Source organism: Mytilus trossulus, chromosome 6 (genome assembly GCF_036588685.1).
Source record: "Mytilus trossulus isolate FHL-02 chromosome 6, PNRI_Mtr1.1.1.hap1, whole genome shotgun sequence".
In the NCBI taxonomy this organism is placed as follows: Eukaryota; Metazoa; Mollusca; class Bivalvia; order Mytilida; family Mytilidae; genus Mytilus; species Mytilus trossulus.
In genome coordinates, this window is record NC_086378.1 from 67768331 (window position 1) to 67896928 (window position 128598).

The 128598-nt window shown below is 31.6% G+C and overlaps 3 protein-coding genes and 1 long non-coding RNA gene across 5 annotated transcripts; all 4 read left to right on the forward strand.

The window, feature by feature from the left end:
* Positions 1–9841: 9841 nt before the first annotated feature.
* Positions 9842–12372, forward strand: LOC134722953 (uncharacterized). Its single transcript, XM_063586586.1, has 3 exons — positions 9842–9954; positions 10392–11730; positions 11777–12372. The coding sequence occupies exons 1-3, from the start codon at positions 9931–9933 to the stop codon at positions 12370–12372; spliced, it is 1959 nt and encodes a 652-aa protein (XP_063442656.1). The 5' UTR covers positions 9842–9930.
* A 21509-nt stretch (positions 12373–33881) lies between these two features.
* On the forward strand, positions 33882–39366 carry LOC134723693 (uncharacterized). 2 transcript variants are annotated; one of them, XR_010108156.1, is made up of 3 exons: positions 33882–34052; positions 35570–35643; positions 39156–39366. It is a non-coding gene; the product is annotated as an uncharacterized LOC134723693 (long non-coding RNA). The 2 variants fall into 2 exon arrangements; XR_010108157.1 differs by lacking the exon at positions 33882–34052 and adding an exon at positions 34437–34738.
* A 1505-nt stretch (positions 39367–40871) lies between these two features.
* Positions 40872–104837, forward strand: LOC134722954 (hemicentin-1-like). The gene is made up of 9 exons (XM_063586588.1): positions 40872–40890; positions 41133–41297; positions 43330–43494; positions 44639–44815; positions 99019–99081; positions 100164–100283; positions 100575–100739; positions 103602–103766; positions 104512–104837. The coding sequence occupies exons 1-9, from the start codon at positions 40872–40874 to the stop codon at positions 104835–104837; spliced, it is 1365 nt and encodes a 454-aa protein (XP_063442658.1).
* Positions 104838–108443: 3606 nt separating this feature from the next.
* Positions 108444–116923, forward strand: LOC134722955 (uncharacterized). Its single transcript, XM_063586589.1, has 5 exons — positions 108444–108617; positions 112157–112301; positions 113027–113287; positions 115124–115316; positions 116404–116923. Exons 1-5 carry the CDS (start codon positions 108480–108482, stop codon positions 116921–116923), a joined length of 1257 nt encoding a protein of 418 aa, XP_063442659.1. The 5' UTR covers positions 108444–108479.
* Positions 116924–128598: the final 11675 nt, after the last annotated feature.

Consider the following 128598-nt stretch of genomic DNA (forward strand, 5'->3'; position numbering starts at 1 on the left):
GATAATAGCGTTCATAAGCAGTGTTCCTGATATTAAACACGAACATTAAAGCAGTTTGCAATACACACTTTTTTACACACTATATAGAGGTGTATATCTTATTTTTAAAAATATATTACTAATCAAGCAAATTCTATTAAATGTTAGAAGGTTTATCGTTTCTAGATATGACATTTGTGTTTAGTTTAGTTATAATCCATACCTCGCCATCTGTTTCATTCACTGGTATGCATGTAGTTACAGAAGGGCTGTGTAAGGTTATCCAGTTCCGTTTATTGTGGAATTCATAGTAAAAACACTTATGTGTAACCTTCAGCGATATCACAATCCGTATAAGCATGTTACATATAAGTAAGTTCTGATAGAGCCTGTCCATAGGTATTAATTCATATTCTGGAGAAACATTTTACGTAAAATTGAGAATGGAAATAGGGAATTTTTCAAAGAGACAACAACCAGACCATAGAACAGACAACAGTAGAAGGTCAACATCAGGTCTTCAATGCAGCGAAAAATTCAGCTGGCCTTTAAACAAATATATATACTAGTTCAGTGATAATGAACGCTATACTAAACTTCAAATTGTACAAATGAAGTTGAAAGTTAAAATAATACAAGACTAACAAAGGCCAGAGGCTCCTGACTTGGGACAGGCGCAAAAATGCGGCGGAGTTAAACATGTTTATGAGATTTCAACTCTCCCCCTATACCTCTAGCCAATGTAGACAAGTAAACGCAAAACAATACGCACATTAAGATTCAGTTCAAGGCGCAGTCCGAGTCTGATGTCAGAAGATTTAACCCAAAAAAAAATAAACAAAATGACAATAATACATACATAACAACAGACTACTAGCAATTAACTGAACATCAGGCACAACCCTTCCCGTTAGGGGTTTAGTATCATACCATCATAACATATATGTGCATGTTTATGACTAGTACATGATAGTAACAAGTGTTCTTGATCATCAACTGTTGCGTCATACCATGTATATACTGGGGGTATTGAACAATAACTACATGTATTTGTTTGCATCGGAATTACCACCTGTAGGTATAATTAGCGTAATATCTAAAGCGAATGGTCTTGAAAATAAAGTATCGGTTAAAGCCTGCAACATTTATGTCGCGAAGACGAGGCACAGCTATCCTAGGTTCCGTTGTCGGTATTTCAAAACATCCATAACTTTGTCGAACATTATTCGAAATTATGAATGTTATACAGAAGCTTCTTGTTACCTTAACGACAGTATCCTGAGGAATTATTCCCCCTTGATCTATTGATAAAAGTTTCCTATTAAAGCAAAAATTTAGTCTGAGGTTAAAATATTTCAGTCATCAGTAACTTTGTCAAACCTCAGTCACGGGATATGATTAATTGATAATGGTAACGGCTAGATTATCTTAATTAATGATAAAAGAGGGACGAAAGATACCAAAGGGACAGTCAAACTCATAAATCTAAAGTAAACTGACAACGCCATGGCTAAAAATTGAAAAGACAAACAGAAAAACAATAGTACACATGACACAACATAGAAAACTAAAGAACAAACAACACGAACCCATCAAAAACTAGGGGTGATCTCAGGTGCTCCGGAAGGGTAAGCAGATCCTGCTCCACATGCGGCACCCGTCGTGATAAATCACGATAAAGTTCCTCCCGAAACTTCCGATATTTACACGTTTCGACGCAATATGAAAATAAGTGTGTAAGTAAGAATTTGTTTCTATGTGTGTTACGTTTCGGTGTTGTGCCTCTGTTGTGTCGTATATTTGATACTTTTCCCTCAGTTTTAGTTTGTAACCCGGATTTGTCTTTTCTCTATCGATTTATGAATTTTGAATAACAGTATACTACTGTTGCCTTTATTTACTGATTAAAATAAAGAAATAAAAGGAGAATATGTCAAAGAGACCACAACTCAATGGGTCTTCAATTAGAAAATACCGAAAAGGAGGCGTGCTTCAGCTGGCACCTAAGCAAACATATGTAATAGTTCATTGACAATGGACGTCAAACTGTAATATATAAATAAACAAAATAAAAAATCAAGCAAGACCAACAAAGGCCAGATACTCCTGACTTTGGACAGTCGCAAAAATGCGGCGGGGTTAAACATGTTTTTAGTTGCCAACCATCCCCCTGTATCTCTAATAATGTAGAAAAAGACATTTCCGATGCAAATTTTCATCTTAAATGACCTGACAATACTATCGTAACTATATCCTTTCTCAATAAGTCCGTTTAAAGGTTTTGTAAGCTTTTGGGGTGAAAACCGACATTTGTTTGCTTTGTAAAGAATATTACCATAAAAGAAGTATTAGTTTGTGAGTATGTTAGTTTACGGGGAACCGTTAGTGGTAGGTCAATAATAATTGGTATACAGTTATATAATCATAAGCATCTCATTTCTATGGAGACGATTTGGTCCTTACGCCTCAGTCACGGTCAATTGACTTTTGCTTAGTTTACATGTACTAGTTTTTGATAAGGTAAATTTAATATTAACCACTGATGTCATTGGTATTTTGTTGGCATTTTCAAGTTTCATTTCCATGGAGATTATATAACCCCTCCCCTGAATATGGTTAATTGACCCTCAAATTTTGTCAGAGTTTTTACAAATTAATATTTAAGCTTATCTTTTCTTTTCTTTTTTAGAGAAAACGAGGTCAATTGTATTTATTTTGCAGCTGTATTAGTATTGGCAATCTTATTTCCATATAGATTTGTAAGCTCTGTACTTTTAGTCATGGTTCATTGACTTTTATTATTAGCATACCTTGCATGTTAAATTGTTGCTATTCTAATTTCAACATTTGAATTATTAGAAAGGCAAATAGACGATACATAGCTCCCTTAGGTATCGTTTACATTGTCTTTTTTTATATACATATATAATTACACCACTAATGATGCATTATACATATATATTACTTTAATTTGGTAATTAAATATTCACATTTCTACGGATAGACCATAGTATTTCGTTTGTATATTTATTATCGTTCAGAGTATCTTTTGAAAATGTAATGCACAAGGATGTAGAACAAAACATTCCTGAAATATAACATTAAATATTTCATTAGAAAATAGTCGTTTTCTGATATTCATTAATTGTATTGAAATGTTATTGACTCCCATCCTGTGTTAGAGTACATAGTTACCAATTGAATTGAATCGTCATTATACACATTGAATTGTATCGGGTACTATCATATACTTAGACTAAATAACATATAAATTTTACCGTATGATAATAGCATTAAATTGACGTAAATTTCATATTTTTCGAATTGGTGCTTAGCGGGCTGATATGAAAAGTTTATCACATGCTTCGATTGTTATCACATGCCTTTCCGTAACGTTATCACATGGCATTCCGGTGATACTCGGTCAATTCCGGAAAATACACTTCAATGCTACGTTTTCAGTGAAAAAAAAACATTTCAAAGTAATGTTCAAAACAATTATAATAGAAAGTATATCGGGTAAAATATTAAAAATAATTAAAATACTAACAAATTATTAAATAAATGCATTTTTTTTTTCTGAAACATTGACTTTTCCAAACAATGTTCATAATTATGTATATTGTTGAATTATTTTTTATGTCGATTCGTTTATATTAAACTTAGGAGATAACTGAATTGTATTTTCAGCTCCGACGGCATCAATTGGGGATTTGATGGTCGCAAATTAAGTTTACTGGCGACACGTTAGCGGAGACAGTAAACGGTCCCCAATTGATGCCGTCGGAGGTTAAAATACAATATTGTTATCTCCATTCTAATGAAATTGACAGAAAACAACGTTAAAACATGTAATAAAAAACTGTCATATGCCGTCTGCGCTTGCGCGTACATCCCATAGCATCGATTGTCAATTGATGCCATGTAAAATGCGGCTCTTGGGCTGATATTAAACATAGGGCTGATAATACATGCGATATGAAAAATGCCATGTAATAATCTGATATTATTAGTTACATAGTGTGCTAGTGTATGGCAAGCCGATTTGCTATTTATTCCTACTTAGTTTATAAGATATCTTATATAGTTTATAAGATATCTCATATAATTTATCAGATATCTTATATAATTGTCTTTATAAGATATCTCATAAACTATATAAGATATCTTATGAACTATATGAGATATCTTATAAACTATATATGATATCTTATAAATTATATAAAATATCTTATATAAAAATTGTTTATAAGATATCTCATATACTGTATAAGATAACTTATCAACTTTAGAAGATATCTTATAAAGTATATAAGATATCTTATAGATTTTAGAAGATATCTTATTTAACATTAAAGATATCTTATATAATATATAAGATATTTCATAAAAATGAAATTATATAAGATATCTTATATATTATAGGAGATATCTTATATATTATAGGAGATATCTTATATATTAAAGGAGAGATCTTATTTAGTTTATAGTATATCGCATATTTAGTTTATAGTATATCGCATAAAGTTTATAAGATATCTCCTGAAGTTTATAAGATAACTCCTAAAGTTTATAAGATATCTTGTATAGTTTATAAGCTATCTTATATAGTTTATAAGCTATCTTATATAGTTTATAAGCTATCTTAAATAGTGTATAATATATCTTATATAGTTTATAAGATATCTTGCATAGTTTATAAGATATCTTGTATGGTTTATAAGATATCTTATATAGTTTATAAGATGTCTTATATTGTTTATAAGATATCTTATATAGTTTATCAGATATCTTATATAATTGTCTTTATAAGATATCTCATAAACTTAATAAGATATCGTATAAACTATATGATATATCTTATAAACTATATAAGATATTTTATAAAGTATACAAAATATTATATAAACTTTATGAGATATCTTATTTAACATTTTAAAGATATCTTATATAATATATGAGATATTTTTTAAAAATGAAATTTTAAAAGTCATCTTATATATTATATTAGATATCTTATATATTATAGGAGATATCTTGAAATTCGAATAAATAGTTACACGGCTTGCCATACTAGTGACCTAATACGATATATATGGGTCGGTAAATTCCATATGGGGTGAGACAATCGTGCAACTGTATCACTAGTGCCTTGCGACAGTCGTGAAATTGTCGTACGGCATTCGTGCGACAGTGGTACGATTGTTTTTATTAAAATGGTTTATGTTGGTACCCATGAACAATGTGTTTATCGCACGGCAATCGCTCGACTGTGGTAAGACACTTTCACGACAGCCACAAGACTGTGATACGCCAAAAAAAAAATCGTGGAGCAAAAAAGGTGCATGTTCAATTTTTGTTCCACGACACACGACGGCGCCACGATCCTCAAAATATCGTGGGACTGTCGTGGTACTATATAGATGTGTCGTGGGTTCGTTGTGACCTGGACTTTATTAAAAAAAAAAGTCCAGTGTTAACCAGCATTATGAGATAATATAATGAAACACTGTGTGATAATTTTAGATTTTCTTAGTCACGGCATATTAAATGGATTGAGTCTTTTTCTATAAAAATATTCTTGTTTTGAAGGAATTTTAATTGCTCCTATCAATATGAAATAGAAGATGTGGTATATATTCCCAAAGAAACAACTAATGACAGAATATCAAATGATGTAACTACAAATCAGAACAAGGCCTTCGACACTGAGCTAGACCCATACAGTATAAAAGAAAATAACAGGTTCTGACTTGAGCAAACATTAATTAATTTAAACGAGAAAACTTTCGGCCTGATTTTGAAAAAAAAAAATAGCTTATCTTTAAAGAAAAAGTGCTAAGTTATACACTCATTCTGTCAGTTTTAAATGCAGGTAAACTATTAGATTTCAAATACCAATTAGTTTAGTAACATCTTGTGAAACATCAATATTGCAACAACAAAAAAACAATAACAAAAGGCAGAAGAAAACAAATAAAAAAACAGAACGACATTAAATCAAACAAAAAACAAAACAAACAACAAACAAGAACTATCTTTAAAAAAGATATCCGACGTATTTAAATTTGAGTATATGTTTAAAACTATCATTTCGATAACCCTTCAGAAGCACGATGACTTAATGATGCAGGACCTCTTTAATAAAATCTCCATCTGAATGTAACTACAAGAAATTCTTTACTTAGTCTTGTTATATTAAGGCAATACTATATAAGAATATTGTGATTTGTCAAAAAATCCAGTGCAAATAAAAAGAAGCAAATATACATTAAACTTAATTCATGGTTAACAAAGTTAGACACTATTGGTAGTATAAGTAATATCTTTCTGTTTACATTCACCCAAAACCCCGCGGAAATCTCACATGCGTAGGTGCATTCTCAAAGGTACAACAAAGTTTACATTAAAAATTATATAATTGTCCCGAATAAACAGCTGTCATGGATGCAAAGAGGTATTGGAGAAACAATTATTTTAATAAAAATATAAATCTTTGTAAGATCCAGTTCAAATATTTATAGTTTTTCGCTTGCTTTCCATCACGATATGATTTTCGAGACGTTTTTTTCAAACACAACCAAATCACCCACCGTGACAGCTTTTTGTCCAATCACAGAAAGGATTTTCGAGCATGCGTATTCTGTTGCCATAGTGAAGCGTTTTTAAGTTCAAAGGGCACAAACCGAAACTATACCGACTACGTCGGAAAAACTAATGGGACATAAGATTTACATCCTTTTTTACCGACCAAATGAAAATGGAATATTCTTTTTCGTATCCGAATCTATACCCTTGCAACCCGACACATTGATGGAATGAAACCAAAAAACTAAGAATCAATACAGAAGCTATCAAACTTGAAGTGGCGTGTACTGCATAACTTGGTTATAATATCTATTTCAACCGATGTGTATAAAAAATGCATACTGCTGTTGTTTTTTCTATGGTTGGGTTGTTGTCTCTTTGACATATTCCCCATTTCCATTCTCAATTTTATTCGTGTATTTGAACCTTTGCTATTCTATTTATATGTTAAACCATTTACGCTTTTCAATTAAACATGTTGCCAGGATGAAATACATGTACTGATAGCTATACGAAGGGACTACAAAAGCTTATCCAGTTCCGAAGTGATCATTTCATTCATAACATTTTTTGTTTGGAAGAGAGAAAATCTGGTGAATTAAGTCGGAAAAATGAACGATAACAAAAAACCTGTAACGTTGTGCATGGTGTATGATGAATGCAATCAATTTCTTTTTTTATTTTAACAAATGATTCGGTCAACGTTTCGGTAGAATTATCTTGACATCTAACATTTTATGTTTTATGATCTAGTTCAATACGTATAACTTTAAAATGAAATTGCATACAAATGTTCATATCATTAAATTTTAATTATTTGAAATATTGTAACCAATAAACTATTATTGATGATCATAACGTATCACTTCCAACTTCAATAACAGAGGCGATTCAATATGCTGTAGAAATTAGTTATTTCATCATGGAATTTAGAATAGCGAAAGTGTATGTTTTTTATCTCTCTATATTTTCTGTTCGTTCAGATTGGTATTTAGATACACGTAAATTTAGTAAGTATTTTAGATTATAATATAAAAAAAATATGTGTACACTTATTCTATAAAGGAGGAGTATATAGTATACAACATTTAACAAACCCTAGCATTATGTGTATTTCATTTTTTTTTCTCATAATAACTATACGACGTACGGCAAATGCAAAATGTAAATAAAATAACAAAAGTTAACTAACAAAATATATACTTGCGTGCCCTTAAACATTTGAGAATGGGAACGAGAATAGTTTTACTTCCAATAATTAGGTCTTAGATTATAAAATGTATTTAGCATGTGTACTGCAATTAGACGTATTTCCAATTCTATATATTGGACCGTTACATACCAATAGTATCAAGACTTACACAACTAAACTTAAACAGTAGCATATCTCAAATTGTTCGATTAATATTTATAGTAGTGAATTAAGTGTACTTCAACTAAATTATTGTCATTTCGAACCCTAACCGTTTCGTACCCCAATTTAGTACCCCTACGAGGGCTTACTGATAGCATCAACAACGAATTAATACTTTCAATGACAGAAACCGTTCCTGACCAACGTTTTATATACCTATATGGAGTTATTTTCTTTCAGAACGACAGGTCATTCTTTTTCAGAATCAACCCGGACGATACCATGTTTCAATGAAATATGCTCATAGGCATAAAATAATGACCTGTGTGATATCATTCTTGTCCTTGATAAAAATGAAATCTATGATTTACTTCAAAATTTTATTCGTCTGAAATTTTTTGTTGCCGATTTGGAAATTTATATTGTAAAGTTTAATCGATGATAGATGTAAAAGAAACCTTCATTGTCCGCATTTTAATTTTAGAAACAAATAACGCGTGAAGTTTTGCTAATTTATCGCTACAATAAAGAAACATTATCATATATGTGAGATGAATTTTAAAATATAAAAATATAAAATTGTAATCCTGGTACTTTTGATAACTATTTACACCACTGGGTCGATGCCACTGCTGGTGGACGTTTCGACCCCGGGGGTATCACTAGCCCAGTAGTCAGCACTTCGGTGTTGGCATGAATATCAATTATATGGTCATTTTTATAAATTTTCTGTTTACAAAACTTAGCATTTTTTCGAAAAACTAAGGATTTTCTTACCCCAGGAGTAGATTACCTTAGCCGTATTTGGCACAACTTTTTGGAATTTTGGGTCCTTAATGCTCTTCAACTTTGTATTTATTTGGCTTTTTAAGTATTTTGATATGAGCGTCAATGATGAGTCTTATGTAGACAAAACGCGCGTCTGGTGTATAGAATTGTAATCCTGGTACTTTTGATAACTATTTACACCACTGGGTCGATGCCACTGCTGGTGGACGTTTCGTCCCCGAGGGTATCACTAGCCCAGTAGTCAGCACTTCGGTGTTGGCATGAATATCAATTATATGGTCATTTTTATAAATTTTCGGTTTACAAAACTTAGCATTTTTTCGAAAAACTAAGGATTTTCTTACCCCAGGAGTAGATTACCTTAGCCGTATTTGGCACAACTTTTTGGAATTTTGGGTCCTCAATGCTCTTCAACTTTGTATTTATTTGGCTTTTTAAGTATTTTGATATGAGCGTCACTGACGAGTCTTATGTAGACGAAACGCGCGTCTGGCGTAACAAATTGTAATCCTGGTACTTTTGATAACTATTTACACCACTGGGTCGATGTCACTGCTGGTGGACGTTTCGTCCCCGAGGGTATCACTAGCCCAGTAGTCAGCACTTCGGTGTTGGCATGAATATCAATTATATGGTCATTTTTATAAATTTTCTGTTTACAAAACTTAGCATTTTTTCGAAAAACTAAGAATTTTTTTACCCCAGGAGTAGATTACCTAAGCCGTATTTGGCACAACTTTTTTGGAATTTTGGGTCCTCATTGCTCTTCAACTTTGTATTTATTTGGCTTTTTAACTATTTTGATATGAGCGTCACTGATGAGTCTTATGTAGACGAAACGCGCGTCTGGCGTATAAAATTGTAATCCTGGTACTTTTGATAACTATTAATACTAAATAGTTTTCCTAGAAAAATATTCACATGCCTGGAGGATTATTAGTGTAAAAATGTCATTGGTCATGACACTACATCTTGCCGAGTGCCTTTATATCTCGATTTATTAGTGAGTTTTATTTCACATTCTAAATGAGCCGTAGGTTGTATTAAAACCTGAACGCATTAGAAAGGAATTTCCCACTTTAGTGTTGTCGGTAATATAGGATACATAAGTTCGTGGACATCCGGAAATCCTAAATTTCTCGCATGCGTGTTATTGTTATGACGTCATCACTCGCATGTTTTGATTGCTATAGGATATCCCTACAACGTCAACATACAAAATGAATTTCGTACTTTCTAGCAAGGTAAGACAGTTTACTTATTTATTTAATTACCAAAATGGCGGATTTTACTTATTACCTAATTTGACCGATTTCCATCGACCCATATATATTTATTCCAAAGCTATAATCCCAAATCCAAGTGTCGTCTGTTTACTCTACTGTCTAATGAACAATATCACGTGACAAACAAGGAGATTCCCTGTCGGTCAAAAAAATCTATGGAACGCAATCAGTGTCATAATCTTATATGTTTTCAATGTATTTTAGCGTTAAAAGATGATTTTTGTTTCATCAAATGAACTTCCAAGAAGTTATTGAGCACAGTTTTTGTCAATTAAATTCAACTAACGTTGATAACTAGGTTTTATAGAGGATTTGTATAATTTAAATTTATTGTGAATTTATTTGTTCTGTGTATCACAAAATTATTAATGTGATTTTTTTTTAATATTTTACAGGTTCAACTTAAAAGACAGAAATATAAATCATATTCGCCAACAAAACTGACCAATGCTTATCTAGATGTCACTGACAACAAGCTTAGTGTTGCTAAGGCTGCAAGAAAGTATTGTCTACCTGAACAGACATTGAGAGATCGTGTGCTGGGCCACATCTCTGTGGACAATGTCAAGTCAGGACCACCACCAGTGTTTGATTGTGAACAGGAGGCGAGGTTGGTGCAGCACATCAAAGAAATGGGTGCAGTAGGCTATGCTTACACTAGGGCTGAAGTGGTGGATCTTGGATCAGAGTATGCTGTCCACTTGGGGATGAAAAGAAAAGATGACAAGCATCTTTCTCTGAGATGGTTTTACGGTTTCATGGGTAGATGGCCAGAACTTAAAGTATGGAGACCCAAAACCATATCAGAGTTTCGAGCAAAAGCAACATCAAGGACTTCAATATATAGGTACTTCGATGAACTTGATCGTATAATGGAAAAATATGAGCTTAAAGACAGGCCCCAAAGCATTTATAATGTCGACGAAAAGGGTGTACAACCAAACTATAAACCCCCAAATGTTGTAGCATCTGCAGAGTATGTACCCTCTACATTGTCCTCTGAAAAAGGCCAAACAACAACGGTAATGGGATGTGGTAACGCCTTAGGACATCAAATTCCACCGTATTTCATTTTCGCTGGTAAACGTATGAGACAGGAGTTGTTAGAAGGAGCCACACCTGGTGCTGATGGGTCTGTCAGTGAAACTGGATGGTCTAATTCAGAAATTTTTCAGTCATATCTGGAAACTCATTTCATCAAATATGTAACTGGAATGCAGGACAAACATACTCTTCTTCTCTATGATGGTCACAGGACACACATAACACCGGATATAATTGATTGGGCAGTTGAGAAAAAAATTATCTTGTATGTTTTGCCTCCTCATACTAGCCATGTTCTTCAGCCCATGGATGTTGGTTGTTTTGGGCCCTTTGCAAGAATATACAGTTCCGAATGTCACAAATTCCAACGCACCACTTCATCTGTAATTAACAAGTACAACTTATGTTCTATTGCCTGCAAGTCTTACAACTCTGCTCTTTCTCCAACAAATTTACAGTCTGCTTTTCGTAAGTCAGGTATATACCCATTAAATAGAGATGCTATTGATCAATCATTGTTTTCAATTTCTGATGCCATGCATAAACAGAGCCAACTAGAGGAAAATACATGTACAACAGTTGAAGATATCCCTGCCATTGAAAACATAACGACTGAACCAGTAAATGTAATGTCCAATTCAGAGATCAATGCTGACACAGAACCTATATCATCAAACCCTGAAAATGGAAGCATCCAAATTTATGTTTACTGTTGAAAAAACGGATGAAAATACAGCTTTCTTCAATTCTAAATCAACAAATTTGTCCAAAAAAAATCCACCAAAAAAGGAAAGACGTTCCATCTACAAGATAGTAGCTGGAAAAGCCATAACAGAACCAGAGACACGTGAAAAAATAAATGAATACATTGCGCAATCAAAGTCAAAGACCAAGGCAACAACCAACAATAAATCAACAAAACCTAAAGTTAATAAAAATCCTAAGAAAACAACTACTAAACGAAAGCAAAATGATTCATCACCTTCTGTTACTACAACAACCACAAACAAGAAACAAAGGCCTAACCAACAAGAGTCTCAACAACCAGGTCCATCAGGACTGCAGAACATAGTCGTTTCTGATAACTCAATATCAGATGAAGATGATCAAGATGATAGCACTTTATGTTATGTTTGCAACATGTGGCAGCCGAAGGAGTTACAAGATTGCATCTCCATTGTATTCACACAATGGGCCAAGTGTGAATATCTACAGTGTGATCATTGGACTCATCTCAAATTTTGCTGTGATGTTTCCGTCCTACGCAGATCAGATAAATTTTACTGTCCATGTCATGGCTTACCCTGCAAACAGAAAGAGAGTGAAGAATAATGATGATGAGATAAATTTGTAAATAGTTTGACAGTTTCCAGTTATTTATATTTAACATTTAAAGTGCGGTTCTTTATTATCACTTACAGTTGGATATGTTTAAGTTGTGAACATTTGCTTGATTTTATAATATGGATATTATCTTCTGTGGACTGAAAAAGTTAATCATGACTCTGAAAGGCAAAAAAATATATATTGACTGAATTGTGGCTTTAAGCATTTTTTTTTTAAATTAATGGTAAGTAAAAATAATTGTTAATATCAGCTTTTAATTCTATTTTTGTTACTTTTAATAATTTAACTAATTTTTCAAAACTTAATTTTTTTTTATTTTCTATTTTTTATTTCGTTTTTCTTTGATTTTTGTAAGATTTTCAGTCTCAAAAAATAAATAAAAAAATACTTGGTTTTAAAAACTGTATTTGTTTTCACTACACTGAGCATGTTCACAACCAGATGCTCCGCAGGGCGTAGCTTTATACGACCGCAGAGGTTGAACCCTGAACGGTTGGGGCAAGTATGGACACAACATTCAAGCTGGATTCCGCTCTAAATTTGGATTGTGATTAAATAGTTGACACAGCATAGGTTTCTGACACAGAATGAATGTATTCAAATGAACTTAAAATTTTTGTTTTCTCTCAGAGCAATTCACTATGCTGTTGAATATTAATCCTCTCAAAAAAATGTTTGAAGAAATTTTCTTTTTATTTATGAAATTTCAAATGAGAAAAATTTAACCCAATTTTTTATTCACATCTCCCTTTCCCTTATTCCAAAACTAATTTCAATTAAAATATTCTAATGGAGTTTGCAACAATTACTACTCATTTAAATACATGATGTAAAAAAACTGCTTGTTATCACTGAATGGTAAAGATTATTTAAATTTATCAGTTGGTAGTAAAAAGTGAATATACATTGTATATTGTATATAACAAAGATTTAAGTTGATTCTGGACAAAGAAAGATAACTCCAATTAAAAAAAATTCTTGCAGATATTTCTTGCTTACTATACTGGACAAAGAAAGATAACTCTTAATTAAAAAAAAATTTGCTATTTCACAATATTGTGAAATTAGATATTTCTTGCCATTGCACAATACTGTGCAATTGAAAAGACTTGCTATTGCACAATACTTAATATAATAATTTTAGATCCTGATTTGGACCAACTTGAAAACTGGGCCCATAATCAAAAATCTAAGTAAATGTTTAGATTCAGCATATCAAAGAGGCCCAAGAATTTAATTTTTGTTAAAATCAAACTTAGTTTAATTTTGGACCCTTTGCACTTTAATTTAGACCAATTTTAAAACTGGACGAAAAATTAAGAATCTACATACACAGTTAGATTTGGCATATCAAAGAACCCCAATTATTCAATTTTTGATGGAATCAAACAATGTTTAATTTTGGACCCCGATTTGGGCCAACTTGAAAACTGGGCCAATAATCAAAAATCTAAGTACATTTTTAGATTCAGCATATCAAAGAACCCCAAGGTTTCAATTTTTGTTAAAATCAAACTAAGTTTAATTTTGGACCCTTTGGACCTTAATGTAGACCAATTTGAAAACGGGACCAAAAATTAAGAATCTACATACACAGTAAGATTCGGCATATTAAAGAACCCCAATTATTCAATTTTGATGAAATCAAACAAAGTTTAATTTTGGACCCTTTGGGCCCCTTTTTCCTTAACTGTTGGGACCAAAACTTCCAAAATCAATACCAACCTTCCTTTTATAGTCATAAACCTTGTGTTTAAATTTCATAGATTTCTATTTACTTATACTAACGCTATGGTGCGAAAACCAAGAAAAATGCTTATTTGGGTCCCTTTTTGGCCCCTAATTCCTAAACTGTTGGGACCGAAACTCCCAAAATCAATACCAACCTTCCTTTTGTGGTCATAAACATTGTGTTTAAATTTCATTGATTTCTATTTACTTTAACTAAAGTTATTGTGCGAAAACCAAGAATAATGCTTATTTTGGCCCTTTTTTGGCCCCTAATTCCTAAACTGTTGAAAATAAATCTCCCAAAATCAATCCCAACCTTTATTTTGTGGTTATAAACCTTGTGTCAAAATTTCATAGATTTCTATTAACTTAAACTAAAGTTATAGTGCGAAAACCAAGAAAATGCTTATTTGGGCCCTTTTTGGCCCCTAATTCCTAAAATGTTGGGACCAAAACTCCCAAAATCAATACCAGCCTTCCTTTTATGGTCATAAACCTTGTGTTAAAATTTCATAGATTTCTATTCACTTTTACTAAAGTTAGAGTGCGAAAACTAAAAGTATTCAGACGACGACGACGACGACGACGACGACGACGCCAACGTGATAGCAATATACGACGAAAATTTTTTCAAAATTTGCGGTCGTATAAAAATGCTTGAATGAAATAACAATGTTATGCTCACCACTGGGCTTCCATACTGTGTGTTCTTCTTGTGTTATTTTTAGAACGAACTTTTTCCACGAAAATAGGTGACGTACTTGGCATCATATGCCGATTTGTGTACACAAGAAATGTAGGTCATATCAAATAAACTAGCTAACGGAGAGAATCAAACTAAATTGTATTATTTTAATGAAGTTCTAAGGTAATATTATCGGCATAAAAAACAATTGGTTGTTTTTTAGTTTTACCGCATTCCGTTTCAATAGTCTTATGTCCACGAATATAGGTAACACTACCGTACATTTTGTAAATCTTTATAAAAATTAATATTTTAAAAAAACTTAAAATATGCATTATCTATAACGTACAGTCTTCATTTTGTTCATATAAACACCCGCGTCAACATACAATCCAAAACCCATTATTGATGGAGAATATTATGCCGACTGACGTTCGAGGGTCTTTATCCTATATGTTACATAATTGACCGCTATTTCACTGTCTTACGACTTTGTTCCTGATAATGCTATATCACTTTTAAAAAAATCAATTTTCTATTTGGATTCGAAATTTGTTAATTTCCTGAGATTATGTTTTTTGATTTCGCAAGGATATTAAAAAAGATAAAACTAAGTATATGTTCAAATTGATTTAATTTATAAAGGCTTGAAACAAGTAAAATCATTTAAATTTGCTAGGTTTAGAAAAATAAAACATGTTTCAATTTCATTCTAAAAAGCAAGTATTGAAATTGCTGACCATAAGCATTTGTCAATTTGACTTTAAAGATTAAAAAATGAAAAATGATCTCACGTGGAGAGTGTGAAGGATGCAGTACCAACGGAAATAATTATAGTTGTCTTCTGCGTCCTCGCATTTTTGTTTAAACCAAAAAGAGATATACACAATTTACCACTAGTTATTTTATTCCAAGAGTTTTTTAACAAAAAAAAATGAAAACCAAAACAAAATGAAAATGAAAACAGAAAATACCCCTAAAAGATATAGTCTATGGATATAGAATCGGAGACCGACATTATGTAGATGACATCAATCTTATTATAAGTTTTTAACGTTGCCAATTTACAAATCATTTTACACATCGTAACAAAGAACAAGACCCGCCGATATATTATACAATATTTCAAAAACTTATTGGAATTATACTTGAAGTAAACAGATGTAAAAGAACGCAAAAACAATCTAATTAAAAAATTCGAAAATTTCTATAATACGTGCTAGATTTAGAAATATAAATATAGTATTCACATGTAGTTGTGAAGAATAACGTATAGAATAATAACTAAAATATATATATAATGAGATATAACATATCCAAAATTAAAATTGACACCTATGTGTCCGGATAGAAAACCCTTAAACTTAATTTATCCTTAAACTTCAAATCAGATTACGAACATTCACACAATTTAATGAAAGACGATACATTTCTATTTCGATTATATTAAACCCATAATATCTTACATTATGATAATAATCCAAAAGCGAAAAGATTAACACATGAACTATATTATCCTTCAATTATATCAGGTTACGATTATTTGATCACACTAGACACACACATGATTTTTCTAAACGAGTAAAATATGTGTCAGGTTGATTGTAACGATAAGAACTAAAGGAAAATGTCAAATACGGAACAAAATATACGTAATTACAAATTTAAATGATTTGCAATTATTAATGTTTATATTATAGAAAACTCGTATTTGCAATTAACTAACAATCATAAAGTAAAACTTATCTTTTAGACACCCTGTTTTTAAAGATATTGATATACCAGGGTACCTTGTTAGTGAAAACTGTAACAATATTGTAATTGTACCAGCTTTAGACCCATCAATTAATTATCATGATAGTTTTAAAAAGACATTTGTGTTACTTTCTGTCGCACGATCATAATTGTTCTATCATAAACACACATATAATTTCAGTCGGTTGATTTTATGAATTAAATGAAATTATTTTCTTCTGGATTGTCTGCCCATAGATGGCGTTAAGTTATTTGGATTGTGTTATTTGGCGGTTAAAATCTTTCGGCACGACAGGGTCTACTCGAAAGGTCACGTTAATTTTTCTAGCTGTGTAACAAGTCGATTAGTACGTTCGAATTTAGTCTTAGATTATGAAGGTGAACCCAATATTTCTTTGAGAACTGTTTTAACTGCGTTAAATCAACAAAGAAGAGATATTGAGTCAATTATTGGTGATAGAGAGACGGAGAAATTTGGTGGACTTATGGATGAATTGCAGGGTGATAACCAGTTGATGGAATCCCAAGTGAAGAGAAAAAGAAAAAGGGAACATACTACTCTTGTGGGTCCTACACAAACTACAGGTTCAGCAGAACATAGGTCAACAGTAATAAATCAGCCACCCAAACCTGGCCGCAGTGAAATTTGGGAAGATGAGTATTTAGATTATCTATAAATTTTACCTATAATAGATAATTGTATTGATTATAATTTGACCAATGATAATATTGAATATCAAGTAGGTAAATCTGATATTATTGTTAAGGATAGACTTAGCAGAAACATTCAATTTTAGATGGATATTGATACGCCTATATTTATTATAGATACTATAAGAGATGGTTGTATATTCACTTTCTTTTCAAATACAATACCGATCTTTTGTTTGTCAAATAATTTATTAGTTTTGAAAATACCTCTTTTGTTAAACCAGCTGTTACTGATTTATTAGCTATGATTTAATTGTAGAGATAGTCACTTTGCTGTGAGTCCTTTAACCGTTTCTGTTCAGTCACAGACTAGCTAAACAAGTTTAATATAAGATTTGAGAGAGAATATGACAGATATTTGCGGACGATCAGTGTAAAGTTTGAAGATATGCGTATTGCAAAACATTACATTTATACCAATTCATATGTATTTAGGTATGATACACATTATGCATAACAGAATGTCTATATGTTTCCACCTCATACTAAATATCTATGATCTGCATGGGACTTTAACGGTTTTACTGCTTGTTATATTTTTAATAAAATATCTCATTTAAATGGAGAGGTGACGGAAAGCAGATTATTATATACTTAGACGATGCACTCGGTGCACATGACGATGAGGTATTCTGTAATACAATTAGTAGCGGTTTTATAACCAAGGCTGAAAAGTTTGTGGACTACTATTTAAAATCTTACATTTTTAGGCGCTAAGATAAATGAGTTTTTACTATTCCTTACAATCATATAGACAAGAGAATGAATATCATTTCATTCATTGATTTGTGTTTAGCAAAAACAGAAAAACATTTGTAACGAAGGTAGTTTATTTGAAAGGACAGCTGATATATATTTCTCAAGTTATAGGCAATATTGTATATTTATTGATAAAACATTTGTCTTATGATATAAATAGAGTTCATTCATGGAACAGTAATATACATTTATCTGAAACAGAAACAGAAAAGTATTTGTAAGGAAGGTAGTTTCTTTGATAGGACAGCTTATATATATTTCTCAAGTTATAGGCAATATTGTATATTTATTGTTAAAACATTTGTCTTATGATATAAATAGAGTTCATTCATGGAACAGTAATATACATTTATCTGTAGACAGTATTGGTCTTATTCAAACGATTTAAATTTTAATATGCACATGAAGCCAATATTAAACCTTTTAAATCTGAAGTTCTTGGCAGACTATAGTGTACAGTGAAAATCCATGTTATATTGTTCACGATACGTGTTAGAATGTGAGGTTTCTACAAGTTCCAAATAGAAGGAGTTCACAGAAGTGAAAAATGTATTTTTTGTCGTTGATAAACTTTTTAGCTTGCAACAATATAAGATTAACCACAATCAAAATGTTGTTAGTAAAGGGAACTTAACATCAGGATTGCAAAAGTTAACTTTTAGACATTTTAGCACATTTATTGCTCAATGTTTTTTTTTAAATGGTAGTGAGTCTACGTACTGGGAATAATATAGCAGATTATCTTAGTCGGATTGTTAATAAATATGATTGGATAAAGGCTAATTCTGAATTTGTATTTCAGATAGGTGAATCCCTTGGGGGACCTCATGAGGTGGAATAATTGGGCGCCATCAAACAGAATTGAAAATGGTTATACTGTACCAGCAAAAGCTTTTTACGTTGCTATATATTTGGCTGTATTGACACATTCGAGAAATACTGTTAGAACAGTTGAACAACCGTTTTACTCTTTACAGTGGACACATTCTCTTATTGGATCATCATGTTTACCGACGAATTCGTCGTTAAAAATTAACCTACCAGAAGATGTGAAGCGTAGTTTGACTATTCCTACAAAATATATTCTTACGAGCCTGTTTCGGTAGAATAACTGCATAACGTGTGATTTGCTATGTTTTCTTTTGGTGACTTTTGTATAATCAGCGTATTTAATATTTGTACGTGTTTCATTGCTTTTGCGAGATTATGAGTTGCTTTATATTCGACGGAGTGATTATTTTAAGTTATTTTAGAACATTATATGTCAATTGTCATTTAACATATCAAAACAGACGTATACAGATTGAGAGATGGCGATTCAGTATTAGTTGTTCGTACTCATTCGTATAAATATCAAGTGAAAAACATGGAATTATTTTTGCATTGGGCTGATTTTTATAGAAATTTTTATTTATTCATTTATTTTTTTCGGATTTTGACCAAATGTTTAGATGATGTTTTCCGAAAAAGAATACGCCAGTGTCATACTTTAGGATGCACGAGCTCTTTATTGAAGTTTTCAGCCGTTTGTTCTTCATATTAAGCGTTATGGGTTTCTCAGATTTAGATCTGACGGTGCTCCTGCTTGTGCTAATTTAGGTTTACCAGACTCTTTTTAAGTGACATGTAGATGGTGTTTCGAAACGGCAAACGACATTATCGTGAAGGATTCTTTAGATAATTTCTATCGCATTATTTTCAGACTTTATTGCATGATATAGATCACCTTTTAAATTTTCCCGTTTTTTGTTTTTTTCGGCCCTCAGCTCTGTCGTGTGGTATTACACTTATTCTTTTTTGTAATTCATTAGTATGATTATTATCAGTAGTTGTGATATATGGGTGTTAACGAAAGAAGAAGGATATTTTTGGTAATTGTGTAAATATGCTTATGAGGATATAATTTGATTCCGACTCCTCTTACATTTTACAAGAACGACATTGCGTGATCTCGAAGTTATGACAATTTTAAAATGTTACCCAAAAGCCTTCAATGGCTATCAATAACAATGAAATTGTGCTCACACAGTGTGACAATGCCTTCCAGATAAGACTTAAACAAGAAAAATGTGATTATTCAAAGTTAAAGATGAATGTTCACATAATCTGACTCAGCCAAAAACAATAGCAAAATATTTTTGATTTTATTTTGAAACACGCAGACCCATTCTAATATAGGTAGTAATTGATAACTGAGCGCGCAAAGAAGTGGTCTCTTCCACACTGTTATGAAATCGGGTATATTTTAAGTAGAGGCGGCTTTAATGAACACAAAATTGGATTGGTTCAGAATAAATTTCAGGATTATAGAAGCTGCAATTTGTATTCTTTAAACATCTGCGCTTAGAAGAAGAAAAAAAAATGGTTTAATATAAACATGATAAAACTCATCCTTATTTGTCTCTTCCATGCATTTCTTTATAAAATCGTCTAGCAAAACAAATAAGACAGTCAGGAATCAAAAAGTTCTGATATGGCTTTCAATGATATCCGGACGAGTTATGGTATAATGAATTATTACATTGGTTGCAATAAATTACATTGATTTCCCAGTTGAATATAAACCGATAATTTCACATGTGAAATAAACGTGGTTATTTCACTCTCTGACGTCATACCACAATAGGCGTTGTCAAGTCGTCGCATCAAAACAGATTGTGTATGCGTAGGAAAAACATATATAGTTCCTTACATTTTCTACATTAGTTTCACAAAAAAAAGACATTAGCCAATGCAATAAAAAGTATAAATAATCGCCGTATTTGAATATCAAAAATAAGACAACTTGTGACCGAACGCCGCTATGGATTAAACTCGTGCTGAGTTATCGTCTATTTGATAGTATGTATCTGCACTTTAGAATTAAATCTTATAATTACAGTGGTTGCAATAAATAAATACATTGATGTCCCACTTAAATAAAAACCGATTATTTCACACATGTGAAATAAACGTGGTTATTTCACTCTCTTACGTCATACAACAATAGGTGTTGTCAAGACGTCGATAATGTCGGATCATAACATATCATGAATGCGTAGGAAAAACATATTCTTCCATACATTTTCTACATTTATTTCATAAAAAGAAGCCATTAGCCAATGCAGTAAAAAGTATAACTAATCGCCGTATTTGAATATCAAAAATAAGACAACTTGTGACCGAACTCCGCTTTGGATTAAACTCGTGCTGCGCACTCGTTTAATCCATGCGTCGTTCTGTCACGCGTTGTCTTTTTTTTTATATTCAAATACGGCGATAAGTTATACTATAAATATATTTAAGTGATAGTTTGTGCCACATGTGGAGAGGGATCTGCTTACCCTGCCGGAGCACCTGAGATCACCCCTAGTTTTTGATGGGGTTCGTGTTGATTATTGTTTAGTTTTCTATGTTATGTCATGTGTTCTATTGTTTGCCTTCTTTCATTTTTATCCAGGCGTTGTCAGTTCGATTCATGAGTTTGACTGGTATCTTTCGTCCCTCTGTTGTGTAACTAACCGCATATTCCACATACCCGGATTATTTGGTAAACAATAATAAATATTGGATAAATATTTTTACTAATATTAGTAAAAAGTAAAATAAAAAAAACCAACTGAATATCCCTAATCAAATGGCAAAGTCAAATGACGAAAACACATCAAACAAGGAATGGACAACAACACAACAACTGTCATATTGCTGACTTGGTTCAGGCATTCCAAATGTAAGGGTGGATTGAACCTAGTAAATACATTTATTTCATCCGGAGATTACTTAAAACCGACCAACGACTGTTCTTATCACATAATCATACCTTAATGTTCAACTCAATCTACATTTGACAGATATTCTTTGTGAAGACCTAAATATTAATAAAATACTAAACAATGACAAATAACACGTTTTATCCTATTTAAACAAGTTTCGAAATTGGGATAAAAGGTAAAAGACCAAAAACTTTTAAACGTAAAAAAAGTGTTATAACAAAAAAAAATAAAAACAATACAGTGTGTGTTTCTACGAAAGATATTAGTGAATTGTAGCTGCACATGGTTCAATTGATGATTTAATAGTTGGTATTAAACACCACTTTCAACACTATTATATTTCGTTGTGGTATGTTTTCATAGGTGGAATAATCCACGGAGAAAACCACTGATCTTCGGTAGGGAAACTAACAATCCTCGTCAATAAGAACTGGAGTGCACCCACAGAAGTTGGGTCCGAAGTCATAATCTTAGCGTTGAATTACAAGGTGAAACTAACAACACTCAACTGAATATGATTTGATCGAAAGAACCTTTAAACAAACTTATATTCTGTGAATTCAAGGAGAGTCATTCATTTTTTTTATGTAGATTGCTGGCACCTTACAGATTGTTCAAATGATTGTGGTGATGGAAATCAAACGTTGACAATACGTCCAACATGTCAACTAGATCGGTACTTCATCAGTGATGTTTTTCCATGTATCGGCTATGAAGGGTGTAAAGGTATATACACAAAATGTCTGAACTAACAAAATGTTTTGTTAATTTGTTCATATACTGTTTGTTCATGATTCGTCAGTTCACGTTTCAGTGCATTTAGCGGAGGGAAGAAAAAAAGGAAAAATGCTGCTTGTTGTAACATCTCAGACTAACATTATTCACCACAAAAAGTCCGAGATTAAATTATTAAATTACAATTACTTTCAAATTGTCAATTGTACGATTAAATTAATTAACGTTTACATCATTTCTCAATATGTCTGATTGAATTAATCATTACAATTTGGTAAAGTAATCATGATTACATATGATTACAATTAATTTTAAATTAAACCATTCGAAAGATGAAAATTGATAAGGGTTGTTACTGTAGCATGTTTTGAGAAAAGATTTTATTTGATAACATTTTCGGTATTTCGTTATTTCACTTTTTTGATATGTCATTAGATGATTACTTAAACATTCATCGATTTAATATACCACAACGATTCACAACATATATATACATGAACATTTTGTCACTGGTTATGGCCCTTTACACTTTACCGTTATATGATTATTTATCTTTGAAATATTTTTACTTTGATTGCATAACGGTTTGGTTATTGTTCTTCTGACATCTTATAGGTTTTATATGTATTTCAGTTATCAGTCAAAAGCATTATTAACAGTTTAATAATCATTGCATTTTACATGATATTATATATACTAACATTTGTTTATTTTAAACAACATATTTGTCACAATTTTTGTTCGTGATGATTAGATATTTTTTATTTTTTTTTATCTTTAATCATATTTCCCTAAGTACAGAATAGGTAATTGAAATAAAAACATGCTTTAATAGACCACATTCGAGATCATCCGTCACCGAAAATCTCGTCAATTATGCGCGCCTTTGTCACGTCATTTTAATACCAGATAGAGGGGGTCGCCTGTATCCCTGCACTATCAACGTTCATCAAGCGTCTTAGTGATCGTCATTGTGCAGAATTAACTAGAAATAATAAGTGTTTTGTAGGTACTTAATCACAATTCCCCAAAGTCAGCAGTGCTGATTGTCAATTATGAGAAATCAATTTGCCGCACAATTCGTACAATATAGATCTATAGTTTTCCAACCACTCGCTCAATATTGGAATGGAAGTGACGACGCACCTAAACGCACGAATGATGTCCACTATAACCAGAGTTTTTGACGGAAATGCATCGAACTCGAAAGTTGTCTTTTGGTCTCCTACCTGTCAACTCAAAGGTGACAGTAATCACAACATTAACAAAAGAATTATAGTTCAGGGTTAAGAAAAGTAAAACATGAATAAAACAGTCATTATCAAATAAACATATTTTAATTGTGAATATATGTATAATACTTTTTAATTAGGCTAACAAGGACTTTCAATACTGTAACAGTTTATTTTTAAAGAAGTAAATAAAATCAGATTGGCCTAAACTAATAATACCATGCATTATTTACAATAAAAACCTATGTTGAATAGAATAGTTTTTCCTTGAAAAAACTGGTTTTAATTTGAATTTTAAGCCCTTTCACCATGTTCACTTCAAATGTGAAGTATATCAGAAATGCAGATTTTTGAATCCTATAAATTTGCTATACATATTACATGTATTTATACATATTCAATAGACATTAAAAAGGGTCTTTATTATCCTCATTAACCTTAAATAAATCTAATAAATCGAAAATATTATAATAATAATCCTTATCTTGAGTTGTGTCAAAAAATTTGAAGTTGTCTTTGTATGTCCAGATATAACACCTGTACAACTTGTAATTTGAAATGTTCACACAAGTTTTGATATTTTTCCATTGTAATCAGAATGTAATCAAAAAGTAATCAGGATAACAAGGTATTTTGAAATGTATAATTGATTAAATTAAATTACATGTTATCAGATTTTTGACTGATTAATGAATACAATGATAACTGGAAAAATTGTAATCAATTACAGCTGATTAATACTTACAATTACAATTACCCCAAGTCTGCAAGCAGTATAATAATGGTCCAATTCTATATACATGTACACGACAGCAACCTTGGAGTTTTTATAAGAGACACTCCCATATAATATATGGTAATAACATTATTATATTCAAGGTGATTGGGGAACCTGGGCGCCATTAAGTCAATGTTCCACTACTTGTGACAGAGGACAAAGGCTATTTACAAGGCAATGTAACCATCCATTACCAGACCATTTGGCTACCGATTGTGTTGGTGATAACATTGAAAATAGAACATGCAATCTACGTGGATGTCCAGGTATGATGCTTCAATTTTTTATTCTAAAATATTTGGTGTCATCCTAGTATGAACCATATAAAACATAAAGAATACGGCATGTTTTCCAACCAAAGGACTCATTAACAGAGACCAAATGAGGTTTAAAGTAATCAACTACATGTATATAGGTCACCGTACGGCATGCAACTTCTCCAAACAGCAAGCAATAAAACGCACCGAATGTCAAATGTTATACAATTCAAACGAGATAAATAATTGTTTAGTTAATTGTGTAAAAAAATAATAAACAAAAAGCAAATATCAACGAATTACAATTTATTTTTTACATGATTAAGAATAATGAAAGAAGTAGAAAAGTGTAATTTGGAGAAAATATGAATTTGAGATATTATCAATTTATACCCACTTAGTCATTAGCTCTAAATACACTTGAGCATGTGATAAATTTCGTGAATCTTACGCACAGACAATATAATGTAGGAACTTTATGCGTTATTTTGTATATAGAACCATTAATATAATAACCTATGTTAGAAATTTTTTAAATCGAAAGTCATTAAAAGACAAATAAAGCAAAGAGGAGACAACTCTACTGTCACGAGAGACACACAAGAAGAATGTGAAAATCGAATACGAAATATATCAGTGCATAAATAATACATCCGTTGATTTCCCTCTATTAGTCTTTTAAAATTTGAATTTTTTAAAAAGATGTGCAGAATATATCTTTGTTTCGAATAAAGAAATACTTGGCATGAGTAAAGTTTTAATCCTGTCCAGTACTACCGGCAAAATTTCACATAACATTTCATTGCATTTAAGAAAATAAAAATCAATTGAAATTGACCAATCACATTTTTCATCCCTTTTTTCCCTGTATGTAATCTTTAGTAACTATTTAACTTTAAGTTTGCTAAATTTTCTATAAAAAGACCAAATAAAAAATATTGGTTCTTTAAAACACCAAATATATATGTTTATGACTCGGACATTTTTACTACAAAAGAGGGAAGGATCAATTGGCCGTTTCTTATTTAAAGAATCATGAGTAATTTCCTTGTTTGTACCCCAAAATGAAAATAACGTCACGTCATTTGTTGAATTGTTTATGACATTATTAACCTATCACGACGTTCTGGTATACATTTTTGAAAATATTACCCAGGATGCATTAGATTATGAAACGGTGAATTCCTACAACTATGAAATTCAAGGGATTATTTTTTCGACTCTTTTACGTATGCAACCGGATGTAACGTCATATGATTTGGTGCGAATAACACTGCTTACGTTTCTGGAGCACCTGAGAGCAATCTCAGTATACAGGTAAAATAGCTACGGACGTTTCACGGACGTGGTAATAAACGTCCGTAAAACGGATGTATTACGGATGAAACGGTTACGTCCGTAGAACGTCTGTAAATATACATCCGTAAAACGTACGTGTAAAAACTGACGTAAAACGGATTGTCCGTTTCACGGATGTATCTTAAACATACGTATTACGGACGTTTCTGCAATATCCGTATTACGGACGTTTCATATTCAAAGATGTAAAAGTACCATGCATGATATATGCAGGACTGCTAATACATGTATAAAGTAAAGTTCTTAACTTGCTTTCAACATTCTGCATGCCAGACATACATATGTATAGTAAATCTCTGCTTCAAGGCTATAACTTTAAATATTAGCATAATATGAGTACATACATGTATGAAGTGATTTTTTATTATTAAAATAATTAACTTTTGTTCCTTAAAAACATCCATTGGCAACTACCCTATATTTTAAGCCTAGAAATACATGTAGTGTACTGTAATTTTTTTTTTATTATAAATAAGCACTGAATTTCTCTCCCATCAGCCCAAAGAGCATGAAGGGTCAATGATAAGAATTAATGTAAAATTAAAAAAAATCCATACCTATCCTATTTTTTCAAAGAGGTAATAGGAAACACATATATTATTTTATTTGATCTAATTGAAAAAATTAAATCTAAAAAAATCTGTCCATTTTAAAAAAAATTTAAGGTCCGTTGTTTTAATATTACAATTAATATAAAAAAAGAAGATGTGGTATGATTGCCAATGAGACAACTATCCACAAGAGACCAAAATGACACAGACATCAACAACTATAAGTCACCATACGGCCTTCAACAATGTGCACAGCCAATACACCTAGTCAGCTATAAAAATCCCAGATGAAACAATGTAAAACAATTCAGACGAGAAAACAAGTGGCCTCATTTTAAATAAATAAATTAACGAAAAACAAATATGTAACACAAAAACAAACCACAACAACTGAATTACAGGCTCCTGAGTTGAATTATAAATACAAAGAGTGATTGGTGTCTTTCCAACAACCAACTAATAATGGATGCATGGTTAAATAATTGCCATGGATGCAGTTAAAGAATATAAAACATCTAGCATATAACCTTATTTGTAATGCTTAAGCAAAAATGACTGTATGTATATATATTATATATTGTACAAGGCTGAATATTAAAATTACCTCAAACCAGGTTTCTTCACAAAAGACCAATGGCAATGGATCTGACTGTTGAACTTGTCTAATATATATGATTGTTGATCATTCTGATTATCTGTCCAAGTACAAAACTATGCTAACAAGAAATTGCACATGAGCATATAGAAAGTACCTGAAAAGTTTCAGATTGTTTAATGTCTGAAGTAGTTCTACTGTTCCATGAGGACCATAAGATGCAGGGGGAAGGAAACACTCTTATCGTGTTTTAATCACAACAAACAATTGCAATAGTCACTCGGTTTTACTTCGTCCCTAAACCCACCCTTAGAATATGTTAAAGTAGTCTCAGAATCAATGTATGTAGAATAATGCCGCTGAAATTAACCTTTATCATACATTTATCCTCCTTTGGTTTGGAATAAAAACAAATTACCTGCTTCTATTTTATTTGTGATTCAAGCAAGCATTTTTGAAACCAGTACTATGGGAAGAAAGGGGTTACTATTTAAAGTATTTTTGGGCAAGATAGAAAATTACAGTAAAGGATGTAGGTCTATTGTTAACGATGAGATTGGAAAGGGGTACCAATTAAATTGATTTATAACCAAAAATTCAATCAAACGAGATATTAAAGACAGAGAATAAAAGATAAAAACATCAATATTTAAACTTACCATTAAACACATTAAACTTAAACTGACTGATCCAGAAATTTTTATAAAGGGGATTGGGGGAACTGACTCTTAAAACAACTGGGCTCTCGGTCATAAAACTTTACTCAGTACTCCGAGTACAAAATAAGTGCTCGAAACACAAAATCCAGTATTTAGATTGGTTGATTCTTGAGTCTGAGTACAAAAATCGTGCTCGAAAGTTTTATGACCGCAAGGCCAGGCCTCACTACTCATGCATTGCCAGCGGCGGATCCTGAAATTTTCATAAGTGGGGCCCACTGACTGCCTAACTGAGGGGTCTGCTCCGGCCATGCTTCAGTGATTTCCTATGTAATCAACTTAATGTCCTGGCCCCTCAAAATTCACCTCTGCATGCTTAACTTATAAGTGATAGTCCACATACATGCACTATCAAACAAATATTTCCAACAAAATGGGGAGGGGCAGGCCTGAGGGTGCCCTTAATTCGCCTCTGAATGTGTGCAACATGAACATACAAAATAAAAGAGTTAACTGAAGTACTGATAGTAAATAGTGAACAGTTCGGAACTTCCCGGGGTTGCTAAAAATTTGGCAACCTACGTCTCAATCGAAAATTTAGTAAGTACAATTTTGATTTGATTCGACATATTGACAAACATGATAACACAAGGGACACACTGACGACATCAAAAGTTTGATGTAGGATAAAAAAAAATCAAATAGTTTGGGAGGGTGGTGGATGGGTAAACATTGCTGCAAGTTTTGATTATCCCACATCAAATTTACATGTATATTCAATCATTTTTTCCAAAATTAAGTGAAGAAGGGAGACAGGCAGTGAAAAAACTAGGTAAACTCAATTAAGTTTTGTTTATTCAACATTGAACTTTTGATGTCGTCCACAAGATCTGGTGAGCTTTCCGTTGAATATAGGAGGAGAATTATAAAACAAAATATATTGTTTAACTTTTGAACAATTGATGATCAAGTCCAAAATTTAGCAATTTCAAGGATCTATTAGGGTGATAATGTAGCTCTGGCTATTCAAATATTTGTTGTAAAACCTTAATTGTATATAGAGTAAATCAAGGAGACAGAAGAAAAAAAAACTTCGATGTTTCCTAAAAATCATGATTACAAAAGAAGGTCTGTCCGATTGGTAAACTTTCAATTGCACCAGAGACATATATATGTCTCTGATTGCACTTAAATGAATGATAAGTGAACATGTAGCCTCAAAAGTTTGATTTATTAGCCTAAAAGTAAAAAAATTGCAGGAGTTAGAGGTATAAAGGACCGTGGCCCAAAGAGATCTTGTAATGAAAAAAAAAGTTACTTTAGTGGTGTTCATCATATAAAAATCATTTTGTATTCAATATTCAACTGTTTGTATGCAGACTCTAAGATGAATATAATAATCATTTATTGGAGAATTTATCAGTACTCTACACTATATTCTTTCATGATACGGCATGCTTTGGTTTTATTTTTGACAAAATTTTGCAAAATCATTACTGTAATATGAATAGCATGTGCTAAAAATATATTTCGATTTGACTGTTGCAAGTTCTTCTTGACATGTTGTCTCCTGAAGTGTGTGAAATACTTATTTCCATGTGTAAAAAATATTGATCGTAAATGATCGTAAATATATACAGACGATACAGACAGATACAGATATGTATGAAAGCTTGGCAAGTGGAATACGAAAACCCGGAAATATCACCGTTGCCGTTTTTACACTATGACGCAACTCATCCATGGACGCTCGTCTGCTGCTGAATTCATGTTTTACAGTTGAAAAGAATGGAAAGAAATATAGTAGTCCGATAGATAATACGAGGACCTCTTGTTTTTCAAAACTGTTGGGTCAAAAAGTTATTGTAAACAGATAAATTGAAATGGATTGCTTGTCGATTAACTGGAAGAAAGTGGTAAACGAAACGCACACAAACAAGAAAGTTGTGTTTCTTTTTGATGTAATACATACCCACTATTTTGTACTTGGAAAGCACAACGAAAGGTAAATATTATCATGCACATATTTAAGAAGATGCTAGTGGTGTACTATTCACGAAAAAAACATTTGACTTTATAAATTTCATCGCATGCAAACCCGAAAATCGGTCAAAGTCAGCTGACATAGCTGCGGAAACGTAGCTCTTATAATTCTTCTTTAATCGGCCATGGAAAAACAATTGGTGATTTCGTCTAACCTGACCCACTGCCAAAAGGGCCTACTTTTTTAGCAACCCTTTCTATAAATGTTCCCACACTTGTTGGTTAAGCTATCATGCAAGTTAGTTTTATTGGAAAGGGGGGTGCTTAGATGTTAATATTTGAAAAATATGCGGATCTGGATTTCTGTACAAGTTATAAAAAAACTAAAATTAATGTAAAGACTTACTTGTATAATAAACCAGGAACGAAAATATTGAAAAATTAACTGACAGGACAGATATTTCAATTTTTAAAAAAACACAGGATTATAACATTTGTATTGTAGCCCCACCCCATAAAAGTCAAGTGGTGGCTTCATTATTACCAACACGCCCTGCTTTTAAATTGCTCCACTTATAAAAAGGGTTAAATCTGTAAAAATATACTCCTTCTAAGAATGGCCTCACCCAACTTGGGTAAAATTAAAATGAATATAATCAAGGATTTGTATATATATACTATACAAATCCTTGATATAATATATAAAAGAATAAAGGTCTGCAAACTTGCCCTTATTTACATAAATTTGTACTTATGTAGACTACGTAGTCCAAATAATTACGACTTCTTGAAAGGCTTTGACACAGTCGCCATATATCAGTATTTTTATGGCCCCCGCAACTTAGTTGGGGGGCATATAGCATATTTAGTTTTACCCTTGTTCGAAATTAACAAACCATTATACCAAGTTTTTTTCTAAACACCTTCAGATATTGGCTCATTGAACTTTTTATATTATTTATATTTACAAGAGCAACACACACACACACATGTTGGTGTATGAATACACAATGTAGGAGTGGGCATGTCGCCATAAAAATTGACAACATTGAAAATAAAACTTATACTTTTAACCAATCAGAAGACAGTGAATACTTCAAATTTATTTATCGGATATTGGTATTACGTTGGCGTGGTCGTTGTCGTCCAAAGACATTTGGTTTTCACACTCTAACTTAAGTAAAATTAAAGTAAATAGAAATCTTTGAAATATATAAACACAAGGTTCATAACCATAAAAGGAAGGTTGGGATTGTTTTTGGGTGTTTTGGTCTCAACAGTTTAGGAATTAGGGGCCAAAAAGGCCCAAACAAGCATTTTCCTATGTTTTTGCACAGTAACTAAAGTACAAGTAAACAGAAATCTATGAAATTTTAACATACACTCTATTACCACAAAAGAAGGTTGGGATGGATTTTGGGAGCTTTAGTCCCAACAGTTTAGGAACTAGGGGTTAAAAAACCAGGTCCGAAATAAGTATTTCCTTGGTGTTTGCATAAAATAAACTTTAGTATAAGTTAATAGAATTCTATGAAATTTAAAAAAAAGGTTTATGACCACAAAAGGAAGATTTGGATTGATTTTGAGAGTTTTGTTCCCAATTAATTAGGGACCAAAAGGGTCCAAAATTAAACTTTGTTTGATTTCATTAAAAAATGAATTATTAGTGTTCTTTGATATATACCAAATCTAACCGTGTATACAGATTCTTAATTTTTGGTCCTACTGAAAGGGTCCAAAATTAAACTTTAGCTTGATTTTCACAAAAATTGGTTCAAATCAGGGTCCAAAATTATTATATTCAGTATTGTGCAATAGCAATAAATCTTTAATTGCACAGTATTGTGCAATAGCAAGAAATTTTCAATTGCACAGTAGTGCGGGACTGCGCAATATCAAGAAATCTTCAATTGCACAGTATTGCGCAATAATAAGAAATATCTAGTTACACTAAATTGAAAAATAGCAATAAATTTTCAATTGCACAGTATTGCGCAATAGCAAGAAATATTCAATTGCACAGTATTGTCATGTTTTCAAATTGGTCTACATTAAGGTCCAAAGTGTAAAAAATTAAACTTTGTTTGATTTCAACAAAAATTGGGGTTCTTCAATATGCTTAATCTATTAAAAGCGTCACAGAAAAAAATAATAGTCTTTCAAGACGTCACACTTATTTGGACACCTATATACTACCCAGAAATTAGAAAACACTGATACAAAAATAAAAAATACAAATTTAATATATATACATGAATGATATCTATTGATTTAAAATGATGTGCTATTTCTTAAACCATGATTGGAGATTCATATTTATTATTAAATTATTATGTAATTTATGTATTTATTTACTGTATCATAATCCAATGTAATCTATTTGGACTTTTTTTTAGCTGTCTCGAAATCATGCGGTTTGGGCCCTCTTCAGACTTGTACAATGTACATAGGAAGTGGACTCCTTGAGAAGGTGAAAGGTCTGCTTTACATGTACGTAATGTTTTTATAAAAATACAAAAATGTGGTGATAGTGAATGAGAAAATAGAAGAATTTTTAAAAGTGTAAATTCACTTTTTTAGCTCACCTGGCCCTTAAGTGAGCTTATGCCATCACTTGGCGTCCGTCGTCGTATGTCGTCGTTGTAAACTATTTCAAGAATCTTCTCCTCTGAAACTACTAGGCCAAATACTTCTAAACTTTAACTGAATGTTCAACAAACATGGGCGCCATTGCTAAAAGTTGTAGAGCATCTAGTATAAATTTTATATTTCATTTCCTTGTATGTCAAGAAACATAGCTCCTATGGCTAAATAGAACATAGGAGAAATGATTTTTTTTGCTTTTGAAGAAAATAAGATGATTCAAAGAACATTTAAATAAATTGAAAAATAATCATTAATGAGAGATTTAACCAAAAAAATTAAGGTGAGCGATTCAGGCTCTTGAGAGCCTCTTGTTCCACTCATAATAAATCTGTCATATTGTAATGATAATAATATTTTAATTACGTAACTATTTTCAAAATAAAATATTGTTTAACAAGAAAAGAAAACTCTCCACCAGATATCAGTTGACATTGAAGTTAACTGTTAACAACAATAGGTCACTTTACATCCTTCAACAATGAACCAATACTGCATATTCAGGTTTTAAAGACCCTATTTGAGAATCACAAATTTGTTAATCAATTCAAACAATTGATACAAACTAAAAGACTGATCATGATTTATACAATGCAAAATATAAAAAATGCAGAACAAAAAAACAAAATATGATAAACAGCAACGAAAGACAAATGGAACCACTGAATTACACTAAAAGGCTTCTGAACATGGGACAGACCCATTCAAAAGGTTGTGGTGGGGCTAGACTAGTAGTTTGTGGTGTCAAACCCACATCCTTTAATTGGGGGCGGGTCAATTTCTCTCATTTCAGATTTCATAAATAAAAAGAAAATTTCTTCAAACATTTTTTTAAGAGGATTATAATATTCAACAGCATAGTGAATTGCTGAAAGGCAAATTTTTTAATAAGTTCATTAGACCACATTCATTCTGTTTCAGAAACCTACATTGTATGCTGTGTCGTCAACTATTTAGTCACAATCCAAATTTAGAGCTGAATCCAGCTTGAATGGTGTCTCCATACTTGCCCATGCCATTCAGGTTTCAACCTCTGCGGTTGTATAAAGCTTACCCTGCGGAGCATCTGGTTGGCTTATATAAATACATGTATCACTGAAACAATTGCATTCAGAGCAAATCTGACCTGAGGTTAAAATGTTCACCAGGTTAAGAAGATCTATCATTTTTTTCAGGGAAAGTTTGTTGGTCTAGCTTAAAAGATCAAAACTAATATCAGCCAATTTTGCTAGATCAAATATTAAATGCAATTTTGGCAGATATTATAAAGTCTTTATTTCATTAAACATTATTTCTTTTAGTATTTCAATGGATGTACAAGTACAAGTACTTTGAGAAGTATGAGAAGCTAATCAACAGGACAGAATTCATTTGGGTCATTGCTGTCTAGATTATATAGTGGATTCATAGATTATCGAATTGATTTATGTGCATATGAGCACAGAGGAGCAGTAGTCAATGAATAATTTTGTGAGAAGAGGTATGTCTATATTAAAAATGACGACTTTATTTGATATAAATTTTGTTCTCTTTTCAAGTGCGGTAAATCATGTACATGTAGTTTCCAAGATTTGTTTTAAAATTTTAAGTCATAGAGTTCCAAGTTTTGATTCTTGTTGTGGGCAAGTTTGAAAATTATCCATGTTAATTAACAGTTAGAAGTGAGAAATTAATTTTTTTACAAAACCATAAACAATTTGTTAAGATTGATGATGAGGTCAGTTTAAGGAAAGCAAGAAAAAAGTTATGGTAAAGTACATGTGTAATTAATATTGTGCAATTGTAATAATAAAATAGGGTTATTGCATGAAAATTGTCCTGATTAGAATTTCATATTGCACGAGCTTGCAAGTGCAAAAAAAAATGATTTATGTTCTACAAGGGACAATATTTCCCAATATTCATGCAATAATTTTGAAGATTTATTGCCCTGGGTCAGTGAAATATTAGAATTTATTGCACGCTAACTATTGGTTACTTTCTGTTGGAAATATTATATTTCTATGCAATAATTCTCCTTAGTGCTTAACTTCAATGTTGACAAGTTTTCTAATTTCTTGATACAGGTCTGAATTTGGATTGTAAATAAATATTTGACATATTATAGGTTTCTGAATAAATGTAGTCAAAGAACTTGAAATTGGTTACACAGCTACTTTTGCATTGGTACGTACTATATCTGAACCAAAAATATATAGTACTGGAAATATTTAGTACCATTTTGTTACTTTAAAATTATCATAATATTAAGTTCCTTTATTTTACAGTACTTGATTTGTAATTGAAAATTAAGTTCTACAGTACTTGTTTATACGAACCCAAAATATTTTTGGGATCATATAATGGTATGATGTCATCTGTGTCATCATCGTCTGAAGACACACAGGTTTACGGATAATAACTTTAGTTTAAGGATCTTCATGAAACTTTTTCAGAAGGTTCAATACCACAAAAGGAAGGTTGGGATTGATTTTGGGGATGATGGTCCCAACCTATTAGGAATTAGGGGCTCAAAAGGGGCCCAATTAAGCATTTTCTACTTTCAGTAAAATAACTTATGAAGAAGTATTTCAATTGCTCTGAAATCATACCGCAATGTTTAAAACCACAAGTAGAAGGTTTGGACTGATTTAAGGGGTTATGGGGCCAAAGTTTAGAACTTGAGGGCCAAAAAGGGGTCAAAACAAGCATTTCTCTAGTTTCAAGACAATAACTTATGTGTAATTGTATGAATCTCTCTGAAATTGTACCACAATGTACCATATAACAAAGGGGAGGCCGGGATTAAGTTTTGATTTATTGCCTATAATATGTAGGAATAAGGGTTAAAAAAAGGGGCAAAAAGAAGCATGTTTCTAGTTTCCAAACAATCATGACAATTACTTGTGTTTAAGTGTATGGATCTCTCTGAAATTAAGTCAGAGCATCGGTTCATACTACATGTAGTTTTTGTCTGGACTTCTTGATTAATTTATATATATATATATACAATTTTAGCTTGTTACCAAATGAAAGGAAAGGATGTATGTCATGTAGGTGTAAAAGTCCTGCAAAACAGAACTGATATCAAAGTAAGTTCATCTGTAGAATTGCAGTTAATTTAGATACTTTGATGTTATCTACCCAAAACTGTACATGTACACTGTTAATTATTTTTCTCACTTTCTGATTCAATGCATGCATCAAGCCTTACTCTGCTCCCCTCCTTCTGCTCCATACACACACACTTGAGATGTCAGAAATTCAGACTATCATAGCATTTAAATTACAAACTTTCCTAGTCAGACGTATTGATAAGTTAACGTTGTAATCATTTAGAAAACTTTAAAATATTTGCCACTGGAAGTTAAAATAAGGAAAAAAATCAAGCAATTAATGATTTTGCATTAATTAACAGAATAAATTTGCAAACATATAGCAATTTATTGAATTAGATTATGTAAATGGATAAACCCTTTGCGCTTTTTCAATGAACCAGACTCAACCAATAATTACACTGCAATCAGCTATTTTACTATACAGATAAAGCTATACGTATAAATGTTAGCTTTATACGTCAATGACCTCAACTAACCTATAAGCCCCGCCTCCTTTCCGGACCTACGTCACGACCATGACAACGTAAAGTAACAATGGTCAAACTTTTATCAATTTAAACTTTTATGTCTTCACATTGGATATTTATATACCATGTATATCAAATGTTATTAATAAGTTCATTTTCCCTTTCTAATTCCTTAATATGTCAATGTCTTACTGCCTGGATTCATAGGGAAATACCCCAAAATGTTACCCCAAGAGAGAAATACCAAACACTTTTTTCTACAATTTTTGTTATATATTTTTTTCATTTTTTCATTTATTTTCTTCGATTTCAGTAGAAAGACAATATCATGAATATAGGTATAGTGTCTTGATATATGAAATTTATTTGTATTCGGCACAAAACGGGAAAATGCTCGGTAGAACCTCGCATTTTCCCGTTTCTAAGCCTCATACAAATAAATTTCATATTTCAAGACACTATATGTAAATTGTCTAAATATAAAGAGATGAGGTATGATCCTCAATGTGTCATTTAAAAGACCAATGGACATTATTATATATATACATGATATAATATAATGCTATTTCACACTTTCATTTTTTGTCAAAACATAGCCATAAGTATTTCTATTCTTGGCGGTGATGTTAACGATTTGTATAAAGTTTTATATTTTAGAAGGTAGAAGATCTGGCCTTGAAGTCATCAAACCTTTTTCGTCAGTTTTTATACGACCGCAAATTCGTCGTAAATTGCTCTCACGTTGGCGTCGTCGTCGTCCAAATACTTTTAGTTTTCGCACTCTAACTTTAGTAAAAGTGAATAGAAATCTATGAAATTTTAACACAAGGTTTATGACCACAAAAGGAAGGTTGGGATTGATTTTGGGAGTTTTGATCCCAATATTTTAGGAATTAGGGGCCAAAAAGGGCCCAATTTGCATTTTCTTGTTTTTTGCACAGTAACTTTAGTAAAAGTAAATAGAAATCTATGAAATTTTGACACAAGGTTTATGAACACAAAAGAAAGGTTGGGATTGATTTTGGGAGTTTTGGTTCTAACAGTTTAGGAATTAGGGGCCAAAAAGGGGTCCAAATAAGCATTTTTCTTGGTTTTCGCACCATAACTTTAGTATAAGTGAATAGAAATCTATGAAATTTAAACACAAGGTTTATGACCATAAAAGGAAGGTTGGTATTGATTTTTTGGAGTTTAGGTGTTTTAGGTGTAAGGGGCCCAAAGGGTCCAAAATTAAACTTTGTTTGATTTCATAAAAATTGAATAATTGGGATTCTTTGATATGCCGAATCTAACTGTGTATGTAGATTCTTAATTTTTGATCCCGTTTTTAAATTGGTCTACATTAAGGTCCAAAGGTTCCAAAATTAAACTTAGTTTGATTTTGACAAAAATTGAATCCTTGGGGTTTTTTGATATGCTGAATCTAAAAATGTACTTAGATTTTTGATTATTGGTCCAGTTTTCAAGTTGGTCCAAATCGGGGTCCAAAATCAAACTTTGTTTGATATCATAAAAAATTGAATAAATGAGGTTCTTTGATATGCCAAATCTAATTGTGTATGTAGATTCTTAATTTTTGGTCCTGTTTTCAAATTGGTCTACATTAAAGTCTAAAGGGTCCAAAATTAAACTTAGTTTGATTTTAACAAAAATTGGATTCTTGGGGTTCTTTGATATGCTGAATCCAAACATGTACTTTGATTTTTGATTATAGGCCCAGTTTTCAAGTTGGTCCAAATCAGGATCTAAAATTATAATATGAAGTATTGTGCAATAGCAAGAAATTTTCCATTGCACAGTATTGTGCAATAGCAAGAAATCTTCTATTGCACAATACTGCAAGTCTTTTCAATTGCACAGTATTGCACAATAGCAAGAAATATCTAATTGCACAATATTGTGCAATAGCAATTTTTTTTTAAATTTGAGTAATCTTTCTTTGTCCAGAATAGTAAGCAAGAAATATCTAATTGCACAATATTGTGCAATAGCAAGGCATTTTTTAATTGGTGTTATCTTTCTTCGTCCAGAATAGTAGTTGAATCAACTTAAATCTTTGTTTTATACAATATACAATGTATATTCACTTTTTACTACCAACTGATAAATTAAAACAATCTTTACCATTCAGTGATAACAAGCATTTTTGTAATACTTTTAGTAACTTTACCTTTATTTTAAAGATTTTAAACATAAAATACATGGTCAGCATGTGCACTCTTAGGTCTTGTTGAGGCACAGGTTACCTATGAGATGTATGCTTAACATGCTTTCACAATTTTGTAAATACTTGTTCAACCTACAGCTTGTATTTAATAAAAGCTCTTCCTAGTTAGGGTTATGGTAGTTTAATCATAATTCCTCCATCATTTGCCCATTGTTTGAGTAATCTATTGATACTGTTTCTGCACATTGGTATATGAGACAGTGAGTACACACACAACTTTCTTTTAAGATTTCTTAAAAGGAAAGGCTTACATTAGTTTGACAGCAACCTTACAACAAAAAGTACAATAAACATGGACATGACAGTAGTTTTTACACAACCCCCAAAAATCACATCATCGTACGATATTGAAAATAAAATTAAAAAAATGTTCCAATATTATTAGGGGGAGGTCAATTTGCAACAGCATAGTGTAGTGCACAAAAGCAAAAAAATGGATATAAATTCAAATCAGATATCTAATTAAAGTTCTTTGACTCCATTTATCATATTTATTCTTTGTCAGAGAAACCTATTATTTGTCAAATATTTAGTTACAATCAAAATTCTGACCTGTATCAAGTGCTAATATTTTGTCCATTTTTTCCACCAACTGTTCAGGGTTTGACCTCAGCACTCCTATCTCTGCACTTGGCAAAACAACTTATTTTAACATGCTAAACTAACATTTTGCAATAGGCATATATGTTGTAGGCTGTTTGGGACCTCTTAAGTGTATTACACTATTAATTATTATAACATTACTTCATGGAAGTTAGATTTTGTATTTTTTTATGAATATTTAATTTCAGATACTATCCACAGTGAATATGGTGAAGAATAACCAATACATGTACCATGAATACAGGACATGGAAGACCTCACAAACTTGGGAGTTTTACAAAAAATAGAACATTTAAATTTACAAAGAAGACATTTATTTTGACATTCATAGACTTGGAAAGTAAAGAAATTAGAATGTGAATAAAAATCCTTGGAAATAAAATTTTGAACTTTGAAGAAGATTGATGTTTGTTTTAAGAAAGTTTGAAGAAAAAGGATACATTCAAAACTGTAAAAAGGAAACATTTCGGTATTCTCAATTTATTCTCAATTTATACTCTGGAGATCAATTACTCTTGATATATAATTTAAAAAAGATCCTATAAAAGTAAGGAAATTTGGTTGAATTGCCAATGAGAAAAATATCAAACAGAGTTCACATGATGTGAGCAATTATAGGTCACCATATGTCCTCCAACAATGAAAAAACCCAACTATAAAGTGTTTTGTGAAAAGGTTTGGACATGACAAATTGAGAAACTAAGAGCCTTATTTTATCAAGTTAATACATGAAAGCAAAGTATGAACCAAAGACCAGCACTGAAATACTTCTGATTATTGTTGATTTACTCTTGAATATTCATGTAGAATGTTTAAAAAGATTTTAAATCAGAGTTATCATCAATATTCAACTTGTTAAACAACAAGTGGCATACTGTATGACAGACAGTTCTATGTCAAAATCCTTGTAATTGTATTGCACCAGAAACAAATTGTAGATAGAACACTAGGATACTATATAAGGAAATGTAGATAAAAAGTATCATCACCTTAAAATGAAGAAAAGCATTTTGTCATTGACAGTTCCATCAAAAGTCTCAGCAATACAATGCAACTGTTACATACAAATCAAACTATACTATATACTATAATAAGTGTGTTATATATATTCTACAATAAGTGTATTATATAGAGAATAATACATGGCAAAATCCGTATCATATGTCGTATCATCCCGAGACATCAATATCAGCCCAAGGGCCTTTAGGCCCGAGGGATGATATTGGTCGAGGGTGATACGGCATGTGATACGGATTTTGCCATGTATTATACGCTTTATCATATATTTCAACAGAAGAGTATTATATTATATGAACTGTTTTTTGATCCATAGATTAGCACTGGGTTACCTTCAGTTCTGTTTTTGTCTTGTTTCAAAGCCTTAAAATAACTGCTTATACAAAGCACCTGGGTTACCTTACCATTTGACTGCTGCTGTTTTAAAAATATTTTGTTTATTATTGTATTTATTTGAGTGTTTTGTATTTTTTATAGCTGTAATTAGTGTGTCAAAAAATATGCAAACTTGATGTTCGTGACGTCACATACAATATGAAAACTTGACGTTCGTGACGTCACATACAATATGAAAACTTGACGTTCGTGACGTTACATACCAAACAATGACGTCATTAAAAAAATGACCTATTTTGAGGATTTTTTTTTTAACAAAAAAAACCCAAAAAACTTACTTTAAGTCAAAAAAAAAAAAAAAAAAAAAAAAGGTATGCGATATGGGTTTTACCATGCGATACGGGTTTAGCTATGCGATACGGGGTATGCGATACGGGGTATGCGATACAGGGTAGGTGATACAGACTGGAAAAACAACCTTTATTAGATATACAAAATAGCTGTATTTTGTACTAAATATATGATAAATACTTAATATATAATATATTATAATGCATAATAATAATAGACGTTATACGTCCGTGGTACAAAACATCCGTATTACGGTCGTGGTACTAAACGTCCGTATTACGGCCGTGGTACTAAATATCCGTATTACGGACGTTTAACAGACGTTTTACGGATGAAAAGCAACGGACGTTTTACGTCCGTGGTACTATTCGTCCGTAGACGTGCCGTATAATACGGACGTATTACGGATTTTTTACGGACGTAAAACATCCGTAGCTATTTTACCTGTGATATACTTGTAGGATCATGGAGTTCTTGGGAGGATAATGGTTACTGCTCAACTAGTTGTGGCAATGGGACACAAATAAGGCGCCGGCGCTGCGATAATCCAGCGCCTACAAATGATGGAAATGAATGTCCTGGTGACAATGTTACTTCCGTTCACTGTAACATCAAAGAGTGTCCAGGTATTTTAAACTGTATACACTTATAATTTGTGATATGTACAATAATTCCATTAATTTTCCTGTATTTGGGATATGCAAAATATTGTTAAAAAAAGTTTTCAGCATTTAAAGGCGTTTTTAAAATAAGAATAAAATCACCTGTTATCCTGGTTATGCATGTAAATGCATCTACAATGAATAATGAATTACTGAAATCGAGTAATTTGCGTCAGCAACAACAGTTCAATATATATACATTTCAAGAAAAAAAAAAGGATTACCGAGACACGTCGTAAAGTAATGCGAGGTAATAACATTATTATATTCAAGGTTATTGGGGAGAGTGGACGCCATTTGGTGAATGTTCTACTTCTTGTGACGAAGGACAAAGACTATTTACAAGAGAATGTAACCATCAATTACCAGGTCATTTTTCTGCCGATTGTGTTGGTGATAATATCGAAAAAAGAACTTGCAATCTACGTGGATGTCCAGGTATAATGCTTCAATTTGTTATTCTACAAGTTTTGATGTCATCCTAGTATAACCATATAAATATATAAAAAAAATGCGGCATGATTGGCAATCAGCGGACTCATTACCCGAGAACAATGAGGCTAAAGTAATCAACTACATGTATATAGGTCACCATACCGCATGTAACGTCACCACAAGGCAATCAATAACACGTACCGAAATGTCAAATGTTATAGAGTTTTAATTATTGTTTAGTTAATTATGTAAAATAAACTAATAGCCGTACTTAAATCTATAATGGTATACTTTTTAAATTGTTATTATTTGGATGGAGACTTGTCTCATTGGCCCTCACACCACATCTTCCTATATCTAATAAACAAAAAGCAATTATCATTGAATTACAATTTATTTTAACTTGATTAAGAATAATGAGAGAAGTAGAAAAGTATAACTTAGAGAAAATATGAATTTGCGATATTATCAATTAAAACCCGCTTAGTCATAAGCTCTAATACACTTTAGAATGAGATAAAGTTCGTGAATATTACGCAAAGACAATATATTGTAGGAAATTGTATAAAGAACCCTAAATATAATAGCCTATGTTAGAAAATTTTGAAATCGAAAGTCATTAAAAGACAAATAAAGCAAGAAGGAGACAACTCTACTGTCACGATTGACAAACAAGAAGAATGTAAAAATAGAATACGAAATATATCGGTGCATAAATAATGAATCCGTTGATTTCCCCCTATAAGTCTTTTTAAATTTGAATTTTTCAAAAGGTGTGCAGAATATATCTTTGTTTCGAATAAAGAAATACTTGGCATGAGTAAAGTTTTAATCCTGTCCAGTCATACCGGCAAAATTTCACATAACATTTCATTGCATTACCAATCACATTTTCAGTCCTTTTTTTCCCTGCATGTAAGCTTTAGTAACTATTTAACTTTAAGTTTGCTAAATTTTCTATAAAAAGACCAAATAAAAAAATATTGGTGCTTTAAAATACCCAAGATATATGTTTATGACTCGGACATTTTTACTACAAAAGAGTGAAGGATCAATTGGCCGTTTCAGAATCTAAAAAATCATGAGTAATGTCCTTGTTCGTACCCAAAATGAAAATAACGTCACGTCATTTGTTAAATTTCTATTGTTTATGACATTATTAACCAATCACGATGTTTTGGTGTACATTTTTGAAAAAATGACCCAGGATGCATAAGATTCTGAAACGGCGAATTCCTACAGCTATCAAATTCAAGGGATTATTTTTTCGACTCTTGTTCGTATGAAACCGGATGTAACGTCATATGATTTGGTGCAAATAACACTGCTTACCCTTCCGGAGCACCTTCAGAGTTCCTGAGACCAACCCCAGTTTTTGCAGACCCCTTGGTATCTTTTGTCCGTTATTTTAACTACAGGTGCAGGCAATATTTCATACTTAATCTTCGTATCTATGAAAAGGTTTATTAACATTGCAAAGTAAATAACAAGATATAGACTTGTCCATTGTTATTTAAAACGTGATGAAAGTAACAAGCATAGCGAATATCAATACTTGTAGGATCATGGAGTTGTTGGGAGGATGATGGTTACTGCTCAACCTCTTGTGGCAATGGGACACAAATAAGGCGCCGGCGCTGCGATAATCCAGCGCCAACAAATGATGGAAATGAATGTCCTGGTGACAATGTTACTTCCGTTCACTGTAACATCAAAGAGTGTCGAGGTATTTTATAACTGTATACACTTACAATTCAAAATATGTAAAATAATTCCATAAGGTTACATGAATTTGGAATATGCGAAATTGGTTAATAAAGTTTAATGCATTTAAAGAAATTTTTGAAATAAGTAAATCACCTATTTTCCTGTATATGCATTCAAATGCATATAAAACGAATAACGATTACTGAAATCGAGTTATTTGTGATAGCAGCAAAGAAAAGTTCAATACATATATTTCAAGAGACAAAAAATAAATCGAATACCTTAAGTGTGTGCAGGTGGAAACTCAGTTGAAATTAGACAAAAGAAATTGAGCACTTATTTGAGAAAACAAAAACTAGATGTGTCAAAATTGAAAAATTGTGATTGAGATTTTAAAAAGTAGATCTTTGATTTTTTAAAGATTCCACATCTGATTGACACCACTAGTTAATCATACAGGTGTATCTCATCTCAATATAATAAGGGCCATATTTTATTTTAGAATAATAGTTCGGGAGCTTAATTAACATACAATGGTATAGCAAACAAAATGTGTTCTTTTGAGAAACTCACCTGATTAAACAGTTATATTTCTTTGTCTGATTTGAGTAACAAGCCGACAATGTATCTTCGTTGTTTTGAGATATTTATGACTGCAACAAGTTTATTATAATAATTCTTTGATATGAAACGATAAACATTACCGGATGGAAGCGTGTCTTAGTTTTACATTAAAAAAGATATCACAGGATCTACAATCTCACATTGTAGACATTATTATATTTTTATTTCTTTTCAACATATTCTGTAGTTAAAATATGTTTGACTTTGTTCCCTTTCACATGTTTTAACTGATTGATGATCTAAGATGATGTCGTCCTTCCACCATCTGATATAAGTAGCTGTACTTCAGAGTTAATCTTATAAAGAAAAAGTTAAACACTCTAGAGAGCCATCCCCGATGCATAGAACATGAGAATCATGTACACATTTTAATGTTCGCTAAACATTTATGCCATGCTTCACACTATAAGTGACAAAAGACATGCATTCCTAAAATACCATTTACAACGAGGAAAGAAACAACAATTTATTTAAATCTTTCTTAATAAGTCTACAAGCTTTTAATCAATTTGTTTTGTTATATATTTGTTTCAATTTAGTTTATAAATGGGGACATTTGAAGGAACTGAACTTAACAAAGGATGAGACAAAAGAGGTTATGAAGAATGAGTTGGATGAACTGAAGAGCAACTTAACAATCGACTCCAAAAACATGTCTGCTACTATCAGGAAACGCATATCAGCACGTGACGAAAGACCGTCTGCTGCATCCGTAGGTTATGTAGGTGTTGCAATGCTGGTGATTCCCTTGTTGATAATTATATGTTTTGACACTCAAAAGTTTTTGGCCATGGTAGTAAATATTTACAGAAAGGTTTGTAAACGAAATTCTGTGCAAATTGCAAATGTTGAATAGGAAAAATACCAAAACAAAGATTAACTTTGAACTATTTTTTTTATACCTATCAGAATATTGAATTAATGTCATTGAAACTCCGTATATACATATTTTGGGAACAATATTTGTTGTAGTATCAATTTATTAATATCAAAAAACAAAATTGGAAATATTTATAAGTAATGCATAAAAATAAATGTAATGTACAATTCAAAAATTACAAAAAAAAATATTTTTGTAATAAAAAAACCCTACGATTACCAACGATATGCAAGTCAGTAAAGTCGTTCTTGTGTTCGTGAGTTTCCAACACCCTAGTTTGAACCGTATATCTATGGTCCGTGATTCTTGGTTTTTTTTAGGTCTAAAAGAATTAACATATTTTTTCTTACTGAAAACTTTAAATCGACCGTCATTGTTCAAAACCAAACTTATTTAATTTGAATTAATATTTTTTTATTAAAAATGGAATTAATCAAATTCGGATATGTTCCTTACGTCGGAACTACAATCCCTTTCCTTACATAAATGTGACTTACTTAATTAGACTATTTACCGGATTTTTTTATGTCATAAGCAGCACGACAGGTGTCACATGTGGAGCAGGATCTGCTTACCCTTCCGGAGCACCTGAGATCACCCCTAGTTTTTGGTGGGGTTTGTGTTGTTTATTCATTACTTTTTCTATGTTGTGTCATATGTACTATTGTTTGTCTATTTTTAGCCATGGCATTTATCAGTATATTTTCGATTTACGAGTTTAACTGTCCCTCTGGTATCTTTCGTCCCTATTTAGTGTTTAAAATTAATCTTTGTTATGTTGGTTCATATAGATGTACATGTTATGAAAACTTTTTTATTTTGAAACTAAGTAGCAAAATTCCTTAACTGGAATCACCGCTTCCACTATTTGACGAACAACATCATGATGGTTACCGTTATGATATACCTGATTAAAGATCAACATTACTGGTTCATGACTTTCGTCGAATGCTTTTCTCCACAATGTTTTTTAATAGCACGGACAATACGACGACAACCGATAGTAGTTTACCGGTACAGATAAACAATTTTGTTTAGGGTTCCTGATAATTTATAATTTATACTTGCTGTTGTATATGTTAGATATTGTTAGAATACTTTTGATTTTGTGTCACCAATAACGATTTGAAAAATGTTGGAATTGTATTATACTCATTTCTACTGTTGTTAAAGTTTTAATTTAGCTGTAATTAGAAATAATATCATCTAAATAAAATGATGCTTACAATTAAGCAAGCATTGATAGTTCAAATAGGAAAAAAAACAGGAACTATTCCTCACTGGAATAGAAGCAAAGAACATTGTTGTCAGCGGAATTGTAATGTATTGCTGAATAAATAATTTTTTTTTTAGATTTGCTGTATAGTATGTCGTGATGTTGATTTTATTATGTTGTGTCAGCAATAAAGATTTTGATTAGATTTATTTTTTTCAAATATAAATGTCTTCTTTCAACTAAAGGGATCAAATAGATATTGTATAATTATGTTTTATGAATGAAACATATATCAAATGTTCAAGGTTATGTTGTTTACAGCTTATCTAAGAAAGGGGGCTTACTTTGTTTTAATAATAATGATGAAAACCAAAATCTAGCTGACACCATATTCTCTTGTAGTTTCATTATAATCCAGCTTTAGTATGCTCAAAATGTTGTTTCGAATAGAGCAGATGTGATTTACAATATTAATGATGTCTATATTGCTACATGTATTGTTGATTTAATATCATGTTTTGTACATAACGAAGTAATACATATATTCATGTTTAATTTTTCTTCAAAATATTCGAGTTACAACTTAATGATAGTTTTTTAGCATTTCGAAAACAACAAAAGACAGATCACAAATATGACTAATTGAAAAGTTATTTTTAATAATTTTGTACAAAACATTTTAAATGAAGATAGCATGCTTCGGAATTACGTTTTTCATTCGTCACATTTTTGTCGAAATAAGAAAGTGCTTAAAAACGTCTGAAAATATGTATAACTTATATAACCATAAAATAAACGGTACCAATTTTCCGGCACTGGATGTGCATTTTGACAATACATGTCTCTTCAGTGATGCTCGTCGCCAAAATATTTAAAATCCAAAGCTTGAATTAAAGATGAAGAGCTTTAATCCAAAAGGTCTAAAAAGTATAGCCAAATCTGTGAAAAGAATCAGAGATTTGCACGAGGGAGATACATTCCCTAATTCATAATAATTCCTAACATTTTGTAATATCAAATTTAAGTAACACAAAAAATTCCGCCAGTACCGAAGTACTGGCTATTGGGCTGGTGATACCCTAGGGGACTAACAGTCAACCAGCAGAGGCATCGAACCAGTGTTAGTTAAAACATTAACGGTACCAATTATTCTGGTTCTGTCTTGTCTTCGAATTACGTCGTGTATATGAATGATTATAAACACTTGTAAAGTTATATATGGAAAGAGTTTACATTGTAGCTGTGTAATTTATCCATGTTGTAATGTCTGTAAATTTCAATATAAAAACCATATTTACATTTTATTCAAAGTATATGTCAGACTAAAAGTAATCGATTTTTGTAGAAAACAATTTAAGATAAAGATATCATGCCAAGAAATAAACATAATATGTCATGTTTTTCATCCTTCACATTTTTGTCGAAATTAGAAAGGTGTTCCACTTCTGAAAATAAATGTCAACATGAAAAATTATATTAAAATTTTATTCGAAGTATATGTCAGACTAAAAGTAATCGATTTTTGTAGAAAACAATGTAAAATAAAGATATCATGCCAAGAAATAAATATAATATGTCATGTTTTTCAACCTTCACATTTTTGTCGAAATTAGAAAGTTGTTCCACTTCTGAAAATAAATGTCAACATTAAAACATATTCGCATTTTTTTCGAAGTATATGTCAGACTAAAAGTAATCGTTTTTTGGAGAAAACAATTTAAAATAAAAATATCTTGCCAAGAAATACATATAATATGTCATGTTCTTCATCCTTCACATTTTTGTCGAAATTAGAAAGTTGTTCCACTTCTAAAAATAAATGTCAACATTAAAACATATTCGCATTTGTTTCGAAGTATATGTCAGACTAAAAGTAATCGTTTTTTGAAGAAAACAATTTAAAATAAAAATATCTTGCCAAGAAATAAATATCATATGTCATGTTCTTCATCCTTCACATTTTTGTCGAAATTAGAAAGTTGTTCCACTGCTGAAAATAAATGTCAACATTAAAACATATTCACATTTTTTTCGAAGTATATGTCAGACTAAAAGTAATCGATCCTTCACATTTTTTTCGAAATTAGAAAGTTGTTCCACTTCTGAAAATAAATGTCAACATAAAAATATATTTACCATGTTTACAATTTATTCGAAGTATATGTCCCACTTCTGAAAATAAATATGAATTATATATCAAGGATATACTACTAATTGTTTGATTTATGTTATGTAAATAAATAAAAATTTTAGCGTTTCGTTTTTATGGATTTGGTTTTGTCATGCCGTTCATTGAACAATCATGTTACGGAATGTACTTGATTATCTTGAATATAAACAGAAGATGGTGTATGATTGCCAATGTAACAACTCTTCAAAAGAGATCGAATAACAAGCAATTAAACAACTATAGTTCACCATACGACCTTCAAAAATGAGGTAATGCATACCGCATAGATAACTATTAAAGGCCCCGATATAACAGATGTAAAACAATTCAAGCGAGAAAGACTAACGGAGTAACTTATGTTAAAAAAATAAATGAAAAACAAATTTTTAGCATAGCAACAAACGACATCAAATTATAAGCTGCTGACTTGGGACAGGCTAAAAAATGCAGCATGTGGCGGGGTTAAACAATTAAGGATTATCCCCGCCCCTAACCTAGAACAGTGGTGCAACGGTACAAAATAAAAACAAAATATTCATAAAATTAACTCATCTAATGAATACAAATAGAAATACACCTAACAAAAACACGGTGTGGACGTTACTGGGTATTTTTACACTGCAGCAACTGAAAGACACAACCTTAAGTTGTGTGAGAACTCTTAAACATTTGAAGATTTGAGCGTCACTGATGGGTCTTTTGAAGACGTTTTTCTGGCGTAAATACAAAATTTAGTCCTGGTATCGATGATGAGTTTATTTACTGACAGCTTGTTCAAAGCCAATAACAATTTTAAAAGAATTCATGCATCTTATACTAAATTGATGTTCTTATCATTGTCCCTCTTACCGACACATACCTAAGTTAAATTTGAATATATATTTCTTATTATCCACATATCCCTTGTGATTTATATTAGATATTGTTGAAAGAAAGGTGAAAGATACCAAAGTAATATTCACACTCAAAAGATGAAAATAAACCGACACAGCTATGGATTAAAATGAATACAATAAGCAGACAAACAACAGTGCACAAAACACAAATTCTCCCACTCCCATTTAAATCTAGTAAAAAAACAACATAAGAAACTCTGAATATTTATAGAAGTTCACAGGTAAACCAGATGTAGACGTAATGGTCTAGTCCAGCTTTCTTGACTATCATCTCCTGATAAATAAAGTTACAACCCACAACATATATTCACCAAACAAGTACATGGAAATACAATATTTTAAAACTAATGATTAACTACACATATAAAAAAAGATTCGTAAAACATAAACACCAAAACTAACTTGAGGGGTTACCCGATACTTTGATCAATATAGATTTGACTCTTTTAGTTTTCATTAAGTTTTTAAAATATTTACTTTGACCTGTTTACAAAAATTTGAAAGTTTCGAGAAATTTGAACTGTTCAATTAACAGGGATAACTTGGCTGGCTATATATCAATTTGACTAACACTAATTTCGATCGTTCAAAATTGATTACTCCTTATTGATAGTATTTGATTGAAACACTCAGCCGATTTTTAACAGTTAACTCCATTAGGTGTTCTGTACCCTCTTGAGTGTAATTTATTTTTACAAAAAAAGTTTGTTTTTTTAAATATATCCCGGTTGCTGAGAATGTTTTTTGGTCAGTTTTAACAAACTAAATATTTCTTTGCAAACTTATTCTTCGTCAATGCTGTTCATATTGACAATCTATTCCAGTTTGTTTTGTGTCATTGAAAGCTTTGGATTTTGGCAAAATTGCTGAAACTTTTATCTTTAAAGACGGTAAAGTGTTGTAAATAAAATCAGTTAAATAAATGTAACATTTAATAATCAATTTGATTGATAAATATAAACTCATCATACATACAAGAATTGAAATTGTATATATACGCCAGACGCGCGTTTTGTCTACACAAGACTCGTCAGTGACGCTCGAAACCAAATATGTTTAAAAGACCAAATAAAGCACGAAGTTGAAGAGCATTGGTTTTACAATTTTACCAAATACAGCTATGGTAATATATTCCTGAGGTAGAAAAGCCTTAGTATTTCAAAAATTCAAAAGTTTTGTGAACAGTTAATTTATTATTATGAATTTGTAAATACTAACTCAATTCAACACAGAAGTGCTGACTGCCGGGGTGATCAATCATTCCCAACAACATTTGTGTTTATCATCAGCAATAACAAATGTGTGTATTTTCTCAACATTGTTTTATTGTATTTATTTTTTAAGCGTTTTGTTATTTGATTTTGCCATGTTATTATTGACTTTCCGAATTGATTTTCCTCTAAATTAAGATTTTTTGTGATTTTACTTTTTTTTTGCACCATTAGATTAAGAATATTCATTTAGTACTAGAAGTAGCATTCTTTTCCAGTCAGTTATGTTTTTCATATAATTCAATTTAGACTAGTTATCAAAAGTACCAGGATTATAATTTTATACGCCAGACGCGCGTTTCGTCTACATAAGACTCATCAGTGACGCTCAGATCAAAAAAGTTAAAAAGCCAAATGAATGCGAAGTTGAAGAGCATTGAGGATCCAAAATTCCAAAAAGTTGTGCCAAAATACGGCTAAGATAATCTACTCCTGTGGTAAGAAAATCCTTAGTTTTTCGAAAAATTCAAAGTCTTGAAAACAGAAAATTTATAAAAATGACCATATAATTGATATTCATGTCAACACCGAAGTGCTGACTACTGGGCTGGTGATACCCTCGGGGACGAAACGTACACCAGCAGTGGCATCGACCCAGTGGTGTAAATAGTTATCAAAAAGTACCAGGATTATAATTGTATACGCCAGACGAATCTGAGACGCAAAAAAAAAACCCTTATGTTTGACACATTGTCTGCAAAATAAGAACAATTAATTGGTAATGTTTTTCGCCATAGCTCGTGATATAGACACTTTTGTTACGTAAATCAAGTTTGAAATAAACTTGATAAGCGTCACTTCGTCTACTCCTGTAAAACTGTATTAATTGAAAGATACCATTTTTGTGATAAACCCATGCAACATCCCTCTACGAACAGATTTTATGAAGAAATTCAGAAGAGTTTAAACCACACATTTCTAAAAGGCGGGTAGATAGATACTTTCGTTGAGATATCAGCTCCCACGGGAAAAATATTGAAACATATTGCGGAATAGTAAAAGAGTACAAGAAATTCATGTAAAAATATCTATTAACTGAAACCATTGCATGGTCCATATAATACAACAATGGCTAACAGTTTGATTCCTTTCAACAAGCAGGGTAATAACCAGCACACGATAAAATTAGATAAATTCTCAATGTTGAAATGAAAAGACGAAAAGAAAACATTCTCATGGAAACTTCCAAAACAAGATTTAATGATATCAACTGTTGATTTCAAGATTGACTGAAAAAAACTATGTGTTATAATTTTATTTAACAATACAAACATACTGTTGATACAGGGGGGAAATTAAAAAAAATGATTTGACTAAGAGTATGAAAGTTTAAAAGGCACTGTGGAAAAAATTCGAAATGAAAAGAGAAACAACTCTGGGGTAAAAATAGATAGATTATTCAATATTGTCAACATCTCTACTGAAATTTGGGACAAAATGAAAGATGACTGTAATGTATCGATGACTTATTCAAGCTTATTGGAAGCTGTTATGTTATAGGAGAAGAAGACAAAACGGCTTTTTTTTACCAACTTCCTGATTGAAAAAAAAACAAAAAAAAACTTGATCTTGCAGAATTTAATATGTCTGTCTGAAACCGATAATTCTTTCAGTGTCTCTTGTTGTTGTGGAGTGTTTCAATTTGAAATCATTAAGCCTGTTACTCGTACTACTAAGCATACATTGATTACATTCACGTTGGTTTGCATTGCACAATTTTTTAGTAAGCATTTTGTTTAAAGTATGACAAAGCCTTGCTTGACGGAGATTGCACATTCAGATGTAGGTCTACGCAATGTAAGAACGAAAATGAAATAATGATGTTAATCGTAAAATTTAATCGTATTACTAATTTATAGTTACTGTTAAAAATTCATGTATACAAATCATGTTTCCTTAAGATCTTTCCACGAGCGGAGAGACAACTTCTAATTAATTTCATATTTTTGTATTAACAATACCAATAAATATACTGGACAATTGATCTGTCAAATTGATTAACACGACGACTTTTTAAAAGAAAACATAACTATTTAATGATTTTAAATACAAATTTATATCAAATCTATGAAAATTGAAAAAAAGACCGGTTAACCGGTGAGCGTTTTTAGTATTCGATATTCGGTCGTTCAAACGGTTAACCGGTTAACCGTTTACAACACTACTTTTAAATTATGTTTTTTTATTGTCCATTAATCTGGAAACCACTTTCCCCCTTTTTGCACCTTATTCCTTAACGGTTAGAGCCATAACTCCCAAAGACAATTCTTACCATCCCTTTGTGGTATTCCAATATCCAAATTCTAAATACATGGTAAGAAACATCATATCAAAGAATCCGAAGAATTCAATTTTTGATGAAATCAAATAAAGTTCAATTTTTGACCTTTTAGACCTCAATGTAAACCAGTTTAATAACCGTTCCTAAATATTAAAAATCTAAATGCATGGTCAGATTCAGCATATTGAAGAAACCGATATATTGAACTTTTGTTGAAATCAAACAAAGTTTAATTTTGGACCCTGATTTGGACCAATTTGAAAACTGGGTCCATAATCAAACAACTAAGTACATGTCGATTCAGCATATCAAAGAACCCCAAGAATTCAATTTTTGTTAAAATCAAACTGTTTAATGTTGGACCCTTTTTATTTCAATTGACTTATACTAAAGTTATTGTGCAAAAACCAAGAATAATGCTTATATGAGCCCTTTTTTGGCCCTTTATTCCTAAACTGTTGTGAACAAACTAACCGAAATCAATTATAACCTTCCTTTTGTATTCATAAACCTTGTTTTAAAATTTCATACTTTTCTATTGCCTTAAACTAAAGTTAAAGTGCGAAAATCAAGAAAATGCCAAATTGGACCCTTTGTGGCTCCTTATTTCCAAACTGTTGGGACCACAATTTTCAAAATCAATCCCAACCTTTCATTTATAGTCATACACCTTGTGTTCAAATTTCAGAGATTTATATTGCCTTAAACTAAAGTTAGGGGGCGGAAACTAAAATTATTCGAACGCTACAGACGACAACGACGCAGACGTGATACCAATATACGACCACAAATTTTTCAGTTTTTGCGGTCGTATAAAAATGGACAAGAAATAAATGTATGATCATATCAAAATAATTAAGTAAACAACATACAGATATTCTCTATAGTATTGTTTTTTTTAGAATGGAAATATTGAGGAAAAAAAGTGAAATTGACAAAATTTAAAATAATAAAAAAAGATACAAACTTTAAAATACATAAAAAAGGAAATGAAAATAAATCTATAATAATCTGATGATTTTTTTTAATTAGTTCACAAATTAACACTCTTTATGTTTTTCACATATGAAAGAGGGACGAAAGATACCAAAGGGACAGTCAAACTCATAAATCTAAAACAAACAACTGGCAACACCTTGGCTTAAAATGAAAAAGACAAACAGACAAACGATAGAAACAAATAACACAACATAGTAAACTTAGTAGATTAAACAACATGAACCCCACCAAAAACTATGATTAGTTTCATACAAGTAATTGATTCCAAGGATACCTTCCTTTTTGTATTTTTGTTAATATACAAATAGAATACTCTACTGTACGTTTCACAATTACCACATGTTACTAGTGTGACCCCTTATGATTATCAATGGAAATCTGACATCAGTCTGTAACATAATAATTCAGAAGGGGTTCTTCTAGCTTTGTTTTAAGTACAGATGAGATAACAACAACATGAATATGTGAAAAATTTAATGAAATAAAAATCTATAAAGTCTTAAACAACTCATCAACGTACTGCTATAAACACCTAATAAAGTTATATATGTAAGCTGCACAGTGAGAGCATTTAAGGAAGAATCATAACCAACAAATTGCATGTTTTAAAGTGTATATGAAAGGTTCACAGTATCAACAAAAGATGCTAACATCATCATAAGTAGCACAAAAAAAGTATCTCACTGTCAAATTATATATCAAACTTGCACAAAAGAAACAAATGAAACAGTAATTACAAGAAGGAACACACAACATATTACATATACAACTTCAAAATTCAAAATAATCTTCTTCTCCAAAGACCAACACATAAATTGTATTCACTCATATTTTGTCAAGTATCTTTTTCGAAGCTGACTAACAATAAAAGAGGGACGAAATATAACAGAGGAACAGTCAAACTCATCAATCAAAACTAAACTGACAACGCCTGAAGCTAAAAATGAAATAAACGAGTTGTGGAATAAACGAAACAGTATACCAGGTTCAATTACAAACAAGAAACGATACATGAAATATCTAATGGTAATGTGTGTGAATGGGTCTAAACATTGAAGTATAGCGTAATTAGGAATAACCTCAAGTGTGATTTTATTCTGTTTGAATAATTAACTGGGTGAAATATTCTTAAAATTACGATTTTCATGAAAAAAACTAAAATATGTTGGAAATATAAGACATTCCTGAAACTTTGTTAAAAGAGTAGAAAGTAGATATAAGAAGATGGTGTATGAGTTCCAATGAGACAACTATCTATCCAAGTCACAATTTGTAAACCATTAAGATCTCTCTACAAAAATGTGCTTTAAAAAATGAAGTTTGATAGGTATATATCATTTCAAATTACATGAATTAGGTTTTTGACACACTTTTTCATTATAGAGATGGGAAAATCATACGTGGACAAATGTCATATTTCTAGAAGATCTGGGAAAAAATTATACCTAGAAACATAAAAAATACAGTAGGTTGAATAAATTGACAGGAAATTCACGCATAATACACCAAACATCTAATTATTACTGACCTCAATTTCTTGCAATAGAATAGTCTGCTTCGTAAAAAATATTTTTCTTATTTTAAAATTATACATAAAGTTCATATTCAGTATCTGATTAGAGATGTCTGCAATTTTTATTTCTTATTTTTATTAATTTCCGCACAGAAACATCGTGCAAATGATGAATTTCTTACATGAGTTCCAATCACAGTGATTTAAGTTTCTTCCTGTAGTCAAAAATTGTAAAAAACAATATCTACCTCATTTTTTTTCAATGACCATTTGCTATTTTCACTGACTTGCATTTACAAACTTTTCTGTAAATAGTCGCAAAAACGGCGAAAAACTTTGGAGCGTCTGCAAAAATAATCATTGCCAATGGAATCAAGAGCAGAGCGACACCTACATAACCTACAGATGCAGCAGACGGTCTGTTGTCACGTGCTGATATGTGTTTCCTGATAGTAGCCGAAATGTTTTTCGAGTCGATTGTTAAGTTGCTCTTCATTTCATCCAACTCTTCCTTCATAATTTCTTTAAGATCATCTTTTGTTAGGTTTTGATCTTTCAGATGTCCCCATCTATAAACTAAATAAGCAAAAGTATCTTGTAGAATTTATTTCAGACTCATAAAAATACAGTTTTCATGTTTCAAGTAAAACAACAGAAATACCGAACTCCTTGGTTTATTCAAATCTAAAAGTCCCAAAAATCAATTGTCAAATTCAGAAGCTCAAACACATAAAACAAACGAAAAACAACAGTCATATTATATATTCCTGTCTTTGTTCATGCATTTTCTTATGGTTGATTAAACCTGGTCTTAAAGCTAGCTAAACCTTTCACTTGTATGGCCTATAAACTATTAAACTGACAACGAAACAAACATAGAAGGTAAAATGTCCAAAAATAAGGGATCAAATGGCACAATCAAATGCTCATACACATCACACCATTGTAAAACATATTTTGACTTGATACACGCATTTCCTAGTTAATATTCAATATTAAATGAACAATATCATAATTTGCTTGCATTCATTCAAACATATGATTTACATAATAAACATCCATCTCTTAAAGTGAAATTTCCTTGATACCTACAAACAAAAACTTTGCTAAAATGTAAATTAACTTTTATAGTGTTTAACGCTACTTGTAAGCACCGTATTTAGATTATTTCGTGGCGGTTATAAAGTAATATACTTAGTAAAACATATGTTAAAGCAAAGGATGAGGAACTGATATATTCACGTCTTAATTGACAGTTAATATCACTTTCCACAAGCATTTTTTTCAAAAATGGTACTTGCATGACAACTTGAAATTCAAAAGTCATATGATTTGATCGGAAATTTAAAGACTCATTTATCTCTACATCCTGAACAACCAAACCATTGAAAATTCAGCTTTAGAATATGTAGCGTTGTGAGAATTCCCATAAAGTATGATTGTTATGTTAAATATAGTACACGATGACACAGACACAGTAGCTAAACGGATAAGACTTACAATATCAAGAGTGTATCTTCATGAATGAGAAGTTCAAAATTGACTGTCGTATAAGTATAACTTGCTTATTCTAGAGAATTAAAAATTATGCAAGTGCTTATTTACTTAATTTAGAAATAGATCGTTTACTATGGTTTATAAGTCAGTTAAATGAAAATATTAAAATTGAAATTAACTTATCATTTTACTTTCTCTTTAAATAAAACTCTTTAAACGCGACTAAATTTTTTATATGCCTGGACAATCTTTGATGTTACAGAGAACGTAAGTAACCCTTTCACCGAGACAAATATCTCCACCATTTGTAGGCGCTGGATTATCACACCGTCGGCGCCTTAGTTGTGTCCCGTTGCCACAGGAGGTTGAGCAGTGGCCATCATCCTCCCAACTGTTCCATGCTCCTTCAAGTATTTGCATTTTTTATAATGGATGTCAAAATATCTTAAATAATCGATAACTCGGTTCTGATACTTACGAGCAGTTGAGTACCCGGACAACTCGTAAACGTCTAGTGAAAAGTGTAGATTTTTGTTGAGATGTGGTGTTAATTATTATCCTTCATAAACTAATTACACTATAATGAAATGGCTTGGAATATTAACAGTAGATATTACTGTTGTAGAACTTAAACCGTATGAGTACTCAATATACTCTGATCCTTGTTTATGTGTATTGCTAGTCCATGTTATGCCGATAGTACAACTAATAACGTTTCCAAAACTAGTTATTGTGTGTGTGTTTTTGAACGAAATCAGAAATACATCTTAGTACATCAAAATTATTTGTTAAAAGCACCGAATATACAAATGTGAAACATTTCAAACGAGAAAACTAACAGCCTTATTTTGTGTACCAAATAATGAACGAAAAACAAATAAAGTAGCACAGCAAAAGCAATTACAGAATGACAGGCTCGTGACTTTGGACAGGCACTTACATAATGTGGTTTGGTTAAACATGTTAGCCGACACCTTAAACACTACTCCTAAACTTGGGACAGAGGGGTAACAGAATAACATATGAAAAAAATATAAAATCAGTTGTAAAAAGCTTAACTAATTATCAGATGGATACAAATAGAAATACGTCTCACACAAATACAGAGTGGGCGTAGACGGAAACTTTTACATCCCAATAACAAAAAGACACTAAGTTCAGATCTGTGATGACTCACAGTTACTGACAGCTTGTTCAAAAAGTTAATAACAACTAATAAAAATTCATGCATATAATAAAATTGGGAATGGAAATGGGGAATGTATCAAAGAGACAACAAACCGACCATAGAAAAAACGACAACAGAAGGTCACCAACAGGTCTTCAATGTAAAGAGAAATTCCCGCACCGGCGGCGTCCTTCAGCTGTCCCTTAAACAAATATATACTTGTTCAGTGATAATGAACGCCAAACTAATTTCCAAATTGTACACAAGAAACTAAAATTAAAATAATACAAGACTAACAAAGACCAGAGGCTCCCTGACTTGGACAAGCGCACAATGCAGCGGGGTTAAACATGTTTATGAGATCTCAACCCTCCCCTATACCTCTAGCCGATGTAGAAAAGTAAACGCATAACAATACGTACATTTAAAATTCAATTCAAGAGAAGTCCGAGTCTGATGTAAGAAGATGTAACCAAGACTTAATTATCAATCAATACACATCCAACATCTAATGAATTTAGCGTCACGTCGCCATAAACAGTAAGATAAAAAGCATGAGATATGGATTTTGCTCATTGATGAAGGTCGTACGAGGTTATATAGTTACTAACTTCTACTTCATTTTGTCTCTGGTGAAGTGTTATCTCAACTGCAAGCATACCACATCTTCTTTCTTTTTTATGGTTCACAAGGTGATGAAAGTGTCAATTGTTGATACAATATAGCTTCTTACCTGAAAATCCACCTGAGTTGCATGGTTTGTATTCATAGTTTTCACCACCACAATCCACAGACAAATGGTCTGGTAATAAGGCATGGTTACACGTTCTTGTAAATAGCTTTTGTCCTTCGTCGCAAGAAGTAGAACATTCACCAAATTGTGCCCATTGACCCCAATGACCTTCAATATATTGAAATAAGTATACTGTAGCTCAGTGTTTCTTAACAATATTTCTTGTAGAGTATAGCTATCAAGAAACTAGTCCAGACGAATATCAAAGCAGATTTTTTATTTATAGATCTACCAGTTGGACAGTTAGAAATGTAATTCCAACATGACGTTCTCCAAACACTTTGAGTACACATTCGTGGCAAAATATGCATATATTGTTTGGGCTGTTCTTATAGTACTCCCACGTCATACGCTTTTTTTCTATGAATGAGCTACCGGACGTCAAAGAACGATGACGAAAGGAATAAGCATTTTAAAGGAAAATACTTGCTTGTGAAACCGAAAATTATCACAACAAGGAGACGTAAAAAAAGATGCTTAATGTGTTATTTGCCATATTTTTATACATACAATTCATAGAGGTAACAATGTCATTTAAAATCTATCCAAACCTATTTAAATACGTTGTGGTTAAAAGTTTTTAAGTATGCAATTAATTCTGTTTATTCCGTTCTTTTACGTCAATTCAAAAGTGCGTTTATTAATGGGAACGATAAATCTTAGCGTTCACCTTGAGCACTTTAATCTAACAGAAATGCCGTATTTGTCCCATTAGAATAGAAATAACTCATGGAGGCGTGAATTTATATGATTTTACCACGGGTTTGCCCTTTATACTGATATCTTACCCCTTGTTATAACTAGGGGTAAACTATTTGGCACAAGGGCCAACCCGTGCTAAAATCAGTATAAATTCATGATCGTCCCCTTGAATCATTTCTTGATTATATAAATTTGAATTTCTAGTTCAAGTGCTCTCATAAATTAAGCACATACTCAAATAGACGCACAATGACCTATAGTTGTTTATTGCTGTGTCATATGATCTCTTGAAGAGTTGATTCAACTGTAATTATGCCATACTTTTATATATACCACAAGACAAGCAAATGGCTCTGTTTAATCCTATTTTTGTTTTCATACAATGAAACAAGAGAATCTGGCAGATGTCATTATCATCGTTTTTCTATTAATATTAACTTTAAAAAACTTGTTCTTGTTCTTTTGAATTATAGAGAACATTAAATACATTTTGATTTTTTATTTCAATTGTAACATCATTTAAATTCTGAAGATGACCTATACAATGTTTAATATATCTTTGTATGATTTCAAAGAATCCCCTGACCTTCAATATTGAGTGCACGATACGATACATAAAGTTTTCGAATATTATTACCGCTGATGAGATATTGTAAAGTTTTTTCTCTAAACAAAGCATTGCAGTTTATAATATTGTATTAAAGGTAAAACTATGCTTATAAAAGAACTTTGCTTAATAATCTTTGAATACTCAAAATACTCAAAATTAGCATGACATTAGTTTATTTTTGTTTATTAGTTTTAAGAAGAGGCATATTATGCAGGTTAATTGTTTGAACAAAGATATCGATACAAGCTAATAATAGTTATTAAATGTACCAGGATTATATTACAATACGCCACTTGCGTTTCGTCTATAAGAAGGATATAAAAATACGGATTATTTGTGTTATTAAGCTTTGCTGTTACAAATTGTTAGAAATTATTATAAATTAAGGAATGTATCTCCCTCATGCAAAGCACTGATTCCTTTCACGAATTTGGTTATACTTTTTAGACCGTTTGGATTATAGCTCTTCCTCTTTTCTAAAAGAAAACCTTTAGATTTCAAATATTTTGGCCACGAGCATCACTGAAAAAACATGTTTTGTCGAAATGCGCATCTGGTGCAGAAAAATTAGTACAGTTAATGGTATTACAGCATTTTAGAGATAAGTGATTGGAAGTAAACGAATCTTTGTATTGTGCTACCTTAATCATATTTGCTGGCTTTTAAACTAAACAAAACATAGCAAGAAGCTGGAATTACGTTTATTGGTATAAAAGAATTTAAAATACAGAAATAGTTGTGCACATTGCTAAAGATTGTATAGTTCTTTCTAGTTGGTCACTTCCAGACATACCCTCGAAATATGTACACAACATAAGATAACCACTATAGCTAATCAGCTGTCTTCCTAGGGATAGTGACTTAAATCTACTTTTTATGTAGTCTAAATAAGAAATGTTCGTTGTGACTGATACATTACCTGTACACTTTATTTAAACATTGTGAATTTTTGGATGTACCACGTGGATCACTGTTTACATCTTACTCAGAAGAACATATTCCGTGTATTCTTTATTTTGATTAGTTAACTTGTAACCTGGATATAGAGGAAGCCGATCACAAATTTTTCTTTGTTTCGGGATTCGCTGTACATTCGAAATTTATTTGTTGAAATTATTAATATGTAATTTATAGAAGATTCTATTACTTGCGAGTAGTCGAGTCATCGGACAAAAGTCTAGTGAAATGTTATGCTTTTTGTTGAGATGAGTTATTATAGCGTTTTCTCCCTTGTGTTAAAGTCGGACACCAGAAATCATAGGTAACAAAGAAAAGGGAAATCTGAACTGGTATCATTTATAACTGTAAAATGTAAAGCGTATTGTTGCAAAACTCTATCTGTATAATTTAGGAATAGAACTTGTTTCTTGTTATGTGTATCGCTAGTCCTCTTTGTGTCATTAGAACAATAAATAACGGCACACCTAACATAACATCAATTTATTGTGTGTGTGTTCTTGACCGAATCAGAATCCCTGAATGCCCATGAAGCCTTCAATATATTTATAAAATCAAGCTTGGTAGAAAATCTGTATCATCTGTTCCTGTGGGGTTAGTACTTTTTAGTATATTAAGACTTGTCTCATAATTTGTCCTCAAAATATTGGACTTCAAATGATGGTTACGAAACCATGTTTAATTTATAATTAAACAATAATAAAGTATCAAATACTAATTTTCAATTTTGGATGGATCGTACGTGTCTTCTGACGTCGTTATGTTTATCGGCAAAATACATGATTTTGTCATGTGACCATTACGTAATCAACGCTTTTTCACGGTTAATCCGGTTCAAAATGGAACTAAGAATTAAATTATAAGAAATAGCTGTAATGTTTTTTTCTGTCCTTTCAAAATAACATAAAAAATCTGGTGCACATCAACTCCCTCAGGCAAAGTTAACTTTAGATGAATTTGTATGTTTATTTAAAGATGTTTTGACATATAGCTCTTCAACGTTTTCGGTACTTATACATCCTAGGATTGCAAATGTTTGGCTTTGAGCGTTCCTGATGAAGGTAAATCCAGAAAAGCGCTTCGGACGAAATAAATTAATAAACGTGTTGTTTTCAATTTTTTAAAGTAACCACTACACAGGTTATTCTGTGTGCACCACATTTTTGATGTTATTTCTTCATAGACAGAAAAATATTACAGTCATTCCTGAAATATCGTTCTAAAAATCAAATAAGGATTTCATTCCAATCGCGTTTACAGTTTACAAAGAAGTCTTGATTAACATACACACGTAATAAGTGTACGTACGGCGTGCGAGTTATTATTTCATATCAGTGTTAATTTATTTATAAACACCGTTACTCATGTCTCTTATCGTTTGTGTAAGGTTCAGCGCAGGGCATTTACATTTGTATATTTTGTTCTTGTTCGGAAATATGATCTGACCCACAACTTAAGAAAAAAGTATGTTCTAAATGCTGTTGCTACAGGTCTGCACATGCACAAATCATCTCAGAAGACACAGACTAATACAGAAATATGTATAATACAGCAACCGGACCAATTTTTTTTTCGGATATTTTGTGTTATTAGAATTTGCTGTTACAAAATGTTAAAAATAATTATAAAAATTTGTAAAGGAATGTATATCTCCCTCATGCAAAGCTCTGATTTCTGTCACAAATTCGGCTATACTTTTTTAACATTTTGGATTTTTATATAAGCTTTGGATTTCGAAACATATTCGTGAGGAAGATTTTGAAAATCTCATTTAGTCACACTGAATAGGTTGATTGATTTTTGGTTGCTTGCTTAACGTCCAGTGGCAAACGTCAAGCATGTTCAGGACGATACACACTGAATTGAGAATCATAATGTGACCTACATGTATTTAAAATCGTTTTCGTGTCAGGTTTGAACTTTTTAAAATTTATGTATATCTTTTACTCTATCAAATGATCATCTAATAAGATAATCTTATATTCTTTTGAATTAAATTAACGTAACTTAAAAAGGGTAGTGTGCGGAGGGTATATAATTATATCCTGATTATCTGTTAATATAATGTATTGCTATTCAAAAGAAAATCTGTCTAAATTTTTCATTCGATTCAATTAAAATTGTTAAAAAAATAACCACTATTCCGCGATAGAAATGACATTAGAAATATAAAATAAATCATACCCCTTCCCCTTTTCCAGAAACCAAGTGGTACAATAAATTACTTACACTATTTCTCGTATACATTTGTCATACACCGTTATCGGATGGTCACAATACATTTGTGTCTTACTTCATACAGTTACAGTATTATTTTTACTGTGTATGGATAATAATTTTTAAAAGGTTAATATCTAGATTAATTAGTGGGTTTTATTTCACATACTAAATGAGCCGTAGGGCGTATCAAAACCTGAACGCATTAGAAAGGAATATCTAATGAATATGTCGGTAAAATAGGATACGAAATTTTGCAAATCTTTATAAAAAAAAATATTTTCGGGGTGTCAGGATTGCTCAGAATTTGATCAATCAATCTGACACTACTCGGTGTTTTCTACAACGAAAAAAACCTTAAAATATGCATTATCAATAACTTATGGAACAACAGATTTTACTTCCAATTATCTATTTTTTTTATCGATTTCTATTCTTAATACCATATCTTTAATTTTTGACGGACCTGTATGTACAAAGTTGTATTCATGATTTCTTAAACAATGAACAATTTGTAACATATAGCATATTTCAAAATGTGTTAAATGCTTTACAATCTTTGTGTAATAATGTATAAAATTGTAAATGTACTTACACTGGATTACTTATAAATGCCAAATATTCATGATGTTAAATTACAGCTTACGATCTGTCTATAATTATGATCTATTTGATCCTAGACCAAATAAATTATTCGTTTGTTTCTCTGTCCTATATTTTCTCCCAAATATTTGTACTGTAGTCCTGTCATGTACTGTTGTCATTTTAATTTTATCATTAACATTGCCATTAAGGCGGGAGGTTTTTCATGCCACAAAACCAGGTTCAGCCCACCATTTTTTGTTCTTAAAAAGTCCTGTACCAAGTCAGGAAAATGCCCATTGTTAAATTATAGTTCGTTTCTGTGTGTGTTACATTTTAATTTGGTGTTTCTGTTGTGTCGTAGTTCTATTATATTTGATACGTTTCCCTCAGTTTTAGTTCGTAACCCGGATTGTTTCTTCTCTATCGATTTATGAATTTTGAACATCGGTATACTACTGTTGCCTTTTTTATTATTATTATAAACAAAACTTTTCATTATTCTGCAGCCAAGATATGAAATACTTTTCCACTCAGAATAAAAAAATGTAATAATGTCGAATTACTCATTACACAGAAAAAATGTGGAAGTTAATCAATATATAATAAATTTTTACATGACCACTTAACACTGTTTGTGATATGTTATCCTTATCTGAGATGTGATAATAAGCAGTATTTCCCGTCCTATCATTCCACTGCTAAATAACATTTCAAAGCAAACAGACAAATCATTACACCAAACAAGGATTTTAACAAATAAACCAAACAACTTATGAATTGATATATTATGTTACTGTACCTGTACACCCTGTATAGCTTGTGCATGGTAATTCAAAGTTCCAACTACTTAAATTGCAAAATGCATGAAACAGTTGAGTTCCCTCGCCACAATCTTTTGAACAACCTTCATGCAACTTTACGTTAAGTATACAATCTACAAGTAAAATCAATTTGATCTTATTTAATCTACAGAATACGAAGTTTGAGTGTGTATAAGTCGTTTTGAACAAAAATTGTTAAAATTGTTGGTTAAATCGTGTTTTCAGCCTCCATTTATGAGTTTCTCCTTTTAAGAAAGTAAAAAAAAAAATTTGTCTTTCACTAGAACACTAACAATTCGAATTTGATTTTGAGCTCAACATGCATCTCATCCGCAAATATGTTTCACACCGCCCCCTTCTGTAAATAACTGTCCGAAGTAAGGGACTAATAAAAATGGTTGTTGTTTGTTGCTGTGCATCATATTTGGTTTCCGTTCATTGTTTTGTATATTCGTCAAAGCGAAGGTTTTCTCTTCAGTTTTGTTTACAATTTAGCATAACAGTACCTTTTATAGATTAATATACGGTATAGTGGTGTCACTCATTACAAGTGTGTAAAGATGTTCATATAGTTTATAGCATCATTTTGTCATATAATATCTGGTGAAATTTTGTTGATTTTTTTTTTATAAAGTTCTTGTATTATTTCACTAATTGGAAAATGTAACATTCGTGTGACGCATAGATTGTTATTCAATTATGCTGTTTTTGTGTACTGTCATGAATTTATGTAAGGTTTTCGTTATTATTAAGTGGTAAACATGTCGTAATGTACAATTTTGTTACTTATTTATGTTTTTCTCGTGCCCGAGTGTGTTTGTATTTATTTGTACTGTATTATTGTCATGTGATGGTGTCCTTTTAGTGTTATTTCTAACTTTGCAATAAAAGTGCGATGTTCGACTAGCCACAAAACCAAGTTTAACCCACATTTTCCTTAATGTACCAAGTCAGGTAAATGGCAGTTGTTATCTTATAGTACGTTTCTGTGTGTGTTGCATTGTGTTTTTTTTTTATATCACTTCAGTGTTTCTCATGGTTCGTACAATTCCACTTATTGCTGATGTGTTTGCCTCGTTTTTAGTTTCTAACCCGGTTTTGTTTTCTTTCATCGATTAATGACTTTCGATCAGCAGTATAATACCATTGCCTTTATTAAACGAATTTATTATTAAAAAAAACAATCTCAAAAATACTCCGAAGAAAAATAAAAAATTAATAGACCCTAATCAAATTGCAAAATCCGAAGCTCAAACACATCAAATGAATGATAGCAACTGTCATATTCCTGACTGGATAACACCTGTTTTGAAAGCATTCTTAGACTAAATCTTTTTTTGTTTGACAGGAGCATCATAACCCATTATATTTACAACGATGTGAAAATAAATTGAACAGAGACAACCGGCAAACATGTCAAAAATAGGTGAAAAACAGTCAACATCGTGTAAAAATCTTAATCGCTATAAAAATAACAAATATGTTACCAAATCAGGTTTACCACACCATTTTTTACTTTTTAAAAAATGTCTTGTACCAAGTAAGAAATCAGGCCATTGTTATATTATAGTTCGTTTCTGTGTGTGTTACATTTTTAACGTTGTGTTTCTGTTGTGTCTTTTGTTTCCTCTTATATTTGAGTACTTTTTATCCAAAATTAATGTATTTAGTTTTGATGTTATATTTGTTATTCTCATCGGATTTTGTCTAATGTTTAGTTCGTTTCTGTGTGTGTTACATTTTAATGTTGTGTTGTTGTTCTCCTCTTAAAATAAATGCGTTTCCTTCCGTTTTAGTTTGTAACCCGGATTTGTTTTTTCTATCTATTTAATATGAGTTTCGATCAGCGGTATACTACTGTTGCCTTTATTAACAAAGAATCACAAAATGGCATATAGACAAAGCTGCTGCAAAATTTAAAGACAAGAATTCACAAATTTACGATAGTACAATAACACAATAAAAAGATGTATAGAACATAGTCACGTCATATATGTATTAAACACAAAAAGGCAAATGTAACGGTTTATTTCTTCCTCTGTGATTGATATATTAACCGGGGGATAATTTGTCCCACTAATTTTTAGGTAGATTTTTTTCCAGAGGAGTGAAAGCCTATATGTCTTATGAGGATAGTAGGTACCAGCATTTACTTTCCGTTTCATATTTCACAGAACCTTGTGAAATAAAGTCTCATCGATTACTATGTAAGTTACTCGCAATCAATATAAACCTGACCATAATTAAAAATGTTTTACAAAGGTAGAACAAATTGGCATACTTAATATCAATATCAATCAAAGGGAGGTAATTATGAGCAATCTATATTTTAAAGATATTGATATTGATCAATATTATATTCCTGAATCTATTTCATAATTAAATTTTTCAGTGAATCTTATTTTTCTTATTCATTTATATAAAAAGATGACTTAAAACATGATTTAATAAGACAGAAAATATTTCACCGGTAAATAATATCCAGCTGTTGAAATTGTTTTTGTTTATATATAGTGTCATGCTATGATTCCTCTGATTTCCACATAATAAATAACAACATCTCCGTCCTCAGACCCTTGCTTTTTATAATTTACATGATATTGCTGAAACACTCTTTTCACAATGTAGGCCCTTTTGCAGATGAAATATCTTTCAACTATGCAAATCAAGTTGCGGATCTATTGGAAGGGTTCTGGTGGTTGGCACTCCCTTGTTTTGACGATCAATGCATTTGAAAGGGGGACAAATGGTTGAACCCCCACCTCCATATTAACATAGTCAAATTCTTCCATTACTGTGTACTGTTTACAGTAGTAATGAAACTATAATTTGATCTTTACATTTTATATTTGTACTGAGATCTAAAATACAATCACTTTTATCTGTATTTCACTTACCTTGATACTAATAATATTATTTCACAACCCTTCCGGAGCACCTGAGAACACCCCTACTTTTTGTGGGGTTAGTGTTGTTTATTCTTTAGTTTCCATGTTGTGTCATATGTACAATTGTTTGTCTGTTTGTCTTTTTCCTTTTTAGCCATGGCGTTGTCAATTTATTTTCAAGTTTGACTCCCTCTGGTATCTTTCGTCCCCCTCTTTAATTTTCCTCCACAGATCAAAGTTGTAATTTTCATTATCCTTAATATTTTGTCCCTCTTTTAAGATTTTTGAAATTTTCTTTCATAGGTTTTATCATTTTTTTTTTTAAAGAATGATATGTACATCAATATTTCAAGATATTATTTTCAATGCTAATCTGTGAAATTATTTTAAAGGCCCACAGCTCGTAACAAAATAATTCCTACATTTTGTTGAAAAAGTCTGCTTCCAAACTCAACATATATATTATCAATAAGAAACTTCAGCATACTGATAATTTGTTCCTCTGTGCAGCAAGTTTTACCTATATGTGCAATATTAACACAATATGCCGTATGGTATCTATAAGTAATTAATTTATAGCGTATGCTACCGTTTTTAAGTTGAAAAGCATTGTGAAATATTTCTTTTATACGATTTTCAATTACGCACCAAATGCGATGAAAGGGATTATTATGCGTTGTATATGCACTCCTTTATTCAATGATTGTTCAAATGAAATTATAATATTCTAATGTACTTACTGCTATCTGAACGAGAAAATAATAATAGAGTAAAAATAACTGTTTCTTCTATTCTAAGATCCATGTTATAATAATATTTGTCTCCAGTATTTGAAACGGTCTCTAATATTTAAGCTGGAAAGTAGTTGTGGTGATTCAATACAGTGCATTAACATTTATTATAAATAATTAAAATGTAATAATATGATAAATGCAATGCAGTGTCATATTGATTTGTGTATAAAACACAAAGTGCTATAGTCAAGGGTATTCTACTGACACAGGTCAATACTTTATTTTTCCTGCTGTAAGATTTGCCGTTACTATTATTTGGACATGATTGATTCAAAAGGAACATATCTCCCTCGTGTATGGCTTTTTTCTTGTCATGATTTAGCTTTACTTTAGGTCTTTGCAGGAAAATCGATCAATTCAATTAAATGTGAGGCTAACTATTTACCTTTTCTGTTTTAGATTAAATATCTATAATATATTTGGTTGATATTGTCCTTATATTGAATTTTAATATAACAATAAGTTATATAAAAAAATCAAGGATAAATTCGTTATACAGTGTTTAATTGTACTTATACGGAATTTATCGTGTCAATAAAATTCATATCGGGTTTGGCTTCGCGTCACCCAATATGAATTTTATTGACACGACAAATTCTCGTAATTGAAGACTGTGTTACTAATAATGTATTCTATTTTCGGTGTCAGCGGCGCCAACAGTGTATTAGTTTGAGGTCAGCTTTTGTTTATGGTCAACCACTAGTGAACGATCAATGATATTTGAGATGCAGTTGCATTAGCATCGGCGAATCTCTTTTCCATAAACATTATTTGACCCGCCTCTTCAGTAATTGTCTATTGACTTTGAAACTTTTGCTTAGTTTTCATGTACTAGTTTGTGATTATGTCATTTTAAGGGGAACCGTTACCGGTAAGTCAATGATAATTTGTATACGGTTATATAAGCATAACAGATCTCATTTCCATGGAGCACATTTGGTCCTAACGTCTCAGTCACGGTCAATCTACTTTGAAACTTTTGCCAAGTTTACATGTATTAGTTTGTGATTAGGTCAGTTTAAGATAAACCACTGATGTCATTGATATTTTGAATGCAAATATATTGGCATTTTCAAGTTTCATTTCCATGGAAATTATATAATAACCCCCCTGAAAATGGTTAATTGACCCTTAAACTTTTCATAATTTACAAGTTAATGTTTGAGCTTAGGTTTGTAGGGAACGACATATAAAAAGTTGATTGTATTTGTTTTGCAGTTGTATTAGCATAAGCAAATCTTCTTTCGATAGAGCTAATTAGCTCTATTTCTATAGAGTTATTTAGCTCTGTACCTACAGTCATGCTGCATTGACTTTGAATATTTGCATTACTTGCATGTTGAAGTATTGCTATTTTAATTTCAACATTTGCTTTATCTAAGTAACAAAAAAGGAAATTCATATTCCCCTCAGGTATCGTTTCCACTAGTGTTTTTATATATAATTACACAACTGCTTGTGCATTATAGATATATATTACCTTTCAAATTATTTTGTTAATGTGATGTTCGCATTTCAAAGGATATACCATAACTATTTCGTTTGTATATTTCTGATTGTTAAGAGAAAATATAATGCACACTGATGTAGAACAACAAAATCATTTCTGAAAGAATATAAAGTTAGATATTTCATTATAAAATATTCGTTATCTGATATCAATTAGCATTGTCTTAAAACGTAATTGACTCACAACCCGTTTCCTTGTATAGATGTTTTAGAGTACTCGAATATCGATTGAATTGTTGCACACCCCAAACAATATCTGTTATTAAATAAAAAATCAGTACACAATTATTTGAATTTATAATATAATTCTGTGTCGACTAGCATACGAGACAATATAATGAAATACTCTGTGATAGTGTCTGTCACGACAGATTAAACGGATTGATTCTTCTTCTTTAATAATATTCTTGCTATTGAAGGAATTTTAAGTGCTCCTATCAATATGAAATAGAAGATGTGGTTTATGATTCCCAAATGAAAACAACTAATGACAGTAAATCAAATTATGTGGATTTAAATGTTAATTTAGATCAGAACAAGGACTTCGACACTGAGCGACATCCATACAGTAAGGAAGACTATCACAGACCCAGTGTTGAACAAATATTTATTTATTTAAATGAGAAAACATGCGGCCTAATTTTGATAAAAAAAATATATGACAAGACAGCAAACAACGCTTCCACTCGATTACAAGATTCTTAAATATGTAAATGTCACAGCACAACATAAAAACAAACGATGTAGTTCAATTGAAAAGGTCTTTACTGGTAGAAGCAAACGAAAATTAAAACAAGTAATTCAGATAACAATTGAAGGTTTTCCGACCCAAATGTAATGGTTTTGTAGGAAAATGTTCACTTTGGTTTCGAATGTCCATCCTAGTGTTATATAATTGGATTTTGTACACTGAATCCAAAAAGATATGAATCGTACATACTTTAAGTAAGTTTATAAGGTAGAAGTATGTTCTTCCCGTCAATAAAATTTCATTTCCAGATTTGAAACCGAATTCCACGCCAATACAACAAGTACATGTTCCAGTTTGCAGAAAGATATTTCGGGTGATCTGCTCAATGGTCACATGGCTTTTAATCAGTGTTAAAGTCTATATGACTTTATCATGTATCAATAAGAAGTGAGTGCAAAGTTGAAAATCTAGAACGTAAAATTGTTATTAAAGTGAGAGGGTTAGCGCTGTAGAACCAGGTTTATTCCACCATTTTCTACATTTGAAAATGCCTGAACCAAGTCAGGAATATAACAGTTCTTGTCCATTCGTTTTTGATGCGTTATGTTTTTTGATTTTGCCATGTGATTATGGACTTTCCAAATTTATTTTCCTCCGAGTTCAGTATTTTTGTGATTTTACCTTAGACTATGACCTTAAGGATGTTCGATTCTCTTTTTTCCCAAAAAGAAATATTTTAATTATACTGTATTTAAATGAAGGAACTATGAAAACAGAAGAAAATAAGGGTCCGATAACTTGTTTCCGTGATAAAAGCCAATTCAAATTTGACAGGGGTTGATTCTTTCTAGATTTTTCATACATCTATTATTATCACATTCTTTCTGTCAATTATATATAAATTTACTAAATAAATAAATGATTCGGAAAGTACATGGAAAGTATAAAGAGTCATGAGAATTCCGAATGTAATAAGGTTATATCCGGGCATTCTGGTTCTAAACCTTGGTTCCATCTGGGTTGTTTGGTTCTTAACCTTGGTTCTATCCGGGTTCTTTGTTTCGAAACCATGGTAACTGGTTCAACATCCGGGTTGTTTGGTTATAGCAACCCAACTTCTTGGTTCCATCTGGATTCAAATCTAGATTATTTAATGTTCCCGTTGAACTTGGAGAAGATAACCACAAGTATCCGAATAAAAAGACAAAGTAAGTCGAAGACGCTAAAACTGTTTTATGACATTTAACATTTTCGGATCGACAGTCAAAGAAGCTGTAAGGTATTTATTTTCTCGTTCTAATAATTTTGATTTGGAAACTAGATAAAAATAAAGCATCGTTTAGATTAGAAAAAAACGAAATATACATTACATCGAAAACATCCTTTTATTTAATTCAGTCGTTCTGTTTTTATTTATTTCGATTTACTCATTCTTTATTTCCGTTAATATTTCTAGAAGTTTTAAAACAACAAAAATTGGACCTGTCGTTCAATTGGCCAAGATATACGCATCTAACCACTTGCCCAGTTGACGACTTGCATATATGCATTTGATTACACATTCAAAGTTCGAATGAATTTCATTTAATATCTGCTTTGTAATAATGCCAGATTCGATAGAAATACGTGTGAAGTGTATCATGTATATGTAACAAATCGTTTTGTTCAAAACGGAATGTTAAAAGACATATAAAAAGAAAGTGATGATCAATTTAAGTTTGTTAGCCTTATTTAAATGAAAAATAAGTTATAGAATAATACAAAAATTTATATGTACAATAAATTTGTCAAATTTGATATTACTTGTGAAATAAAAGCATGCATATAATCAATATATAATCATTACAGGCCAAAAATAATCAAATCAAAATTAAGATTGAATATTTTTATAATAAAATTGTATGTGTGTTTATGACAGTGCTAGTGGGATGAGTAGCACCATGAATAGTCAAAACCTGTGTGTTGGTATCATAGTACAGGGGCGTAAATTGGGGAGTAACTCTAGTCCGTATGCCCGAACGTCCCAAAAAAAAGGATTCCGTTCTCTACACTTTATTTACCTCAACCAAATACTTCAAAACTTGTACACAAAATAAAAAAAAGAAGATGTGGCATGCGTGCCAATACGAACTCTCCTCAAAAGACTAGATGACACAGAAATTAACAGATTTAAGTCATCCTACGGCCTTCAACAATGAGCAAAGTCCATACCGCTTAGTCAGCTATAAAAGGCATCGAAATGACAATGTAAAACAATTCAAACGAAAAAGAAACGGACAAATTTATGTACAAACAATTAATTAATTACAAATATGTAAAAAAATCCTTTCTCAATTGATGTAACACTTAAACACACTACAATTCATGGATTCAAGTCACCTGACTTGGGACAGGCACATACAAACAGAATGAGGCGGATTAAATATGCTGGCGGGATCACCACCCTCCAACTAATGTGGCATGAATGCCAATGAAGAACTCTCCAAAAGAGACCAGATGACACAGAAATTAACAACTATATATCACCATACGGCTTCAACAATGAGTAAATAGATATAGGAAGATGTGGTATGAGTGCCAAAGAGACAACTTTCCATCCCAATAACAATTAATAAAAGTAAACCATTATTGGTCAATGTACGTCCTTCAACACAGAGCATATGCTCACACCGAACTTCAAGCTATAAACACAACAAAACTTACAAGTGTAAAACCATTCAAACGGGAAAACCAACGGTCTATTCTGTATGAAAAAAACGAGAAACAAGAAACACGTACAAGTTACATAAACAAACGACAACTAATGTACATCAGAATCCTGACTTAGGGCCGCTGCAAACATTTGCAGCCGGTTGAAACATTATTAAAACATCACAACATAGAAAAACACACGATAAAACAAAATTCACACAAGAAAAGTAACGGACAAATGTAAAGGCTCCTGACTTGCGACAGGTACATGCTTACATAATTATATGCGGATTTCAGATGGCTCCTAAACAAAATGTGTACTAGTTCAAACTCCACAACATAAAACCGAACTTATAATTAAAAACATAGAAGACTAATAAAAACCAGAGATTTCTGACTTTGTCAAGGTAGTCATACTAAAAGGCACATCCAATATGCATAGGTCAAGAGTAAAAAATTCATAGAATAGTCAAGAGTTAAGAATGGAAATGTGAAATGTGTTAAAGAGACAGTAACATGACAAAAGAGCAAAAAGCAGTCGAAGGTCACCAATGGGTTTTTAACAAAGTGAGAAACCTTCGCCCGGCGGCGGATTTCAGATGGCCCCTAAACAAATTGTGTACTAGTTCAAACTCCAAAACATTAAACCGAACTCTCTATTTTTTCACGGCAATTAAAAGACTTAGTTTTCATTTGATCAAAACATTCTTCAATTTAAAAGTTAAGAATGAAAATGTGAAATGTGTTAAAGAGACAATAACATGACAAAAGAGCAAAAAACAGTCGAAGGTCACCAATGGGTTTTTAACAAAGTGAGAAACCTTCGCCCGGCGGCGGATTTCAGATGGATTCTAAACAACACTTTAAAGTTACAGAAATAAACCTACAAAATAATGACAATATAAATAATGTTTTACAAATGCTTTTACAAAATGGGGTACAGCAAGATTATAGATATTTCTTAGATGTACATAAATATATATATATATGAGTGTCTGAAGGAATAAAAATTAGGTTTAATGCTATTCTGCACGAAAAAAAACCACAGGATATTTTAACTCAACGTTTGATCAGATCAATCTTGTAGAGTTATTCCTCTTTGTATGGACATAAACCATTTTCAGTCATTAAATCGAACATAAATGCACATATATATTATTATGAAAAAATATTTACACAATTTGAAATTTTTAAGACATTTTTGTATAAAAAGAGTCACTATTCTTCGTAGAAAAATTATATATCCAAGCTAATGAATGGAAAAAAATAGAAACATAGTATAATCAAAAGAATAACTTCTAAAGAATTTTTTAGCAATAAAAGACATAATATATAGTAGAGTTACATGTATGTCTCCTTGTATTAAGATAATGTACACTATTACATGAAAAAATAAACTGGTTGGATCTTTAAGATTTAAAAGACTGTTTTAAATTTTCCAATCTAATTATCTTTACATAAAAAATTGGCATATGCATTTATTTATATGTGCAATATGTTATTTACAAACCTTTTGTGGATTTTCAGTCATAATAAATCATTGTTTATTAAAACACGATATCAACATTACTTTATATTTGTAAGACCTGTTATAATGAATAGTATACTTATGAGCCAATGATACATGTCTAACCGGAACGTTCGTTGTTTAGGGGATAAAATGAAAGATGATAAATTTTTACAAAAACTTTCATCAGTAATCTTTTAGAGATTTGGACAGTTGCCGTAGAAGATTATCTCATAATTCCAAAACGTAGAAAGAAAACATAGAAGTCAAGGAGGTAAAGAATAATCTGGACCCAGGTATTTTTTTTTTTTAAGTTTGCATTAATTTCTTTTCGTGGATTGAAGAAAACTTGCATATTCGTGGATATTTAATTTCGTGGTTTTGCTGAGGTCTGTATACAAACAGATAGAAAATTTGTCATTCGTTGAACCTTTAATTTCATGGTTTACTTTACATTTATTTCTACAAATGGATTAAGTAGTATTGCATTATGTTTTAGCCAGTTAAAGTCTTCTGTCCTCAGTTCTATATTTTCTACGCATGACATTAGTTACTTGTCTGATCATGTTCACAGATTAAACTACTTCTATAATGTAAATTAAAAAAATAATGTTTCACCAGAATACATTATTACAAATTTACAAAAATACTGTTAGTTATTGATGTACAAAAGAGTCAACGGTTCATATTGTTAATGCTCTCAATGATGAAAATATTATGAATAATATTAAATAATGTTGATATCAAAACCTTTTTAAAGGACCAAAAATGAAAAAAATTTAGCCACAAACGAGCTTAACTCACTTTGCTGAAAATGGTGACAAGGTGAAATCATGTCGAATTGAGAGAAAAAGAAAAACTAAAACAAAACTGGTTTGACAAAAGTTGTCCGACATAACATTATTTAAACATTATATATCTTTAAATTTCTATAACACTATATAGTACGGAAAACTTTTTTCATGACGAATTAACCAATATTTTTGGTCAGTTCTTATTTATTAGAAAACCAGTTAAACAGACTAATAAGAAATTAACGTATGATAAACTCTCAGACTCTTTAATAATAGACAACTGACATCAAGAAAGGAGACGAAAAAGGTTAAGTTAAAAAGCTAATCATAGATTTTGAAAAATATATAAAACATGTTTCAAAACAAGGAGAGTGTAAAAGTCTAAACATAGATTTTGAAATTATATTTATCAGTTTTTTTTTAATTTGAAAATAACATTGCCATTAATTCAGAAACATACAAACCAATAACTGGTGGTAAAATAAAAGGAATTATCAAAAAGCTAAAGACAGCCAAATCAAGTGGTTCTGATGTCATTGTTAATGAAATATTGAATTTTACAATAACTGCTTTAACTAAACCATATAATCCAATTTCAAAAAAAGTTGTTATTATCAAGAGCAGTCAAACAAATCCTATTTAAGTCTTAAACGTAAGTCTGATAATAAAATTTACCCCTAAAATTTCATTTATAAATTGTACGGCAAAGATTTTCAGTGCCGCCATCTTAAATAACAGGTTAACTTGTGGACGAGAAAGACGTACTTAAGTTCATAGTTTTGATTTTGTGAAAAAAGATACAATTATAGATTAGTTTATTTATATTTTAAACCTTAATTAATAAATATCTTCATAAAAATTAAAATAAATGATATGTATGCTTTGTAAATTTCCAAGATGGTCGACTTAGTATGGAGAGATGGTTTGCTCTACGAGTTAGCTGATATCGGTGTAGGAAATATTTGTATAATTCTATTCAAATATGCTTTCAAAAACAGAATAAACTCTAAGATTGCCTATAAACACTCAAAATATTTTAAAATACTAAGAGATGTGAAACCACCCTATTTAATATCTTTAATAATGACATAAGCCCAAGCTTTAACACTGGAAAATGTAGACCTTCAAAATTATTAATCTTATATTGTTTCTATTTCTTTTGGAAATGACGTTCTATTTATGTCTAAAAGTAAGTAAGGCCTACAAAATAGACTAAATAAACTTAACAAATGTGATTGGCAAATAACTTTGAATATTAAAAAGACAAAAACTATGGTTATCCAACAACACAGTAGGACAATTCCCCATTTTACAAAACGTAAAGAAAACATAATACAGAATGTAACTGAATATACATGGTTAGGTTGCTTATTAAAGTGTTATGGTAACCTCAAACATAGTCTCGAAGAGCTGACAAAGAAGGCCAAAAAATGTATTTTCTCTGAGATCAAAAAAGTTGTCAACCCATTTTTGACTTACATGTACAACTCTGAAATATCTTTTATGTATTTTTTCCTTGTATACCATAGGTCAAAACATAGAGCCGCCCAAAGAAACTGTGACATTGATCATCTCAACTTATTGATAAAAATTGAAATCACAAAAATACTCAACTCCGAGGAAAATTCAAAACGGATAGTCCCTAATCAAATTGCAATATTGCAAAAAAGTACTATTGGATAGCCAGACTCAACATGATTCAAATCGACACAACAACGGATAGTGGGACACTCTCGACACAAGGCAAACTAACAGCCACTAGTAAACCAATTTTGATCTAAAAAGATCATTTTGATGTGAACCAAATGTTTCCCCAAAAAGGGGGCAACCCCCTGTCCCCCCCTAAATCCTCCTCTGGTATCGAGCTGTGCATTACGGATCATTTTTTTTGTATCAAGGGTGCTCTACGTCTAATACCAATGCAAACAAAATAGTTCGCCCACAAACCTTACATTTCAGGTTTTAAATTAATGACTGTGGATAATTTATGTTTCATACCGTTTCACCTTATACAGTAAAAATCATGCAAGCAACAATCGAGTCAAGAATAATTATTCTACCAAAAACTGTCTTTTTCAGAATATGGAAATTGAAGCAGTTGAGGGTACAACTGGGAAAGTTAATCTTTTATAAGTTTTCTGTCACCCTTGCGTTTCAAGATGTATATTTCTCTGTTCGCAAGTATATTTATTGCGTGGAAGACAACGTACTCAAATCTACTCGTCTCTATTTAACACAGACTGCACTTAAACTCCGCTATATCAATCTTTGACTTAAAAAAAATACAGAAATATCTTTTAATTATTTTTTTTTAAATCAAGGAAAAACGTAATTTGAGGAATACAATATGACATTTTGAGAAGCCTTTTTGTTACAAGTTTGAAAAGCTATATATTTGCTAAAGAAAGAATGAGGAGTTTGCATTTCAATTAGAAAATACATTTTTCATAAATTCTAAAGTCATCATCTAAGATTTTTCATTTGTTTCAAGTGCATTTATCACATAATTCTACAATAAAAATTCCTCGCATCTTCGAAAATTCCACATCAGAAATGACTGCACTAACAGTGATAATTCATCGCATCTATAGTTAAAATGGATCGCTTTCAATAATCGATATGCTATATTATGTTGCTTTTATAACACTTATTTGACCTTTAATGCTATGTTTGTACATAATAAAGACATATCATCCTGTAAATATGTAAAAACTTTCCTTCAAATCAATTAATTTGGTATTTTCAAAACGTAAACAAATTCAGTTTTCCCATGATCCTTTATTCTACAATAGACATACCCGCATATGACAGTAAACATGAACTAGCTGGATTCGCACTTTATATACACTGTAACTGGTGTAATTCAGATAATTTGTCATGATAAGTTTAAGGACAGCACAGGCGTGCTTGTTGGATTCATGATAGACCACACGAAGTAGATTCTCTTTCGTGTGTCCTTTCTTGGAGTAATGGAGATAACTTGCGTAACTGACGTCGAACGTTATTAATCCCGTATTACGCTAGGGGCGTGCAATTACGTACACTTCGCCTTAAATGACTGATCAATAAACAGTCAGCTTGAGTACTTTTACAATCTTTAAAACAATTTTAAGATTTGTTTAGGGTGCATTATTGTCCAGATAATTCGCTTGCAGTGATTAATTATATGTCCAGTCTGTGTCCAGTAGTTTTTTTTTATTAACATTGACAGCAGACTTTGGTTAATTGTGGTTGTAATCATTAATAAGATGTATTCAATTACAACCTTTCAAGTAATCATTGTAATCATTAATCATTCACAAATTTGATTACACGTAATTCAATTTAATCAATCATTTTACAAAATATAATGTGATCCTGATTTTTTTTTTATTACATTCTAATTACAATGAAAAACATATCGAATTTTTTGAACATTTTGTAAGGCCCACTAGCTACGTGCTATCCAAAAATTATGATTATTTGGTTCAATCATTAATGAAAGTGATAAAGTGAAATAACAATTCGCTTGTAGACGGAATTTGGTTCACTCTAGTCAAATTAAGTGTAGACACATTTATAATGATTATTAACTTGCAAGTGAACAATTTTACCTCAATTATTCCGTAGTCATGTGAAATTCAATTTAATCCCATAGCTAGAGATAGATAACGCATGGATTGTGCGTGTGTGGTTATTCATAGGGAACGAATGTCAACATTTTAAGAAAAACAATTTGAATTATTTGATTTACTAATTAGATCAACTAACAATCATATTCTACAGGTAAAAAAATGATTAACCTATATTTTAATGTTATAATATGAAATTTATGACCTAGAAAATTCCTTTGACATGAGTTCGCTTTCTTTTTATATTATACATTTGTTTATATAGCTAATATAACCATCGGAGGTCTTCGGAATATTAAGATGGCGTCAAGACTAAAATGCTGACTAAAGACTGTATTTTAGACTGTTTGTATTTTGAATAAATGTTTTAAATGGTTATAAATCAAATATGTAAATTTGAGTCAAATATATGTCATAGTAGAACATGAGTTTGACAGCTAGTAACGCTTCTAAATGTACAGATGTTATATATATAACATACAAAGACACCTTCAAACTTTTTGACACATCTCAAGACAAAGATTATTGTTAAGATATTTTACGTATTAAGCAAAGTGGTTTGTTTGACATGTTTAATCTTACTAGATATGATATGTGTGGAATACTTTGCCATAATTCCTACACCGCCATCTGTTTTATTCTACTTGTATGCATGTTGTAACAGAAGAGTTGTCTAAGAATTTCCAGTTCTGTATAGTGTTGAATCCATAGTGAAGGCATTTTTATGTACAATACAATAATATCACAATCCGTATAAGCATGTCACATACAAGCAAGTTCTGATAGAGCCAAATTATAGGTAATACTTCATATTCTGGAGATACAATGAAAGTGTATGTTTATGACTAGAACATGCTAGTTAGACGTGTTCTTGATCCTCAGCTGCTTCTTCATACAATGTAGATAATGGGGATATATTTTTTTATTATATTTTGACCTAACGGTCGGTAGATTAAGTTTTTGTTACTACTTTTCATTTCTCCAATTTTTACGATTTTTACAGTAATTGAGTTGACACCTATGAATTGTCATATTTGACGAGGCATAATTTATGACTCCTCTTGCATTTGAAGATATTTCAGTGTTTTCATACTGATCTATTAAAAAGTAAATCACAAAAATACCAAACTCAGGGGAAAATCAAATCGGAAAGTCCCTAATCAGATGGCAAAATCAAATAAAAAAACACATCAAACGAATAAACAACAACTGTCATATTCCTGACTTGGTACAGGCAAATTCAAATGTAGAAAATGGTGGATTAAACCTGGTTTTATAGTAAACTTATTTTTAAGTTTATTATGTAATCTTCATTCTGGTGATAATAATCTGTTTATGTTTTATCTACCATTCCGTCGTTTATTTTCTCTTTCTTGAGTGTAAATTCCCATTTCAATAAGACGTGTGATGGTACTTATCTATCCCCAATTCATGTATTTGGTTTTGATGTTACATTTGTTATTCTCATAGGGTTTTGTTTGATGCTAAGTCCGTTTCTGTGTGTGCTACATTTTAATGTTGTGTCATTGTTCTCCTCTTATATTAAATGCGTTTCCCTCAGTTTTAGTTTGTTACCTCGATTTTGTTTTTTGTCCATGGATTTATGAGTTTTGAACAGCGGTATACTACTGTTGCCTTTATTTATGTGATATAGAACCAAAGACCATGTTTAAATTCTCACCATGGAAGAACTCAAGCTAACTGTAACTTACAAGGATATTGACATTGAACAATAACTATTTGTTTGCATCTGAATTACCATCTGTTTGTATACTTAGCGTCGTTCCTAGACCGAATGCTCTTGCAAATATATAGTAACGAATGAATTATGTTGATTTCTCTAAGGCGAGACATAGCAATTCTAGGTTCCGTTTTCGACATTTTCAAAACATCAATAACTTTGTCAAACCTTCATGGAAATTTTGAAAGTTAAACAAAATTTAAAGCTTGTTGATACCGCAGAGCTAATACTTCCAACGAAATCATCTTACCTTGTTGATAAATGTACTACAGTCATGGAATTATATGCTTATTTGATAACGGTAACGGCTAAATACTAGCATTCTAAATTACTCAAACGATAAAGTCCCTACCAAAACTTAATGTATTTTACATTGATTACTTGTTTTTGATTAAACATGGGGGTCTTTTGATTATATTTGTTTGTATTTTAAATTGATAACATGTTTTCGGTCTGTTATGGACGCCTTCTAAATGACTGCAATTTGTATTCTACACTGATTACTTTTTTTGGTCGGTAATTGGGATCTTTTGATTACTCAGTCACAATAGTTTGTATATTACATTGATAGCTTATTTTCGATCGGTCATGGGGGTCTTCTGATGTCTGCTATTTGGATTTAACATTGATGAATTGTTTTCGTTCGGTCATTGTGGTCTTTTGATAACAGTTGTTTATATTTTTCATTGAGTTCTTGCTTTTCGTATGTCATGGGAGTCTTTCGATGACTGTTATTTTTATATGAAATTGACTACTTTTACTTGTTTTTGATCGGTCATGGGGGTCTTTTGATAGCTGTTGTTTGTATTGCACATTGACTACTTGTTTTCAATCGGTCATATAGCTCTTTTGATGACTGCTGTTTGTATTTTACATTGAGTACTTACTTTCGATCGGTCAGTGTATATATGGACTTTTGATAATAATTGATTATATTTAACACTGATTACTGGTTTTCGTTCGGTCAAGTGGGTCTTGTGATTAACTTTTAATTTTACATTGATAACTTAATTGTGGTCTGTAATACTGTTATGAGGACTGTTGTTTGTATTTTACACGAATGACTTGTTTTCGGCCGGTCATAGGATTCTTATATGAACCACTCTCAGTCGTTTGTTATTTACATTGATAACTTATTTTCGATCGGCCACGTATTTCTTCTGATAACTTCTGTTTGTATTTTATATTAATTACTTGTCCTAAGTTTGTCATGGGAGTCTTTCGATTACAGTTTGTTGTAATTTACATTGATTATGTGTATTCGGTCGGTCTCTGGGTATTTTGATGATTATTGTTTATATTTTTCATTGATTTCTAGTTTTTGGTATGGCCTGGGAGTCTTTCGATAACTGATGTTTGTAATTTACACTGATTACTTGTTTTTGATCGGTCATGGGGGTCTTTTGATTCAATTTGTTTTTATTTTAACGTGAATCAATGAATGTGTTTTTAGATAAATGTTTTTGTGTACTGTTAAATTATTCCTTATAAAATTGTTGCACGTAAATGACTGCTGTACCCATATTATGACTATTTTATTTATTGTATCTGTTTAATTAGCGCATTATTGTAAATATACATGTAACATAATTTGATTAGACTGTCATCAAAGTGAGAGGGTTAGCTCTATAAAACCAGGTTTAATCCACCATTTTCTACATTTTGAAATGCCTGTACCGAGTCAGAAATATGACAGTGTTTTGTTCATTCGTTTTTGATGTGTTTTGTTATTTGATTTTGCAATGTAATTATGGACTTTCCGAATTGATTTTCCTCTAAGTTTGATATTTTTGTGATTTTACTTTTTACATTGATTACTTAATTTTGGTCAGTCAATAGGGTCTTATGAGGACTGTTGTTTGTATTTTACATGGATGACTTGTTTTCAGTCGGTCATAGGATTCTTTTATGACTCACTCTCAATCGTTTGTTTTTTACATAAATTACTTGTTTTCAGTCGGTCCTGGGGGTCTTTTGATGATAATCTTTTATAATTCATTGATTTCTAGTTTTTGGTATGTTATGGGAGTATTTCGATATCAGTTGTTTGTGTTTTACATTGCTTGCTTGTTTTCGGTGGGTCATGGAGGTCTTCTGATGATTGCAGGGTTGCTTGTATTATACCTTAAATACTATTTTTCGGTCGGTCATTTTAATAATTATTTATATTTAACATTGATAACTTGTTTTAGTTCAGTCAGTATGGTCTTTTGGTGATAATTGTTTATATTTAGCATTATTACTTTTTTTCGTTCGATCTTGGGGATCTTTTGATGACTGTTGTTTATATGTTACATGGAGTACTTGTTTTTGATCGGTCATGGGGGTCTTATGTTGGCTGTTGTATGTATTTTACAACGATATTTTTTTCAATCGATAATGGGGTCTTCTGATGACTCCTATTTTTATTTTGCATGGATTACTTGTTTCAGTTGCGCATGGAAATCTATTGATGACTGTAGTTTGTATTTTACATTGATTTCTTGTTTCCGATTGATCATGAGGATCTTGTGATGACTGTGGATTGTATTTTACATGAATTACTTGTTTTCAATCGATCATGGGGGTCTTTTGATGACTGTTGTTTATATTTAATAAATATTACTTGTTTCAATTCGACCATGGAGATCTTTAGATGACCGTTGTATGTATTTAACATTGATTACATGTTTTCGATCGGTCATGAGGATCGTTGGATGACTGTCGATTGTATTTTACATGGAATTTTTGTTTTCGATCAGCCATGATTATTTTTTGGTGATTGCTGTATTTTACATTTAATACTTATTTTTCGGTCTATCAGTGTGGTCTGTCGATGACTGCTGCTTGAACCTTACTTTGATTACTTGTTTTCCATCAGTTTTATATAGGTGGTTTATTGATCTGAAATGCAGATTTAAAATTCCCCTTATGTATCGTCTTTACTATCTTTTTAATCATAAGCAACTGATGATGCATTATACATTTCAAATTATTTTGTAAATTAAAGTCATACATTTCAAGGGTTAACAGTTTCGCTTGAATACTTCTTATCATTCCGATTATCGCTTGAACAGATAAAATACACTGATGTAGAACAAAACAATATTAACGGAATGATTGAAGATGAATTTGTTAATTAAAGATGTCGTTATCTGATAGAGAAAAAACATTTTAATTAATGTTATAGGCTCAAATCAGATATTTTAAAGTACACAAATATCAATTGAATCGAATGGCTATTATCACAAGAAACATCACCTTTCATAACGATACAATTTTGATATAACTCCAAAAAAGTTATATGTTATTAAAAACAAATTATTAGTGCATAAGTATCTACATTTATAACGTATTTCTGTGTTGATGAGCATTATGAGATAGTATAATGAAACACTGCGTGTAAGTCAAGACAGATGAGATTAGATAAATTGAAACATAATAAGAAGGAAGTACACCACTAGTTCATGGTCCCATTTCTTTCTATGTTAAATTCCTTCGTTTCAAGAAGGCACACCTCTTTTATTTTAAGTTCAAATAAAGTGGCAATCATTGCATTTCAAAGCAACACTTTATGGTTTCTTGTACAGAAAAAATCAACATACCTTTAATAGCATATAAGAAAGAACTGGTTCCCGGAACCTCAGATGTACCAAAACAGGTACTTCAGATATGATAAACAGACAAAATGTACCCTCTTTTTAAAATTTGGTGCAGTTTTTTAAATATTCAAAACTAAAAGTCCAAAAGTGTTCTACAATGATTACCAGTCCTTCAGCTTTCATTTGATACCAAAAATACCTAAATATTTTACATATTTTGAATATTTTTATTTTATTTGCCTGATTTAGTGGTGTTACACCAGAAGGATTGACATTCTTGTTCTATAACAATATGTTTGCAATTGAAGGCATTTTAATAACTCCTATTCATATAAAATATGATAAGGTATATGATTCCCAATGAAGCAACTACTGATATAAGATCAAAGGATGTGACTTTAAATGTAACTACAGATTAGAACAAGGCCTTCGACAAGGAGCAAGACCCATACAATATAGAAGACAATAACAGGGCCCGACTTGAACAAATATTGATCAATTTAAAGAGAAAAAGATGCGGTCTGATTTTGATAAAGCAAATAAATATAAAACAAATATGGCACGACAGCCACCAACGCTTCCACTCAATTACAAGCTAACGTGTAAATGTAACAGCACAACGTAAAAAACGGTGTTATATAATTGAAAAGGTCTTTATTGGTCAGATCTATTAGAAGCAAACAAAAATTAAAAAACAATTATTTAGAAGCCGATTGACGGTCTTCGTGACCCAAATGTTATGTTTCGATAGAAAAATATTCACTTTTGGTTTCCTAGCGTTATATAATAGAATTATGTTCGCTGACATAGGACATAAAATTTGCATCCTTTTACATGTTTTACTGACCAAATTAAAACGGAATATTCTTTTTCGTATCCGAATTCAAATTCTTGCAAACCAAAACATTGAAGAAAAAGTAACTAACGAAACTATGAATTAACAAAGACGCAATATGTGGATAAAACAAACGCACAACAATACGCACAGTAACACTCAGTGTAAGAGAAGTCCGAGACCGATGTCATAAAAGGTAACAAAAGAAAATAACAGATGACAATAATATATAAATAACAACAGACTATATATATATGCCTGAAAGTATACATATAACACGCTAATGAGTGCTTGGAAATTGTTCTTATATTCTATAAAAGAATGTCATACTTCGACAGACAAACTAGTTGTATCATGCTAGTCCAGTCATCTGTTTGATAAATAGATATAGGAAGATGTGGTGTGAGTGCCAATGAGACAACTCTCCATCCAAACAACAATTCAAAAATTAAACCATTATAGGTTAAAGTACGGCCTTCAACACGGAGCCTTAGCTCACACCGAACAACAAGCTATAAAGGGCCCCAAAATAACTAGTGTAAAACCATTCAAACGGGAAAACCAACGGTCTAATCTATATAAACAAAACGAGAAACGAGAAACACGTATATATTACATAAACAAACGACAACTACTGTACATCAGATTCCTGACTTAGGACAGGTGCAAACATTTGCTGCGGGATTAAACGTTTTAATGGGCCCAAACCTTCTCCCTTTTTCTGAAACAATAGCATAACATCACAACATATAAAAACATTGTTTTGAAGTTTATTTATGCATTTCTTAAAACATATTTCAGGAGATTATTGTATATTTCGTTGTGACTATTTAACTACGGTAGTTTTAAACGAATAGCCCAACTTGGTAGTTGAAATTAACAGAAGCTCGTAACAGTTTTGTGTTACAGTTTTACACGAGACAATTTAATGACACTTAATTCAACACTTTAAATATTTATCAAATTATTTATGAATAGTATGTAGCTTTGATAATTGTCCTGATTTTGAACCATGTTGGCACCGAATAAACTGTTGAAGTGAAGCGAAAGGTAAAAAAGTGATATTCTAATGTAGAAGTTGAGGAAAAACTGACAAAATACCGGTATAAAATTGAAAATGACAAAAAACAAATAATATAATAAAAAAGTATTTCTTTTGTTTATTTGTTTTCCTGTTATAAATCATGTGTCCTTTGTTTTGGTCTTTAACCCTGATCTGTTTTCACTTAGTCGATTTGTTGCTATTGAAAAGAATTATAGTAATATTGCCTATAATTACTACAATCCCATTTACGTTATCGTTATTTCAAGACCTTTTCAAAAGATGCCTTCCTTTTTCACGGTATGTTAAAAGAAGCTTCTTTCCAGAATTTGTAAAAAAATTTATAAATATTACTATTAAAGCGATCTTGTTTTCCGTAGTTTAAGTTTGTGTTATAGCTTCGGCAGATTTCTAATCATTATTGTACCATATAAGCAGTATTCTATTTTTAGTGGGTGTTTATGTATACAGCGAAACCTGTTTACAGATCACACTTGAAGGAGAGGAAAATTGTGATGTTTTCGGACAGATGGTCTGCTAACAAAGGTGTATCTATATGAAAAATAGCTTATCACATAATTCAAATGGAAAAATTCTTATCAAATGGCAAAATTAATAGTTCAACACATCAAAATCATGGACACCAAATGTCATATTCCTGACTTTGTACAATTTTTTTCTTTGTAAAAAAATAATGGAATTAAAAACCTGGTTTGAAAGCTAGTTGAATCTCTCACTTATATGACAGTTGCATCAACTTCTTTTATGTGACACTAATCTGTGAACAAATCAAGCAGACCAATTAGATAAGATTGTAGAAATTAGAAGAACTACAGGTTGAGCATTTTCATTATAAATGGGAACAATCATAGGCCAAATTTAGGTCAAATTTGTATTCACTCTTTTAATTGTATCCAATTATAGCTAGAACCTTGTTTTATAGCTAGACAAACCTCTCACTTATATGACTGTCGTATTATATTCCTTTATATTGACACTGATGTGTGAACATAACAAACTGATACAATAGATAAAGTTGTGAAAACTAGGGACACAGCAGTCAAAATTGTGCTATAATCTTACCCACTATAAAAACAAACAAATATATATCAAGAAACACAAAAAGGCTTATGGACAAAGCATATTTACACATGACTTGGCCGTAATATTCGGATTATATTCTGAGCGTTAGCGAGGAATACAATTAACGAACATCACGGCCGAGGCTATGTGTTAATGTACAACATATAAATGGCTTTGTTGAATTATTTCGATTCCAATATGACATATACGGTCATTAAAAACGAGGATGGATATGCCGTGTGTATGGTTATCTTTTTTACTCCCTGTTAGGAAAAGCTCAAACATTATACTAAATCTTGAGCTTGCATGGATTACATGTATTTCGTGAATAAGCACTAGAAAAACAACAATTGTTGAATTTTTTTATTCTTAAACACAACACTTGCCATTTTTAATCCACAATTTCTTTCGTAAGCTACTCCCAAATCTACTGTTGACATTTCTTTACTAAGGAGCCACCATAATTACTTGCTGAAATCAGTTAATATAAAATACAGCAATACAATAGAAAATAAACAAAAACTACCTCAAAAATCAATTATTATGCAATATTATACGATTTTCGATGGTTCACGTAACAGAAAAACCTTCAGCTCTAGCGTTTTCATGTGTTTGTCGTCATGTTTAAATGAGACACAAAAAAATTTCGCAGACTTTTATGTTAATTTGATTTTGTATATTTCTCCAAGCTCATGTGCATTAATTCTTTTTGTTATTCATTCTAATAAGAATAAAAATTCTGTAATATGTTTAAATTGCATTTTTATTATCAATAAAACTAGTAAAGCGTTTGCAAATAGGTTCCAATACATGTGGATTTACATAGGAGGTATATTGTAACATCCATGTTTATCTCGGACTTCTCTTGAATTGAATTTCAAATGTGCGTATTGTTATGCATTTACTTTTCTTTATTGGCTAGAGGTATAAGGGGAGGGTTGATATCTCATAAACATGTTTAACCCCGCCGCATTTTTGCGCCAGTCCCAAGTCAGGAGCCTCTGGCCTTTGTTAGTCTTGTATTTTTAAATTTTAGTTTCTTGTGTACAATTTGGAAATTAGTATGGCGTTCATTATCACTGAAGTAATATATAATTGTTAAGGGGCCAGCTGAAGGACGCCTCCAGGTGCGGGAATTTCTCGCTACATTGAAGACCTGTTGGTGACCTTCTACTGTTGTTTTTTATATGGTCGTGTTGTTGTCTCTTTGACACATTCCCCATTTCCATTCTCAATTTTATTATGTATATCTCTGAGTCTGCGCTTAGTATAAATATACATCGAAATTTTTATCACGATTTTATTACAAAGCGAAAAAAGCACGTCATATTAGAATGGTCTTTGAAAACATGTTTTTTCTAAATACAGTTGGTCTGACTGTTAATGAAATAAATTTTGAATAAAAATGTATTCAAAAGTTCTACTTTTAAAATATCTTGCAAACAACTCGGATACATTGGCTGAATCAAGTTCCGAAGTGAGCAGATCATTCATAACGTTTAGTTTGAGGGACAAAAAATTATGTTGGAAAGAATAAATAATCAAAAACAAAACGTTGTACATAGTGTATGATAAATGAAATCAATGTTGTTTTGTTTTATTAATATTTTACTATATGATTAAGTTTCAGTAGAATTCTAACGATTTATGTTTGATGATCTAGCTAATATGTATTATTTTCATTGATCATGTCATAACATCTTAATTATTGAAAGTAATTGTCATAAATCACCTGTAATTGATGATAACGTACAACATCCAACTACAATAACGGAGGCGGTTCTATATGTTGTAGAAATTGGTTATTTGATCATGAAATTTGGAATAGAGAAAACGTTTGTTTTCATCCTTTCTATATTTTCAGTTTGTTCAGATAGCGAGGAGGAGGGCGGTAAGTATATTATATTATTATATGAAAAACATATTTATACAATTATTTAATAAAGGAGACTTACATATACAATATTTAACTATCCCTAACAATATGAGTATTTCGTTTTTGCACAATAACGGCTGGCAAATACAAAAAGTAAAATAAACTAAAAGTTAACAAACAAAATTAATATGTGTCTGCACTAAAACATTGGAGTATGGAAATAATGATAAAGTTTTACTTACATTGATTATGTCTTAGCTTATGAAATTTATTTAGCATGTGTTGCAAATGTACTGCAATTGGACGTATTTCCATTTCTTCATATTGGACCTTACAATATGATATGCATACGTTGCATACTAATATGATTAAGTCGTATATTTAACTAATTTGCTTCGTTCAGGGATTGTTGTTATTGTCTAGGAGGCAATATGATATCTATTAAATTCCAACAAAGTCAAATGAGGATTTTGATAAAAATATGGTCGGAAGATATTTTAAAACATTATAGCCTATGTATGAGGTCAATACAGGAATTATCGACCAAAAGAAATATATTGACCTAGGACTTCGTCCTCAGTTAATATACTTCTTTTAAGTCAATATGTCCTTGTATCGACCTCATAAAAAGGCTATAACTGTTTAATAGTATCAAGACTTTCAAAGCAAAACTTAAACAGTGACATATCTCAAATCCCACACTATTTTATACATGTTTATAGGAGTAAAGTACGTGTCAGTACGTATAAATATAAATGTTATCAAATTCAAACAAGTTTGTTCAACCCAAAATATTGTTGAGCTTGAGAAACTTTGTAGATTTATTAAATCTATTTCTGTGAAAGTCTGTCCTCCTGGTTAATACACATATGTGTTTATTTGTTATTTGTGTAAATATTTATCATATTAATTTGTATTTCACACATGCTATATCTTATATGTGTAATATATATTATTGTAATATCTTCTCTGTAACTATGTATTTGGTTTATGAGAAGAAAGATCATTCATTAACTTGTTTTCTTAAAATAAGATGGGTCTCTAGATTGCTACAGACAAAACAATAAAATTGGACATCGATACCAAAGCTATTTCTAAATAAATTAGAAGAAAATTTCCTGAATTTTAGAACGAATTTAAACAACCAAACTTTAATTTAATTTAACACTGATTTTTACTGTTTAGCGACATAATCGTGCAAACTAATTCATAACCTTTCGTTTGATCACAGTTGACCTTTTTTGAAATAAAAGAACCTGCTTGGTTGTTTATTTCCTTTTATGACGTCATCATGGGCCATGTTTGATTCACATGTTAAAAATATGCCAAATTTGAATAAACTTTACTATTTCTCGATATTGTTATAAAAACCTCAGAATAAAAATAAAATAAGAACTATGATCTCTATTTGATAAAATGATAATTTTACTGATAATTGGCATTTAAATTTTACTGAAAGGGTTATTTATTCACAGAAATTTAGAGATTCTAAAATTTATCAAAATTTTAATGGTTTGGAAAACTGTTTTTTTTCGTAAAGAAAATCTTCATCGTTCATTATTCGCCAACTGTTTACAAGCATTGCGGTATCACGGCTAATCATTGACATATATAACACCCAAACAGGAATATACACGAAGGGGCAAGCAAGTTCCCCCTAAATATATTGTTTACATAAAAATGGCGCGGTAAAGTATATATAGGAATCACATCATTTGAACTGTTAATAAATTTAAAATCGATCCATGTTATTTCTAACTACCTAATATTTAATTAAAGCTTTTTTAAAACCTGTTTCCAGGAGCAATCTTTTCAGCTTCGATTCACCCCTGTCGATTCATCGTCTATTAATAATTTCCAGTTAAGTTAATATCATGCGAAATGTACATTTCCTGTAGAGCCCCTTATAAGGTATGAATACAAAAAAATATTTTTATTCAAAAGTGTTTAATTTTCATATAAAAAAAAATTCTGCAGCGCGTTATCGAGCACTGATCGTTATCGAGCTCTGGTCAGGAGAGTATAATGTGATACACAGTTATTTCATTAATATTATTGATATTAGTGACGATAATGGAAAAATTGCCCTAGATGAAATTTAAAAAAACCTGCGAAACACTAAATATTGGATGGCAGAATTTTCAAAAGTCAAAAACTCAATACAAACCTCATGGCTAAAAGCTTGAGCTACGAAAGAATCCATCAAATAAAGAGTACATTTTAACAGAATATTCATCAATGTAAACATAGAAAACATTGAAATTGAAAATTTAAGCAACAATAAGATGCATTTTACCGAATAGAGCAAAATTCTACTAATGGAAAATCGACAATAGTCCATTTTGCCAACTTTGTCAACTGAAAGACACATATCAATAATTTTTCATCGAATGTAAATTTCGAATAGAATTTTGGGAAATCATCAATAAAATCTTATGTAAAATAAATTTTGATAGAAAAAATCAACTTAAAAGATATTTCAATAGGCTACAAATTAACAGATAACAAGTATATCGGATTCAATATAATTCTGGCAAATACAAAAAAACACTAAGCAAAACGACAATGATACATTAAAAACAACAGACTTCTAACAGTAACTGACATGCCCGCTCCAAACATAAATTAATTTGAATGAAAGATAATATCTTTGTCATATTAAAATCAAGAACACACTGTTCTGTTAGGGGTTTTAGTAACATATCATCACAAGACAAATGATAAGAATATAACCCGTGTCATACCAACACTTTGTTTAAGAATTAATTTGTTCATTTAAAACCCCAAAACCCTTTGAGTAAAAAATATTTATACCGAAATATGCCTTCCGTAATTACCTGACAACAATATCGTAACTGTATACCTTCTGAATAAATCTGTTCAATTTTGATAGTTTTTGAGGTGAATGCCGGCATATCTGTGCTTTGTATAGAACATTACCGTTTACGATTGAATGTAAAGATATATAACACGTCTGCGTGTTGATTTATATTTTATGATGTCTTTGTACTGATGGTAACATTTAGTAAATGATATGAGTAGTTTGAGATACAGAAAACCCTAGTGTAATAGTGTTTAAGTATTATAGAGATTGCTTTCGGCAAAATCAAAAACACGTATGCTTTTACGTTGTTGAAAATAATTTAAAAAAGGTTTCTGATTGTTTTTACCAAAACATCGATTGATAAGCAGCAAAAATTAACACTTAAGAAACCAAGCCACTTAAACCCGACTGTTTTCCATTTTCCGATATCCATATGTTATCTTTCTATAGGACAATGATCACATTGACGACTTTGCGAGGTCACTTGTAGTTGTATTTCATTCCTAAGACAATCGGGCAGCTACTTGTTTATTTGGAATTGTCCGCGGGAGGCGAAATATGCATGGCATGCACCGGTGATCACACGGGGTAAAGACGAAGATGACATGATTTGACATGATGCCTTACCAATGACAATTAAAAAGGCAGCATGGACTTACGAAATCACGAAAATGTATCATCGAAAGATCTTTTGGAAATGTCATCGCTCACTAAACTATACCGGAGCTTTTAACAATAAACAGGTTGTCATGTCATTGCTTAACATGCCCCGATTATTACTCAATAACATCCGAAACATTTTCTTTATCTTGTGCTTTTGGAGGAAAGTGTGACGCATACATTATCAACGCAATATGTATCTTTCGCGAAGTCTGCTGCTTTTTTAAAACCGAAAAAGAAATAAACACTATTTACCACTGATTACAGATTGAAATCCAAACGTTAGGCTGTTCTGTAAAAAAAAAACCTGAAATCAGGTGCTAAATGCCCTCAGAGATTATGAAAAGAAATATAGTGTTACTGTACATCGCACATTCATAATTTATATTAAACATGTTTTACTTTTTTTTGTTATTATGTAAAAAAGCTTATAAGCTCCGGCTTCCTTACATTTTACAAGGACGACATTAAGTGAATTCGAAGTTATGCTATGGTAATTTTTATGGGTTCCTAAAAACTGTTTATCGTTGGCCATGTTGGCTATCGATAAAAATGATTTTGCGCTCAATCAGTCTGTCAAGGCCATCCAGATGAAATTTATACATAATAAAAGTGTACAGTTCATGCATGTATATGAAAAGAATGTTTGAGTTTTCAACATTAAAAAATCAACACACAACGTTTATTCCTCTGCTAGTTATACGTATTATTAGATTGATGCATTACGAACCTTTGGCAACCCCACAGTTTAAATTCCCATAACAAGTACAATGTAATAATTCAGCGATACAGAGAAACTTTCATTTAATTTGACACAGTCAATACAATAACAATATACTTTATTTTGAAACACGCAGACACATATTTACATGTGTAATAATTGATAACTGATTAGCGCGCAAGTAAATGGTATCGTTGAAACTGTTTTGAAAACGATTCTATTTTAAGTTTTAATGAACACACATTTGGATTAGTCCAGTCTAGACATTTTGAATTATAGGAGCTGCATCTTGTATTCTTTTCAACACCTATAATAAAAAAATATCTAATATAAATATGATAAAACTCACTTTCTTTTATAATTCGATTTTAAGTTCTTTTGCAATGGTGAAATGTTCAATTTATTTCTGTTTTGGTAATTGTAAAGCCTTTAAAATTTACAAACACATCATGGCTATGTGTACAAATACCTACATGTACATGTTATTACAACATATTGTTGTTCAAACATACAACTGATAAACACAAACAGCAATACAAAGCACGGTTTGGAAAACAATTGATTTGTCACTTGGACAATTTTCACCAATGTATTGACAGTTGAATAGATGTAAAATTATTGTCATTATCTGTAAAAGAAAGTTAAAATCAATGTCTGACTCCAAATCTAAGGTATATTTATCTGATCAGTGTCCTATTCTGTATTTCATCATAGACGCAACAAAAATCTGTTCCGTTTCATTATGTATGGATTGTCCTATGTGCTGACGTAATATTATCAAAACTTATTCGAGGAAATATTATTTGTTGTCAAATACATCATTACGACTTTCATGTTTGAAATCAACATCATTTGAGGCCATTGATAATACTCATCGAACAATGTGTTCAATCGTATAGACAGGCGGAAAGCAAGTCCGATGAAACCCTTTTTGTCATCAAGCTCTTCAGCAAAAACAGTAAGGAACATGATAAAGTGGCGTCACAGAAGTTTGCGACGACAAAAAGTCAGCAAAACCAACATAGACCTGTGAATTGTGTTTTTATTCTCTTGTTTCATTTATAGAATATATATCAATATTATTTAATTTGGTAGATTTATTGAAAAGTATATATTTAAGACATCATAGAAAAATTGTCGAAAATAACTTTTGATTCATAACTTAACACGGGAAAACCAACGGTCTAATCTATATAAACAAAACGAGAAACGAGAAACACGTATATATTACATAAACAAACGACAACTACTGTACATCAGATTGCTGACTTAGAACAGGTGCAAATATCTATTTCTAGTCATCAACAATAAATGTACAGTTGTTTCGTGTTCTCGTCCAATATATAATTTACTGACCTTCTACATACCTAACTAGGTTACTAGCACACTATATAATTTATAATAGTTTTTTTCAAATGTTGCATTGGCACTGGTTTAAGACACCATATGAGCGTTCTACTGAAGAAGTCATTAATATTTTCCAATTTGTTAAAAATGTTTTACCAGACCATTTAGAACTTTTTATCTTGTAACAAAAAAATGGTAACAATATGCAATATAATAAATTTTGAAAGTTTATTTTCATTTAAATAAAATTGGCAATCTACTATGATCAGACAAAGACAAATCTGGAGAAAGATCTTTGTCCTTGTATAACAAGAACTCGACACTCACTATAAAAAAGAAATATGGAATGTGTCGAGCGACAACAACCGTAGGCCACCAATGGGTCTTCAATGTAGCAATAATTCCCGCACCCGTATGTGTCCTTCAGCTGCCCCCTAAAACATGTATACTAGTACAGTGATATTGGACGTCATACTTAACTCCGAATTATACAAAAGAATCTAAAATTAAAAATCATACAATACTAACAAAGGCCAGAGGCTCCTGACTTGGGACAGTCGCAAAATTGCGGTGGGGTAAAACATGTTTACGAGATTTCAACCCTCCCCTTATACATCTAGCCAATGCAGAAAAGTACAATATGACATAAATAACAACAGACTACTAGCAGTTAACTGACATGCCAGCTCAAGACCTCAATTACACTGATCATGCTGATTGAAAGATAATGTCTTCATCATATGAATATCAGGTACAATCCCTCTCGTTAGGGGTTTAGTATCATACTATCATAAAATATATGAGAAGAACATAACCCGTCATGTCAACAACTGTTTTTTTTAAAGGTGTTTAGTTCCGATGCAAAGACCCTATAAGTGAATCAATATTAAAGTCAAAATATGCAATCTTTTATGACCTGACAACAGTATCGTAACTATATCCCTTTTTAATAATATAAAGAAGAAGATGTGGTATAATTACCAATGACACAACTACCCACAAAAGACCAAAATGACACAAACATTAACAACTATAGGTTACCGTACGGCCTTCAACAATGAGCAAAGCTCATACCGCATAGTCAGCTATAAAATGCCCAAATAAGACAATGTAAAACAATTCAAACGAGAAAATTAACGGTCTTATTTATGTAAAAAAAATAACGAAAAACAAATATATTACACATAAACAAACGACAACCACTGAATTATTTCTTTATAAGTCTGTTCAAAGGTTTTGTAAGCTTTTAAGGTGAATATTGACATTTTTGTGCTTTGTAAAGAATATTACCATAAAAGATTGGATGTGAAATACCTGAACGTATAAAATGTCTGCATGTTGAGTTACATTTACGAATTATTATCTTATACCGGTGATAAAATTTAGTAAATGTTTTGACCAGTTTGTGATATCGAAAACCCTTGTGAAATTCGTTTTCAGTAATACATAAATTTCTCTCGCTAAAATGTAATACGTTGTTACACGAGCGAATCGTACAAGTTGAGATATATAAACATCGTAAAATGGTGACAAGGGAACGTCACCATCTACAAAGGGATAATTAACGATAGGAAATGAAAATCATCTCTTTTATCATATTTTTTTGTAATAAGCTACCCGTTAATGATATAAATGTCAAGATCGTGAAAATGGCAGTGGTCATTGTTAGTATAAGCTCTAGATCTATTTAAAATAAGTTCAACAGGATAAATTTCTTTAGTATACATACTGGTTTCGTCATTATTGAGAGCCAATATATCATCCAAATATCTAAAAGTATTGTTAAATTTTTGTATCAAATGTTGTTTCGATGGGTCTTTGCTAATTTTAGTCATAAATTGTTACTCATTACAATACAAAAACAGGTCCGCAATAAGTGGTGTACAGTAAATCCCCATTGGAATTCCAATAACTTGACGATATACAGAATCTCCAAAGCGAACAAAATGTTATCAAGTAAAAATGCAAGCGCATATATGGTATCAAAACATGTCCAATTGACAGAGTTCTTTTGTTTATTGCTACTAAAAAATGTCCTAAAAGATTTTGAACATATGTTCTCGCAATCTGATTTTTTAAATGCCCAGTTAATTTGGGATGTGAATGTTTTCTTAATAATAATATGAGGCAAAGTAGTATATAGGATAGAAAAATTATCAAGTACTTCCAACGAGTTTTTAACACTCCAAAAAGTAGAATCACAAAAATACTGAACTCAGAGGAAAATCAATTTGGAAAGTCCATAATCACATGGCAAAATCAAAAAAAAGTAATTAATTCTACTATTTTCAAAGGCCTTATTTGAATTATTTATTATCAGGCTTTCATTGTACCAAGTGAAATAGTAGGTAAAACAGACAATTTAGTAGTGGAACAATGGCTTGAAAATTAAATAAATCGATATTTGAAAGGTTTTTTGTGTAGCTTCGGAAGCCAGTACATAGTTGGGACTTTTATTGTATTTGGTTCTGTAGCTAAAAGTTTGTGTTAGTTAAATATTTCGTTTTCTGAAAATGAAGTCAGTTGAAATGTTGGTGAATTCGTGATTTCCTTTTGCAGAACCTCTATATAAAATTTACATCAAACAATAATGATATTATGAGCAGTTTTATCAGCCGGGACAAAACAAATTCCTTGGCTAGTTCTTTTAGTTTATGTTTGATACGCGAAATAGGGTTTTAATGGTTGTTGTTAAGAGAAAAATGTTCTTTAAATGTTGTATTCGAATATCAAATATCTTAATTACTGAATTTTTAAAAGAGTCCAAAGATTTTTTGTCAGCTTTTTCCCGTTTTACCCATTTCAAACAGTAGGTACGGAGTGAGTCGTGGATGATATTACGATTCTCATTCCAATAAATAATTAACGGGGGACGATATTTAGGTCCTTTACTGAAGAATGATTTTAACTCTCGGTCCTAAACGATGTTAAGGTCTCCTGTTATGACATTGGAAATGGGGCCATAGGTGTTTTCGGAATTTCTGCAATTACACGACATGGTGTATTTTCAATGAAATTTACATCTTTACACAATTGGCGATAATTAAACACATATTTCCGGGTAGATTTCTTGTAAATATATCAAATAAGAGGGAGTTCCGTATTATCAACATATCCAGGAATTTGGTCTTTAACAGAATGGTTGTTAAAAATACCGGCAATATTTACAAAATCAAAACCTTTATTGACATACTTTATTTCAATAAAATATTTTTATGATCTTCAGGGCGATCATTATTGGAAACAGTTTGGAATAACAACATGCCATTATAATTTGAACAATTTCATACTTAGAACTGTAATATGAAATTGTGTTGCAATTCTCTAAAATATTATTTTATTTATTTATAGGTTAAGCTTGGTTAACAGTTAATATCTGCTGTAGTTTTTTTAAAATAGAAATTAGTTCCGAAATATTTGTATGGTTGGTCCGAATTTTTTTTCGATTGCGATTTTTTTCTGCGTCCATGAGAACGATTTTTACGAACAGTTATAGAAACTATATTCAAATATTAACAGAGTCGGTTCTTGATATTTTGCCAATTCCCATGATATAATCATTTAGACCGAGAGGGTAGACTGTCTCTAATATTTTAATCCAATTCAATTCCATTATTTTCCGTGATCGTACAAGCTTTGAATGATATTCACAATGCTGCTTATTTACTACTTCTAAAGGTTGAACCGTTAACTACTTAATAGAATGATTGTGCTTCTTAAGATGTTGATAAAGATACTTTTGAATTGATTGGGTCTTTTATAACAATACAGGTGTTCTTGCGTGCGTTTAAATAAATATCGCCCAGTTTCACCTACGTACTGAATACCGCATCCCGGTTTGTTTCATGTGAGTAAATAAATAATACTGTTTGCTTTTCAAGTAATATCAGTTTCAAAATTAAAAAAAAATGTGCGACCATTTAACGTGGACCTTTACCGTATTGTTAGTGGAAAGACGTGGACATGTTAGTCATTTTTTGGCATGACACGTATCGATAGAAGGGTAACCATGATTTTTATTGTTAAAAATGTTAGCGATGGTAGTATTTTTAGATAAGCGATTTTGAAGATTGAGACGTGTAGATACCCTTTGAACGAGTTTAGTATTTAATATTTTTCCATTTTTAAGCTTAATATTTGTTTTTTAGTATGTAGATTTTTTTACAAAGGAGCAAAGAAAGACTGGCGTCCAGAATATGAACCAGCACGCAGTAAATTGAATTGTGTTAAAATGAGAAAATGAGAAAACTTTTCGGCTAAAGACGTCACATGCTTTTTTGCATAAATTACCCGACAAATTTAACAAAAGATAGGGTATATCAAGGTAGACACTGACGTCTGACTAAATAGCTGAATGGGGCTGAATATTAAAATACTACTTTTTGATAAATAACCCTTAAATAATGAACATAGAGAAGTTCTCGCTCGGACGCACACTCCATAATCTAGTATAATATAAGAGCATTCTATGTCTATTACTACTTCAGCAATTTATTTAGCTGTATCATCAGTTTCAGAACATGAGAAATAGAGATCTCATGGTGCCATATGATTCCAAGAGCCAACTAGTCATCATAAATCACCGTATTAGCAACTATCGTAAATCAAACGGTGTTCAACCATTAGGAAAATTACTACAGGTTGTGTATATCATATGAGCTATAAAACACACCATAATAACAAAATGTAAACAACTTCAAATGAGGAAACCATCCGTATGTACAAAACAATAATAATTAAAAAAAAATGAGAAACCACAACAAACAACAATCACTTAATACATTGAACTTTTCTTGGGGACAGGTACAAACATTATGTGTCGGGATTAACAATGTTTGTGAGCTTAACTTATTTTAAGCTTATTATCGACTTTACACAAAAGAGTGCTCTGACAGAAAAAAAACAACCAAACAAAAATAACAACAATTCAGTGTGTTTGTTTTCTTCTATAATATGTATCGATGAATTGTAGCCGAACAAGGTTTAATTGATTGATTGAAAGTTTGTGTTTAACACCACGTTTAACACTATTATATGTCGTTTCGGTCAGTGTTTATTGGTTGAGGAATCCCCGGAGAAAACCACTGATCGTCGGTAGGAAAACTATCAATCATAGTCTATTAGGATTTGTGGCGAGTGCAGCCCCACCAGTTGGGTTCAAACTCACAACATCAGTGTTGACTTACAAGACTTAACCGACAACACTCAACTGAATATGATTTGATCTAAAAACCATTTAGAAAAACGTATACTCTATGAATTGAAGGAGATTCATTCGATTTTTCTTTTGTAGATTCCTGTTACTTTGAAGAGTGCTCAAATGCTTGTGGTAGTGGAACCATGACGTTTACATGTGATATGTGTCCGTACAGCCGTCATATTTTAGCATGCACAGGTTATAAAGGGTGTCTAGGTATATACATACAATGTCTGATTTACTAAGATGTTTGATTACTGACTTACTGGTTTTATTTTATCGATTTGTCGGTTAACTTCTGAACGCATTTAACATAAAATATAGGAAGGACCAATGAGGCTTGTTACCTCAAGCAGTATAATAGAGGTTCAAATCTATACACATGTACACGACAGCAATTTAGAGTTATTCTGGTGCAAATAAATTACGTAGTTCTTCAATAGTATATACAAGGAGTTTTTTTAAGGAGATACTGATATACTAGGTTATAAAATTATTATTTTCAAGGTGTTTGGGGACGTTGGACTCAATTTAGTGAATGTTCTACTACTTGTGACGAAGGACAAATGCTATTTACAAGAAAATGTAACCATCCATCATTAGGCCATTTGGCTACCGATTGTGTTGGTGACAGCAATACGTACAAACCATGCAACCTACGAGGATGTCCAGGTATGACGTTTTAGTATAAAATTGCCAGTGTCATCCAAATATACAGATCTAACATTGGTGTGTTGATGTTTTAACGAGTTATATATATATACGTCTAAACATCAACCCAACAATGTTAGATCTGTAAATTTGCTTTCGCAATTTTTTTGTTCTTCCCTCGCCGTGATTCGAACCCATGCTACTGAGATATCGTGACACCAGTTTTAATATAGCGTGGTACGACAGCACATGATAAATAAGGCATGTAGAGGATATTTTTACAGATCAGATAAATTATCTATAGTAAAGGATTCTAAAAATATATAGAAACATGAAATATATATAAACATGAAAAAAATAATGCATATTGCCAATCAGAACTCACTACCAATGACCAAATAAGGTTAAAAGAAGCAACTAAATGTATATTGGTCACAATACGGCCTGTAATAGTAAACAATCATTGTACCGCACTGCAGCAAGCAATAAAACGCACCGACATTTCAAATGTTAAACATGTTAAAGCAGAAAAATAATAATCATGTCAACGTAAAAAATAACCACTGATTCAAGGTATATCTTTACATGATTAAGAATAATTCCAGAAGTATAATTTGTAATATATATTAATTTGGTATATTTTCAATTTATACCCGCTTAGTCATTAGCTTTAATTGGATATTTAAATACACTTTAGCATGCGATAAAGTTCGTGGATTTTACGCACAGACAATTTATTGTTGAAACTTTATGCGTTATTTTGTATAAAGAACCTTAAATATAATAGCCTATGATAGAAAATTGTGAAAATCGATAGTCATTAAAATACTGATACAGCAAGCAGAAAACAACATTACCTTAACGAGTGACAAACAACTCTACTTTAACGAGTGACAAACAACTATACTTTAACGAGTGACAAACAACTCTACTTTAACCAGTGACAAACATCTCTACTTTAACGAGTGACAAACAACTCTACTTTAACGAGTGACAAACAACTCTACTTTAACGAGTGACAAACAACTCTACTTTAGCGAGTGACAAACAACTCTACTTTAGCAAGTGACAAACAACTCTACTTTAACGAGTGACAAACAACTCTACTTTAACGAGTGACAAACAACTCTACTTTAGCGAGTGACAAACAACTCTACTTTAGCAAGTGACAAACAACTCTACTTTAACGAGTGACAAACAACTCTACTTTAACGAGTGACAAACAACTCTACTTTAGCGAGTGACAAACATCTCTACTTTAACGAGTGACAAACAACTCTACTTTAGCGAGTGACAAACAACTCTACTTTAGCGAGTGACAAACAACTCTACTTTAACGAGTGACAAACAACTCTACTTTAACGAGTGACAAACAACTCTACTTTAGCGAGTGACAAACAACTCTACTTTAACGAGTGACAAACAACTCTACTTTAACGAGTGACAAACAAGAAGAATGTGAAAAATCGAATATGAAAAAAGAGAGAACGAAAGATACCAAAGAGACAGTCAAACTCGTAAATCTAAAACAAACTGACAACGCCATGGCTAAAAATGAAAAAGACAAACAGAAAAACAATAGTATACATGACACAACATAGAAAACTAAAGAATAAACAATACGAACCCCACCAAAAACTAGAAAGATATCAGTGCATTATGCGAATGAAACCATAAACACTTAAAAACAAAAGATACAAAAGTCCATCTCAGATAACACGTAGTTATTGCAAGAAAATCTAAACGTATGAATAGATAGAGTATTAATTAGTACACATTCAGTAACGTCATACGTTAATGAATTGGAAAATAGGATGCCGGACTATAGAAAAATGGAAATAGCAATACTTTATCAATCCAATTTAGGACCCTTGTGGGTTTTAAATTCTATACAAGGATTACAATATGTTTTCTTATGACAATAAAATACTAACAAACAAAACAATAGAACCATGAATAGTTATCCATGATGATGTGTGGGTGTTTAGAGTCCGACTATCCTGTATGGATATCGCGGACTGTAGAAACCTATTCTTAAGACATGAGTCTGTCGGTCTTTTTGCCTTCATTTTACTCCGACTGCGTTGGTGTTGCTGGTACGGAGTATCGGGTCTTGCTGCTTGTATGGCGGAATGAATTGCCTCTTTGGATTGGTCAGTGATGACGGGCGATGTGTGTGGTGGTGTGTGCAGTAGGTCTGGGAGGTCGATGTCGAACCCATCTTCAAAGTCGATCCTACTGCGCTTGCCTCTGTCATTGGTGGAGGTATAAAATACCAGGCGGTGGCCTTGTTGGGGTTGTAGGGACTGGTGACAATATCCCTATTGACTACAACCCCAACTGGTTCCCCCTTCCCCCTTGTACTTCGTTGGTGTTAGTACAGGTCCAACTACGCTGTCTCTTGTCTCTGTTTGTGTGGTTGTGGTTTGTTGGACTTTGTCAGCAGGTACCTCGGCTGTTTTTGTTGCCTTCCACTGGTCAAAGCGCTTTGCGTCTCTTCTCCTGGTGGAGGGTGGCTTACTCTTCAGGGCCGGCTTGGATTTACTAGAGGGTGCCTCTGGTTCCTAAGCCTTTGTCTTCGTCCACATGAGCTGTACTGACACCTGGTCAGAACTTGCGGAGAACTTTCAGGCAGGTTCTTTTCCAGTTAGCTTTCTGGCTGTTAGTAAGGCATTCAAATCATCTGGGATTTCCATTATGTTTGTCTACGAAGTTAGTGAGTTGTTTTCAGCTGTGTTTAGTACGAATACTTCAAACGAAATAGTGAATAGTTATCCACTGTACCAATGTACCATTTATTTAATCTTATTCAATCAAAGAAAACTAACAGATTTTTTACACAAAAGTAATCAATTTGTTTGATACGAATATGACTATTTGTAGGATCATGGAGTTGTTGGGAGGAGGATGGTTACTGCTCAACTTCTTGTGGGAATGGGACAAAAACAAGGCGCCGACGCTGCGATAATCCAGCGCCAACAAATGATGGAAATGAATGTCCTGGTGACAATGTAACTTACGTTCACTGTAACATGAAAGATTGTTCAGGTATACCAAAACTGTATACACTTAGTGTGAGGTATGCAAAATAAATCCATAAATTTCCTGCTTTTGAAAAAAATGCTTAATTATCTGATGAAGTTTTCTGGGAGATTTTAGAATAATTTAATTTTGGATGTAATGGGTCTTCTGATTGGCTGACATTATTTTGTTATGAGCCCATAGACATAATTCAGTTATGTGACCGTGACGTCATCAACGTTTTTTCGAGGTATTTGAAAACTTTAAATGAAATATACATTTTCAGAATAGTTAATTATCAAAGTTAACAGGCTTAAATTTGATACGCCAGACCTATTACATTTTTGTTACTGAAAATACTTGACGACATACCTGTCTACATTTAGTACATCTTTAAAAATATGCATAACTGAAGTTGATCAGTCTTCATTCTCTAAACATTTTTTAGTCTGTCTTTCCATGAAATATTCAATTAAATTTTTTTTAGAACTATTTTGAACTTTCGAAAATGCCTGCTGACAACCAAAAAAACATAGATTAACATATTCAATGTGGACCAAATGCATTAAAGTACATTAAATGATGCTCAATAGGTAGTAAAGTATACACACTTGTCTTTTAAAATGCAACTCGCATATAATTATCGTATACGTAATGATATTTGTGTATTCCCAAAATACCACTCACAACGAGGAAAAAACTATTTATTTAAATCTTTCCAAATAACTCTACAAGCTTTTAATTATTTTGTTATATATATGTTTCAATTTAGTTTATAAATGGGGACATTTGAAAGAGTTCAACCTATCAAAAGATGATCTTAAAGAACTTATGAAGGATGAGTTGGATGAACTGAAAAGCAACTTAACCATCGACTCGAAAAATATATCTGCTTCTATCAGGAAACGCATATCAGCACGTGACGACAGACCGTCTGCTGCATCTGTAGGTTATGTAGGTGTCGCTCTGCTGTTGATTCCATTGGTAATGATTATAAGTTTAGACGCTCCACAGTTTTTGGCCTTGGTAGTAAATATTTACCGAAAGGTTTGTAAACGAAGGTCTCTGCAAATCGGAAATGCTGAACAGAGAAAATGATAAAAAAAATGTTGCAATTTAACTAGTTGTGACTACAATCAGAACTTTGAATCAATGTCATTCAAACTTATTAAAAACATATCGTTTGAACAATATGTGTTGTGCAAACTTTTTATTCCTATCAAAAAACAAAATTGGAAATATTTTTCAGGGATACATTGTACTTGAAATAAATTTAATGTTCAATCCAAAAATAACAAATCATTTTTTTTTTTGCAATGAAAACCCTACGATTGAAAACGATATGCAAGTCAGTAAATACCATAAGTCGTTCTAGTGTTACTGAGCTTCCCACACCCTTATTTGAGACGTATTTCTATGGTTCATAATACTTGTTTTCTTATATTTAAAAGAATTACGATGTGATGTGTACGTCCTGAAAACTTCCAATTTTTCATAATAATTGTTGTATAACGTCATAACAATGCAGTAGAAAAACAACGGACAAAATTTGTATAATTCGTGTACTCAAACAGTTCCATGCAAATGAAATTATTAGAATTACAGCAGGGTTATAGAACATCAGTTTTTCGGCATGTTAGTCAAATGCGTTTTGTGTAAATATACTTTTTCACTTTTTTGGTCTTTTGGAAAATGTTGTTTGTGCTGTTTTAAGACCCTTCTACAAAGAAATTTGTTTAACATGAACTCGTATAAAAATTGCGGTTTTTATCCAACGCAATCATAGGTTTGAACGTAGTTTTCAATTTAAACTCGTTTATATCGACATATGTAATTTTTTGTGCTTTCTCCATCTTTTATTGATTGTCTCATATATTTCAATTGTAAGCTACCTTTCATTTAAATTTCGAAACATGTTTATTTTCATGTGTGGTCAGTTGTCTAATTATCATACTTTTTGTTCATATTGTAAACCTTTTATAGCTACTATGAATCATTAAATTTGCACCTGTTCATAAGAGTTTTTATTTTGAAGAGCATGGTTAAATTGCAGTGATATTTTGGATAAAAAGTTGCGTTTGATAAATAACCTCTTTAACCAGTGCAGCTTAATTGATGAACGAGGGTCACCTTTTCCACTATTTTTCGAACATCATCATGAATGTTACCGTTACGACATACCTGATTATAGATGAAAAGTTCTGGTTAACAACTATCTTCGAATGCGTTGTTTACATAATCATTTGTAAATGTCACTAGCAATACGACAACAGCCAGTTATAGTTGAACGACCCAGATAAACAATGTATTTGTGTGGTTCATGATAATTTTTAATTAAGATTTGATGTTGTATATGTTTGATATTGTTTTAATGTTTTTGCATGATTTTGTGTCATCAATAACGATTTTAAAATTGTGAGTATTTTATTATATTCAATTCTTCTGTTGATGATGTTTTAATTTAGCTGTAAATAAAAATAATGTTAACGAAATAAAATGTTGCTTTCAATAAAGCCAGCATTAATTGACTTTTGGAAATAAAAAAAAAACCAGGAACTGGAATAGAAGCAAAGAACATTGTTGACAGCAGAATTGTAATTTATTGGTGAAAAAAAAATAAGATTTGCTATAAAATTGTTTCGAACGGAGCAGATGTGTTTCACAATATATAATGATGTCTATATTTGTTACCAGTGAACATGTATTGTTGCTTTTAAATCATTACAATTTATCTGTACATAACATTTTGAAAAAAAAATATTTTAAAATCATGTTAATTTTTTCTCCAAATTGTTCGAGTAACAACTTAATGACAGTTTTACAGCATTTCGATAACAACAAAAGACGGAACACAAATGTGAATAATTGACAAACTGTTTTCAATAATGTTATCAATTTTTTTGTAAAAATGTTTTCAAATAAAGATACCATGCTTAGAAATTATGTTTTTTATTCATTACATTAATTTCTGCCGAAATTAGAAAGTTATTGAACTTCTTAAAATTAGTATCACTTATATATCAAGGATATTGTTCTTTTTTTTTTTTAAATTTATATGAATAAACTCCACATTTGGCTTTTCGTTTTAACTTTTTTGGTTTTATCTTGCCTACAAAAAACGTAGTGTATATGAATGATTATACATACTTGTAAAGTTGTAAATACAAATAGTTTAGCTGTGTAATATATCAATGTTGTAATGCGTGTAAATGGTAAGGGTCATAATTTGGAACATGAAAAATCAAAATCACATTTTATTCGAAGTCTAAATCAGTCTAAAACTTATCAATTTTTGCAGAAAACAATTTAGAAAAAAACGATATTATGCCAAGACATAAACATATGTCATGTTTTTCATCCGTCACATTTTTATCAAAATGAGAAAGTTGTTCCACTTGAAAATATGTATGACTGATATATCAAGGATATACTACTAGTTTTTTGTTTGATTGTATGTAAATAAATAACAAATTTAGCATTTCGTATTATGGTTTAGTTCTGTCTTGCGCCTTATTTACGTTAACCTGAAATTTGTAGATGAAAAGTGCGTAGCTGTGCTATTTAACCATGTTTTAATGTGTGTACATATAGGCCGTGTTCACATTGACCTAAATTTGGTGTTGTGTTAGTGTAACTCACACGTAAACTAAACACAATTGCGTTCCTATTGATAAAACTCAATGTTTACATGTAGTTTAAATCATGTTTTATCTACACACAGTCGATAGTCAATGTAGGCCTTGTGTAGGTTAAGTGTACACCAAACTAGGCATTAAGGATATTAGTTTTACCGTTTATATATTTAAGGAGGAAACTATTTTTGAGTAAAACTGATATTTTTGATAATTATTAGACTTAAGTATAGTTCTTTACAGAAATTGTTGTCTTAAATTTACAGGTTTTTTTTGTTAAAAAAATTTAACGTACTTTATTAACCCCTGCTCAAGACTCAAAGCAGCATCATCGCCTAACCGATAAACAGCAAACAATTGATTTTCGGGAGGGGGTCTAGTATAGTTGAGTTTAAAACATAAAGGCAGGGGGTGGGATGTTTGGCTATGGATTTTGTTTTGGGAAAAAAAATGTTTCCAGATTTTGGCCCCTGCCACTATATAAAATGCTAAAATTGATTTCGACTTGTCACCAAAATTTTGTCTTGAAAAAAAATCTAAAGCCCACGCCCCGTCTCCCCCTCCCCAAAAAATTTAAATAAATAGCCTTATTCATTTGAAAAGGTCTTCCCGAATCGACTTGACGTATTTACAGAAATATTCGTCACTTTTCTGTACTGAAAAAACGATTCACGCATAAGTGCATGACTAAAAAAAGTGTGAGGTAAATATGGCACGCCTGAACCACTTTAATAGATAATCTAAGATTATCTCAGATAAATTAGGTTTATCTGAGATAATCCCGGTTTATCTCACTTTTTTTTCATTAAGCTCAGATAAACCGGGATTATCTCGATTTTTTTCAAATAATCCCGGTTTTTCTCACAATTTTAAGATAAACAGGGATTATCTGAGCTTAATGCATTTTTGAGATAATTCAATATTTTTCTCCAAATATTAGATAAATAATTATCTGGAGATAATCCGGGATTATCTGAAAACACTGAGAAAAACGATTATCTGGGGGAAAAAGAGAGACTCCGAATCAATAATTCGACCAATAGAAAGACACGACAAATCGGTAAACAGGCGCCCATTTTAAAAAAAAACAAAACATGTTGTAGTCACCATGAATCGTCTCCAAAGATCTCATCAACCTACTGTAAGCAGTGTCTTAGATCGTATCAGTAACACTTTAAGAGGTATTAAAAGACAATATTCTGCCAACACATTGGAACCTGAAGCTGCACATAGACAAGTAGATGAGGTAAGTCGATAACTAATTGTTTAGATAATTTGTGGGTGCCACAGTGGCTTCAGTGTTTAAAGTGGGTGTCATTGGGGTCTAGCATGATGCGGGATTTCCGATTTTTTGTAAGCGTAAAAATTAAATTGTTGTGCCGTTAAATCTGGTTATGAAGCCGGACTAGCGGAACATGGGAAATTACAAAAAAAGGAGAATTGCTTACCCAATAGTGATTTTTTAGTGAAAAGGTGGATACGGGAATCCAACGAAACAATGACCTGGATCAGAACCCCACTGAGACCCCTTTAAGTTATTTGATTTCGTGGTCTAGTGGTAATGACCGATGGCTACAGTGCTGAAGGTCTCGAGTTCGATTCTCACTCAAGGCGCTAAAAATACCAGAACATCAGAAGGGTAATTTTCAACCTCTCACACATCTCTGGAACCTAGACTGGAGTTTAAACTAGAATGGGTTCTTTGGGGGCTCGGATGGTCAAAGTTGTCCCCTTCTTTGACCTGGAAATCAATCTTCTGATATCTCTCTGGTTTGTCTGTTTCCACCGAGTGACCCGGTGGTTCTCTCCAAGTACTTCAGCTTCCTCCACCATAATATCAGACTTCCCGGTGTCCTACACGCTCCCTTGGGTGGTGTTGGGTGGGGATTGTTCTGGTTGTGGGATAATATTGTAAAGGCGTATCTCCATTAATCCTTAGGGAGCGTACATGGATCTGCTGTACCCTTGCAGTCAATCAGGGGGTGTGTCTCAATTGGCGGCATCTCGAGTACATTCATACATACAATGAATATTCAGTATTATTATAGTTTGATAATTTACAACAAGTATAAATCATACATGTACATGACATACTTCAGATACTGCACCTTACAAACAGCTTCATGTTAAATTTCACATGGTGATAAATTTCTACTGTTTTCGTTTTATAATAAATATTACAATGCTCGCTTCTCTTACTAAAACTTGTAACCTGTTGTTTCAAAAATCAGGCTTATTCAATATTGTAGCAGCCATATATTGCTCATTAGATTTTTGTCTTCTGAAAAAGTAGCCAGCCTTGCTGCTATCAATATCTATTCATCAGAATGTATTGATTCTTGGTCTTTAGAGTATAGCAATCAGCTTTAAAGGTGTTTTCATATCTAATATCAAGCTATAATTTAGAATTCTTAATTCATAAGTTTTAAACTGATTTTGAGTTTTCCTCAAGTTAGATTTTATCGGACTTTTTTCTGTGTATACAAAGGGCAAAAAATGCTACAGATAAGAACTAAATATTTTCTGATGCAATTAGTTTGAGGTTAAATCTTAGTTTGACTGGAGTACATGTATAATGTTTTAATACATGTTTCGAAGGGACAAAATACATGATTAGTTTAGCTAAAATGGATAAAAGTTCCATTGATATTACTTTTGTCTATATGTTTACTTTACTGTTGAAAGATATAACAGTTCATTGTTTACCAATTTTGCATAGTACACCTATATACATGATATATATGTAAAAATTGTTATTACAGAAAATATGCCTGTAATAACTTAAGGGTGTTATCAGTTCAAAGCAGTTGCTCAGATATCCATCATGCTTAATTACAGTGTATTTTAATTTATTATAAGAAATAATGACCAGAGCATGTACTGATGTTCTGCCCAAGATTCGCATTAATTCCCAAGGGTTTTATATAATAAGTTACATTCCTTAAATAGCGGAGTCTTGTTATCACAGCTAATTTTATCCATTAATTAATAGCCTTGTTTCATTGATTTTGCATGGTAAATAAAAAATGTATTAATTAAATTAAAAATTAGTTATCAAGGCTATGCACTATAACTTTAGTTTAAGTTAATAGAAATCTATGAAATGTTGACACAAGGTTTATGACCACAAAAGAAAGGTTGGGATTGATTTTGGGAGGTTTGGTTCCAACAGTTTAGGAATTAGGGGCCAAAAAGGGACCCAAATAAGCATTTTTCTTGGTTTTCGCACCATAACTTTAGTATTTATAAATAGAAATGAAATCTATGAAATTTAAACATAAAGTTTATGACCATAAAAGAAAGGTTGGTATTTTGATTTTGGAAGTTTTGGTCCCAACAGTTTCGGAATAAAGGGCCCAACGGGTCCAAAATTAAACTTTGTTTGATTTCATCAAAAATTGAATAATTGGGGTTCTTTGATATACCGAATCTAACTGTGTATGTAGTTTCTCATTTTTGGTCCCGTTTTTAAATTGGTCTACATTAAGGTCCAAAGGGTCCAAAATTAAACTTAGTGTGATTTTAACAAAAATTGAATCCCTGGGGTTCTTTGATATGCTGAATCTAAAAATGTACTTAGATTTTTTATTATTGGCCCAGTTTTCAAGTTGGCCCAAATCGGGGTCCAAATTAAACTTTGTTTGATTTCATCAAAAATTAAATAATTGGGGTTCTTTGATATGCCAAATCTTACTGTGTATGTAGATTCTTAAGTTTTGGTCCCGTTTTAAAATTTGTCTACATTAAAGTCCAAAGGGTCCAAAATTAAACTAAGTTTGATTTTAACAAAAATTGAATTCTTGGGCCTCTTTGATATGCTGAATCTAAACATGTACTTAGATTTTTGATTATGGACCCAGTTTTCAAGTTGGTCTAAATCAGGATCCAAAAATATTATATTAAGTATTGTGCAATAGCAAGAAATTTTCAATTGCACAGTTATAAATTCAGTAATAGCAAGAAATCTTCAATTGCACAGTATTGTGCAATAGGAAGAAATCTTCAATTGCACAGTATTGTGCAATAGCAAATATTTTCAATTGCACAACAGCAATAAATATCTATTTGCATAATATTGTGCAATAGCAAGAAATTCCAATTGGAGTTATCTTTCTTCGTCCAGAATAGTAGTTGAATCAACTTAAATCATTGTTTTATACAATATACAATGTATATTCACTTTTACTACCAACAGATAGATTAAAACAATCTTTACCATTCAGTCATTGTCAGTGATAACAAGCATTTTTTTACATTTTAATATTTTATGATGTATTTAAATGAGTAGTAATTGTTGCAAACTTCATTAGAAATTTGAATTGAGATCAGTTTTGAAATAAGGGAAAGGGGGATGTGAAAAAAAAATGGGGGGGGGGGGGGGGGGTCAATTTTTTTCATTTCAGATTTCATAAATAAAAAGAAAATTTCTTCAAACATTTTTTTGAGAGGATTAATATTCAACAGCATAGTGAATTGCTCAAAGGCAAAATTTTTAAGTTCATCAGACCATATTCATTCTGTGTCAGAAACCTATGCTGTGTCAACTATTTAATCACAATCCAAATTAGGGCTGAATCCAGCTTGAATGTTGTGTTCATACTTGCCCAAACCGTTCAGGGTTCAACCTCTGCGGTCGTATAAAGCTGCGCCCTGCGGAGCATCTGGTTACATATAAATTAAAGACACTGTGCATGTGACTATCAGGACTACTACTAACATGTGTCTGTTTTTTTTCTCAGAAAAGAATTTAATGCACTACAATGTACATATTTGTTTACATTTAAGGTACTTCGCAACTTAACAAGATTGGAAGGCAGTGATTCTCTACCAGATGCAGACTTAAAGAGAGCTATCAGATCAGTTAAAGAATTTAAAGAAATTTTACCACACCAAAAGGAAACATCCGAAGAACCAGAGCTAAACAGATATGGTAAGTTTACATGTACTTTTATTAACTGTGACTTATGATGTTCCATACCACAAAGGGAAAGGTTGGGATTTAGTTTTGGGGTAATGACATTAAGGGGGCTTGACACTCATACCACATGACATCTTCTTATATATATCTAATAGGGTGTGTTGTAGTGTATGGATATATTAAAAACTGTATCACAAAGGGAAAACACAAATTAAGTTTTGTCATGTTTGTGGTAATGCCCCAAGGTCTGATGAGGATTCATTTTTTTTTCTTATAAATTTTTGAAATTGCTGAAAAGCACCATTTTGCACTACACATCAGAATGCATCGAGTATGAAGGTTAGTATAGAATCTTTGGTTAGCATGATCGTCACATGAAGCGTGAATTCATTTTGTCAAGCCTTCAACTTTTGTGGAAAAAGCCAATATATAAGGATCCTACATTTAATATGGTGGTAGTGGCAGCCACAAATATTCATGCTGTGGTTAATGTTTTTAAAATTTTAATAACTTTATTTTACTATCCTGATTTCACTTCCTAACTTGGACAGCTTCATTAGCTCACTGGTTATGCCATCACTTGACCCATTATTTTGTGTCAGAAACCTATAATGTGTCAAAAATTTGATCACAATCCAAATCATACATTATCAAGCTTAAATATTCAATTTGGCAAACTGTTTAAGAATTTGTACATGACAAATTAATTTTTGAGTTATTTTTCTGTGTACTTATAGGCCAAACCATACCAAACCAGTTTGGTAAAGGTAGAAACCAGCTAGACATTGACATGACAAAGTTTCAACAGCTTCTACAACTTGGGTTTACTGTTAAACAGATTGCTGAAGATGGACTTCTTGGTGGTGTTATACATGTTAACACGCTGTATCGTAAACTAAAAGAAAACAACATACAGATAAGATCCTCCTACTCAAACATGCCAGATGATGAGCTTCAGGGATTAATCTCAGATTATAATAGAGATCATCCAAATGCAGGTTAGTATTATAGTTTTGTATACTGTTTATACTTATGAGAGGTAAGTTTATCAGATAAAAGGTATGTGATTGAAGCAAATCCACAAAAAAAAACTATGACTCAGCATTGAAGGCCATACTACAACATATAATTGATATCTTCAACAACATTGTGTTTTGATGGAACATTGCCTTCTTCCACTCATGCCACTTCTTTTTATTTCGACTTGAGTTAGCTACATTTTGTACCACCTAAAACATGTGACAAACTTTCAAACTTATATAGTATTACATGTATTATGGAACTCTCATCATAAAAGTTTTGTTGAGGCAATGCATTAACAGTAAGATATATACAAATGTAAAGATTAAAACATGGTCTTTTCCATATTAGTCTGGGTATCATCCCGAGATCCCAATATCAGCCCGAGACAGAGTCAAGGGGCCGATATTGGTGGAGGGATGATACCCAGGCTGATATGAAAAAGGCCATGTATTAATCACTTTATTATATACTTCCGACAATAGTTTTATGTAAGGCAAATAGACAAACCCAATAACTAAAACAGTCAAAAACTTTATAAAGAAGTTAAATTATGAATCAAATATACTATAACTGTCAACCAACAGCATCACTACCTCCTTACTATATGTATGGTAACATTTCTTACAGAGGCATTTTGAAACATTGAAAATTTGGAAGAGTTTTATGATCAATATTACTCCATGTTTGTTGTACTATAAAATGATTCATAATTGTCAATGGCATTTGTTAGCAAGTACTAAACTATCCTCACAAAAGTTTTGGTAAGTTTTGACATCGTCATAAAAAATATCTGATGTCAAAATGGAAAAGTAAACAATGGATACCAGAAACACCTGAAGTAACTTGCACGAGCGGCACTATTACGGGTTATGTGCACGAGAAGCTCCTGATATATGGGTTATTCTAACATGATGTCTTTCAAACGCTTTGAGTACACACCCGTGTTAAAATTTGAATATATTGCATGGGCTGTTCCGATCGTACTCCCAGGTCATATGCTTTTTTATGAATGAGTTTTGCGAGCTCATAAAACGATGACGTTAGAATATGACCATTTTACGGGAAACTACACGCTTTTAAATCCGAAAATCATCACAACATGGAAACGTAAACACACGATGCTAAGATGTGTTATAAGCCACATTTGTTTAAAAGACATATAAGTAAATTATCATTTGAATTAATTAAAAACTATCTATATTATATATTTTATTTTAAATAGTTTAAGCATGTCACTTATTCAGTTTGCTCCGTTCTTTTACACCAATTTAATAGTGCGTTTATTTATGGGAATGGAAAATGTTTGCCTCCACCTAGAGGGCTTCGATCCAAAAGAATTGCTGTATTTGACCTATTAGAATCGAAATAATTCATGGGGGCTTGCATATATCTAGATTTTACCACAGGTTGTCCCTTTATGCCAATATTTTACCCCTCGCTATCTCTCAGGGAAAAATATTTGTCATAAAGGGCCAACCTGTGGTAAAATCACGATATATTCAAGCCCCCATGAATTATTTCTTATCAGCCTGGGTGGGAAATTATGGCTTGTGTACATCGCTCATTACACATATGCAAAAGCTATCATATCAATGCTAAGTATATGATAAATAACATTATCTTCAATTTGCATGCTCAAATTAAATAACATTGATTTATTAATACTGGTTAAAGATTAGACTTTCTATTTCGCCTTGTTCGATGTTGTAAAAGTAATTTAATAAAGGTGTTATGCATTGTAGTACTGCATTAGTTTCTTTTGACAATGTAATAGCAAAAAAGTATGTAAAACCCTTTTACTCTTTATTTAGGTGCTTTAGAGGTCCAAGCCTATTTAAAAACTAAAGGAGTAAATGTTCAGCGTCAGAAATGCAGAGACATATTAGGCAGAGTAGACTCACTTGGAACTGCTACAAGATGGTCATGTACTATTCAAAGGCGTCAATACAGTGTCCCCACTGCAAACTCAGTTTGGCATGTTGACACTCATCATTCACTCATCAGGTTGGTATTGATTATCATGATTATAACTGTGGCTTCTGAATAGATATCTTATGTGCATGTACATTTACATGCAGATATAGGTTAACAGTTTCAAGATTTAATTATATAAATAGTGATTTAGTGTGAAGGTCTCCGAAGCATGACATGTGAATCGCTATATAGTCCCATCGAAAATATATATTTAACATAGACCATTTTTCAAGGATTTAAAAAAAAAACGTTCTTGTTCCTTGTTCCTGCTGTACTTTTACATGTAGGTTCATAGGCTGATCCAGAGGGGCCCTGACCCCTTGCCCTTTTTGGGAAAAAATTATGGTGGATTATTTAGGAAATCACTAAAAGTACAGAAAAACATTTAAGGAATGACTGCAATATCTTTTCTGTCTATGAAGAATTAACATAAAGAATTTGGTGCACACTGAACAACATGCATAGCGGGTTTTTTAACAGTGTGCACCACATTTTATGCCCCACCTACGATATTAGAGGGGCATTATGTTTTCTGGTCTGTGCCTCCGTTCGTTCGTCCCGCTCCAGGTTAAAGTTTTTGGTCGAGGCAGTTTTTGATGAAGCTGAAGTCCAATCAACTTGAAACTTGGTACACTTGTTGCTTGTGATATGATCTTTCTAATTTTAATGCCAAATTAGATTTTGTTTACCCAATTTCACGGTCCATTGAACATGGAAAATGATAGTGTGAGTGGGGCATCCATGTACTTAGGACACATTCTTGTTTTATGTTATTTCAAATAGACAGAAAAAATATTAGTCATTTCTTATAATTTAATTCTAAATTCCATTTTAAACCGTAGAAAACCATGAAAAACGTTGATGACGTCACGGTCACATGACTAAATTATGTCTATGGGCTCAAAACAAAATAATGTCAGCCAATCAGAAGAAGTGTTACATCCAAAATTAAACTATATAGAAATACATAAAAAAAATTGTTTATCTTTTTTTGGAGATTAACATGTAACACTATGTACATTCTTGAGATATTTTTCCTGCATGTTTACATGTTACCCCCATTATAAGAGAAATGAAAGTTTGCAATATTTTTTATTTAATGTTTTTAATTTTTCAGATGGGGCATAATTGTGCATGGCGGTATTGATGGTCACTCAAGACTCATTCCATTCCTAAGGGCTTCAACTTTCAACACATCAAAGGCTGCTGCATGCTTTTTTGTTCAGGGTGTGAAGAACTATGGGGTACCCAGCAGAATACGTGCTGACCACGGTACAGAATATGCAGACACTGGGCGGTTCATGATTTCAGTAAACGGTGAGGGAAGAGGAAGCTTCATGACTGGGCCTTCTGTCCACAATCAAAGAATAGAAAGGTTATGGCGTGACATATTTATTAAAGTCCTGGATGTTTTCTACAAACTATTTTGTCTTATGGAAGAACAGAATATTCTTAACACCACAAACAGTATCCACAGATGGGTCTTGCAGTATGTTTTCGTACCACGTATTGACTTTGCTTTAAGAGAGTGGATGAATACCCACAATAACCATAAGATCAGAACTGAGGGTAACAAAACACCAAATATGATGTGGTTCAAATCACTTTTACTAGGGAATCCAGTATCCGCAACATAGAGAATCCACCTGATGAGCGTGTTGATGAGGTCATTCAAACTCTAAACCTTGAACTTAATGGAACAATCTTCTTAAAACCAAGAGACAACTGCCCATTAATAGAAGATGAATTCACGGAATTAAGGAATACCATTGACATAACAAAATATTCAGTATCACATGGACTAGATGTGTTTAGAGATGTTATGCTCCATGTTATGTCTAAACAAACTTAAACACTGTACTTTTTCATATACAATGTATAACTGTGAATGTAATATTAAAAGTATAAGCTTCTATATAAATGCAATATTTGATATAGGACTAATCTCCTTTTGTATTAAAGCATATATTTACTGAGATTCAGTGCAAATGTATATTCTGTGTGCAAATTGCATGGTTTCTCCATCAAGTTCTAAAAAAATCCTATTTAATTGGTGAGATTAAATTATTTTTGAGCAATGATATCAGTATGTATTCCTTGACATCTTTAACCCTGGCATACCAAGAATTATGTGTTTTAAGGAACAGAATATGAAGTGTATGATCTAAGCTGTCAGTCTCTCTTATTTGTGGGGATACTGTGATAAATGAATTCCTGCTTTTTTTTCTCTTTCAAATCTATAGTTTAAATCCTAGTATGCAGAATAAGGCCCTTAACCTTACTGCTAATAATAATTTTGTATACAGCCTGAAACACAGAGCAAAAACCCACACTTTATACTTAGCTTTGAATCATTCCACAGTGTGTCCGGATGGGGAACAGGCACAGGCATTAATGGAAGGGTAAACAAAATGAGTGCCAAACCCTACCTTAAACTGTACAAGTGGTGTTATGACAGTAGGTGAAAATAAGTTGAAAAAGGCTCAGATAAACGCCCTTTTAGTTTTAGTTGAGCCTGCATTTCTCAGATACTATAAGCAATAGGTCTAGTACATCCAGTGTATATAAGGTGTACATGTCCAATTGGCAGGTGTCATCTAACTTTGACCCTATTTTTGTGATTGTGGTCTTTTTCTTAAACTATAAGCAATAGATCAACTATATTTGTTGTATGGATGAATTGTTAGCTGTACATGTCTGCCTGGCATTGTAAATCTGACCTTGGACCTCATTGGTTCATGGGTCAATACTTCGTTTTCTTGGTCACTGTAAAGTTTATGTGACAGTTGTGATGAAGCTTTATAATAAGAACTATCAACATGATATTAATGATTAGTGGAGAAGGCGAGACATTACAGTGTGTGAACTATTGTTATACATTTCCACTTGTTCATAATAATTTTCATAAATCAAAACCTAACCAATATTATCAAAAATATAGATATCCTAAACAGTCCAATAAATCCTAACTACTTGCAATACCAAAATAAAGTCCTGACAGGTGATAGAACCATTTATAAAGAATACAGCTATGTAGATTTCATATTTTGTTCTTTTTTATTTTGGCATTATCTTAATTGGGAAAAGCCACATTTGTGCATTCAAAAAGCATATATATATATATATATATACAACTCGTCTAAACATCAACCCAACAATGTTAGATCTGTAAATTTGCTTTCGCAAATTTTTGGTTCTTCCCTCGCCGGGATTCGAACCTATGCTACTGTGATATCGTGACACCAAATCGCCTGCACTGCAGCCGTCCCGCTAGACCACACGACCACCTGGGCTCTCAAAAAAAGAGCTTTCGGTGGCCATATGTTACCTTTCCACGTCAGTTTTAATCTAGCGGCGTACTACAGTACATGATATATTAGGCATGAAGATGTTATGGTTACAGATCAGCTAAATTATCTATAGTAAAGGATCCTACAAATTAATGTAAGATACAGTCACAGAAAATAATTATATTCATAAGTACGTCTGAGTCAGTGACAACCCTACAACAGATGTATCCATCGGATCGCCATCAATGATGGTGATACATGGCTGTGTACATAATGTATATACAACTCGTCTAAACATCAACCCAACAATGTTAGATCTGTAAATTTGCTTTCGCAAATTTTTGGTTCTTCCCTCGCCGGGATTCGAACCTATGCTACTGTGATATCGTGACACCAAATCGCCTGCACTGCAGCCGTCCCGCTAGACCACACGACCACCTGGGCTCTCAAAAAAAGAGCTTTCGGTGGCCATATGTTACCTTTCCACGTCAGTTTTAATCTAGCGGCGTACTACAGTACATGATATATTAGGCATGAAGATGTTATGGTTACAGATCAGCTAAATTATCTATAGTAAAGGATCCTACAAATTAATGTAAGATACAGTCACAGAAAATAATTATATTCATAAGTACGTCTGAGTCAGTGACAACCCTACAACAGATGTATCCATCGGATCGCCATCAATGATGGTGATACATGGCTGTGTACATAATGTATATACAACTCGTCTAAACATCAACCCAACAATGTTAGATCTGTAAATTTGCTTTCGCAAATTTTTGGTTCTTCCCTCGCCGGGATTCGAACCTATGCTACTGTGATATCGTGACACCAAATCGCCTGCACTGCAGCCGTCCCGCTAGACCACACGACCACCTGGGCTCTCAAAAAAAGAGCTTTCGGTGGCCATATGTTACCTTTCCACGTCAGTTTTAATCTAGCGGCGTACTACAGTACATGATATATTAGGCATGAAGATGTTATGGTTACAGATCAGCTAAATTATCTATAGTAAAGGATCCTACAAATTAATGTAAGATACAGTCACAGAAAATAATTATATTCATAAGTACGTCTGAGTCAGTGACAACCCTACAACAGATGTATCCATCGGATCGCCATCAATGATGGTGATACATGGCTGTGTACATAATGTATATACAACTCGTCTAAACATCAACCCAACAATGTTAGATCTGTAAATTTGCTTTCGCAAATTTTTGGTTCTTCCCTCGCCGGGATTCGAACCTATGCTACTGTGATATCGTGACACCAAATCGCCTGCACTGCAGCCGTCCCGCTAGACCACACGACCACCTGGGCTCTCAAAAAAAGAGCTTTCGGTGGCCATATGTTACCTTTCTACGTCAGTTTTAATCTAGCGGCGTACTACAGTACATGATATATTAGGCATGAAGATGTTATGGTTACAGATCAGCTAAATTATCTATAGTAAAGGATCCTACAAATTAATGTAAGATACAGTCACAGAAAATAATTATATTCATAAGTACGTCTGAGTCAGTGACAACCCTACAACAGATGTATCCATCGGATCGCCATCAATGATGGTGATACATGGCTGTGTACATAATGTATATACAACTCGTCTAAACATCAACCCAACAATGTTAGATCTGTAAATTTGCTTTCGCAAATTTTTGGTTCTTCCCTCGCCGGGATTCGAACCTATGCTACTGTGATATCGTGACACCAAATCGCCTGCACTGCAGCCGTCCCGCTAGACCACACGACCACCTGGGCTCTCAAAAAAAGAGCTTTCGGTGGCCATATGTTACCTTTCCACGTCAGTTTTAATCTAGCGGCGTACTACAGTACATGATATATTAGGCATGAAGATGTTATGGTTACAGATCAGCTAAATTATCTATAGTAAAGGATCCTACAAATTAATGTAAGATACAGTCACAGAAAATAATTATATTCATAAGTACGTCTAGTTCTACTTTACTTGATGTGAGTCTTAATTGTTCATTATGTTTTATTCCACCTGGTTCTAAATTTGTGTTGCCTGAGACTTTCGCAAAAGTGAGACAGCTTGATTCTACATTATGTATATATTATATATATATATACATGGTTGAAATTTTATTCAAGTCAACATGAGTTAGAGTATTGCATTTGATTTTCCATATAAAATACAATAAATTGTATACTATAAATCAAGTTGTTTTTTAACTATCTAAGTGTATCTTTATTGTGTATGTAATTTCTATGTATTCATGCTAATAAATGTTCTTTTTCTTTATACTTGTATTCTCAATATGCCCCGTGTGACCCTGAGTTGGTATTAAATTATATCTTATCTTTTATATAAACGGATAATTTCCTATTCTTATTCTATATATAACATATTTGAATATTAGGTTGTTTTGAAGTTGAGAACTTTTGTTTCTAAATTTGGTCAATGGTCAGAGATGGAACAACTTGATACTTCATACCCTTTATACAAATACAAATTTCATGTGTTTAATGTCTGTTGTCCTTGACCTCATATTTATAGTTCAGTGACTGAGACTTATGAGGAAAAAGATAACTACATGCATATCTTGCAAATTGCACATGTTTTTACAGTGGGTTTCACCAAGTTGACAATTTGTGAATAGAGATATCACTTGTGGTATTATAGGTTTTATACTACAACCACTAGTTCTACTTTACTTGATGTGAGTCTTAATTGTTCATTATGTTTTATTCCACCTGGTTCTAAATTTGTGTTGCCTGAGACTTTCGCAAAAGTGAGACAGCTTGATTCTACATTATGTATACTTTGGACATATTCTTGTTCTATTTGTAAAGGGCATAACTCTAGAATTGTAAAACAATCACGGTTATGAGTATTGTGTTTTCTTTGGATTCAGTATTATTGTTTGGATACAAATTATAATGGACTTTGTGGGTACACAAATGACATATTACCAAAAAAAAAAACCACTCTCAAATGCAAATCACATTCGGTGGATACATGAAAAATAAAATGTAGTTACAGGTCTAGCTATCAATGCAGATCTAGAGCTTTGGCAGATGCCTGTAGAAATCTATAAATGGTCAGTATTTGAATAATTTTCAAGACATAACCAATAACATGATTGAAAGACATACCAATTAACAACTTCTACATTTTCTTTGTTCAGTTGACCGTGATATTGGGGTGAAAACTCTAATTTGGCATTAAAATTAGAAAATCATACCATAGAGAACATGTGTACTAACTTTCAAGTTTATTGGACTTCAACTTCACCAAAAACTACCTTGACCAAAAACTTTAACTTGAAGTGGGGCAAATGAACAGCCCCACAGACCAGAAAAACATAATGCCACATTACTATCGTAAAAAAACAGACACTAGTGTCAGCAACAAATGACAAGCAAAAAAAAAGGTCACACTGTTATTAAAATGAACTGGATGGGCAACAAAATCAATGCTCTTAAAATATGTGTCTGGAAAGATAATCTTTTAAAGGCATATCTTGTTTGCCCTCATACCAGTTTTTGTGGTTACTTCAGTTTCTCAGGTGCTATAGGTTATTAGTCTATTTTATATGTTGTATTAACTTCCCGATTCATATAACTCTTTTGTTCAAACTAAGAATTGTTTCTCTGATATGTTATCTATGTTTATGGTGTTAAAAATACTTAAATGTTGTAACTGTCCATTTTTGGACATTCACAACCAATGTGAGCAGTAAACAAACTACTCAATTTAGCAAGTTTGACATTGATATTTTAAAAATAACAAGGCAAAGAAAATAGTCACAATTAATAGTTTGAAGGCTGATAATTTTATTTTTCATCAAGACACAACATCAATGATAATATAAGCAGCAATAGTTAGGAGCCTTGTTATAAATAGTAAGTCAGAACAATAGACTTTGAAAATGAAATCATTTTATCTATCACATTATCAACAACATTTGATAAATAAATTAAACATAAAATAAGTATGTACAGTAAACTGTGGATGCATTTATTTTTATGGGTACCAATTTTCATGGATTAAGAAAATCTTGCATGTTCATGGATATTTAATTTAATGGTTTTGCAGAGTCTGTATATATAATATAAACCTATATAAAGGTTTGTAATCGTTGAACATTAAATTTCGTGGTTTTATTTACAGAATCCACGAAAATTGGTATTCAACAAATAATAATAATCCACAGTATATTTGGAATCCAAATAACAATGAGCCACTAAGCACTAACAAACATCATAAGATATATATATGATATATAAAAAATTTACAGTTTAACTTGAAATATAAAAGTATAAACTATGTACAGTATATAAGTTTTGGAAACCAAAAACTAATGAACCACTGAGTACTTTCATATAAAAAAAAAATCCAAATTTTTTTTTTCTTCCAAAGAATATATTTTTGATATATCAGATCTTAAAATTGAACTTGGGACCTTTAACTATGTACAGTATATATTTGGAATTCAAACACTAAATAGCCACTGAGCACTAATATTAGAATAGCATAACCTCTCTTTTTTTTATAGAAGCAACAAAGGTATTTACATATATCTTAAAATATCATAAATTTAATAATATCTCTAATTCAAACTGATCATTGAAGAATCTTGAGACTAGAAGCTTAAATATTCCTATCAAATATTTCTACTATATATAGTTAACATTAATTTCAAATGTTAACTTTGCCACTGAGCACTATTTTTTTCTTCAGTTTCATCAAATTTATTCTTCTTTCATTCAAACAAACAGCAATAATACATTCTTAATTTTCAAATCTTTATAAAAATAAAAGCAGATGACATTTTTGCTTTGAGAAAATTGTTAGGATAACATAAATGTCAAGAACATGAAGCAATAAATTTTAGTGTCATTCATAGTAACAGACCTTTTTCTACAATACAATTTATATTGAGTCAAACATTGCACTAGAACTATGTGATAAATACATATTGAATTCTTATTCATATTTCGCCTTCGGTCTCAAGTAATGAATTAGCTTAACTTCTCTTTGAGGGGTGAAGCTTACATATAATATCTCTGTTTAAAGAAACGAACTATAGTATAATACCTGACCAGACCATATAGCTGGCCAGTGACCTTGACCCTAGTATATAAGCACCTGTTCCATAATAACTTGTCATTTATTTTTCTTGAGGGTGGAAGTGGACACTTCACGTAAGTTCTTTTTAGTTATTTCATTTTTATCTTAAATTTGGGAGAAAGTTCTTAAAGTTACATTAACTTGTCTACGAAGTACGACAAGTTCAAATGTTATTTTGTTATTTACAAATACTAATTCCTCAATTGTCTACGATGTATGACAATTTTAAGTGTTGATGGAAATGAATTTAAAAATTTCTTGTCTACGATGTATGACAAGTGTTCATGGGAATTTAATTAAATATTTTATTGTCTACGATGTATGACAATTTTATATTTTCATTAAGTTTTTGCATTAGTACGATGTATGGCACATGTGTTACTTAATTCATACTCCTGTTTGTTAAACAGGTAGATATTTAAAAGTATTTTTATTCACCTGAAGGTCGTGAGTACTCTTCACAATTTACACGTGTTTTACCTGCACAGGTACACATTTTTGTATTACAATGGCTGAATTTGTTTATGCAAATGTATTGTTTTTGCAAGATGTTTAGAATGATGTTTACACTTACTAGGGTGATGGTTATGATTTTCATCACCTCTGGAATGTTTTAGAAATTAAAGATGATAAATTTAATAGGAAATCAAGAGGTATTTTGAATAAATCCTCTTCTTAAACAGTTATAAAACCTAGTAGTTTTATAATCGGTCATAATGGCATATGGCAATTGGAAATAATTGACAAAGCAACAGAACCTGTAAAAAGTAAGTTTTAAAATGTAGTGCTACTTGTATAACTTCAAAATCTACTTGTTTTGTGAATGTTTCTCACGAAAGTGCTGTTGAGATTTAAGATAGACATGTATATTGATACATTTACTCATTATTGTTAATGTAGTAAAGAACCTGTATGAATCATGAGGTTTGAGACAGTTTCACTGCCTTCAACTCTAGCAGAGTTTGTAGAGAAACCTGCTGCTTTATTTGAATTTTGCCATTAGAGGCTTACTTTTATTAAGATTTAGTTCTAATTTTTGATCTGATCTACTGAAATGATACGGTGTATGTACTTCTTTTTGGAGTTTGTGCCATGGCTGATGATAGTCCAGCCGGAGTTGAATTTGATACGTCTTTTGATCCTGCATTAAGGTTTTCAGAAGCCTTTAAAGCTTCTTTTAGTGAGATTAATGGTCCATTATCTCATCCTGTTTGTTGAACAGTTTAATCATGATTTTGATAAAATCAGGAAAATATAAAGTTCATAGAGGAAATAATACTATCACACTGAGAACTGTGACAATCCTAGTGTGTCTAGGATAAATAAAAAATTGAAATGGCATTGCCTAGACAGGCCCACTCTGTGGTTTCAAATATGCAGGAAACCCAGAGATACTTTCTTAAGGGGTTGATCATCACCCCTATTGTTGAGTTGGCTATTTCTTGTTGTAAGAATGAGCCATTGGATCTTGATAATACAAGAATTTTATTGTAAAATTCTATTTGTTTGTTTGACCATGGGTTTCTGGTTAAACCCATAGGAGATGCTCAGAAATATTTAGATGATAAAACTTTTTTGTAATTCTGTTGTGATAGTTGCTTTTTCACTTTTTCTAGTATAATGATTGCAAAAAGCAAACTTGTGTTTATACAAAGATTCTAAAGCAAATTATAGATGCCTTGGAAGAGGTTCTAGGTATAACAATTAATTTACTCCCAGCTGTTATGGGAAAGGCAATATCAGTTTTTTAACTGCAGATGCTCTGTTGGTCAACTAGTGTACTATACTAGTAGGCAATTCCCTTCATTGAGAGGGAGAGGTTTCCAAAAAGGGAACAGAGAATTTCGAAGAGGTCACTTTTCTCAACCAGTTGCTATATATACAGTAGATAACTTAAATATTATGATTTGGAAAGTGTTTCTAATGATCTATTGATATTAGATATATTAAGAAATGATTATAAAATTATTCTTAATGATGTACCACAAGGTTTATCATTTTTGAATTAAATACATTTCACCTTTCATAAGGATGAATTATTTTCATAAGTCCAAAAATTGATAGCTAAGGGAGCTGTTTAAGAGGTTGATCGATCAATGGAAAATCAGTTTATTTCCTATATTTTCTTAGTTCCTAAGAAAGATTGGTCTTCAAGGCCTGTATCTATTTGAAAAATTCAAACAAACTTAGTTTGTGGCTAATCAGCATTTGGAGCAGGACCATTTATCTTTTGTTTAGATGTAATTCTTTTTAGAATAATTATCTATATATATATAGAGAGAGAGCTAACATCTTATTAGATCTCACAGTTGCATATTTAAGTATCATTTATGATTATATCACAATTTCCTGATTCATGTGGAAAAGACATTGATATGATATTCATGTTTTTTGTTTTGGATTGGCTTCTGCATCAAGAGTTTTTACTAAGGTTTTAAAACCTGTCTTATGTATTTATGAAATAATGTCACTTGAAGTATATACATGCTATAGTTTATACATTGATGGTTCTTTTATTATGGATCAGAGTTTAGATGATTGTATTGTGAATACAGAAGAAGTGGTGCAAATGCTTGATAAGCTGTGCTTCGGAATAAATTTTGAGAAGTTGGTACTCATTCCTTGGAAGCACATTGTTTTCCTTTGTCTCATTATTGATACTGAGCTATTTAAGTTTTTTCTGACAGATGAGAAATGGTAAAATTATCTCCCTTGGGAAATTTTTCTTAAATAGAATTGTGTAACTGTATTTTAGATGATTTACATCATATATTGGTCTTGTGACGAATGCTTTTAATGGCAGTATCTGTGGGAATGTTACATTGCAGAAACATGACGAGAAATAATGTTGAAACACTGTATAGTTGTTAGTGTTTATTATCATCAATAGGTGACATTTTTTAACTTTTTTAAATCAGAAATCAAAAATTTGATTTATAGACCCATCCAAATAAGTTTTTGAATTGAACCAGATTCCTCTGACAAAAGAAGGATTTGGGATCCAAATTTGAAGAAAATGTTTCTGTTGGTAGAATTTATTGGAGCTTCTTTAAGAGTATGCACTCATTTAATATAGATTTCATAGTATTGTTGGCTATATTTTTCTTTTGGAGAAAAAGTTTTAGTCACAGAGAGTTATACAATCAGAAAATACTATTTCAGTAGCTTTTATTATGCAATAGGAGGTTTTAAACCTCTTTGTCACTTAACATACTTACTACAAATTTTTCATTATTTGGGCTTGGTGTTCAAGAAAGAACATTTTTATCACAGCTCTTTATATTCCTGGTAAGAAAATTTTTGATGCTTATCATATGTCTAAAAAATTTACAGATTCAAAAGGATGGCAATTGAAAGAAGATGTATTTGTTTTGTTATTATTACATTTTCATTTTCAAATCTGTAGATAATTACTTCATTGTCTTTAGACCAACAAGCTCCTTTCAGAGATGTTTGTATTTTTCATGGTCAGAATTAAGACCTTATATTTTCCCATCTTTTTCATTGTTGGGGATAATTATAAAGAAAATTATTTGTGATAAAGTTCAGAAGGCTTTTGGTTATCCTTTTTGGCTTGCTCAGAGTTGGTTTTCTTTGCTAAGACCAATTTTAATTTATTTGCCAGTTAAACTGCTAAGCATAAAAATTAGTAACAATGTTGTATACTGAAGATAATGTCTTTCCGTCAGGAAGAGACTTAATTTAACTGTATATTGTAAAAAATATAAGTGAACCAACACCTGAAGGGTTGATTGTGCAGTAGGGTAAAAACATGTGTATTATACTCAGAAATCACTTTAATATAAACAGGAGATTTAGAATCATTTGTAAAATATATTTACACTTCATCTTGGAGACCTTGCATCTATAATCAAGCATTATCAATATTTTTTGAGAAACTTCCTTATTTGGTGTGATCAATTCCTTATCACCATCTAAAAAGGATGTTATTGATTATTGAAATTTTGTAAACACAAGCTTTTCATATTCAGCATGTTTAATGTGAATTTTCCTTGTTCTATGTTGAAACAGACTTTATCCTTTAAGAAAAAGATGTTACTTAATTTGTTTGTTTACTACATGTATTTGTGTAAGGTTGCTTAAACCTGAATCTGCAATTGAAGAGTTAGATACTCTTTCACTTGGGAGATGAATTTAGTGCTATCTTTTTTAGGTTCTTAATATTCATTGGAGTATTTAACATTGATGATTGTCTTTTATTCTTGTGTCTTTATTTACCTTGACTACATGTACATCTGCCTTAAAGAACTATCTTTATCAGCTGTAGATTTACATTCTATGTCTTTCATTCAGAGACATGGCACTTTATTTTTTCATATACATGAGTTTTTGAAAAATACTAGATCTGTTAGTTAGTTTACCTAATGAGGTGATCAAAGGTTTTGATTAACCAAAACTTTGTGTTGTTAAGACAGTGATTTATCAAGTTTTGTGTACAAAATAGGTGAGAGAATTCATCTAAGTCTTTTCGTAAAGTTTAGATAGTTAGAGAAAGTTCTAATTTTATCTGAGGTTTTAAGGTTTACTCATTTAGAGGAACCTCTTTTTAAGTGCTTTTTGCTTCAGGATGTTCTATTAAGGACATTATGGCAACAGTTTTGTTTGGACATATGGTAAAACTTTTTCAAGTTCTATCACAGGAAAGTAAATAGTATCAGTACTAAAACACAAATACAATTCAGTTGTAGTTACTGGATGATCTTGTGATTTTTATCCTTTATTAAATGTTGGCATTTATATAAAAATTGTTTTTAGTTTGTGTCTACACTTTAAACAAGCTAATTCATTACTTGAGACCGAAGGCGAAATATGAATAAGAATGTTCCTTCATCCAAGCATATCTTGGATGTGCAGGATGAAGGTCATTCTTAGAATATGAGCCTGAGGCTCGAAAGTA

Coding starts and splice junctions, on each gene's coding strand:
- LOC134722953 (XM_063586586.1), top strand. CDS start 9,931: ATGAATTTCGTACTTTCTAGCAAG. Junction 9,955..10,391: donor ATTTCGTACTTTCTAGCAAG/GTAAGACAGTTT, acceptor AATATTTTACAG/GTTCAACTTAAAAGACAGAA. Junction 11,731..11,776: donor ATCAAACCCTGAAAATGGAA/GCATCCAAATTT, acceptor ATGAAAATACAG/CTTTCTTCAATTCTAAATCA.
- LOC134722954 (XM_063586588.1), top strand. Junction 99,082..100,163: donor AGAATATGAACCAGCACGCA/GTAAATTGAATT, acceptor TTTCTTTTGTAG/ATTCCTGTTACTTTGAAGAG. Junction 100,284..100,574: donor AGGTTATAAAGGGTGTCTAG/GTATATACATAC, acceptor ATTATTTTCAAG/GTGTTTGGGGACGTTGGACT.
- LOC134722955 (XM_063586589.1), top strand. CDS start 108,480: ATGAATCGTCTCCAAAGATCTCATCAACCTACTGTAAGCAGTGTCTTA. Junction 108,618..112,156: donor CACATAGACAAGTAGATGAG/GTAAGTCGATAA, acceptor TTTACATTTAAG/GTACTTCGCAACTTAACAAG. Junction 115,317..116,403: donor ACTCATCATTCACTCATCAG/GTTGGTATTGAT, acceptor TTAATTTTTCAG/ATGGGGCATAATTGTGCATG.